The sequence below is a fragment of the Phyllobates terribilis genome, unplaced genomic scaffold (assembly GCF_046119375.1).
Source record: "Phyllobates terribilis strain yellow unplaced genomic scaffold, ASM4611937v1 Scaffold_2__4_contigs__length_985480577, whole genome shotgun sequence".
In the NCBI taxonomy this organism is placed as follows: domain Eukaryota; kingdom Metazoa; phylum Chordata; class Amphibia; order Anura; family Dendrobatidae; genus Phyllobates; species Phyllobates terribilis.
The window spans coordinates 919,372,421-919,516,599 of NW_027362762.1; the positions used below are offsets into that span (position 1 = coordinate 919,372,421).

General features: G+C 47.2%; 1 protein-coding gene across 1 annotated transcript; it reads right to left on the reverse strand.

Annotated features, from left to right (window-relative positions):
* Positions 1–1,371: 1,371 nt before the first annotated feature.
* On the reverse strand, positions 1,372–91,108 carry MRPL39 (mitochondrial ribosomal protein L39). Its single transcript, XM_073670815.1, has 10 exons — positions 90,949–91,108; positions 89,986–90,192; positions 74,868–75,007; positions 71,824–71,923; positions 57,032–57,099; positions 49,341–49,453; positions 34,044–34,109; positions 33,065–33,218; positions 25,888–25,935; positions 1,372–1,501 (listed from the first exon to the last, which is right to left on the reverse strand). Exons 1-10 carry the CDS (start codon positions 90,986–90,988, stop codon positions 1,454–1,456), a joined length of 984 nt encoding a protein of 327 aa, XP_073526916.1. The 5' UTR covers positions 90,989–91,108; the 3' UTR covers positions 1,372–1,453.
* Positions 91,109–144,179: the final 53,071 nt, after the last annotated feature.

The following is a 144,179-nucleotide window of genomic DNA, read 5'->3' on the forward strand; positions in this document are numbered from 1 at the left end:
TTTATCGTAGGTACACTTCACCTGTGAGAGACAGAATCTAAAAGTGAAATCTAGAAAATCACATTGTTTGTACAATAAGTATTCGATCACCTACCAACCAGCAAGAATTCTGGCTCCCACAGACCTGTTAGTTTTTCTTTAAGAATCCCTCCTACTCTGCACTCATTACCTGTATTAATTGTACCTGTTTGAGTGTGTGGACTGGTGTCTTTTATACAGGTAACGAGTTCAGTCAATCACACTCCAACCTCTCCACCATGGCCAAGGCCAAAGAGCTGCCTAAGGACACCAGGGACAAAACTGTACACCTGCACAAGGATGGGATGGGCTACAGGACAATACGCAAGCAGCCTGGTGAGAAGGCAACAACTGTTGGCACAATTATTAGAAAATGACAGTCAATCTTCATCTGTCTGGGGCTCCATGCAAGACCTCGCCTCATGGAGGATTTTGAGAAAGATCAGGAATCAGCCCAGAACTACACTGGATGACCTGGTCAATGATCTCAAGAGAGCTGGGACCACGGTCTCAAACATTACCGTTAGTAACACACTACGCCATCATGGATTAAAATCCTGCAGGGCACGCAAGGTCCCCCTGCTCACGCCAGCACATGTCCAGGCCCTTTTGGAGTTCACCAATGACCATCTGGTTGATCTAGAGGAGACATGGGAGGTCATGTGGTCACATGAGACCAACATAGAAGTTTTTGGTATCAACTCCACTCCCCGTGTTTTAGAGGAAAAAGAAGGAGGAGTACAACCCCAAGAACACTGTCCCAACTGTGAAGCATGGTGGCGGAAACAAAATACCAATCAAATACTTATTTCATGCAATAAAGTGCAATTTAATTAATTAAAAATCATACAATGTGATTTTATGGTTTTTAATTTTAGATTCTGTCTCTCACAGGTGAAGTGTACCTACGATAAAAATTTCAGACCTCTATTCTTTGTAGGTGGGAAAACTTGCAAAATCGGCAGTGTATCAAATACTTATTTTCCCCACTGTATATACACACACATTATATGTACGCAAGCGCATATTTTTGGAACTGCGCCTCCCCCAAAAAGTGGAAATAAGTAATCAAAAAGTATTTGTACTATTATGATATAAATGAAACTTACAGTTTGCACTGCTAAAAAAAATGAAACAAAAAAAAAATAAATCCAGTAATGGCAGTAATGATAAGGGGTTAAGCTTTATGTAGAGGTAGAGGTACCTCCCCCTAGAGGTAGCTGCAAGGTAATGCTATGCTGTGTGTGTTAGGAAGCAGTTCGGTGCGGGATCCCCTGTGGGTCTGCCACAACCCATGACTGACAATGTAACACATAACTACAAAGAATCAGGAACAAGTACATTACAAAAAACCTGAGTCTTAAAGGAAAGGGATTTATTTCAAGCTAAAAAAAAAAGAAACAGAGAAAAATAAAAAAGGGCATTAATATCTGAATTATACAGCAGCGTCCGTCTCCGGCTCTTGGTTCTGCCTCTCTGTGACCTGTGGGAAAGGAGACATAATCGTAAACATTAGCAAGTAAAATGAAAAAGTTGTCATTCTATATTCACACCATGAACTATATGACGGAGCTTCCTGCCAAAGAAAGTGTATGGGAGCGGAGGGGACACAAGAGACTGATATTCAGTTAAGTGTAACACAAAATTGGCACACATGGTAATGTGCTGAACACCCCGGCCGCCAGCCCAATTAGCGAGCTACGTGCTCCAGCCGCACTCCCAATATCTTCTCCTTAGTGGCAAATGATGAGCTCTTCAGTACGGAGCGACACAAGCCTGTACTCAGGACATAGGGGGAACAGAGGAAGATCGAAAGCCGTGATGGACAGCAGGAAGGCCCAAAGGTTTCATAGAGACGACATCAAGGGGGGTTCACACCTACCCTCCGCACATGCCAGCAACTTATGTAGGTTAAATTACCATGATAGGTTCATAATATTTTGGAAGAAAGTGGGGGGGTGCGTCTTATAGTCCGAATGAATTATATTGTTGCTGTGGATGGTGAGGGCTGTGGGGAGACCGGCAGCGGAGCGGGTCACAGGAGGCAGGAGCCGCCTGCTGTAGCCTACACTATGCCTGCTGCTAAATAAAATTAATATTCACTGCTATCCATGCCCATGGGCATGTGGAGCACTGAATATTCATTCTCCTTATTAGTGTGCACAGTGTCAGCAGCAGCCGCGGCTCCTGCAGCGGCTCGGCGGTCACGTGTGCCCGCTATTAAAGAGCATGGCATGAATATGCACTCATCTCCACACCCATGGGAGTGGAGAGGAGTGAAAATTCATGCATTTCATAACGGGCACAAGCGATCGCCAAGCATCGGCAGGAGCCAGCAGCTGCGGTTACAGTGTGCCCATATTAAGGAGAATGAATAGTCACTGCTCCCCAAGTCCATAGCCCCGGCGTGAGGAGCAGTGACTATTCCGGCAGATCATCTCACCGTGTTAGGGCACATGGCAGTGACATCATGCGCTGCTCACACACTGAGATCAGCTGCTGGCAGCAGAACAGGATGCAGCACTGGAGTAGAGGGAAGGAAGGTGAGTAGAATTGTTTATTTTTTGTGTACAGCGTGATGAGGGGTACCATGCACACCAGGATGGGGATGAGGGGTGCCATGCACGCCAGGATGGGGATGAGGGGTGCCATGCACGCCAGGATGGGGATGAGGGGAGCCATGCATGCCAGGGTGGGGATGAGGGGAGCCATGCATGCCAGGATGGGGATGAGGGGTACCATGCATGCCAGGATGGGGATGAGGGGTACCATGCATGCCAGGATGGGGATGAGGGGTGCCATGCATACCAGGATGGGGACCACGTATAACAGGAAGGGGTGCCATTAATACAGAATTGGGGGACATTACCCATATAACAGTGTTAGCAGCAGAACCCCTCCCCCATAATAGTGCATCATGACTCCTTTTTTTTTGCTTAAATTTTTTTCTATTTTCCTCCTCTAAAACCTAAGTGCGTCTTATGGTCTGGTGAGTCTTATCGTCCGAAAAATACGGCAAGTACTGTGATTGCCGGATTCATGGCACTGCTGCACATATTATATGAAGAAAAGTATAAGACATGTCTTAATTAATTCAAATATTTCATTCAGTCCCTTTGCCCCCAGTGTATAACGTCCGGCTCCCATTGCCCCCAGTGTATAAAATCCGGCCACCTCGCCCGCTCCCCCTCCCCCCCAGTGTATAACATCCGGCCACCTTGCCCCTCATCTCCCCCGGTGTATAACATCCGGCCCCTCATCTCCCCCGGTGTATAACATCGGCACCTCATCTCCCCCGGTGTATAACATCGGCACCTCATCTCCCCCGGTGTATAACATCCGGCCCCTCATCTCCCTCGGTGTATAACATCCGGCCCCTCATCTCCCTCGGTGTATAACATCCGGCCCTCATCTCCCCCGGTGTATAACATCCGGCCCCTCATCTCCCCCGGTGTATAACATCGGCACCTCATCTCCCCCGGTGTATAACATCCGGCCCCTCATCTCCCCCGGTGTATAACATCCGGCCCCTCATCTCCCCCGGTGTATAACATCCGGCCCCTCATCTCCCCCGGTGTATAACATCCGGCCCCTCATCTCCCCCGGTGTATAACATCCGGCCCCTCATCTCCCCCGGTGTATAACATCCGGCCCCTCATCTCCCCCGGTGTATAACATCCGGCCCCTCATCTCCCCTGGTGTATAACATCCGGCCCCTCATCTCCCCCGGTGTATAACATCCGGCCCCTCATCTCCCCCGGTGTATAACATCCGGCCCCTCATCTCTCCCGATGTATAACATCCAGCCCCTCATTTCCCCCGGTGTGTAACATCCGGCCCCATCGCCCCCGGTGTGTAACATCCGGCCCCATCGCCCCCGGTGTGTAACATCCAGCCCCTCATCTCCCCCGGTGTATAACATCAGCACCTCAACTCCCCCGGTGTATAACATACGGCCTCCACGGTGTATAACATACGGACACCTCGAAGCACCCCCCCCCTCCCGGTGTGTAACAACTGGCCCCATCGCCCCCGGTGTATAACATCCAGCCCCATCGGTGTATAACATCTGGCCACCTTGGCCCCAACATATCTGATTATCCACCACAATTGGAACTTTCAAAAGGAACTTGAAAACCCTTCTCTTCAAGACAGCCTACAGCCTGCAATGACCACCTGCCACCTCACCACCAACGGAACTACCGAAACCTCCCAACCTACTGTCTCCTCGCCATTATCCTGTAGACAGGACCCTCTACTTTCTGCACCAGTCTGTCATTGTTAGTTGGTTTACTGCAGTTTATATCTGTATCTTGTATGTAACCCCTTCACGTGCCACACCATGGAATCAGTGGGCTTCTAAAAATAAATATTTTTTCTTTTGTGTTTATTGTGTATTTCAGCAAAGTTCTCAAAATAAATGCTAACCACAACCACCAGTGAGACAGAGGCAAAAAGAGTGTTCTTCTATCGGGTCCTTATACATTAGTAGAATAGCGAACAGAATGCTCTATTCTATCTTGAGAAGTTCCACAAAAAAAAAAAAAAATCCCAAACTTTGTTATGTTTTGGGGGCCTACGGGTGATGAATGTCACAGTATTGCGCCAGTTAAGCATACACTAAAGTTTATGAGCGCTTCATGATTGACCTGGGCCTTAGCACCAGAAGTACCATAGGCACGATCGGAGGACCGCTGGAGTAAGGAGTCAGTTGAAGGTTTAGGACAGGTAAGTAAAATGCAATATTTATTTTTTTGCTGTTTTGTTTCTTTTTTATACATTGCTCAAAAAAATAAAGGGACCACTCAAATAACACATCCTAGATCTGAATGAATGAAATATTCTCATTGGAGTACTTTGTTCTGTACAAAGTTGAATGTGCTGACAACAAAATCACACAAAAATCATCAATGGAAATCAAATTTATTAACCAATGGAGGCCTGGATTTGGAGTCACCTTAAAAAATGAAAGTGGAAAAACACACTACAGGCTGATCCAACTTTGATGTAATGTCCTTAAAACAAGTCAAAATGAGGCTCAGTATTGTGTGTGGCCTCCACGTGCCTGTATGACCTCCCTACAACGCCTGGGCATGCTCCTGATGAGGTTGCGGATGGTCTCCTGTGGGATCTCCTCCCAGACCTGGACTAAAGCATCCGCCAACTCCTGGACAGTCTGTGGTGCAACGTGACTTTGATGGATGGAGCGAGACATGATGTCCCAGATGTGCTCAATCTGATTCAGGTCTGGGGAACGGGCAGGCCAGTCCATAGCTTCAATGCCTTCATCTTGCAGGACCTGCTGACACACTCCAGCCACATGAGGTCTGGCATTGTCCTGCATTAGGAGGAACCCAGGGCCAACCGCACCAACATATGGTCTCACAAGGGGTCTGAGGATCTCATCTCGGTACCTAATGGCAGTCAGGCTACCTCTGGCGAGCACATGGAGGGCTGTGCGGCCCTCCAAAGAAATGCCACCCCACACCATTACTGACCCACTGCCAAACCGGTCATGCTGAAGGATGTTGCAGGCAGCAGATCATTCTCCACGGCGTCTCCAGACTCTGTCACGTCTGTCACATGTGCTCAGTGTGAACCTGCTTTCATCTGTGAAGAGCACAGGGCGCCAGTGGCGACTTTGCCAATCCTGGTGTTCTGTGGCAAATGCCAAGTGTCCTGCACGGCGTTTGGCTGTGAGCACAACCCCCATCTGTGGACGTCTGGCCCTCATACCACCCTCATGGAGTCGGTTTCTAACCATTTGTGCAGACACATGCACATTTATAGCCTGCTGGAGGTCATTTTGCAGGGCTCTGGCAGTGCTCCTCCTGTTCTTCCTTGCACAAAGGCAGAGGTAGCGGCCCTGCTGCTGGGTTGTTGCCCTCCTACGGCCCCCTCCACGTCTCCTGGTATACTGGCCTGTCTCCTGGTAGTGCCTCCAGCCTCTGGACACTACGCTGACAGACACAGCAAACCTTCTTGCCACAGCTCGCATGGATGTGCCATCCTGGATGAGCTGCACTACCTGAGCAACTTCTGTGGGTTGTAGAGTCCGTCTCATGCTACCAAGAGTGTGAAAGCACAACCAACATTCAAAAGTGACCAAAACATCAGCCAGAAAGCATTGGTACTGAGATGTGGTCTGTGGTCCCCACCTGCAGAACCACTCCTTTATTGCGGGTGTCTTGATAATTGCCAATAATTTCCATCTATTGTCTATTCCATTTGCACATCATGTGAAATTGATTGTCAATCAGTGTTGCTTCCTAAGTGGACAGTTTGATTTACTTGGAGTTATATTCTGTTGTTTAACTGTTCCCTTTATTTTTTTGGGCAGTGCATATTTTAACTCCTTTACTGCCCTCAAAAGAATCCAGCGAATGAAATGTAAAAAATCTGAGATATGGCAAGGTATAAAATATAGGTTAAACTGAGGTCAAAGACACGAGTGTAAATATAAGGCAGTTACACGTACTAAAGGCAGTCATAACGGTGGTCCCAGGGGGTGGTCAACCGCCTTCCTACAAACACCATGGGGGTTATGTAACTACTGACATTCTGCTCTGCGTCAGGATTAACAGAGCCCTAAGTTGGACGTATAGGATTAGAACAGCTTGAAAACTTTCTTAAAACAGCGCCACACTTGTCAACTGGTTAAGTCCGGTCTTACAGCTGAACCCCATTCACCTCAATAGGGCTGAAGTGCAATACCAAACACAACCACAAGGACGAGTGTGGTGAAGTGTATGAAAATGAAAAATAATTTTTTGATATTGGATTAATTGTAGGAGGAAAGAATGAGATGAATCATGTAACACTGTGTTTTAGAGTACGTGTGAGTGTACAGGCCTCCTCTTTATCCTCATGGTACGGATCATTCACATCAATACAATCAGCACGTTGTGGTGGGATCCATCACGTTACGCAACCATCGTATCGGATATGCATTTCTGTATGTGGTGCTGATATTCCATTCTGAATAAATCGAGACGTTTTGAAAATTTGGTTCCATTGTTCATCATTTGAATATTATTAACATGTCCCATCCATCCTGCGATTTCCATAACGCCACGAGTTTCCCTTCTTGGTGCTGTAGTTTTAATGTTGAGGAGTGTATTTCATACTATGTAATACTCAAATGGCCTCTTCAGAGAGGAAGAAGACTAGAACTCTAGCGCCACCTATTGGAAGCAGCGGCCTAGAGCCTCTCACCTAGCCAAATCAGATCTCATATTTTGCACTGATGAGAGGGCAACACCCCGAAACAATGTGTCTGCAAATTGAGATTCTGGTTTGGCTTTTATCGTTTCATATTGCAAGGCTAGTTAAAGAGTTGATATTGACTTTTAGGATCGCTGCTTCCAATAGGTAGCGCTAGAGTTCTAGTCCTCTCCCTCTCTTCAGAGACTATTTGCATATTTAAATTTCCCAGAGGAGCATGCATGGCTTATAAGTCTCCTCCCTCTGATATGCCAGGCTTGGCTTGTCACTCTCCACAAGGAGAAAACGTTACCGCCTAGACACTATGTAACAGAAATTGCAACAAATCAAGAACCCGTCCAAAAGCGGAGTTCCCTGCTCGGACTTTACAACTCAAAAATTCACTGTAAGTCCAACATCGGGGAATGAAAACGTAATATTTTTATTTATCAATTGGTTAAAAATCCATATTAGAAACAAATGTGTCTAGCTTACATGCTTAGAGCATTATCCGTGCTCTCACATACAGCACGTGTTCAAGTATAGGACATGACCGAGAATCCGTATGATAACCAGACATTGGCTGAACCAAAAGATGCCATAAATCCATTATGCTTTAAAAATAACAATGCAGCTCACACTCCATAGTGGTGCAGGATTTCTCACAAATTCAGACCTTAAGGAACACAAGTGTCAAGGTGGAAGATCCAGAAAGCCTCAAGTTTTATTAAGAGACTTGCTTGTGTCTCTCCCACGTGTTTTTTAACCATTTCAATGACATATGTGGCAAAAACTTTTAATTCTTCCCTGATGAAACTAAAAAGTGTCCTGCCGTATTTGAGACTGTTTAAAATTGGAAATATCATTAAACTGTTCCAAAATTCCTTTTTTTTCCCCTTAAGGGTGGGCCCTACAGCCCAGGTACAATAGCTGACACTCCGAGCATTCTTTGATAAATAAAGAGCAACTTTATATTTTGCCCCTGAGGAAGCCACTTGCTATGTGGTGATACGTATTGGGGCCATTTTCAATGCTCTGCCACCCTTTAGGGTTTTCGTTTATACTTACATTTCTGGCAACATCAATGAATTATAAAATGTCTGGAGACTCTGTGATTCCTCATTTTTAATTGCTTTTGATCTAATCAATACATTTATTGCTGATTCTTTTGGAGCTCCCCACTTTGTACGCACATCTTTATTCTTTTTTTTTTTTGTTTAATATTCTTTTAAAAGTATGTAATGTATTCATTTGATGTGCCTGGTTTCTTCTAATGTTTTGCTGCCATTAACCTGGGAATTGCCCCCTGATGAAGCAGGGCGAAACACACGGAGTGTAGGGACAGATGGTCTGACCATCATTTAGAGCAGCAATTACAATAATGAAGAAGAACTCATATTTGCATTTGCTATCACTAGGGCTACACTCCTGTCTGTACTCCATGCTTTAGTACCCTCGATGTAGTAATACCGTTATGCTGCATCACTCATTATGTGATGCAGCATATTTAACTGATCCCTCTGACCACATTAAATTGACCCCCCCGTCCTCATTTAATTGATCCCCGACCACCCCCCGTCCATATTAAAGTGATCCCCCTGACCACATTTAAATGATTGACCCCCCCAGCCCATAATTGAGTGATCCCCCTTGTCCTATTTAATAGATTCCCCTTGTCCACTTTTACTCATCCCCAGTCCCTATTTGCCTTATCCCCCACCATATTTAATTAACCCCTGTCCATAATTAATTGATTGATTCCCCAGACCACAATTAATTATTTCCCCAGTCCATATTTATTGATATTATTGATACTTATTGATCCCCAGTCCTTAGTTAATTGACCCACCGTCCATACCTATTTATTTGCTTTACCCCCCATCCTATTTAATTAAACCCCTGTCCATAATTAATTGATTGATTCCCTAGTCCACAATTAATTATTTCCCCAGTTCATACTTATTGATCCCAATCCATAGTTAATTGACACACCGTCCATACTTAATTAATCCACCCACTCAGCTGATCCCCCGTCCATACTTAATTGATACTTAATTGATCCCCCGTCCATACTTAACTGATCCCGCGCCGATATCTAATCGATACACTTGCACATCCCTAATTGATCCCCGTCCATACACCTATATATAAATAATTGTGTTTTGTACTTGTACATATATACTGACTGTATCCCCATATTTAGAATGACGTCCATGTTGGCCGGAGCCGTGCAGTGTACATCTTGCGCAATGTATGCATTCCCTGAGCTACCGCTCAGGGATCCATACTGCTGCGAGAGATGTGAGCATATCGTGCACTTGGAAGCCCAAATCCTGGATCTAAGTGCTCAGATAGCGGTAGTGAGGAGCATCGACAACATGGAACGGAGTTTGCTGCTCACCGAGCAGACACTCAATGGGTCAACATTGGGGGTGGAGCTTAGTGGGGAAGCGCAGGCTGAACAGGCAGGGAGCTGGGTAACAGTTAGAAGGGATAGAGGGAAGAAGTATAGGAAGGCTGGTTCAGAACCGGCATTATTGGAGCACGACAGATCCTCTGACCGCCGGGGGAGTGTATGCTCCAGTAATGAGGGGGAGGGGGGAAGTGTAGGGCAGGCTAGACAGGTCCTGGTAGTGGGTGACTATTATTAGGGGGACAGACAGGGCAATCTGTCACAAAGACCGGGATCGCCGAACGGTGTGCTGCCTCCCTGGCGCTCGAGTCCGGCACATCGCGGATCGGGTTGACAGGTTACTGGGTGGGGCTGGCGAAGACCCAGCGGTCATGGTCCACATTGGCACCAATGACAAAGTGAGTGGTAGATGGAGGGTCCTTAAAAATGATTTCAGGGATCTAGGTAGGAAGCTTAGGGCAAGGACCTCCAAGGTAGTTTTCTCAGAAATACTACCAATCCCGCGAGCCAAACAGGAGCGCCAACGGGAGGTTAGGGAGGTGAATAAGTGGCTAAAGAGTTGGTGCAAGGCAGAAGGGTTTGGGTTCATGGAGAACTGGGCCGACTTCGCTGTCGGCTACAGGCTCTACCGTAGGGACGGGCTGCACCTCAATGGGGAGGGTGCAGCGGTGCTGGGGAAGAAGATGGCTAATAGGTTGGAGGAGTTTTTAAACTAGAGACGGGGGGGGGAAACCAAGGAAATAGGTGGGATGTGAGGCAAGCAAGGGGGAAGGGGAGAAGTGAATATAATGAGGGTGGAGAGGGGGGTGGGGATAGTACAGTTAGATCGTTAGAGAAGAATAGGATGCTAAATAACCCCAAAGTTTTATCTTGCATGCTGACCAACGCAAGAAGCCTGACCAATAAGGCGGATGAGCTGCAGGCGCTTATATCGGAGGAGAGGTATGACATCGTAGGTATAACAGAGACTTGGCTAGACGATAGCTACGACTGGGCGGTAAATTTAACAGATTATAGTTTATTTAGAAGGGACCGGAAACAGGGGAAAGGCGGAGGAGTCTGCTTATATGTAAAGTCATGTCTAAAGCCCAGACTAAGGGAAGATATAGGAGAGGGAGAAGAGGGTGTCGAGTCCATGTGGGTAGAGATAGAGGGGGCAAAAAATAATAATAAAATATTACTGGGGGTCTGCTATAAGCCACCCAATATAACAGAGGAGAATGAGAAACTGCTATTAGGACAAATAGACAAAGTAGCAAAACATAATGAGGTGATTGTAATGGGGGACTTCAACTACCCGGATATTGACTGGGAAACAGAAACCTGTAGATCGCAGAAAGGAAAAAGGTTCTTGACAAATATCAAGGATAATTATCTCTCCCAACTAGTGCAGGAACCAACGAGAGGGAAGGCCGTGTTGGACTTAATATTGACTAATAGGCCTGATAGAATAACTGAGGTACAGATAGGGGGGCACCTAGGTAATAGTGATCATAATATTATCAATTTCAAAATGCCCTTCAGTAGGGTTATCAATAAGGGAACAACTAAAACATTAAACTTTAGGAGGGCGAAGTTTGATCAGCTGAAAGAAAGCCTTCAACTTATTGACTGGGACAAAGTTCTTAATCAATGGAATACGAATAGTAAATGGGAAACCTTCAAAAGAATTCTGAATACTCAGTGCGAGAGGTATATACCGTATGGGAATAAAAGGGCCAGAAAAAAGAGGAAACCAATATGGTTGAATAAGAACGTAAAAGGGACGTTAAATAGCAAAAAAGAGGCATCCAAGAGATTAAAACAGGAAAACAGTAAGGAGGCACTAATGTGTTACAAGGAAAAAACGAGAACCTGCAAAAAACAAATAAAAATAGCTAAGGAGGAAACAGAGAGACGTATTGCTAGGGAAAGTAGATCAAATCCCAAACTGTTCTTTACGTATATAAATAGTAAAAGGATTAAATCGAATAATATTGGACCGATAAAAAGTGATGAAGGCAAAATCATAGAGAAAGATGAGGATAAAGCTAATCTATTAAATAATTTTTTTCGTCAACTTTCACAAAGGAAAAAGAACTAACAGGCGAAATGAGAAGTGACAAACTTAATCCTCCACTAAGTATGACAAATCTAACCCAAGCTGGGGTACAGAAACGCCTCAGTAACATTAAAATAAACAAATCACCAGGACCTGATGGCATACACCCACGGGTACTAAGGGAACTAAGTAATGTGATAGACAGACCCTTATATCTTATATTTAAGGACTCTGTTGAGACTGAGTCTGTGCCACTTGATTGGCGACAGGCGAATGTAGTGCCAATATTCAAAAAGGGAGCGAAAAGTGACGCCGGAAACTATCGGCCGGTGAGTCTGACGTCCGTTGTGGGCAAAATTTTTGAAAGCTTCATTAAAGAGGCAATTATGGAGCATCTTGATGCTAATAATCTTTTAATCCCGAACCAACATGGATTCATGAGGAATTGCTCCTGCCAAACAAACCTGATTGACTTCTACGAGGAGGTTAGCTCTCGAGTAGATCAGGGGGAACCAGTGGATGTCGTGTATCTCGACTTCTCAAAAGCGTTCGATAGCGTGCCACATAATAGGTTGGTATACAAAATGAGAATGATGGGGCTGGGGGAAAATGTCTGCAAGTGGGTAGCTAACTGGCTAAAGGATAGAAGGCAGAGGGTGGTTATAAATGGAATATACTCAGATTGGGTAAGCGTCACTAGTGGGGTACCACAGGGGTCTGTACTAGGCCCAATGTTATTTAATATCTTTATTAACGACATAGTCAACGGGATAAATAGTAAAATATCAATATTTGCAGATGACACAAAGTTATGTAAAACAATTAATACAAAAGAGGACAGTGCAGACCTACAGAGGGACTTGGATAAGCTGGGTAGGTGGAGCATTAAATGGCAAATGAGGTTTAACGAGGAGAAATGTAAGGTCATACATATGAGAAGGAAAAATGGAAGTCACCAGTACTCACTGAATGGGAAATCATTGGGGAATTCAGAGATGGAGAAGGACTTGGGCATCTTGATTGATAGCAAACTAAATTGGAGTGCCCAAAGTCAGGCGGCTGCTGTAAGGGCAAACAGGGTAATGGGATGTATCAGAAGAGGTATAGCTGCAAAGGATGAGAACATTGTTCTTCCACTGTACAAAGCACTGGTCAGACCACACTTGGAATACTGTGCTCAGTTATGGGCCCCAATATATAGAAAGGATATAAATGAGCTTGAAAAGGTACAAAGGAGGGCAACAAAATTAATAAAGGGAATGGAGGGACTGCAATACCCAGAGAGGTTGGCAAAACTAGGACTATTCAGCCTGGAAAAGAGAAGGTTGAGGGGGGACATAATAAATGTGTACAAATATGTTAGGGGACAGTATAGAGACCTTGCCCGGGATTTGTTCAAAAGGAGGGATATTACGGTAACAAGAGGGCACTCACTAAGACTGGAAGAGAAAAGGTTTCAGCACCAGCATAGGAAGGGGTTCTTTACGGTAAGAGCAGTGAGAATATGGATTTCACTGAGTGAGGAGACGGTAATGTCGGATTCACTAAACCAGTTCAAGCGGGGACTGGATGCATTTCTAGATACCAGGCAGATTTCAGCATATACTTAAAAATAAAATAAAATAGTAGGTTGATACAGGGATTTATTCTGACTGCTGGTTTCAGAGTCGGGAGGGAATTTTTCCTCAGGTGAAGATTGGCTAAATCATTTGGGGTTTTTGCCCTCCTCTGGATCAACTTTAGCAATTACAGAACTAACAGGTCGAACTTGATGGACGCAAGTCTTTATTCGGCTTTACTAACTATGTATATGTAACTATGTATGTTTAAAGTAGGCCAATTTTGTGTCCTATTTTGGGAGGCACCTTGTGTTTTGAATTATCCTTTTGTCCTCACTTCTTTATTCTGGTTGAGGTTTCTTATTCCTCCCTGAGCATCGTAGCATTATAAGGAGCACATCAGCCCACCGTAACGTGCATTACACCTCTACAATGTCACCAATGACACTCAGCCAACTGTGCGGCGTATCAGTAATGCATCTTACCAAGCGGATATATTTATGTAATTTTGCACATAGTATCATTTTTAGCAATAGAAAGTAAAATCACTGATCATAAATCCATCCAAGGTAATTAATGCAGAAATGGTGAAACGCAATGCCGGGTGACCAGGAATATGAAGCGCGTTGTGCAGGCCCGGAGCTCTCTCTCTCCTCTCCGCGGTGCATGTACAGCTGATGACAGGTCGCATTCGCCTCAATCAATTCTTGTTTACAGACACAGTGAAATTCAGACTCCTTGTCAATACGATTTCTGCCTCCCAGCTATTGTTCCCGCACTCTCCAGTCTGAAGAGCAACTTCAACAAACCTGAGAAAATCTCGGAGCGGATCATTGAGATGACTGGGAGTAAGCCGAGGCTGGAAATCCTCATTGTCCTTCATCGATATATGTCATGCACAGATTATACAGGGTCCATATCATTATAGTGCGGCTGCACTGGATGGGAACAGATATTTAGCTGGTGATCGCTTATCCAGGTCAGAGCCATCCAGTATAGGACGTGCCGCACAATAGCAGGCCATGCATTGCAGCTACGTGTGTAGGTGATTTCATAGGTTGTTAAGATCGACCATTTCCCATCTTCTCTGCAAGAGGCCGATCAACACTGCACAATGATGCAATCCTGGAGTGCACACACTATATGGGGTGCACATACTACATGTGCATTCAGTATAGCGGCAACAGTCACTAAAGCCAAAGGAGAACCCACTGCTACCTTAAAAAAAAAGTGCTACCTAGTGCTTATATGGCATTAAAGCGGTTATATAAAGTCATCTCCTATCCATAGGATAGGGGTAACTTCCCAATTGCTCAGGGTCCATCCATTGGGACTCTCACCGATCTCACCGTGCGAATGTAGTCATGGTGTCAACCATGCAAACCTTCGATCCACTCATTCTTAATGGGGTTGCCGGATACAGCCATATTCAGCATTTGGCCAATCTACGGCACACCGATAAGTATGCATAGAGTAGAGGCGCACATGATTGACCACCGCTCCATTCACATGAAGCTCTTCACATTCCTGGTTCTCAGGATGGGTGGGAGTCCCAGCGATCAGACCCCTGCTATCAGGAAGTTGACTCCTATTGTATGGAGAAGTTCCAAACTTGGTACACCCCATTTAAGCTAACTAGGAGTCCTCTATTACTACTGTCTGGCCCTGGGTGAAAAGCTGTGACATCACTAGGGGGTTTCTGTCAGTGACACCGCCATGACATCACTAGGGGGTTTCAGTCAGTGACATGTGGCGCCCAGTTGACCTTGGTACCACAGATCCTAGAAGTGTGCATTAATGGAATCCTCCACAAGATGCCCCCATAAGCATTCACACACCTCCACCTTCCACCTCAGACCACCAGAGGGAGCCCGTTAGGGATATAAATAGGGAAGGTGGAGCTAGGCAGTTCAGTCGAGTCTAGCAGTCAGTCTGGAGTGCACAGTGAGTGAAGAGCTGTGTGTGCGGAGAAGCACACGGGTAGCTGTTAAGGCAAGCTAGGCCTCCAGCGGTCCTGAAGCCCAGCTAGACTCAGGAGCTCAAGTAAGTGAGCCCAAGGCGCGCCGACGCCTGTAAGAGCGGTGAAGAGCGGCAAGCTGCCGTTAGTGTGAGTAGCCTAGTGAGGGCCCGAGCGCGGCCTAAGGCGAGTGGAAAGTGAGTAGCAGTGGGGGCAGAGGAGCTTACCCAGCTCACCTCGAAACATATACCGGACACCGGGTCCGAGCTTACCGGGATCTCTACGACCCAGTAAGGCATAACCGGAATCCCTGGAGAACTACAGGTCCCAGGATCACCAGAGAGCTGATACGTAACAGAGCCAGGAGACACAGAGGCCCCGTAAGCTGGGAGCGTGCACTCCAAGAGAAGGCCCTACCACAACGTCAGCCGGTGCAGGACAGAGATAAAGTTAGGCTTAGCTTCAGGCAGGTCAGAAACTTACTACGCAGAGGCAAGAAGCAGGAGGCCCTACACCCGCTCATTGGGGAGGATCCTGATATGCACCCTTCACCCTACAGTGCTCCGGGATGTGCCTGAATTACCACCAGTAAAAGGTACTGGAGTGACTGTCGTGTCGGTCCCTGTTCTTGCTCTGACCCGGCTGGGTCTCGCCTGTCCTGCATCCCCCTCTCCATACACTGCCCTGAGGCCTAGCTCCACCTGTGGGGAGCTATACCATCGAGCTGCATTATCACCGGCCTCAGCGGACTGCCGCAGCGCTGGTGATTCTCAACAGAAACCACAGGTGGCGTCACGAACTTCCATAAAATTAACAAACCAAACCACCCTTTTAAAAGCTGACCCCAGGGTACGGGCCCGGGAGCCGACCACCGCAACATCCCCAAGGTCAGGCAAAAGGCCCGGGTACCGAGTCGTCCCCATCCCCCTGGGCGAGTCATCCTTCCCTGACGTCACGAACAGGATTCCGTGCCCGCAGCAACGACGGAGTGTTACGCCCGTTGCCACCGGGTACTGTGCGCCTTTAATAAAAACTGTATAAAACTGTGGTGAAGATGGCCGCCATTGTCGCGCAGTAGTGCGGGAAGAAGAAGGGCGTAACCGCGGGAAACCGAGGGGCGTACCTGCAAAAGCGCGCAAAGCCCCAGACACGCCCTACGCCTTGACGTCAAACCAGAAAGCGCCAGGTCCTGGAAGGAGCCGCGGTGAGCGCTCTGACGTAGGACGCAAGTGACGCAAGGTCCTGAAGACCGTCAACTGCGGAGCTGCGGCCTACCGGAAGAAAAAGAAAAGAAGGTAGGCCACGGTTCGCTAGGGGGGCGCCAGAATGTCCGAGGTACAGCAACTAGCCGGAGCCCCGGTTAACGTCCCTGATAATGAACCCGTACCCGATGCCGCGCAGAGCGGAGCCGCCGCCCCATCAGCAAGCCCTGTCACTCCTGTCATCCCCATAACTCTACCGTATATTCCTGGAGCAAAGTGGCTGCCCCAGTACAGCGGCAAACCAGATACCCTGTCTGGGTTCAAACGGAAGATATGCGGTATCCTGGACATGTACTCTATGACAGGCAAGCAAAGAGCCGCTGTTGTATTAGGACAATTGACTGGTGCTGCGGAGCGGGTAGTGGAAATATGGTCGGCCGCAGACCAGGAGTCAGTGTCCGCAATCTTTAAAAAGCTACAGACTGTTTTTGAGGATCATACTGAAGCGGACCTCAGGATGAGGTTCTACAACTGTTCTCAACAGCCGGAGGACAATGTTCGGGACTATGCCTGGCGTCTACAGGGGGCCCTGCGAGCTCTGAAACAGGTTGGTCCAACAAGCATCGAAAATGAGAACAAAACGCTGAAGGAACAGTTTGTTCGGGGACTGAAGTCTCCTGAGGAGAGCAGGACTGTGCGTTGGTGGTCCCTGGATCATCCGGATGCCACCTTTGACAATCTTAAGGACATGGCTATAAAAGGACTGCAGCTCCTGGAAACAAATGCCATCCAATGTTACCAGGGTGGGGCCACCCCAGTGCCTGCAACACCCACCTTTTCCCCGGTGGCTGCTGAAGCCAAAGTTCCAGCAACATCCCCTAGAGAGCTGGACAGCTTGCGCTCTGAAGTGCGTCAGTTGAGCAAAACCCTGACTACTGTACTGAGTGCCCTGCAGCTGCGGACGGAACCCGAGGAAGAAGGGAAAATCCTGCTAGCCGATAGCCCTGAGGATGTCCCCTGGATGCGAAGGAGGAGGAGAACAACACCACCCTCTACGAGAATCAGCGACCAGCGCCGTCCACAGAGGGACCCTGCCTGCTATCGATGCCGCAAGACAGGTCACACCGCCCAGAACTGTGCTTTAAACGAGAAAACCCTGGGGCCGAGGGCCGACACCCAGGAGTAGATTTCCCAGACCCATCAGACTGGTACAACAGGTTCGTGGGAGGAAGACCTTTCCTGTCCATTGTGCTGGACGGGATCCCGACACACGCTCTGCTGGACACAGGATCTCAGGTAACCATAATGCCTGAAGTTCTCTACAAAAGGTTCTGGTCCATGGACGACCTAAGTCCGCCAGCTCCAAATCTTTCTGTCTATGCCTCAAATGGACTCCCCCTTAACCTAATCGGGGTTAAGAATGTGACAGTAAAAGTGGGGAGAGTGGAGCTGAAGGACCAGAGGCTAATTGTAGTAGAGACTAATCCTGATGATACCAATCCGTACATGGTAATTGGCACTAACATTGTTGGTAACTGTTTGGGAGAAGTTGTGTTCTTGCTCCAACAGATAGCTGACACTGCTAGACCAGGACAGAGGAGGGCGTTGTAGAAGGAGATCCGAGTCCTGATGTACCAACAGCAAGTAAGGTTAACAGATGGTGAAATCGGTAATATGCGGGTGACAGACCCTATACCCATTGTGATCCCCCCTATGAGTGAAATGCTTATCTGGTGTAGAGCAGCCATAGGTCTTAGAGGACAGAGCAACCAGGCGGTAGTAGAACCCCTTTGCTCCGAGCACAGACCCACGCTCTTAACCGCCAGAGGAGTGGTGGATGTACGCAATGTTAGGGTGCCCGTTCGTCTTCTCAACATTGGGGTAGATGAGGTTAGATTACCACGTTATGCCACTGTTGCCAAATTACATGCTGTAAATAATAACTCCATTCACAAGGCGGAGTCCTTAACCTCACCAGACGAAGTGGAGGATAATGACCCTGCAACCCAGGTGGAGGATTGGTGTCCACAGCTCCATGTTGGGACAGACACCACTCCTGCCCATCAGAAAAAGGGTGTACACCGGGTGGTTCAAGAATACGCGCAGGTGTTCAGTAAGCACCCACTTGACTTTGGGAGGATTAAGGGGGTTCAACACCATATCCCCACATGCGACCATCCACCCATCAAAGAACGGTACAGGCCTATACCACCAGCTCACTACCAGAAGGCAAACGAGATGCTGCACGACATGAGAAAGGCGGGGGTGGTAAGGGATAGTTGTAGTCCCTGGGCAGCTTCCCTAGTGTTAGTCAGGAAAAAGGATGGGAGCATGAGAAAGTGTGTAGATTACCGACAAGTAAATTGCATTACACATAAAGATGCATACCCTTTACCGCGCATAGAGGAGTCCCTGGCTGCTTTAAAGTCTGAAAATTACTTTTCCACCCTTGACCTCACTAGTGGGTACTGGCAAGTAGCTGTGGCTGAGGAGGATCAGGAGAAGATGGCCTTTACAACCCCGATGGGACTCTGCGAGTTCAACAGTATGCCGTTTGGACTCTGCAATGCCCCCGGGACGTTCCAGAGATTGATGGAGTGCTGCCTGGGACAACGCAACTTCGAGACTGTGTTACTTTACCTGGATGATGTGATCGTGTACTCCAAGACTTACGAGGACCACTTGAAGCACCTGGCGCAGGTATCTGAGTCACTGTCCCGGTACGGGATGAAGCTGAAGCCCTCAAAGTGCCACCTGCTCAAGAGAAAGGTACAGTACCTGGGGTACATTGTCAGTCCGGAAGGGGTAGCACCAGACCCGGAGAAGATCACTGCCATCCAGAAGTGGCCGGAGCCGAAGAACCTCAAGGAGGTGCGTCAGTTTCTGGGACTAGTAGGATACTACCGGAGGTTCGTAAAAGATTACACTAAGAATGCAGCCCCTCTGCAAGACCTCCTGGTAGGGCAGTCCCCCAAAGGCAGAAATCCCCCATTCCACTGGGGTAAGGAGCAAGCAGAGTCATTTCAAGAGATGAAGGAGATCCTGACAGGCGACGAGATCCTGGCCTACCCTGACTACAGCCAACCGTTCCTGCTGTATACAGATGCCAGCAACAAAGGGCTGGGCGGTGTTCTAAGTCAGAAGCAGAATGGCCAAGAGAAGGTAATCGCATACGCAAGCAGGAAGCTCCGCCCGACCGAGAGGAACCCAGAGAACTACAGCAGCTTTAAGTTGGAGTTCCTGGCCTTGGTCTGGGCCATCACTGAGAGGTTCAAGCACTACCTAGCCTCCAGCAAGTTCACAGCCTACACTGACAATAACCCCTTGACCCATCTTGAAACAGCCAAGCTAGGAGCACTGGAACAACGATGCATGGCTAAGCTGTCAAACTATCAATTCACAATTAAATATCGGGCGGGCCGCAAGAACGCCAACACCGATGCCCTGTCCAGGATGCCTCACTAGTCAGACACAGAAGAGAAAGTGGATGATCTGGAAGAGATTGAGCTACCTGCCTTTCACCGGAATGGGATGATCCACGAGCAACAAGCCTCCAGGAAGCAGCGTGGGAAGACGTTAAACCCTCTGCCACACCACAGCTGGAAAGAGACCCAGGACAGTGACCCGGTTGTCAGCCGTATTAAAGAACTGATAACCCAAGAAGGTTCCTCCCTGGAGAAGGAAGCGTCTCTCCAAGCAAAGCAGCTGTGGAACGAGAGGAGCCGGCAGTTTATTTACCGTGAGAAGCTGTGCCGGAGGTACGTCAATCCAAAAACCCATGAGATGGTATGGCAGATAGTGGTCCCGAAGTCAGACATCCAAATGGTGTTGGAGGCCTACCACGATCAGGCGGGACAGTTTGGCTGGAAAAAGCTAGAGACCCTGCTGAAGTGTCGATTCTACTGGGTAGGAATGCGCAGCTCCATTGAGAGGTGGTGCCGAGATTGTGGACCCTGTAGCCACAGAAGAAAAGACTACAGCAGCCAGAAGGCACCCCTGCAACCCATCAAGACGACTCGACCCCTGGAGATCATGGCCCTGGACCATGGCAAGTTGTCACCCAGCAGGTCAGGGTACTCCTACGCCCTGACCATGGTGGATCACTACTCTAGGTTCCTGGTGGTCGCCCCCGTCAAGGACCTGACGGCAGAGACAGCAGCAAAAACCTTCCAGGCATGTTTCTGCAGACCCCATGGATACCCTGAGCAGGTGCTGACGGACCAAGGCCCGGGATTTGAGGCTGAGCTGTTCAAGGAGTTCTGCCATTTGTACGGGTGTAAAAAGATAAGAACTACACCGTACCACCCACAAACCAACGGTCTCTGTGAAAAGATGAACAACATCATCATCGACCTGCTGAAGACCATACCACTTGAGGAGTGAAATCAGTGGCCAGACCTACTACCTGACCTAGTGGATCTGTACAACCACATACCCGTGAGTTCCACCAATTGTACTCCGGCATATCTCATGCGTGCAAGACCTGGAAGTCGCCCATGGATCTGGAGCTTGGTGTAGTAGAACCAGAAGCGGATGTGACCACTGAGGACTGGGACACGACCAGACAAGAGCAGTACAGAAGGGTACAAGTCTGTGTCGAGGACAGTCTCACTCGGGTGAGGGATAAGCAGGAGGCCCACTACAGCAGAACCTTTCACACCTGGTGAAATAGTATTGAAAAGGAAGAGAAGGAATCACAAACTTGATGACCAGTGGGAGAAAGAACCCTACACTGTGCTGAAGTCAAGATTTGATAATAAGAAGACCTGCTTAATCAGTAGGGATGGACGAAGAACGTCCGTGACAGTATCCAGGGACCATCTAAAGTTGTGTCCAAATCTACTGAAGCCCCAAGAAGGAGTGCCTCTCACAGTACCGGAGGAGCCTAAAGAAGCAGTGATACACACTGACTTAGGAGATTTCCCGGCAGACTGGGAGGAGCAGTAATCATCCCTGTACTCACCTTCTACCCACAGCAAGAAGACCCTATAAGTGCTGCAGAAGAGCCTCCTCAAGAAGAGTACCCGGATGAAGGATCCCCGGTTGGAGCAGAGCAAGAAGGCCCAGCCAATGGTATACTTGCTAGTCCAGTAGAGGTCAATGCAGTTTTGTAGCCCCTCCACACCTAGTCTTAACACAATGGGAGGTAGAGCACCTACTAGCGCTTCACGCATCCCAGGCCTACGCAAATCAACACGTAGCACGTGAGGTCAACCCCCTGTCAGATACACTGAGTAAAATGGTTAAAACTCTGACAGTGTAGATAGTTACCCCTGGGGTATTGTATATTATTGTACTGTATTTCTCATGCATATGTATATTATTTTGTGCTTTGCTTTAATACTGAACAGTTCAAGTTATATGAACACTTTGTCTAAGGACTTCCTTAGTTATCTAAGAACTCCGTGGCTGAGGACTGTGTGCAGCCCAAAAAATATTTATTGTATATAATTGCGCTCCCTGGAGTGCCCCTTTAGGTGACCTCAGAAGGAAAACCTGTCTGGAGTGGCTCTACCGGAGGTCCAACGCAGGATCTCCATGCCCTGCAGCCACCCCAGGGCCTGCGTTGAGGGTTTGGGACAGGTCCCTCAAACTACCAAGTACGCTACCCTGTGACATGGACATCCTGTCTGGGAACCTCACCACAAGAGACTTGAATTCGGAGGACGCTTAGTACCTGTTTATGTTATTATGCAACGTTTAAGAAAAGTGCCTCCCATAAAGGGAAGAGTTATTGTATTGTTCATGTTTACTATTATTGTTTTTAAAATGTACTTCAGCCCGGGAGTGCTGAGCTTTGCTAGGGGGGATTGTGGCGCTCAGCTGCGCTTGGTACCACATATTCTAGAAGTGTGCATTAATGGAATCCTACACAAGATGCCCCCATAAGCATTCACACACCTCCACCTTCCACCTCAGACTACCAGAGGGAGGCCGTTAGGGATATAAATAGGGAAGGTGGAGCTAGGCAGTTCAGTCGAGTCTAGCAGTCAGTCTGGAGTGCACAGTGAGTGAAGAGCTGTGTGTGCGGAGAAGCACGCGGGTAGCTGTTAAGGCAAGCTAGGCCTCCAGCTGTCCTGAAGCCCAGCTAGACTCAGGAGCTCAAGTGAGCCCAAGGCGTGCCGACGCCTGTAAGAGCAGTGAAGAGCGGCAAGCTGCCGTTAGTGTGAGTAGCCTAGTGAGGGCCCGAGCGCGGCAGAAGGCAAGTGGAAAGTGAGTAGCAGTGGGGGCAGAGGAGCTTACCCAGCTCACCTCGAAACATATACCGGACACCGGGTCCGAGCTTATCGGGATCTCTACGACCCAGTAAGGCATAACTGGAATCCCTGGAGAACTACAGGTCCCAGGATCACCAGAGAGCTGATAAGTAACAGAGCCAGGAGACACACAGGCCCCGTAAGCTGGGAGCGTGCACTCCAAGAGAAGGCCCTACCACAACGTCAGCCGGTGCAGGACAGAGATAAAGTTAGGCTTAGCTTCAGGCAGGTCGGAAACTTACTACGCAGAGGCAAGAAGCAGGAGGCCCTACACCCGCTCATTGGGGAGGATCCTGATATGCACCCTTCACCCTACAGTGCTCTGGGATGTGCCTGAATTACCACCAGTAAAAGGTACTGAAGTGACTGTCATGTCTGTCCCTGTTCTTGCTCTGACCCGGCTGGGTCTCGCCTGTCCTGCATCCCCCTCTCCATACACTGCCCTGAAGCCTAGCTCCACCTGTGGAGAGCTATACCATCGAGCTGCATTATCATCGCCCTCAGCGGACTGCCGCAGCGCTGGTGATTCTCATCAGAAACCACAGGTGGCGTCACGAACTTCCATAAAATTAACAAACCAAACCACCCTTTTAAAAGCTGACCCCAGGGTACGGGCCCGGGAGCCGACCACCGCGACATCCCCAAGGTCAGGCAAAAGGCACGGGTACCGAGTCGTCCCCATCCCCCTGGGCGAGACATCACTAGGGGGTTTCAGTCAGTGACACTGCTATGACATCACTAGGGGGTTTCAGTCAGGCAAGATGCTGTGACATCACAGAGAGGTTTTAGTGAGATAAGCTGATGTGACATAACATGTGGCAAATTAATAGCTGTCCACATAATTTAGTATTACTCAAGTAAACTGCTGTGACACAGCTCACTATGACATCACCAGACCAATATACTCTGGAACAGTACTGTGACATCACAAATGGGTTAAACAAAATAGAACTGTGGATTTCCATCAGTTAAGTAGCTGTGACATCACAACTCTCCAAAGAGGAGCCAAACGCATTCCCACCTGTGTTTAACAATCACTGGTGGAATAGTGACCGGTGAGGGACTTTCTCAATCATGAATGAGGCGATATGACACACTTGTTTATGGCATCCTGTGTACGAAAGTCCTCTGACAATTTAAAGGCTGCCAAAAAATGGCAGCTAAAAATGTGTTGACGGGTCTGAAGAGCAAGTATGGGAGATCGGAAATTCTTCATATCCAACCACGTTATGTTGGTACTCCAGGGGGTTTAAAGTGAACCGGACACCTGATACATGTTGCCCAATCCAAGGCATCAGGCACTGGCTGTATGATTTACTGAGATAATGGCTTTTGTGTTTTCATTGGCTGTAAGCCATAATCATCAACATTAACAGAAATAAAAACTTGAAATAGATCACTCTGTTTGTAATGACTCTATATAATATATGAGTTTCACTTTTTGTATTGAATAACAAATTAACTTTTCGATGATATTCTAGTTTAGTGAGATGCACCGGTATGTTCCTTTATGCTTTTGCTGCCTTCTTTCTGAATCTACCATGTGCATTTTTTTTTAAAAGAACAAAGAAAATCATTGTATGAAGAGGTGGGTACAAACTTTTGATCAGTACTATATATTAGAGCATAGTCTTTTTAACATTTAGCATTTGTCTTATTTATCTTTAAATAAAAAGTTTCCAAAGTGCGTATTTTCATTATTTTTAAAGAGACTTTTTTTTTTTAATCATTATATTTTTTTTAGGATTAAGGGGAATTCGTCCTGCTCTCCCATCTTACTGCTGAGCTTCCGTCTCATCTTCACGATGGGTTTTTATTTAATGAAATTTATACGGTTTTGTTGCAGATAAATTATATCTGTAATAAACTCTCTAAGCTTTTTCCTGTGGGCTCATGGAAAAAAGATAAAACTAAGCCAAACATCTCCTACGTTGGCGATCAATAGCGTCCACCACATACTATGTGAGCGCCGCTCTTGTAGCTATGTATTATGGAACAAAGACAAACTTCTGCAAGAGCTACACAAACTTGGCACAAAAAGACATGAATTCGGATGTGTCCATAATCTCCACTCAAGGCAAAACTTAACTACTTTTTTTTTTTATAAGTTTCTCCGGCTATGTATCCCACCCCAGATAAAAAAAAATCACATCAGAGTCCACTCATGACTATAATCACACACTGCACCTTTAGTGCAGAAGAACAGTTAAAAATCATGTAGTATAACGACCCCTGGAAACGCATCCCACGAGACCCCTGGAAACGCATCCCACGAGACCCCTGGAAACGCATCCCACGAGACCCCTGGAAACGCATCCCACGAGACCCCTGTTTCAGGTTTCAGGTGTGATTTTCATATTGCCCACACATTACTTGCCACAGGCGAGTTTGAACAAGCATTACCTGTTTAAATCAAAGTTTTTTAACCCACAATTTTGGAAAGGTGCAGACAATTTTGTCTGGCCCATGTTTTGGGTTTTGTGTAAAATTATTTCCAATTTGCCTTTTTTCCCTGTGTTTTTTTGTGCTGTTCCGATACACACAATCACACCTGAAACCAGATAAAAAGGGGAGAGGTTGACTCAATCTTTGCATAGTGACTGTGTGTGCCACACTAAACATGGAGAACAGAAAGCGGATAAGAGAACTGTCTGAGGACTTGACAACCAAAATTGTTGAATAATATCGACAATCTCAAGGACTTAATTCCATCTCCAGAGATCTTGATGTTCCTTTGTCGGCAACATAATCAAGAAGTTTACAATCCATCGCACCCATGTCCAATTTGCCTTCTTTCTCAGTTTTTTTTTTTTATGTTATTCCAATACACACAAAGGAAATAAACATGTGTGTAACAAAACACGTATAATTGCAATAATTTTCAGGGAGAAATACTTAATTTTCTGGAATGGAACAATTTCAAGGGTGCCAACACTTTCGGCCATGACAGTACGTGAGCAAAGCTGAGCGGTTACTTATAGGTGATGGGGACAATATAAATGTTTCTACTATCGTAGAGGGAGGAAATGAAAGCAGGAGTTTGTGTCTGGGAATAAGCACCTCGAGCCATTCCGCTCCGGCTCCTTTTGGTAGCAGAAGAGATTTTATATGTTCCTTTACTACAAACTGTCGCTTTTTACATGCCGGGGGTAATAAACCTGAGGAACGATCCTCCTGCATCGCCTATAACAAAATGCAGTAAAAAGCCGGGTTTCATTACCAGTTGCGTCATCTTACCGGTTTCTGGGCTCTCCATCGTAATTTACTCCACACGGTGTGATGAGCCTGCGGCAAAAATGCAACAATTAGTCACAGCATTATCCATCCGAACCACATCCATGTCAATGCAAAGCTGTCACCCTCCGCTTCATGTGAATTGGGATTTATACGCTCCTCTACTGTTCTATAGAGACCGATGGTCGGGGTCCATGAATAGACTCATGTCCCGCCATAAAAAAAAAAAAAAAAAGGATCGGACATGTTGGATTTCAACATGCACAATCCTTTGGTCTCTTGGGAGTTTAAGTAGATTTTTCTGCTACAGAAAACAGATTAAAAAAAATGCAGCAGATGTGATAAAATGCTGAAAGGAACTATAGTCATTTCTTCTCTCCCACCGGTGATCCAGTGTTTAGAAGGTGCGGTGATTCTCCCGGACCTCCTGTACAATCAACCAGCAGATGACCACTGCAGCCCATCAGAAGAAGCAGTCATCAGTGGCCTATTACTGCTATAATGGCTTCTTTAGGTGAGCGCTGGTACCAGTGATACCACGTGTGACTGCTGAGGCCACTGACTGCCACAAAGTCCCCACTTGACGGTCAGAAAGAAATGCGGAGTATAGTCCATGTTGTTCTTTAATCGCATCTGCTGCTGTTCGGAAAATGTTTCAGGACTTATCCTCTGGATAGATTATTAGCAGATCCGTGGAGGTCCAGCACTCGGCCCCCCGACCATCAGATGTTTACAGCTGTGGCTGTACCGTACACAGTGCGCGGAGATGAAATATCACAGCACCACACACTAAGCAGTGGCCGTTCTCCGGTACTGCAGTTTCTATTGAAGGGAAGCTGAGCTGAGCTGCAGTACCTGAGAATGACCACTACCCAATATATGGAGCTGTGCTGTTTCAGCTGATTGGTGGAGGGTGTCCGACCAATAAAGATGCACTTTGGGAAAGTGAAATAAGTTGCTGTCAGACACCTTAGACTGGAACATAAAGGGGTTGTCCGGCCTTAGGCTAAAAGTCTGCAGTGACGCGCGCTGCGAGGATTACCCAATATGTAGCTAGTCCCAAAAAAACAAAATGAATTAAACTAAGGGATTATTAAATAGTAATTTTTGCCAATTACAATCATCGGTGTAGCCCAGGCCTTACACTGAATTTCTGTAACATTTGTGGTTCCGGTTGCATATGGTCAAACTATTACTAATCCAACGTGCAGGGTCTATAGTATTTGCCCCCATCATACCACAAAGGCATAATTATAGGTCATGTCCATGATAATATATACAGCTCTGGCAAAAATTAAAGAGACCACTGAACAGTTTTCTATTGGAAAGCATGGCAAGACGCATGGAAGCTGTGAATAAAAATCATGGTTATTCCACCAAATATTGATTTCAGTTAAAACATGAGTAATTTGAGGTCTGGATGCATGGTTTCGTTTAGTATTTTGACGCTTTATCATTTGCTGCAAATAAATACAAAATTTTTAGCTTTGAATTTCGGAGAAATGTTGTCAGTAGTTTATAGACTAAAACAACAATGTACATTTTACTCAAAAATAGACCTAGAAAGAGAAAAATCTGAGAAAATGAAAATTTTGCAGTGGTCTCTTAATTTTTGCCAGAGCTGTAGGTGGGCACTGGTACATGTCATGGCTATGATCATATACAATTGGGAAAATAAGTATTTGATACGCTGCAGATTTTGCAAGTTTTCCCACCTACAAAGAATGGAGAGGTCTGTAATGTTTATCGTAGGTACACTTCAACTGTGAGAGACAGAATCTAAAAAAAAAAAATCAGTAAAAATCACACTGTATGATTTTTAAATAATTAATTTGCATTTTATTACATGAAATTAAGTATTTGATCACCTACCAACCAGCAAGCATTCTGGCTCTCACAGACCTGTTACTTTTTCTTTAAGAAGCCCTCCTACTCTGCACTCATTACCTGTATTAATGTGCAATGATGTGTTTGAACTCATTACCTGTATAAAAGACACCTGTCCACACACTCAATCACACTCCTCTTGGCCAAGACCAAAGAGCTGTCTAAGGACACCAGGGACAAATTTGTAGACCTGCAGCTACGGGACAATAGACAAGCAGCTTGGTGAGAAGGCAACAACTGTTGGCGCAATTATTGGAAAATAGAAGAAACACAAGATGACTGTCAATCTTCCTTGGTCTGGGACTCCATGCAGGATCTCGCCTCGTGGGGTAAGGATGATTCTGAGAAAGGTTAGGAATCAGCCTAGAAATACATGGGAGGACCTGGTCAATGACCTGAAGAGAGCTGAAACCACAATCTCAAATATGACCATTCGTAACACACTAAGCTGTCATGGATTAAAATCCTGCAGGGCACGCAAGGTCCCTGTGTTCACACCAGCACATGTCCAGGCCCATTTGAAGTTCACAAATGACCATCTGGATGATCCAGAGGAGGCATGGGAGAAGGTCATGTGGTCATATAAGACCAAAATAGAACTTTTTGGTATCAACTCCACATGCAGTGTTTGGAGGAAGAAGAAAAATTAATACAACCCCAAGAACATTGTCCCAATCGTGAAGCATGGTGGGGGAAACATCATACTTTGGGGGTGCTTCTCTGCAAAGGGGACAGGATGACTGGACCGTATTGAAGGGAGGATGGATGGGGTCAAGTATCATGAGATTTTGGCCAGTAACCTCCTTCCCTCAGTAAAAGCATTGAAGATGGATCATGGCTGGGTCTTCCATCATGACAATGACCTGAAACACACAGCCAGGGCAACTAAGGAGTGGCTTCATAAAAAGCACTTGAAGGTCTTGGAGTGGCCTAGCCAGACTCCAGACCTGAACCCAACAGAAAATCTTTGGAGGGAGCTAAAACTCAATGTTGTCCAGCGACAGACCCTAAACCTGAAAGATCTGGAGAAGATCTGTATGGAGGAGTGGGCCAAAATCCCTGCTGCAGTGTGGGCAAACTTGGTCAAGAACTACAGGAAACATCTGACCTCTGTAATTGCAAACAAAGATTTCTGTACCAAATATTAAGTTTTGTTTTTCTATTGTATCAAATACTTATTTCTTGCAATAAAATGCAAATTAATTATGTAAAAATCATACAATGTGATTTTCTGGATTTTTTTTTTTAGATTCGGTCTCTCACAGGTGAAGTATAGCTACGATAAAAATTACAGACCTCTCCATTCTCTGTAGGTGGAAAAACTTGCAAAAATCGACAGTGTATCAAATACTTATTTTCCCCACTGTATATAGGTGGGCACTGGTATATGTCGTGTCTATGATATATAGGTGGGCACTGGTATATGTCGTGTCTATGATATATAGGTGGGCACTGGTATATGTCGTGTCTATGATATATAGGTGGGCACTGGTATATGTCGTGTCTATGATATATAGGTGGGCACTGGTATATGTCGTGTCTATGATATATAGGTGGGCACTGGTATATGTCGTGTCTATGATATATAGGTGGGCACTGGTATATGTCGTGTCTATGATATATAGGTGGGCACTGGTATATGTCGTGTCTATGATATATAGGTGGGCACTGGTATATGTCGTGTCTATGATATATAGGTGGGCACTGGTATATGTCGTGTCTATGATATATAGGTGGGCACTGGTATATGTCGTGTCTATGATATATAGGTGGGCACTGGTATATGTCGTGTCTATGATATATAGGTGGGCACTGGTATATGTCGTGTCTATGATATATAGGTGGGCACTGGTATATGTCGTGTCTATGATATATAGGTGGGCACTGGTATATGTCGTGTCTATGATATATAGGTGGGCACTGGTATATGTCGTGTCTATGATATATAGGTGGGCACTGGTATATGTCGTGTCTATGATATATAGGTGGGCACTGGTATATGTCGTGTCTATGATATATAGGTGGGCACTGGTATATGTCGTGTCTATGATATATAGGTGGGCACTGGTATATGTCGTGTCTATGATATATAGGTGGGCACTGGTATATGTCGTGTCTGTGTCTCTCTTGACTACACACGACGACCTCCACGATATATACACTGCAGCAGGTTTTTTATTCCCAGGTGACGGCACTTTTCTACCAGGCTCTGCACCACAACAATCCTCCCTTCCCCGTACAACGCGCGGCCGCGCTCAGCATGAGCCGACTAAGGACGCAGAGCACAATCGCCTCTCACGCGGTTAAATGCGATTTAATCATTCAGAGCCTCTTGTAGCTTATTAACCAGAGAAGAAAGGAAAAAAGGAAAGAAAAACAAGAGCGCTATTATAGACCCTTGTTCAACTGCAATTATTATTTAACACTCAGCAAGAATGAAGAAGCAGAAGCCGGACCACTCGGGGTTATCTGAAGGGTCCGCAAACAAGTCTCCCTTGTAATTATGCTCACATAAAGGACATGCGCTACTGTCCATACAATACAAGGCTGATTGTATTGTACTCCTAGCAAGAGCACAAAACAAATAAAACGGGGGAAAGAAAAATACTGAACAAGTATGGAAATACTGCAGAAATCTCACATGTCCACACTCAGAACTTTACTCGTTAGAGCAGCAGATTGAGCTCCGGAGCTGCTGTTCTTATTGCAATTAGGCTGAAAGACAATTGTATATGGACGCCCACCTACATAAACAGGCCCAGGGGTCCACAAACTGCAACAGTGCAGCTGTGGTGAAACCACAACTCCCAGCATGGTCTTGATTTGGTGAGTAGAGTCCTGAGAACGGCTCCTACCTTCAAGAAATCGCCACTCTTCTTGCGATTAGCCGACTAATCAAAGGAAGATCCACGGACACAGTCATGTAAGAGGCGGTTCTCACAGCTCCTGCTCAGCAGCCACAGATTACAGACGTGGCCCATGGACCTGGTCCAGCCGCGGATGCCGTCACGTAAGAGGCGGTTCTCACAGCTCCTGCTCAGCAGCCACAGATTACAGACGTGGACCATGAACCAGGTCCAGCCGCAGATGTCGTCATGTAAGAGGCGGTTCTCACAGCTCCTGCTCAGCAGCCACAGATTACAGACGTGGACCATGAACCAGGTCCAGCCGCAGATGTCGTCATGTAAGAGGCGGTTCTCACAGCTCCTGTTCAGCAGCCACAGATTACAGACGTGGACCATGGACCAGGTCCAGCCGCAGATGCCGTCATGTAAGAGTCGGTTCTCACAGCTCCTGTTCAGCAGCCACAGATTACGGACGTGGACCATGAACCAGGTCCAGCCGCAGATGCCGTCATGTAAGAGTCGGTTCTCACAGCTCCTGTTCAGCAGCCACAGATTACAGACGTGGCCCATGGACCTGGTCCAGCCGCGGATGCCGTCATGTAAGAGGCGGTTCTCACAGCTCCTGTTCAGCAGCCACAGATTACGGACGTGGCCCATGGACCTGGTCCAGCCGCGGATGCCGTCATGTAAGAGTCGGTTCTCACAGCTCCTGTTCAGCAGCCACAGATTACGGACGTGGCCCATGGACCAGGTCCAGCCGCGGATGCCGTCATGTAAGAGGCGGTTCTCACAGCTCCTGTTCAGCAGCCACAGATTACGGACGTGGCCCATGGACCAGGTCCAGCCGCGGATGCCGTCATGTAAGAGGCGGTTCTCACAGCTCCTGTTCAGCAGCCACAGATTACGGACGTGGCCCATGGACCAGGTCCAGCCGCGGATGCCGTCATGTAAGAGGCAGTTCTCACAGCTCCTGTTCAGCAGCGTCAGATTACAGACGTGGCCCACGGACGTGGTCCTGTAATTGCCATGTGCCAACTCTACACAAAAGGTAATCAAAATCTTAAACTCCTGTTTACGTCTTAATTTTATTTTACCTAATGTGCATGAGGGTCTCAAATCTTACCCCTCTACACCTATTTAAAATAAATTGCATTCTCAGCTCAGCTATTTGTATGGTCAACTAAAAGGGGGTAAAGCACCAAAAATGCACAGGATCAGAAATCTAAGGGGTAGCGTTTCTCCTTGTGGAGAGTGACATACCGGTTCTGGCATGTCATGGTAAGGAGGCTTATTCGCTGTGCAATGCTCCTCTGGGAAATTTAATATGCAAATTGCCTCTTCAGAGAAAAAGAGGACTTGTACTCTATAGCGCCACCTATTGGAAGTAGAAATCCTACATGTCACAATCAACCCTTTAACGAGTCGTGCAATATGACTTAGGATAAAAGCCAAATCAGAATCTCAATTTGCAGACATGTTGTTTCGGGCTGTTGGCCCTCATCAGTGCAACGTATGAGAACTGATTTGGCGGCATGAGAGGATCTGGACTGAGGTCTAAGGGGTAACGTTTCTCCTTGTGGAGAGTGCCGCACTGGCTCTGGCATGTCAAGGTAACCATGTCTGACAATTGAGATTCTGATTTGGCCTTTATCCTAAGTCATATTGCACGACTCGTTAAAAGGGTTGATTGTGACTTGTAGGATCGCTGCTTCCAATAGGTGGCGCTATAGAGTTCAAGTCCTCTTTTTCTCTGAAGAGGCAATTTGCACAGGATCAGAGATAAATGCAGGATTGCTGGGGTCCATCTGCTCAGATGGCCCCTCCATTTGAACAGTGTGATAGGCAGTGAATAAAGATCACGCATATGCACTATGGCATTCGTGGTCACACATGCACGCTACTGGTCCTAAAGACCGAAGGTCAATGCGTGACCATCGCTCCACTTACTAATGGAGCAGTGGTCTCGCGTGTGAATAGCCGATCTATTTACACGAGGAATTGGAAGTCCTGTTCTTGGGATATGTTGCAGGCCCCCCACCAACCAAACATTTATAACCTATGGTCGTGCACATGAGAGGACACGCCATACACATGAGGTCTCGGCTCAGCCGAGCGTTCCTGCCTTATTAACAGAGAAGAAAAAGTCATTGTTACACTTCTGGCGGAGACTTAGGTTCCCTGGGGAGAACAAAATGTTCAGCCATTGAAATCCCAACTCCTTTTTCTCCACCATCATCATGATTTGGGGGACGATGTGGAGGCTTCCATGGAGGCCCCATTTATATTTGGACATTTCGAGGAGATCATATTCCATCAGTGGCTACAGATGACTCGAGCCCTGATCTTCAGGATGATGATGATGACCCCAGGCTTTTGGAGCTTCAGACCCTCCTTGATCAATCTACACGACACATATGATATCCCATGTGAACCTTGTACATTCTTACCATCAAGTGTCTGGGTAATGAGAGAGCCTGGAAACGACGAATATATTCTGAGGAGATGGTGGACAGGGGGTGATGGGCCGTCACCTCGTACTGCATACAAAAGCTGGTCCTGGGAATATGGGGACCTTCACTGAGATCCACAAAGTCGCCAAATCTGGAACGCAACAGAGATGTATGATAAGTTGGAAAAGATTCCTATTATAGTCCTGCTAATAAGGGACCACGACTAAGATGATCTAGGTATGAAGGATCCGCTCACTATGGTCGTCATACCAGGAAACGGGCCCGGCCACATGCTTTATACAGATTCTACAAACCTGCCCAGAATGGTGTAAAGTAATAATACACACCCCGCATCGGTCCTGGGGGCCCCACTGGTCTCTGTACTTCCAGGTATTCACTGGCTGCAGTGGTAAAATGTCTCCCGCCCCAGTTCTCTAATCCTGGAAGGCCAAGTATCTACAAAGATGACCAAGGACCCCTTTACCCACCGAACACTGTGCCTCATCCACTACAGCCCCCACTTTCCTTTGCACTTCCTGTTCCAGCCGAATGGTCATGTGACCACTGCAGCCAATCACACAGCTGTGCAGCAAGTACCGGGGACGTCCAGACACCAGTGGAGGACATTTGTTATGTTAGTATTCTTCATTTTATTATTTTAAAGGAAGCCTGATGTTTTAAACAAAAAAAAAATATTTTTTTTTTTTTTTTTTTTTTTTACAAGAGAGTCTGTCAGCACAAAATGACTGATCAAACCAAGCACAGATGCCAAACAGTTCAGTGCACCTTCCCAACTCCCACCACCCTCCACAATTGCCAGGAGCCAAAGAGGGGAGGGAATAGATGGAAACCAGGTGGAAAAGTGTACTGAACTGTTTGACCACGCCATTGTGGACCGAGCGCATGTGCTAGGTTTGAACAGTCATCTAGTGCTGACAGACTCTATATAGCCATGTAGGTTCAGATAAATACTGACCTGTGCACAGTCACCTTTCCCTCAGGGTGTTGTGCTGCCTTTTCTTCCAGCATCAGCAGCTTGTACCTGAGGAAACAACAGCCTCCAATTAATGTATAGGAAAACGTCACAAAAGTGACCAGAAAACAAATAACAACATCAGCAGAGATGCGAGCGCCAGTTTTAGGCTATGTTCACACATCATGGTTTTTTCAGCGTTTTTGATGCAGATTTTTATGCAAATTTTCAGCATTGAGCAGTAACAGCAAAGTCTATGAGAAATCAGAAGTCTGTTCACACATCATGGTTTTTTTTTGGTCAGTATTTTGTGCCTTGGTTCGGTTTTTTGGAAAATAGAGCATGTCACTTCTTTCAGCGTTTTTTGATGTGTTTCTTCAGCGGTTTTTTTTTTTACCACCCATTACTTCCTATGAAAAAACGCTGAAGAAACATCAAAAATGCATCAAAATTTGTATCAGCGTTTTTGATGCCAACATAGAATGGGGGTCTTTTTTTTTTTCCCGCACAGAACTTTATGTACATGCATAAAAAGAGAAAGGAGGACAGTGAAAACAACGCTGAAAAATGCACCAAAAATGCATCAAAAGAATCACCAAAACTGCAAGAAAAATCCTGAACAAAATGTCCTTGAAGATCAGGTTTTGCAGCAAATTTGTGACGCAAAAAAAACATGAAGTGTGAACATAGCCTTAGACGTCTCTCTATAGGTTCAACTATACATGGATGCTGGGAGTTATGATCTTAATGTCTGGGTAATACACAAAAAAAATCCAAAAAGCATTATTTAAAAAAAAAAAAAAAAAAAAAAAAAGTCTTAAAAACCTATAAAAACACAAAGCAAACCCCCCTGATCATAGATAACCTGTACAATAGTGTTAAAGCTTTAAAGGGGAATCTGTCACCACGTTTTTGCTTCCCTGACAACAGCACGATGTAGGGGTAGAGACCCTGATTCCAGCCATGTGACTTACTGAGCTCATGAATATGGAGGACTACACAGCAGGAGATTATCATTAGAGGACTAGTAAACCTGCTGCTGATAAAACGGATTTTATGAAGCCTACAGCAGGCGGCTCAGTAAGGGACACATCGCTGGAATCAAGGTCTCTGTCCTCACATTACGCTGTTCTCAGATTAGGTGGCAAAAATCTGGTGACAGATTCCCTTTAATTTATGGCCGATGGTACATGCAATTAAATAATGGAGCTTTAGAGAACAGTAGCATTTATTAAAGGTAGAACAAATAATACATTATAGGAAGTCACACATCCTTTTTAAAGGCTTTTTTTTTTTTTTTCTTTTAAGGTTTTATCTAAAAATGCCCCTAAAGTGGGGTTTTATCAATAACAATTAATAATCCCTTACTGCTGCTCGGGTAGTCCCTGTAGACACCGGAAATGATGACATCCCATTCAGTCAGTCACATGACAGCTGAAGCCAATCAGAGGGCTTAGTTGATGCAAACAGCAAGAGCTTTGGAACCCAGTGACAGGGAGCAGTGGTGACATCACTACCATAGTGAATATGACCGCTGCAGCCAGTCAACAAAAACCTGGGAGCAGGAGCAGAAGAACAAGAACAAGATTTAAGCTCCACTCTCACACCCAATTTTTGCATACGAGTGCTATACGTGATTTTCATGGCTAGCCCTCATACCGGTGATGGTCTATGAGGCCATTCACATTTCCATGCGTTCCGCAGAACATAGCGGAGGCATGTCCGATTTTGATCCGAGGGTCGAATCAAAATGACCAAAGTAAGTATGGGTCTGTGGAAAAATTGGATGATTTCCAAGAGTGTTTCGATTTTCACGGACTATCAGAAAACAGAAGGTGGAGAAACTTCCTTTTTTACTTCAGGTACGAGAGTAAGTGATTAAGCTCGGACCAGTGGGGTACCGCCAATGGCGGCAGGCCACGCGACTGCTATGGGGCCCGTGACGCGAGGGGGCCCCATAGCAGTCCAGGGGAGGACATACCGCCGCCGATGCAGCTGCTCCCTGCACGCGGCGGGCATGAAGCGATCCCTGCAGCTCTGCGGCTGACAGGAGGAAAATGGCAGCGGAGCTGGAGGGATCCGTTCTCTGCTTCCTCCTTGAAACAGACGCGCGCAGCTTGATGACATCATCATGCAGAGCTCGCCTGGGTCAGGAAGAAAGTTGCCAGCAACTAGGAGGATGCTGCAGGAGAGAGTGCTGAGAGGTAAGTTTTTGTTTTTTTTACTTAAAACGCTGGGGAGAGGAACAGGAGAATGAGGGGAGGTGGGGGAGAGCAATGAGGGGGATGGGTAGAGAAATGATGGGGATGATGGGGCTGGGGAGAGCAATGATGGAGATGGTGGGACTGGGGAGAGCAATGATGGGGATGGTGGCGACGGGGAGAGCAATGATGGGGCTGATGGAGCTGAGGAGATCAATGATGTGGATGGTGGGGCTGGGGAGAGCAATGATGGGACTGGGGAGAGCAATGATGGGGATGGTGGGGCTGGGAAGAGCAATGATGGGGCTGGGGAAAGCAATGATGGGGATGGTGGGACTGGGGAGAGCAATGATGGGGATGGTGAGGTTGGGGAGAGCAATGATGGGGCTGATGGAGCTGGGGAGAGCAATGATGGGGATGGTGGGGCTGGGGAAAGCAATGATGGGGATGGTGGGACTGGGGAGAGCAATGATGAGGATGGTGGAAATGGGGAGAGCAATGATGGGGCTGGAGAGAGCATTGATGGGGGTGCTAGGAAAGAGCAATGATGGGGGTGCTGGTAGAGAGCAATGATGGGGGTTTCACTTTGCTTGTACTGCAAAGCCTTGTATATTTTCCGTGTGCACATAGTCTTACAGTTAATTGGGGAGAGTCACAGAGATTGAATAATTTATATTATTGGGTGGCAGAGATTATAGTTAATGGGGGGCACAGTGCTGCTTATCACTTTGTATTTTCATTACTAAGTGGCTAATAGTATATTAATGGTGGGGTACATATCTGTATTCAGGGGCGCAGTGTGGGGGAGACAAGTATATATACAATATATGAGACCTTGTTATTTTTAGGGCTGTACTGATCATCGTGACAAGACGAGTCGTGGCTGGGAGATGTCGACATGAAGGTCTGACCAGATGGAGAAGAAGCAGCAGAAACTGACTCTGATCAGATGAGACGTCAGCGGTAAGTGCCTGGATGTAAATATTATTCTGTATCTGCACTGTGTGACTTGGAGTGATAATGTGATCTGTAAAATCCCTTAGGCTGCATTCTCACATTTGTGTGACATGTCCGTGTGCTGCCAGAATTTTTTATCGCATGGTCCACGGACTCGTACAGTTTTATAGATACATAACACATCCATGAAAATCACGGATCTGAGAATGAGATCTGTGAGAGTCAGAGAATGTCCTGTTCTGATCCAATTTTGAGGATTAGAATAGGACATGCTCAATGCGTCAGTAAAACAGGGTAGCACACCGACACTGCACACAGATGCAGGAATGTAGCCGTATTATGTATAGCATACTCAGTATATAGTGTACTCACTTATTATGTATAGCGCCGTCCTTAGTTATATAGTTTCACCTTTTTTTTATGTATAACACCCTCCCTTATTACGTATCATCCTCTCTAGCTCTAAGGGGTCACAGTTGGGGGATCACCATACTTTGCCCTGGGAGTTGACTTGGGGTACAGTAGGGACATTATACTGCGCATGTGGAGGAATTCACCATGGGGGTATCATACTTTTGTTGGCATGACACTTTATGGGACAATAAAAGAGGGATCTAGGACTACAGCAGGGGGAAAATTATTATGTAACGGATGGAAAGTTGTGAGATCTGCTCTTGTGTGACCACGACAATAATTAACTTTTTTTTTTTGGAGGGGGGGGCCCCAATTAGAACTTCTGCTATGGGGCCCCATGATTCCTATGTACGCCCCTGGCTCGGACCACCCTCTGATCAGTCTGATCTAAGTCTGAGCCTAAAATAGTGGAGACCTTCCCAATTTTTATCCGAGGGTCAAATCAAAATGAGCATTGCGAGTAGGGGTGTGTGGAAAAATCAGCCCACACTCGGATGACTTTTGAGAGTGTTCCAATTTCCACGGACTATCAGAAAAGATAAAGTGGAGAAACTTCCTTTTTTTCTCCAGGTACGAGAAAAAGTGATGACGCTCGGACCACACTCTGATCAGAGTCTGAGCCAAAAAAAACGCTTTTTTTTTTTTTGTACATGCGAGAAAAACGATCAGACGCCTGAATGAGGCCCAACACTAAGTGTATTATTTGTAATATGAGCAAGCAAATCAATTGCAAATTTCTTTTATTTTATCGAACACAGATAATGGCGAGCAGATGTTTATATGGGTTATCATTAAACAGACCTGGGGAGCAATATGCAGGCTCTGGCTATCACTATAAGACCATCAGCACTATCCCTTATTGGATTAATGAAGACCAGCTGAACACAGCTTCCCTGGGCTGGTGTCCACAGTTCAGGACCCAGTCCTTTGTCTGCCCTTACTCACACACTGAGGTCAACTTTGAATAGGGTCACTGTGCCGTGGTGGGATGGTTTTTATATTATTTTTGATCAAAAACAGTGTTACCAAGTATCCTATGCTATTTAAATGCTCTTTTGCTTTTTAATTCATTTACTTACAGCGAGGTTTGTTTATTTTGCTTCTTGTAGTTTTTTTCTGATTTATAGCCAGTGTAAATGTGCATTTATGTGCAGCATGTATACCAACTTAAACCAAGCTCAATTTTTGTTTTTTTATTTTTTTTTTAACACTGAGACTTTGTGGGGACTTATTAGGAGCTTAGCTTCACACAGGCGTCTTCTAACTGTCACAGTACTCGCAGGTAACTTGAGACTGTCTTTGATCATCCTGGAGCTGATCATTGGCTGAGCCTTTGCCATTCTGGCTATTCTACGATCCATTCGAATTGTAGTCTTTCGTTTTCTTTCACGTTGCTCTTGTTTTGCTTTTCATTTTAAAGCATTGGAGATCATTTTAGCTAAACAGCCGATCATTGTCTGCACTTCTCTATAAGTTTTACCCTCTCCAATCAACTTTTTAATCAAAGTACGCTGTTCTTCTGAACAAGGTCTCAAACGACCCATATTTCTCAGGCTTTCAAGGAGAAATGCATGTACAACATGTGCTGGCTTCACCCTTAAATAAGGGCCACCTGATTCACACCAGTTTCTTCACAGAATGATAGACCTCACTAATTGAACTCCACACTGCTATTATTTTGAACACACCTCCTTTCAATTAATTATTCAAATACACAGACTCAAAAACATTCAGATCATGAATGCGGAGTCTGTTGGTTTTCTTAGAATCTACTGCACCAAACGGTAAATTGTTTGACATGTGGAAATATAAATTATACCAAGAACAGTGAATAATCTGGTTAGTCGTATTGGACTGCTATTATTTTGTACACTACTGTATATGTGGGCCAGGTTTATCATCTCGCTGTGTGCAGAGATAACACGGTAATTGTCATCTGTAGTAATGCATATTTTACAAACTCTGATAATCTAACATACATAGCGCAGCGGAGGTGCCGGATCATCAGATACTCCCAAAAGCAGTTCTTTACATAGGTCGTGGTCATCAACTACCCAATATTTGGGGTATGATGCATTTTGACAAGCCCTGTATGTGGTGTTTATGAGCTTTTTATCTCCACTAAGTTTTATGATTAAACTGGCACAATTGCATTGCAAAACCAATATTAATTGGCTCTATGAAGAACTGTAACTGTCGGGTGTGTCAGAAATGACAGACAGTCGCCCTGCAGTTGGTTGCAGGAGATCTCTACATTTGGCAGTACAGACATCTTCTTAGAGGCTGTCTCTAGGGCCCAGCGGCTACCTCCCTCTGGCTAATTAACACCCTGCCTGGGTGTATAAATACCTGCTATGTTTCAGATCACAGGGCGATGGTGGATCAACCTAGGAGGTCTCCACTTTACCCCTTTCTCTAGAGTCTGGGCTCCCTTTCCCTCTTCCCTTTGTCACTCAAGGTGTGGGAAAGACTTAGTGCAACACTGTCTGCCTCCAGCTCGTCCCTCCCGTCTGTGTCTGCCTCCAGCTCGTCCCTCCCGTCTGTGTCTGCCTCCAGCTCGTCCCTCCCGTCTGTGTCTGCCTCCAGCTCGTCCCTCCCGTCTGTGTCTGCCTCCAGCTCGTCCCTCCCGTCTGTGTCTGCCTCCAGCTCGTCCCTCCCGTCTGTGTCTGCCTCCAGCTCGTCCCTCCCGTCTGTGTCTGCCTCCAGCTCGTCCCTCCCGTCTGTGTCTGCCTCCAGCTCGTCCCTCCCGTCTGTGTCTGCCTCCAGCTCGTCCCTCCCGTCTGTGTCTGCCTCCAGCTCGTCCCTCCCGTCTGTGTCTGCCTCCAGCTCGTCCCTCCCGTCTGTGTCTGCCTCCAGCTCGTCCCTCCCGTCTGTGTCTGCCTCCAGCTCGTCCCTCCCGTCTGTGTCTGCCTCTAGCTGCTCCCTTTTGTCTGTGATATCTAGCTTCTCCCCCTCTCCATAGAATTATTATAAGCACCAACTGTCATCTTTGTCATGAGAAAATCTGTTTTCACTAAAGAGAGATAGTACCATGAATTGAGAGTGGAAGATCTATTTAGGAGGGGAAAGAAACAAAATTCTCAGATAAAAATACATAACTTTGTAATATATGTTATGTGAACTATTGATTTATTAAATAAAAATTAAAAACAATTACCGTACTCCTTAAATTTAGCTCCTGAGGATCCATAGAAAACATCCATGTGCATACCATAGATCTTAAACACAAAATTAGGCAGTTTGACTCCCCCCCACCCCAGAAAATCACTCCAAAAGTACCAGCCGCTGGGAGGGGGTTCTCAATCTCACCTGCTGCCCCCTGCCTGATGTCAAATATAATCCATTTCTAGCAGCAGAAATGGCAGAACAGTAAGCGTCTCTGCTCCTGCCTTCTTCTTTGTCATAATGTATACAGGCATTACAGAAAGGTGGGATTTCAGTTTGGGCAGGCAGCAGCAATGCATGCTGGGAAGTGCGGGGAAAGGCATTTCAAACACCTATAGTGCTGTCAGAATGCTAATAAAAAGTATTCGTCCAATCAAAACAGTGAATTGTTACAGAGAATGAGAATGGGGACAGTTCCTAGACATAGGCAAGTGCATAAAAAGCAATTTTCAGTTTATGTGGGGAAGGACACGTACATTGTTAGCGTGCAGGACTACACTGACTTTTCCGCCTCCTGTTAGCCGGCCCTAATACATTTCTGAGCCAATCTTGTGCGTTTGGGGTAGCTGGTGATGACAGGAGACGGCTTCAGATCAGTAATACGTACATCTCTTATACGGTAGTTTATGCATTTTGCTTCTCTTTATCTTTCTCGGCGGCGACACATAAATGAGCAGGAATATGTTACACACGAGCCCCGGGGCTTCCGCTCACGCTGGGCCGCACTTAACACATGATGATCAAAGAACAGACATGCAAGACTAAATCATAGAGACGCCAGGCTCACATACAAGAAAGTGCTGATCGGGGTGAAGGTTACCGGAGGAAGCGGCATGGCTTCATTTAAGTTGCATTTGCATGTGGTTACATCTCAAACATAACTCTGCTTTAACCCCTTCTTCAGCCTTTAGCATGTATAGAATGAAGACATTATGAAGCTCCTCAGAGGACATCCTCCACCTGAAGACTGTATTTAGCTACCCAGACCCCTTCACTAGCTGTCAGAGGAGCACCATCCCTCCGGTGCCCTGAATATCCTACATGCCCTCCATGAGCCTTCACACCCAAAGCATCAACTCTTGGGGCAGACAACACAGCCGACCAATTCTGCCCAAAAATTGTCATGTTTGGCCGATTTTGCTCTTCTCTGTACGACCACTGATCGGCCTTGGTCAGACGGCTGTAATGAGCTTGTCTTTTATTATTACTATTATTTATTTTAAAAGGGAATCTGCCAGTAAGATGACTCCCTCTTCTTTCCAAACCACTCATATGGTCATCGAGGTCTTTGAAATATAAATCCATTGACACCTTTATATCTTCTATCTGTTGCTGCATTTCTGAATAATTAGCATTTTAAGTTAAATGCACGTAAGTGCTGTAGGTGTGACGGAGCCAGAGTCTCATCAGGTTGTTTCCCCGCTCGGCACCATTCTCTCTAGCCCGATTGATAGCTCACTGTCCGATTTCTGTGCCTGGCACCTGGCGTCACACAATGGGCTATCAATCAAGCTTAAGAGGTTGGTGCTGGGTAGGAAAACAACCTGTGGAAGCAAAGGCTTGGGAAGAGCTCTGTCAAGTTCAAAGCACTTAACATGTCTTTTGGATTAAAATACTAATTACTTTGGAATGCAGCAACAGATAGAAGATATAAAAGTGTAGATGGATTTACATTTCAAAGACCTGTGTACCCATATACGTCTACATGGTTTAGGAGGCGTGGGGGTTGATCTTACTGACAGATTCCCATAAAACACCATGAACTCCAGAGCGCCGTACATGTTTACATACATCTTAACACATATGAAATATTAACAAGTACAAGAAAATATTGGTGACAAACTGGGAGAGGACCCTGACCTTAAGGCCTTGACTCTAAGATATTGGAGAGGAGTACAGTAGATTGAGGGGTTGGAACAGCACAAGTAGTGGTCAAGTGGCAGTGGGGTTCTTGCAGGTTCTTCTGAAAAGATTAGTTTTGTGGTTGTATCTGAAGGTTTCAGTCTGATGTGCTGGGGAGCAGAGTTCCAAAATAGAGGGGATGCTCAGGAGAAATCTTGTAAATGGTTGTGTGAGGATAATACAAGGGAGGAGGACAGAAGGAGATCTTGTGAAGATCGGAGATTACATGTGGGGATGAATTTGGGGATTAGAATGGAGATATATGGAGGAGACAGATTATAGTCGGCCTTGAAAGCAATTTAAACTGTATTCTTTGGGTAATTAGAAGCCAGAGAAGGGATTGGCAGAGGGGAGAGGTAGATTGATAGGGCAACGGAGTTGATGATAGACCACAGAGGAGGATGTTGCAGTATTCAACGTGGGAAATAAGGGCATATACTAACAATTTTGTTGACTCAGGGGAGGAGGGAAAGGACGGATTTGGGAAATGTTCTTGACTTGGAGGTGAGAGGAGGTGATAACGGCTTGGATTTGACACTGGGAAAAGCATTAAGTAATTTATTGTGATTGCCAGATCTGGGGGGGGGGAGTGAGTGGGACAGAGGGTAGATGAGTTTGGTTTTGTCCACATTGAGTTTTAGAAAGCATGATGAGAAGAAGGAAGATATGCCACTCGGATTCTGGACAGTAGTGAGGTGACATCTGGGTCGAGAAGTAGATCTGAGGTGTCATCAGCATATAGGTGGAATATACATTGAAAGTAATGGGGCTTTATGAGGAGTCCAGGCCAAATATTTAAATGGAGAGGAGTCCAGGGCTCCACAGAGAGTTGAGAGACATGGCCAGAGAAACCAGAAAGCGCCAAATGTATGGTTAGTGACGCATGAGAAGATCCAGGAATAGGGCCAAGTGTGTGATGCCAAGAGAAGAAAGGATTTTCAGTAGGAGGAAGTAGTTGACTGTGTCAAAGGCAGAAGACAAGTCTAGTACGAAAAGTACAGAGTATGGTCTATTAGCAGGTCATTTGTTACTTTAGTTCGGGCCATTTCAGTAGAACAGCAGGGACGAAAGCCGGATCGTAGCTGGTCGAAGAGTATGTTGGATGCGAGATAGAAGGAGCGTCAGTATTACGCCATAAATCTTAGCCCGACCATTTGTCTAATACCTGAACGAACAGCATCATATATCCCTAAGGCACGGGCGTGCAGGTTAATAGATCTACAGTTGGACTGGGCATATATCCCTAAGGCACGGGCGTGCAGGTTAATAGATCTACAGTTGGACTGGGCATATATCCCTAAGGCACGGGCGTGCAGGTTAATAGATCTACAGTTGGACTGGGCATATATCCCTAAGGCACGGGCGTGCAGGTTAATAGATCTACAGTTGGACTGGGAGTCACAAGTTTGACAATAACATAATAGGGCAGTAAATGGCATTAAACATTAAGCACTGTCCCGTTCTACAGGACGTGGGGGGCGCGGGCCTGCCGCCCTCTCTCTACAGGCCGCGCGGGCCTGCCGCCCTCTCTCTACAGGCCGCGCGGGCCTGCCGCCCTCTCTCTACAGGCCGCGGGGGGCGCGGGCCTGCCGCCCTCTCTCTACAGGCCGCGGGGGGCGCGGGCCTGCCGCCCTCTCTCTACAGGCCGCGGGGGGCGCGGGCCTGCCGCCCTCTCTCTACAGGCCGCGGGGGGCGCGGGCCTGCCGCCCTCTCTCTACAAGCCGCGGGGGGCGCGGGCCTGCCGCCCTCTCTACAGGACGCGGGGGGCGCTGACCTGCCGCCCTCTCTCTACAGGACGCGGGGGGCGCGGGCCTGCCGCCCTTTCTCTACAGGACGCGGGCCTGCCGCCTACTCTCTCTACAGGAAGTGGGGGGCAGGCCTACGTCTCTCTACAGGAAGTGGGGGGCAGGCCTACGTCTCTCTACAGGAAGTGGGGGCAGGCCTATGTCTCTCTACAGGAAGCGGGGGCGGGACTCCCTATTCTTACTCTCCTGTTTGTCAAATTGCATACAGGCATTGCAGAATGGAAGGCTTCCAGTCAGGACAGGAAACCACTGACCATTACAAGCACCATGCACGCTGGGAAGTGAGAGAAGGGAAGTTCTAGCTCCTACAGTGCTGGTAGAATGCTAATAAGAATGATCCATGCAAAAAAAGCGCGGATGGCAAATTATAGAGTATGAAAATCTTGACAGAATAGGACATATCAGACTGGTATATAAACCAAAAGCAATTTTAATTTGTTGTGGTAAATGCGGGCAGCAAGATGATGCTTTTCTACAGATTTTGTGTCACTTTATAGTTGTTTTTTTTTACCACAATGCATTCCTGCAGGTATAATTAAAAATGACCCTTAATTCTTGCTTTCCACAATAGATAGAAAATATTTTCCTTTTATAAATATGACATTTCTGAAAATGGCAGAAATTGCATTCAGGAGACGATCACATCCAGCCCCAATGCCACGCTGTGTAAGCAGCTATTCATTTCAGGAATGCTACTCACTGCTCGAAAAGTCTAGACTACGGCATAGAAATCAACGGTATTAAAAGCTTTGCAAGTCCGGAGAGGAACGACTGAACAATTTTTCAGCATTAGTCACACAGGAGTGTCATATGGCTTATCTGCACTGCAGGAAGCCCGTAATTCCCTCCACTGTACACGGCCCATTGCGCTACCACCGTCACATATATACCCGTCATTATTAACACTATAACGACAACACAACCAGAATGGTCACACACATATCACATGCCCAGCAGAATACTGTGGGCCCAGCATCCCCGATGTGCACATTTTTGTACATTTTGTTCAGCCCCACTATCGGTCTCACTAACAACTTGTTGGTCCTACTACACTAACGAGCAAAAGGGTAACAATGTTTTAAACTTTTCACTTTCGGGCTGAAGAGATGAAGAATCCTCAACTTCAAAAATGTCATAAGGAGCGTAGGCTCGATTTTGAAAAAAAAAGTACAAAAATTGGACAGTAGAAGATCGGAAGTGGGTTGTTTGGAGAGAGGAGACGAAAGTCAATACACCGGCCTCTGATGGTGCAAATGGGTCTGGAAGAAACAAGAGAAAAGGGGCTAATGGATCGAGAAACTGAGGGAACTGTCAAGTTCGGTGGAGGAAGCCTGATGATATGGGGTTGTTTCTCCGCCAAAAGGCGCTGGATACTTGACCAAGATCGATGGTGGTCTCAATGCTGAGCTATATGCGAGTATCCTACGAGGCGAGTTACTTTGTACACTCGAGTACTATGGGTATGAAAAGGACGAGCGTGTTCCAGCAGGACAATGACCCAAAGCGCACGTTGAGATTGGCGAAGAAATGAATTAATGCCAATGAAGTAGATTGGCCCCCACAGTCTCCACACCTCAACCCAATTGAACACTTGTGGGTAGAGTTGAAGAAAAAGCTGTATACATACCCGTGTGAGGCGACCAGTATGCACCAACTTTGGGGACGAGTAGAAGAGACCTGGGATCAGATATCAGTCTAGACATGCTGGAATCTGATCGAGAGCATGCCCAGAAGGATTCAGGCAGCGCTGAAAGCCAAAAAGGTGGATTTACAAAATACTGACAAAATAATAAAAATTTAAAATTTAGATTTTTAGGAGCAAAACAGTAACAATGCAGTGACATGAGAAGAACCGGCATAACTAATCATACGCTAAATAGATGCAAATCAAATTTATGTAAGAGATAACCAAGATGATCGTCAATAAAATGATGGTAGTCTCATGTTGGACGCAGAAGTGGACGGTGAGATATGGAGCCTGAAAGTGAAAATCTCAGAACATTGTTACCTTTTGGCTTGTCAGTGTATATAAGACAGTCAAGCAGCGCTGTGGACACCGGTAAAGACTTTGTATCCAGCCCCCCCGCCCTTCTAAAGCCTCTGGAGAACTTACTGAAGATGTATTAAAGAGGACCAGACACCACGTTAAAAGGGGACAGTTTTTGCTTTGATTCAGTTAGTTTTTTTAGTGTTTTTTTTTTTTTTTTTTTTTTTAAATCTGCCACATGGTTCTGGGAGATATGGATCTATCTAGTGCAAATTTTTCTAAGATTTACTAAAGGGGCGTGGCAAATGGCACCCTAAAGACACGCCCCAGAGGATCTGAGCCACGCCCCCTTGGTTAAAGACCATAATAATTAGCAAGTGTAAAAATACCAATATCTCTGGAACTATGTGGCAGATGCCAAGTGCTCTTTAAGGTACTGATACAACGTCAATGGCGTCAGCTGAGCAATACCGCCTGATCTCCTGAACCTGCATGTGGGGAGAGAGGAGAAGACATTTTTTTTTCCCTGTAAGAACAAAGGATTGGGCGTGCTGAAATTCAGCATGCCTGGTCCTTCTCATTTGATCACCAGGTGAATTAGAAGAATTTGCCCAAAACTGCTGATCTCCGTAGGACTGGATGACTACTTACTGTGCACAGGGTTCTGCAAACCCCATCCAATGGTAGCTCAATTTCATGTCTGACAGTAGCCAAGCTGCATCAGTTTATTGCCCTCTACTTAAACATATTCGCACTTAGTTCCATGTGTATGTCGGAGTCGGGATAAATAGCTGTCCGAGGTATATCGCCATCACATCAGTAAGGAGATGACTGGGGCAAACCGCTGCTACATTGACGTGGAAGCACATCAGCGGTGCAATACCGAGAAATGTGTAAGTAAGGCTCCGTCACAGTCAGGGGTCCCAGCAGTCAGGGGTCCCAGAACAGCGCAGTGAAATCAGCTGAATACTCGGGGAATATGTGGCTGGACAAGATAACCATTTAGGCTATGTTCACACATCATGTTTTTTTCAGCGTTTTTTTTATGCAGTTTTTATGCAAATTTTCAGCAGCGTTTTGCAGAACCAGAAAAGACTGAGACACCAGAATTCTCTGTTCACACATCTTGGGTTTTTTTTTTTGGTTCAGGATTTTGTTCTTTGCATGTTTTTTAGGAAAATAGAGCAGGTCGCTTCTTTCAGTGTTTTTTTCACCCATAGGAAGTAACAGGTGGTTAAAAAAAACGCTGAAAAAAAAAAAACACACCTAAATTTGTATCGGCGTTTAGGTCTTTTTTTCTCACATGTACATGCATAAAAAGAGACAGAAGGACAGTGGAAAAAAAAGCTTAAAAAAGCACCAAAACTGCAAGAAAAATCCTGAACAAAATGCCCTTGAAGATCAGGTTTTGGCTGCAGAAAATTGACGCCAAAAAAAAAACATGATGTGTGAACATAGCCTTAGAGTGAAGCTGGTAAAAATGCTATTTAGCTGCAGATATCGAGTTAATCTGCAAGTAAATGGAGTTAAAATGCTGCCTGGCGGCCTTACTGAGAGTGCAGCTACTGTAAGAAAATTAACTTTATTCCTCCCGGGAGTCGCTCACGCTCAGTTATAGGGGCGTGCACGGAGAGATGACAGTAATCTCAATAAATTGCGAGTAGCGCCTATAATCCGCCCAGACAGTATGATTGACAGCCTGCTAGGCAGTGTGTGTGCAGGGCAGGGTGACAAAGTATCAGGGAAGGATTACCGCCGCCGCTCACAGTACAGTGAGCCGTGATCCCAACACCTCCCTAATGACTGGAAGAAATCGGCTGCAGGGAGGATAAAAACTCATTTTCTCCAGGTAGCCGCACTTCCAGTAAGGCAGGCAGCATTTTAATAATATTTCCCTGTAGATTAACCCTAGCTTTTAAAAAGGAACTATACATTTACAAGTTTTTTTCCTATTTTGAGCCTGTACTCCCCTCTGTGCTTTCAGGCAGGAGCTGTGCACCTCTCAGGGGGGAGAGGGGTTTGATCGGCGAGGGTCCGAGTCCTTAGCATGCAATTGTAAGGGCGCTGAAATACGAAAGAGCTTGATAAAGCTTCAGGCGCAGCTCCACTTCTTTGATTTTTTAGTAATCAATCTAGATGCACATTTCCAGGTTGCTCATTGCTATAATACGGCGTATACTAACTTCTGAGGCCTCCTGTGTCTTAGTAAATCTCCATTTCCATATGAATGCTTGCAGATTTTTTTTCCCCTATAAATATGGATAAAAAAAAAAAAAAAAAACAACATCCTTGCATGCTGCATGAGGCGTCCTATAATAAGGGCATTATCTCCTAGATCTGTCGAGTACGGCGCTGCGCAGAGCACCTACAGCTCCGCAGCGCACAGCCGCAGGGCCGACATGTGCCTCCGTACCAGGGGCCGATTTCCTGCTGGTGAAAACAGGGAAATATTTTTAATTTCTCAGATCTGGTCCTGTTTGATCGAAGCTACACAATTATTGTAATATATTAGTATTATTCCGTCGTACGTGTTCCCCAAAGGTCGATCTGAACGTTCCGCCACAAAACACTTTGCTACCTGAATGCTGGAGATGTTTCCATACACTTTGCTTTTTTTACACCAGGAAATATTTGCTTCCGATGATTAATAATAGAAATTGTGCAGAACATTTACATCCTGGCGGAACGTTCTCTGCTCTCGGTACAAAGTATCCACAGTGCGGCGTCCGGCGGGAGGGTTCACAAAGGAAGGAGAAGAAAGCCGCATTATTCTACGCATCGCGCTCCACAATTACAACGCTTTGGGATTTTTTTTTTTTTGTGTATTAAAAAATGTAGAATAAAATGATTGTAAATGTAAGAGACTCACGGATTGTACTGGAAGATCTCTCTGCCGACCTTCTCCTCCACTTCTAAACACTCAAATGGCAAATCTCTGCTTATAAGTTTAAGCGCATCCTTGGTGAATGAATGGAGGTTCTCCTGCAGAAGAGACGGAGGGGGACAAAAAAAAAAGTACATGGGTCAAAAACGTCTTGAGGCAGCACAGCGAGATATATCAGAAGCTTTGATCATCGGGGCTCCGGGTGCGTTGATCTTCATTGATCGCTGCTCTCTGCCAACACTGAAGAAGGGCTCAACCGAAAAAACAAGGGTTCAGTCTTGAGTCTTGGAAGAAAAATGATCAGTGGAGCATTTCTGCTCCTTTTTTGCGATTAAAGTGAATCTGTCAGCAGGTTTTTGCTATATAATCTGAAAGCAGCATGATGCAGGGGCAGAGACCCCGATTCCAAAGATGTGTCACTTATTAGGCTGTGTTTTGCTGTTTCAATACACTCAGTGTTTTATCAGGAGGAGATTATCACTACAGGACTAGGGGCCTCGTGCCACTTAGTCCAACCACTCCCCCAATAATGATTAGCAGCTTTCTGTCACTACACAATGTACACAGCAAGCTGCCAATCAGTGGAGAGGGCGGAGTTATACACAGCAAGCTGCCAATCAGTGATGTGGGGGCGGGGTTATACACAGCAAGCTGCCAATCAGTGGAGCGGGCGGAGTTATACACAGCAAGCTGCCAATCAGTGATGTGGGGGCGGGGTTATACAGGGCTCAGCATTCAGAGCTCTGCTAGATATATAGCAGAGTAAACTGATTATATCACAGCTGCAGCACCCAGTAAACTAAGGGATACATTGACGGAATCAGGGACTCTGCCCCTGTATCATGCTGCTGTCAGATTCCCTCTATTTGGGGGGTCTTCACATTTCAAAAGGATTATTCCCCTTTTGGATATTTTTAGGGGCTTTCTAATGGAGGGATATGGATGTTATAGTGCGGGTGACCCTGCTCAGGACCCCACCTCTACGATTCAAAACGTAGAGCGGTAAATTTGCATAGCCTTTGAATGTTATGGACGGCCATGTAATACTAGTTTCGGCGGTGGCTTCCTCTATGGACCACTAGCAATCAGCTAACGGCCAAAGTGCCTGTGTTATTTCTGATGAGACTATCCCTTTAAAGCATATCCACAGGATATGTCATAATGACAGAGGCAGACCCCATTTCTGACCTCTGTTCACCAATTCCAGGTTGCTGCATTCTCCATACACTTCAATGGAAAGGTGACGCTGTCCTCTCCGGTGAAGTATATAGGGGGTTATGGAGGAAGCCAAGCAAGGGCATCAGGCATTTGTCCCTAGATATACATGTGTGTTATTTTGGGGGGACACGGCTTTGCTTTTACACTCAGATCCTAAATTAAATGGAGCACAACAACACAGCATCATTTCCAATAGTCCAATGCAAAGAGGTGCCAAACAGATGATGATAATACAGGTTATAATAACCGCATTCACTTGGAAGCATAGGATACACCCTTTCCCTTTCAATATTAAAAATGAATTTAAACACAGAGGCTGCCCAAAATAATTCTCTCTACATCCACTATGAAGGGGCATTGGACCGCCCAGTGTCATTAGCAATTACAGCTTAGAGATCTGCTATTGAAACGGCTGAATTGTGGTCTGGAATTAAATGAATTAGAGAGAATATTTCATAAAAAAGGGATTTTTCTAAGTTACTATTTGGTATTCTGAGACGGTCTCTGCAGCAATACTTGTAATCGTCTGGAGATGCTGCACTTGGAACTGCAATTTCTGGAGCACATTTTATGGGTATTCAGATTGAAGGAGCAACAGGGACACCCACTGGAGACACGAAATGTATCGCATCTAGTGACAGAAGCTATGGAATATGTATGTGCAGCAGGACAAAGGATGCAGGAACAGGGACACCCACTGGAGACACGAAATGTATAGCATCTAGTGACAGAAGCTATGGAATATGTATGTGCAGCAGGACAAAGGATGCAGGAACACAGACACCCACTGGAGACACGAAATGTATCGCATCTAATGACAGAAGCTATGGAATATGTATGTGCAGCAGGACAAAGGATGCAGGAACAGGGACACCCACTGGAGATACGAAATGTATCGCATCTAGTGACAGAAGCTATGGAATATGTATGTGCAGCAGGACAAAGGATGCAGGAACAGGGACACCCACTGGAGACACGAAATGTATCGCATCTAATGACAGAAGCTATGGAATATGTATGTGCAGCAGGACAAAGGATGCAGCAACACAGACACCCACTGGAGATACGAAATGTATCGCATCTAGTGACAGAAGCTATGGAATATGTATGTGCAGCAGGACAAAGGATGCAGGAACAGGGACACCCACTGGAGACACGAAATGTATCGCATCTAGTGACAGAAGCTATGGAATATGTAGGTGCAGCAGGACAAAGGATGCAGGAACAGGGACACCCACTGGAGATACGAAATGTATCGCATCTAATGACAGAAGCTATGGAATATGTATGTGCAGCAGGACAAAGGATGCAGGAACAGGGACACCCACTGGAGATACGAAATGTATCGCATCTAGTGACAGAAGCTATGGAATATGTATGTGCAGCAGGACAAAGGATGCAGGAACAGGGACACCCACTGGAGACAAGAAATGTATCGCATCTAGTGATAGAAGCTATGAAATATGTATTTGCAGCAGGACCCAGGATGCAGGAACAGGGACACCCACTGGAGATACGAAATGTATCGCATCTAGTGATAGAAGCTATGTAATATGTATTTGCAGCAGGACAAAGGATGCAGCAACAGGGACACCCACTGGAGACACGAAATGTATCGTCGCATCTAGTGACAGAAGCTATGTAATATGTATGTGCAGCAGGACAAAGGATGCCATGTATTCTCAATCAGTGCCCGTTACTTAAAGGGAACCTGTCACTCCATTCATGCTGCCCAAACCACAGGCAGCAGACATCACAGCACGGATTGCAGCTAGGCATGTTTGAATGTAGTTTGAAATTGCTGGAAGGCTTTTCCCAGCGCTGCTAGAAATTGACGGATCTCTCCAATGCGTTTACATGGGAGAGACCTGTCAATCACCCAAAGTGATGAGGGGAGTAGCCAGCCGGGGGCACCACTGGGCTCGTCTCCTCTCTCCCTATGGTCCCTGGCCGGGTCTTCAAACTATATTTTCACAGACAAATATACACCTGACTGCAATCATGAAGCCAGGCTCCGATTCATGCTGCCCGTGGTCTGGGGGCAGCGTAAATTGACTAACAGGTTCCCTTTAAAGTATTCACCTACTAAGACATCCTAATAGTTTAAGGATCTCTGCATATCCAGTTCTAAAATACACTGCTCAAAAAATAAAGGGAACACTTAAACAACAGAATATAACTCCAAGTAAATCAAACTTCTGTGAAATCAAACTGTCCACTTAGGAGGCAACACTGATTGACAATCAATTTCACATGCTGTATTTTAATACTGGTTGAAGCTTCATTTTTCTAATCATGCTAAAAATCTGTGCAGATATTAATGATAATGGTGGTGGTGCACCCACTAGAGGGAGCCTGAGAGCTAACTCCATACAGTGAACCCTATTAATACTGACTAGTGATGAGCGAGCCTGCTCGTTTAACCCTTTCACCAAGCACGCTCGGGTGCTTACCAAGTATCTTCGGCGTGCTCGTATATTAAGTTCGAGTCCCTGCGTCTGCATGATTTATGGCTGTTGGACAGCCTTAACACATGCAGGGATTGCCTGTTTGTTAGGGAATCCTCACAAGTGTTGAGGCTGTCTTACAGCCGTAAATCATGCAGACACAGGGACTCGAACATAATATACGAGCACGCCGAAGATACTTGGATAACACTAGAACATGCTCACTCATCACTAAATAGCGACCCTTCTAATCAGCTCTTAAAAACCCTTTAGGACCAGATGATTTTTCACTTCTACAGTTTTGGTTCCCCCCCCCCTTGTTTTAAGAACCATCTTTTTTTATTTTTCTATGGCTATGGCCATATGAGGGCTTTCTCTTTTGTGGGACAATTTATTTTATCATGTACTACAAAACGGGGAAAAAAATTCCAAATATTGATCACGCTTTGGGTAGAGGGGGAGGAAGGGAACTGCAGTAACTGGAAGACCGCAAATCTGGCGTTTTGATTTTTGTTTTTGGCTTTCATTTTATTTTTTAAGTAACTTAACATTTTGATAGACTTTTACAGATGCGGCGATATCATTTACGTTCTTCATGTTAAAACTAGGAAAAGGGGGCAGATTTAACTTTTGATGTTTGTTTTTTTTTACCTCAAATTTTTAGTCCCCTCAGGGGACTTTAGCCTGCGATCCTTTCATCACTTTACTATATACTGCAGTATATAATTCACGGTTTCCTACAACTCAGCCCACACAGCTTAGCTTCAGAGGAGTACCAAGATGGCAGTGACGTTGACTTTCAGCAGACCACCCCCAGCTGCCATTGTAATAAATCAGTGTTCACAGTATATAAATGACACTAAAGTGATTGACAGCAGCATTTAAAACGGTATTCCCATCCCCAAGATACTATCCCAATATGTAGTAGGTGTAATATTATTACTAATAATAATAATAATAATAATAATAGCATGCATCTACAATTAGAAATGTAGTATACTTTTTCTGATTCGTTAGGTCTCTTTCCTCATGTGCAGGCATTGCAGGACCTCACATATCCGTGGTTACCACCACTAGCAACTAGCTAACAAACTGTCACCATCAGTGGTCGTAACCATGGATACCCAAGGTCCTGCAATGCCTGCACATGAGGAAAGACATAGCAAATCAGACAAACTATACTACATTTCTAATTGGAGGTATTTGGTAATATTATTATTCCTACATGTTGGTAATGTGGCTGATGTGATTTACCTGGACTTTACAAAGGCCTTTGATACTGTACCACATAGCAGTCTTAGGCTATGTGCCCACGATGCAGAAATGCTCCGGATTTTTTCCTGAGCGTTTCTGCATCTCCCTGGCAGAAAAAATGCATGCGGATTGTACATGCGGATTGTACATGCGGATTGTACGTGCGTTTTTTTCAGCCAGGGACAAGCGTTTATCACGAGTTTTGCACATGCGGGTGTCAAGCGCTTTCCAAGCAATTTTAGCATCACTTGGAAAAGTGCTTGTCAACTTGGTCACACTATATAAATCCATGCAACCGGCATGGAGTTATATAGTGTGACCAAGTTAGTTAAAAAAAAGAATAAAAATGGTAAAAATAATAATACATTGTGAGGCCTAGCCCCAGTAAGTTAGTATGTTAGTGTAGGGAGTACAATTGGGGGAGGAAGGTTGAACTTGAAGGACCTAGGTCTTTTTTCAACCTATGTTGTTACTATGTTACACATACTACATATTAGGATAGGATCTTGGAGATGGGAATACCCCTTTAAATACTTAAAGGGAATCTGTCACCCCCCTGGGCGATATCAGACCTCTACTATGGATATACAGGTGATAGAAAAGTAAATCTATACATGCCTGTATGGCCCATATCAGAGGTCTGATTGCAGAGAAATCTGGTTTTATAAAGTCTGTTTTCCAGAGATGCCAAGCAAACCCCTCCTATCTGCTTACTATTCCCCTAAATCGCCGCCTCTGTGCTAAACTACCATATTCCCTCCCTCCCCTGCATGTCACAGGGCCCTGCTCTGCCTCCCCTCCCGTGCAAAGCATGGCTCCGGCCCTGTTTGGCTGCGTACTGTGCCGTAGCCTTGTCTTGCTCAAGCGACGGTGAGTCACTGAGACTTCCGCTCCGCTGGCAGTATGCAGGCAAACGGGGCCGGAGGGAAACAAGGTGCGTTCCATGGGAGCGGCGTTTTGCATATGCGTGGGAGGGGAGGCAGAGCAGGGCCCTGTGACATGCAGGGCAGGGAGAGAATATGGTAGTTTAGCACAGAGGCGGCGATTTAGGGGAATAGTAAGCAGATAGGAGGGGTTTGCTTGGCACCTCTGGAAAACAGACTTTATAAAACCAGATTTCTCTGCAATCAGACCTCTACTATGGACCATACAGGTATGTATAGATTTACTTTTCTATCACCTGTATGCCCATAGTAGAGGTCTGATATCTCCCAGGGGGCGACACACTCCCTTTAAGGAGCAGTGATTCCACAAAGGTTCCCAAGACCGCTGCATACCCAGTCTGTGGCGTGCATGTAAGGCAGGGTGCAAAAAGGGTTTAAAGGAGGACCTGTAACTTGCTTAATTTAAAAAAAAACAAAAAAACACACGATTTGAATAATAAAAAATTCTGAACTTCCCTGATTCTACCACTCTTTCCCATTTTGGGCTGCATTGCAGAGATATTGGATACTGGAGCGCACTATGTGAAATCTCTGCTTCTAGTCCAACTGGGCGTTTCTTCAGAGTCTTCTCTGGGGACGTGCGTCTTTACCCCGTCCATCCCAGATGCTGCCAATCACATTGTGGCAGTGGATCTAGCAGATGCAGACACTGCCGAGCTGTGGCAGCATCTGGGATTGAGATCTGCACTGATCCATCTCACACAAGAGACCGAAGCAGCATGGTTTACACATAGTGTACACAGAGATCTCAAGGCCACCCAGATCTGGACAGGTCCGACTGGTCTTATACAGCATCTCATTGCAGACGGAAAAGTGGAGAAGGATTTAAAGCAAGCTGCTTCCCAGCTTCCCGCTGCATTTTTTAAAGGGGTTGACTCAGATATGAGTTAATTTGCAAGTTATGCTGTCCGGCGCCTTTATTCTCCCCAGCAGCGTTGCGGATTCAGTCACGAAGGCGGCGTCGGTTCAGTCACAGCGGAGTATACAGAGCGGCAGCTGTAACCACACCCCTGGCACTGACTGAAACGAGAACGCTGCTGGCGAGAATAAATTTCATTTTCTCCCCGCAGCGTTCAGCTACATGCAGGCGCCAGGCAGCATAACGCCATTAACCTGCAGATTAACCCCATATCTGCAGGTTAATAGCGTTTTTATTGGTGACAGGTTCCCTTTAAAGCTTGCAATTGCTGCTCTGAAGCAGGCTGGATCAATGGATCAGACAAGCTCAGTTTCCATGTGCCCCTACAATACTTTCTCTGCTTGCAGCGTGTGAGAGTGCACAGTTCGGGCCAGCGACACCAATATGCCACCTGCCTAAATTGTCAATCATCAGGAGTGAACTGTCACCAACAAACAGGAAGTGGAGCAGTGCGCTCCTGAACCAAGCACATGAGACAACCCCCTATTGTCTCACATGCACTAGCACTGGAGGGGGAGAATGAAGTGGGGTGGGGAGAATAAAACAGATACCTCCTGATCCACACAAGGGAATACTTTTGTTTTTCTTCGGTTTGAATATTCTATTTCTTTCCTTATCTCTTTAACCCTGCTCAGCCAGAAAGGATGTATAATTTCGGATCATTCTGATGGACGAGGCAGATCAGTTAATATTTCAGCAAGAAGGCTTTATTTGCCATTACGCTGTTCATAGAAGTCCAAGCAATATAAGATGATTGCCCAGATTAAGTCACGTTGATGGCACCAGCACGCTTTACTGCAGCTGTGATCACAGATAGGCAATCTCATGAGCCGTGAAGGCTGGAGAAAAATCTTACTTAGCAGGGAAAATAAAAAAAATAAAATCAAGGCTCACCTTTGTCGGATTCCAGTCATCCAACCGGCTGTCCAGCACCACATCATAGCAGAACGCTCCGGAGATCACTGCACAGAACACATTCAGAGGCAGGTTATTAGATGGAGAACATTCGAGCATTCGCTGCCAGTAAATCTGGATTAACCCGAGCGCTGGCACGCGGGAACGTACTGGCAGGAAACGTGGAAAGTGCTAAAGATATCAGGACAATCTGGAGCCTGACAAACTAAGCCTGTCAATATTATACTTGTGGATGGCGGAGCCAGGATGGGTTCTAGGCAAAATGGGACACATGGCTTTCATATCACAATATTTGCTACAATAGACATGCAGCTCTATAGATTGCGAATTTCAAGCAGTTCAAGGTAAAGAAGAGAACATTTTTCTTAAAAATATTCAGGACATAATCAAAAAGTTTATACAAATCAGGATGAGGGGGATTTTTTCCAATCACAATTTTATCTTCTGGCACGAAATGCAAAGCGATACAAGAACTTACCGTGGAGGAATAATAATAATAAAAAAGTCACCTGAGCGATCTGTAACTCGGCCAAAACCTATACTGGTGTAATATGGAGCAGATGGAGAGGTTCTCCTTTAAGAGAACCTGTCATCAAGTCAGTGTTTGCTCTTATAATATTCTCGCTGCGCCCCTGAGTCGTCAGTTTTTGTTTATTTCAATCTGCCATACGGTTCCATAGATCCGTCTCTATTTAGTGTAGGAACCAAACATGGACAATATCTATCCTACGTGTAATATGAATGACTGAACTCACAAACTCTGTATAGCACTAAAGTTCATCAAAGGACTACATCAAAGAGATTGACCATGTGCTGTGGAGTCATAAAACCTGTGAGGTGGGAAGCCATTGTGTGTCCTGTGGTGTGGTGCCTTCTGTTCTGTTGATAGAGAGAGAGAGCACCTACATGGGAGATGGACATCTTGTCTGGCCTCTTGAAAGGTACATAACCCCTGTGGTGGTTGGATTACAAACCATTGTTCTTCAAGTTGACCTCTTATCTCCAAGCAAAATGCAGTTGAACCTGTCCTCAGGCCACTTGATACAAAGACATTTGGCTGTATGCCAGACCCCATCTGCATGAAGATGAAGACCACTGCAATTACGTATGGCCCCTGACCCTCTTATCTATTCTGGACCTAAGAGCGCCACCTTCAGGAGAGTGTCTGCATCAGCAGCCATGTGCATGTTTCTGGAGAACTCCAAAGACTGTGACCTGATTGGATGGACCATTATGTGGAGGTGTTACAGGGATGGGCAATGTATATAAAGGAAGCCCATCAAGCTAGTTAGGCATTATTCTTCTTCTCACTTCCCATCTTCTACCACCCTCTCCTTTTACCTTTTCCCTTACATCTTACATTGTTCCCTTGTCCCTTAGTTAGGTTTCCCTTATGTATTTTATTGTAAATATCCTATTTGTAATTAATCCCCTTTTAAAGATCCAGTAGCTCTTGTTAATTAATATTAACTGGCACCCCAAAACTCAGCAGATTCTATATTTAGGGATACTCTTTTTGGTTTGTACCGCAGGGGCGGTGCTCACAGGACCCTCTGGGGCAGGGGCTCTCGGGACCTTCGGGGGCGGTGCTCACAGGACCCTCTGGGGCAGGGGCTCTCGGGACCTTCGGGGGCGGTGCTCACAGGACCCTCTGGGGCAGGGGCTCTCGGGACCTTTGGGGGCGGTGCTCACAGGACCCTCTGGGGCAGGGGCTCTCAGGACCTTCGGGGGCGGTGCTCACAGGACCCTCTGGGGCAGGGGCTCTCGGGACCTTTGGGGGCGGTGCTCACAGGACCCTCTGGGGCAGGGGCTCTCAGGACCTTCGGGGGCGGTGCTCACAGGACCCTCTGGGGCAGGTGCTCTCGGGACCTTCGGGGGCGGTGCTCACAGGACCCTCTGGGGCAGGGGCTCTCGGGACCTTTGGGGGCGGTGCTCACAGGACCCTCTGGGGCAGGGGCTCTCAGGACCTTCGGGGGCGGTGCTCACAGGACCCTCTGGGGCAGGTGCTCTCGGGACCTTCGGGGGCGGTGCTCACAGGACCCTCTGGGGCAGGGGCTCTCGGGACCCTCTGGGGCGTGTCTTCGGCTGCTCCGCATTATTATCCAGTGAGCACCGCCCCCTTAGTAAAGACCAGAAAAATCAGCACTAAATAAAAAGGCTCATATCTCTACAACCTTATGAATACTCATGGGGGCAGAGGGAATAAAATAAGAAAAAAACTAAATCACTTTTGACTTCGTGACAGGTCCTCTATAAATGGGTTGTCAAGGATTTCAAAAGGAAGGGATTTCGATTTTTTTTTTAAACCACGCTCTGCCTGTTTAAAGTGAACCTGTCACCAGGTTTGACAGATATGAGATACGGCCACCACCTTAAATCCAGGTATACAGCATTCTATAATGCTGTGTATAAGCCCCCAAATGAGCCTGCAAGACAAGAAAAAGAAAACAAAGAGCTTTTATTATACTCCCCTGGGGGGCGGTCTTGTCCGACAGGTGTCTGGGGGGGGGGGGGGGCGCCGGACGCTGGTCTTTGGCCGGTGCCTCCCTTCTTGCGATGCCATCCTCCTTCTTGCTTTGCGTGGATGAGGAGTACCACTGTCATCCATACAGTCTCCCCGGCATCAAGGTCTTTTGCAGAGAAGTACGCCTGCGCAGGAGCGCGATGCTGGGGACAATGTGTGAATGACAGAGGGACGTGTCATCCACACGAAGCAAGAAGGAGGACGGCATACCAAGAATAAGGGAGGCGCCGGACCAAGACCAGCGACACCCCTCGTACCGGACCGCCCTCTTGGAGAGTATAATAAAAGCTCTTTTTCTTGTTTTGCAGGTCGGATATGGGGCTTATACACAGCATTATAGAATGCTGTATATGGAGGGCAGAAAGATGGTGGCTGTATCTCATATCGGTCACACCTGGTGACAGGTTCCCTTTAAGGGCTGTGATTTTCAGGGAGATTTGGAATCCAGCCCTCAGTCTGTTGGTGATCTTAGTTTCCAAAGATATTTTATGTCATTTTGCTCTTTCAAGACCTGATGTGTGATCTAAGTGTGCCTTCATTTTATTGAGCAGCATATATAATATACAATACACAAAACAAGAATGGAAAACTGAAGTCAAGTCAATACAATTCTTCCGCCATCCAGCAGAGTGTAACAGATCTCGATAGACTTTAAAGGGCCAAATTGTCTTTACTGCAAAAAGGATGAGACTAGGACCTGCTCTGAGTCTTGGAGACACGAATCTGTTATTAATGGGGCTGTCCGGTCCAAATCGATAAGTCTGCGGTCACTCTGTGTGACTGCAGACTTATGAAACCCCCCAGAGCAAGCACTGTGCGCTGCGGGGATTTGCTTGTTTCGGAGCCGGATCAGGGTATGTATGTTTTCTACATACTACCGGCTAGGACACGTCTAGTGGGCGTGACCTCACTCCATACACTTGTATTGAGCAAGGCCACACCCCATCTAGTGACAGCTGTCCAGTGGGCGTGGCCAACTAGGGGGCGCAGCCGTACTCTATACAAATGTATGGAAGCGGGGCCGCGCCCACTGGCCGGGACTATGCAGACTTATCGATTTGGACCGGACAACCCCTTTAAAATTGATGCATGTATGGATCAATGAATCTCCATGGGTCAGTGTGCTGTCCGAGAGAAAAGCGGACAGCACTAGGATGTGTCACACAACTGCAGTTTTTGCTTCCACTTGTATGAGGGACTGAGAAAAGTGGGTTTTAAAGGGAAATATTTAAACTTTATTTTCTTCTTTTTTACGTGTGTGTGTGATAGATATATATATATATATATATATATATATATATATACACACACACACACACACACACACACACACACACACACACACACACACACACATACACATATATTTATTATACAGTACAGACCAAAAGTTTGGACACACCTTCTAATTTAAAGATTTTTCTGTATTTTCATGACTATGAAAATTGTACATTCACACTGAAGGCATCAAAACTATGAATTAACACATGTGGAATTATATACTTAACAAAAAAGTGTGAAACAACTGAAAATATGTCTTATATTCTAGGTTCTTCAAAGTAGCCACCTTTTGCTTTGATGACTGTTTTGCACACTCTTGGCATTCTCTTGATGAGCTTCAAGAGGTAGTCACCGGAAATGGTCTTCCAACAATCTTGAAGGAGTTCCCAGAGATGCTTAGCACTTGTTGGCCCTTTTGCCTTCACTCTGCGGTCCAGCTCACCCCAAACCATCTCGATTGGGTTCAGGTCTGGTGACTCTGGAGGCCAGGTCATCTGGCGTAGCACCCCATCACTCTCCTCCTTGGTCAAATAGCCCTTACACAGCCTGGAGGTGTGTTTGGGGTCATTGTCCTGTTGAAAAATAAATGATGGTCCAACTAAATGCAAACCGGATGGAATAGCATGCCGCTGCAAGATGCTGTGGTAGCCATGCTGGTTCAGTATGCCTTCAATTTTGAATAAATCCCCAACAGTGTCACCAGTAAAGCACCCCCGCACCATCACTCCTCCTCCTCCATGCTTCACGGTGGGAACCAAGCATGTAGAGTCCATCCGTTCACCTTTTCTGCGTCGCACTAAGACACGGTGGTTGGAACCAAAGATCTCAAATTTGGACTCATCAGACCAAAGCACAGATTTACACTGGTCTAATGTCCATTCCTTGTGTTCTTTAGCCCAAACAAGTCTCTTCTGCTTGTTGCCTGTCCTTAGCAGTGGTTTCCTAGCAGCTATTTCACCATGAAGGCCTGCTGCACAAAGTCTCCTCTTAACAGCTGTTGTAGAGATGTGTCTGCTGCTAGAACTCTGTGTGGCATTGACCTGGTCTCTAATCTGAGCTGCAGTTAACCTGTGATTTCTGAGGCTGGTGACTCGGATAAACTTATCCTCAGAAGCAGAGGTGACTCTTGGTCTTCCTTTCTTGGGGCGCTCCTCATGTGAGCCAGTTTCTTTGTAGGTGCTTGATGGTTTTTGCAACTGCACTTGGGGACACTTTCAAAGTTTGCCCAATTTTTCGGACTGACTGACCTTCATTTCTTAAAGACATATTTTCAGTTGTGTCACACTTTTCTGTTAAGTATATAATTCCACATGTGTTCAAGTCCCCCCTGGGGGAACTAAAAAAGTTACTGTTCTCCATATGTCTCATCTCAATTCCACTCCATACACCCGCACTTGGCGTAGGACGTACTATTACTTTATGGGTAATCGGTGAGCACTTTTGTCGAGAAAAGCTGCAGACTTCAACGATCACCTACAAATGGTTTTCTGGATATATTCTTATACAGAACATTGAAGCCAGTAGCATTTTTGTTCTCTGCAACAATCTTCCAGGAAACTTTGACACAAAAAAAAAAAAAAAAGTGAAGAAGAATAAAGAACACGCGACCATGCTACTCCCCCATCCTTCAAGAAGACAAAGATCTGTAAGAGAAAGGCTTTCTCCTTTCTTGTCTAATAACACCACAGTACGGCTACAGATATCAAACATAATATCAGAACACACAACCCCAAATTACTGACGACTTCGGCTTTAATCTCCAGTTCTCCTGTGAAGTTTGAAGTGTATTTAGTGAAGGGCACTTTCTGTATGGAGGGAATCATGCTGCCGACGGTAAATGATATGAAACACCTTGATCATTTCTCACGCGCAGAAACCGCTACGCCCCCAACGGAAAAAAAAAAAGAAGTTTCATCTCATTTTCAAAGTAGAAGCGTTGGGACGGCAGACGAGGCTGGCACTGTCGCGGGTTCTCTCTCATGCTTGTAAATCTGCCATTAATTAATAATGTATAGCGTTTCATTCCATAATTCTGCATTGGCGCCGCAGATTTCATCAATTCTTAATAACACACTGTTTATTGTTTTCATTACATAGACACAAAACATACTTCTCCGCATGAGACTTGAAGGATTAAAAGTTTTCTTGTTTAGACAAAACTATCTTTACGGGAAGCCCACGTAGATGTTATCGGTATAAGGGCCTGACTGCCGCATTTAAAGAGTACCGTCCTTTCATACAGACCCTTTATAAAAGCATGGTCTGTCTGCCCTCAACCCCCACAAGCTGATATGTGCAGGACCACTGGGCTGTTCCTCTTCATCAGCACTCTGCCAGCACTATAGGAACTAAAACTTTCTTTCCCACATTGTGCCTGTCACTGCACTGGTTTCCCACCTGCCACGGAATACAACAAACTTATCACCCTCACAGCTCTCCAGTTATGCATCACCCCACATTTCCGCTCTATTCTGTCTACCAACCTATTTGTGATGCACCGCCCCACATCTCCTCCCTATTCCATCAACCTATTTGTGATGCACGGCCTCACATCTCCTCCCTTTTCTGTCTACCAACCTATTTGTGGTGTACTGCCCCACATCTCCTCCCTTTTCTACCAACTTATTTGTGATGCACCGCCCCACATCTTCTCCCTATTCTACCAACCTATTTGTGATGCACCGCCCCACATCTCAGCCTACCAACCTACTCGTGTTCTCCATGGTGAGTGTTCTCTTTTATATCATCAATACTCCATTATTTGAACCTCCCTCTACTGCCTCAGACTTTTCTCGTGCTGCACCAGATCTCTGGAATGCGCTACCCCAGACAGTCCGGTTTCTTTCCTGTATCCACAGTATTAAAATAAAAAAATTTCCGGAAGCCTAATCTCATCACTTCACTAACTTTCCTCAGTTCTCCCTTCCCAGAATCCAGTCTTTTCAATTAGTCTGTTCTCACACCCTCTGCATCATGATGCCCAGGGCATATGGTGATTGCAGGAGGTAACCACCATTTGAGTGCTGGCCAAGGAAGACTGCACTGTCACTGAGCTACATGCCAGATCAGGGAAGCTGCAAATCACTTTTAGCCTATATAAGGTATACCTTTATTATAAAAGATGGCTGGACCTTTCAGTACAAGCACTTTTTACCTTTTGGTGTCAGCCCAATTTTCTTATAGACTGTAAGCGGTTTCGAGAAAGGTCCTCACTCCCCTTGTGTGAATGTGTTACTCTATAATATCTGATATTGTTTGTACATATCCCCACTAAATTGGAAATTGCTGCAGAAGTCATCATCGTCCAAAGGTTTGATTGAGCAGAATGCCCGGATGGCTCTTTCCACTTTCGCCAACTATAGGCTGGCGTACTGTTGTGCCATTTTACTGTCCATGGCAGTTCGGGTGCTTTGCAGATATTTATGTTCCACTTTTTACCGTAATTTTGTTTAAGGATAACCCACGTGGATTATAGCACTTACAAACAATCCAATTAAGCCTCAAGTTCCCCCATAGTGGGTGGTTCGTACATTATCAGGTGGGACTTGGGAATGCAAAAATTCCACCCCCATGGTGTATGGGATGGCACTACTGGGGTGGGGGATCTACAGATGATAGATCTATAGGTCGGTGGTGTCATCTCCATAAAGTTGAGTCTTTTAGTTGTATGTTTTTTTCATAGCTCCGTTTAACAGATTACTTCTCTGTGCATGTATATACGTATGAATGTATGTATCTTTATGTACTTAGCTGATGTCTCATCATCTGGCATGGTATAAGGTTGGTATTAATAATCCTGCAGTTTAATGTCATTTCTTTTATCTCAGTTAGCCAATGAAAGCTATTACAACAACAAGTCTGCTTTTTGTTTAGAAGACTAAAATATCTTGCTCTTTGCTGTCTTGAAATTCTGACAAGACCTCCAGATACTACATGCTTGGAGTCTTGTGGAGCCATCAATCACTCTTTGTATCGAAACATCCTTATCCGGCAGCAATCCTCACTGAACGGTTCCTGTTTAATCAATAGCAGCTTTGCAGAAGACTCCTTGCTGGGCGTAGACTCCTACAAAAAAAAGTGCACAGAGCACAAAATGCTGCTGGAGCTTGAATTTCACTTACACATTGGTTTCTATGCTAATGGGGGTTTTCTATTTCTTATTTAAAAGATGACGTGTCTGTGGTGCAGCAGCTCTTCTAGCAGGAGCTGTAGCATGCAGCAGACGTGTCTGTGGTGCAGCAGCTCTTCTATCAGGAGCTGTAGCGTGCAGCAGACGTGTCTGTGGTGCAGCAGCTCTTCTAGCAGGAGCTGTAGCGTGCAGCAGACGTGTCTGTGGTGCAGGAGCTCTTCTATCAGGGGCTGTAGCGTGCAGCAGACGTGTCTGTGGTGCAGCAGCTCTTCTATCAGGGGCTGTAGCGTGCAGCAGACGTGTCTGTGGTGCAGGAGCTCTTCTATCAGGGGCTGTAGCGTGCAGCAGACGTGTCTGTGGTGCAGGAGCTCTTCTATCAGGGGCTGTAGCGTGCAGCAGACGTGTCTGTGGTGCAGGAGCTCTTCTATCAGGGGCTGTAGCGTGCAGCAGACGTGTCTGTGGTGCAGCAGCTCTTCTATCAGGGGCTGTAGCGTGCAGCAGACGTGTCTGTGGTGCAGCAGCTCTTCTATCAGGGGCTGTAGCGTGCAGCAGACGTGTCTGTGGTGCAGGAGCTCTTCTATCAGGGGCTGTAGCGTGCAGCAGACGTGTCTGTGGTGCAGGAGCTCTTCTATCAGGGGCTGTAGCGTGCAGCAGACGTGTCTGTGGTGCAGGAGCTCTTCTATCAGGGGCTGTAGCGTGCAGCAGACGTGTCTGTGGTGCAGGAGCTCTTCTATCAGGGGCTGTAGCGTGCAGCAGACGTGTCTGTGGTGCAGGAGCTCTTCTATCAGGGGCTGTAGCGTGCAGCAGACGTGTCTGTGGTGCAGGAGCTCTTCTATCAGGGGCTGTAGCGTGCAGCAGACGTGTCTGTGGTGCAGGAGCTCTTCTATCAGGGGCTGTAGCGTGCAGCAGACGTGTCTGTGGTGCAGGAGCTCTTCTATCAGGAGCTGTAGCGTGCAGCAGACGTGTCTGTGCTGCAGGAGCTCTTCTATCAGGAGCTGTAGCGTGCAGCAGACGTTTCTGTGGTGCAGGAGCTCTTCTATCAGGGGCTAAAGCGTGCAGCAGACGTGTCTGTGGTGCAGGAGCTCTTCTATCAGGGGTTGTAGCGTGCAGCAGACGTGTTTGTGGTGCAGGAGCTCTTCTATCAGGGGCTGTAGCGTGCAGCAGACGTGTTTGTGGTGCAGGAGCTCTTCTATCAGGGGCTGTAGCGTGCAGCAGACGTGTCTGTGGTGCAGGAGCTCTTCTATCAGGGGCTGTAGCGTGCAGCAGACGTGTCTGTGGTGCAGGAGCTCTTCTATCAGGGGCTGTAGCGTGCAGCAGACGTGTCTGTGGTGCAGGAGCTCTTCTATCAGGAGCTGTAGCGTGCAGCAGACGTGTCTGTGGTGCAGGAGCTCTTCTATCAGGGGCTGTAGCATGCAGCAGACGTGTCTGTGGTGCAGGAGCTCTTCTATCAGGGGCTGTAGCGTGCAGCAGACGTGTCTGTGGTGCAGGAGCTCTTCTATCAGGGGCTGTAGCGTGCAGCAGACGTGTCTGTGGTGCAGGAGCTCTTCTATCAGGGGCTGTAGTGTGCAGCAGATGTGTGATATACTAAACCGAGAATAAGGACTGCTTTTTTTCAGCAGTGTGACCATCTCATCCATACAGTAATCAGTAATTACCCCTGTAATACAGGACCTATGTGGGTGATAGTCTGCGGGCGCCGGCTTGTAAATACTGTACACGGACGATCGTCACAAGTCTGGGATAATACGTGCCAAATACAAAGGAACAAACCCATGACCCCAATCATGTCAACAATATGAAAAGTGACAATTACTGAGGGAAATATCACAGCGGCACAAATACACAAACATCCTAGAAGTTTAATTATAAAGCGCGGCAGCCGAAGGCCTCATTATGACAGATGCCGGGTACGGGCTGTGTAATGAGAAATCACAATATGCAATTTCCCTTCCCTGGCACTGCCCACCTTATAGTACCCCTCTAATTACCAAGTCATTAGATTCCATGTTTTCATTAACGTGCCGTAATAACCATACTAATTAACACAGCGCAGGCTCTTCACATATTATTTCACATCATTGTCTCATTTTCTTTTTTTCATTTTATTCACTCCCATTTTTCCCAATGCTGAAAATGCAAAGGAAAAATACTCCATAAAGACGACTTAATTTGATGGATGGCAGAAGTTTCATTTTCACGGGAAGTGCCAAAGATCTGAAAATGGCGGTTCTTCACAGAGTAGATGTTTGGGATTGGACTAACTAACTATTTATGGATCACCCATAATCTATAACCGTCCCCACTTTACTCTGCATTGCCGTTCTAAAACGTCTCTTCATAGTAAGCAGCTTGCAGCAGGTTCTGCGACTGTGGAGGTGAGCAGCCAGCTGTCAGACACAGCCAGACTCCGCACAGGGAGGACAAACACGATTTATTATGCCGTCTAACTTTAAGATCGCCGTGTTCAAAACGCTGAACCAGCGCATGGGTATATAGATAAGGAATCACTGACTGTGCTTCCTCCTCCAGACCCAGTGATAATGTGATCGCCAGGTGTAGGGAGGGAGAAGGATCTGCTGGGTCCTAAAAGACCCAGTCAGTTCTGCTATCCAGATAGGAGGCAGTATGTCTCCTGTAACTAGGGCTAATACATGGAAAATAATGGCACTTAATAGATCTTTTGGACTTATTATACTGTAAGATAAATGATTAAAATAATGCAAAAATATAATTAAAAATGTTTTTAATGAATTGAAAATGTTGACATTTATTATTATTTAATTTTTTACATATTTCCCCCAATATTGACAAAAAAAGAAAAATATAAAAAAAGGATATAATAGGAGTATTATAGCTTTAGCCCAGAGGTGGGGAACCCTCGGCCCCCGGGCAAATTCCTGGGGATCACAGTGCTTGGGACAGTGGCTGTGTCTTACTGGCTGCCAGCCCTTTAATTGCTCCTTACAACATTAGCACGCAACGTTCACTATTAAACGCTGCAGAGCATGCGATGAAGGATTACGTCTTAATGCTGGCTATTGCCAGAACGTACTTTGTAGGTGGAGTCAGCACGCTCTGTGCTCCTGTCCCACCGATTAACACAGTACCCACAGTGTTTACTATGTGATGCTCCAGCACCAGTGTCTAATGTGATGTATTTGCTCCTTACAATGCTCCCGGGTGAGGCGCATGCTCCAGCCTCAGTGTCTCCCAGGTGATGTATATACTCCAGCCTCAGCGTCTCCCGGGTGATGTACAGTCATGGCCAAAAGTTTTGAGAATGACACCAAAATTATATTTTCACATGATCTGCTGGCCTCTGGTTTTTATTAGTGTTTGTCTGATGTTTATATCACATACAGAAATAGAATTGCAATCGTATTATGAGTACCAATAGGTTATATTGACAGTTAGAATGAGTTAATGCAGCAAGTCAATTATTTGCAGTGTTGCCCCTTCTTCTTCAAGACCTCTGTAATTCTCCCTGGCATGCTCTCAATCAACTTTTGGACCAAATCCTGACTGATAGCAGTCCATTCTTGCATAATCAATGCTTGCATTTTGCCAGAATTTGTTGGTTTTTGTTTGTCCACCCGTCTCTTGATGATTGACCACAAGTTCTCAATGGGATTAAGATCTGGGGAGTTTCCAGGCCATGGACTCAAAATCTCTATGTTTTGTCCCATGAGCCATTTAGTTATCACCTTTGCTTTATGGCAAGGTGCTCCATCATGCTGGAAAAAGGCATTGTTGGGCGCCAAACTGCTCTTGGACGGTTGGGAGAAGTTGCTCTTGGAGGACATTCTGGTACCATTCTTTATTCATGGCTGTGTTTTTAGGCAAGACTGTGAGTGAGCCGATTCCCTTGGCTGAGAAGCAACCCCACACATGAATGGTTTCAGGATGCTTTACAGTTGGCATGAGACAAGACTGGTGGTAGCGCTCACCTCTTCTTCTCCGAATAAGTTGTTTTCCAGATGTCCCAAACAATCGAAAAGGGGATTCATCAGAGAAAATGACTTTGCCCCAGTCCTCAGCAGTCCACTCCCTGTACCTTTTGCAGAATATCAGTCGGTCCCTGATGTTTTTTTGGAGAGAAGTGGCTTCTTTGCTGCCCTCCTTGAAACCAGCCCTTGCTCAAAGAGTCTCCGCCTCACAGTGCGTGCAGAAGCACTCACACCAGCCTGCTGCCATTCCTGAGCAAGCTCGGCACTGCTGGTAGTCCGATCCCGCAGCTGAACCAGTTTTAAGATACGGTCCTGGGGCTTGCTGGTCTTTCTTGGGCGCCCTGGAGCCTTTTTGACAACAATGGAAGCTCTCTCCTTGAAGTTCTTGATGATGCGATAGATTGTTGACTGAGGTGCAATCTTTGTAGCTGCGATACTCTTCCCTGTTAGGCCATTTTTATGCAGTGCAATGATGGCTGCACGTGTTTCTTTAGAGATAACCATGGTTAACTGAAGAGAAACAATGATACCAAGAACCAGCCTCCTTTTAAAGTGTCCAGTGATGTCATTCTTACTTAATCATGACTGATTGATCGCCAGCCCTGTCCTCATCAACACCCACACCTGTGTTAATGGATCAATCACTAAAACGATGTTAGCTGCTCCTTTTAAGGCAGGACTGCAATGATGTTGAAATGTGTTTTGGGGGTTAAAGTTCATTTTCTGGGCAAATATTGACTTTGCAAGTACAGTAATTGCTGTTAAGCTGATCACTCTTTGACATTCAGGAGTATATGCAAATTGCCATTACAAAAAGTGAAGCAGTAAACTTTGGAAAAATTACTATTTGTTTCATTCTCAATACTTTTGGCCATGACTGTATATGCTCCAGTCACAGTGTCTCCCGGGTGAGGTGCATGCTCCAGTCACAGTGTCTCCCGGGTGAGGTGCATGCTCCAGTCACAGTGTCTCCCGGGTGAGGTGCATGCTCCAGTCACAGTGTCTCCCGGGTGAGGTGCATGCTCCAGTCACAGTGTCTCCCGGGTGAGGTGCATGCTCCAGTCACAGTGTCTCCCGGGTGAGGTGCATGCTCCAGTCACAGTGTCTCCCGGGTGAGGTGCATGCTCCAGTCACAGTGTCTCCTGGGTGAGGTGCATGCTCCAGTCACAGTGTCTCCTGGGTGAGGTGCATATGCTCCAGTCACAGTGTCTCCTGGGTGAGGTGCATATGCTCCAGTCTCAGTGTCTCCAGGGTGAGGTGCATATGCTCCAGTCTCAGTGTCTCCAGGGTGAGGTGCATGCTCCAGTCTCAGTGTCTCCAGGGTGAGGTGCATGCTCCAGCCTCAGTGTCTCCAGGGTGAGGTGCATGCTCCAGCCTCAGTGTCTCCAGGGTGAGGTGCATGCTCCAGCCTCAGTGTCTCCCGGGTGATGTATATGCTCCAGCCTCAGCGTCTCCCGGGTGATGTATATGCTTCAGCCCAGCATTTTCTATGTGAAGTATATATTGCAGACCTCCCAGTGCTTGAGTTCTATGCTATGTGAGCAGTAATGAATTTCCCACTGTGAGGAGACATGTAGTATAATATATATCTGAACTGCTGCGGGTTCATCTCAAAATTCATGGCAAGGTCTACTGCGCTCCAGACATATGGAAAAGCAAGTGCTGAGTAGTGTCATAAATGCCCTCTAACATCACAGCCTCCAAGAGAAGCAGTTCTAGTCATCACATTAGGGCTGAGGTAAATTAAATGTTTGACCACCTATAGCAGGATAAATATTTCAAGTTGATAATTTTGTACGGCCTCCGAATGATGCTATAAAATGTCCAAATGGTTCCTGGCTAAAGGTACGGTAGTGCGCATAAGCCGGCTTTACTTCTGGGTCATCGGCGCTCTTTGGCCTTTCCCAGCGCATACACATTACAATACTTTGCTCTGCACACAACAGAAAGAAGTGCACAAGCGCAGGAGCGCGATGGAGGACACGGTGAAGAGGACGTAGGAAGCGTCATCCACATGAAGCAGGGAAGGGTGACGGCGATCATAAGACGAGAGGAGGACCTGGATCAAGACCCAAGATGCCCATTGGATCAGACCGCCCATCTGAGTATAGTAGGTCTTTTTTGGAATCTGCAGAGTGGGTTGGGGACTTTTTTTTTTTTTTTTTTTTTTGACAGTATTCCACTATGATGTAAGAGAAGCCTTAATGGTGGTGGTCATATTATATATGGGATAAAACTGATGAGAGTTTCCCTTTAAGTATGTGACAGGTCTACTGAAGGACAGCATGCAAAACTCTTGCAAACTGTCATAAATTGATACAGAAAACATGGAGGACTGCAGAACTGCTCATCACACAATGAATAAGCTTTATCTGCTGACCTACAGTAATTCCCCTTTAAAAACAGCATCTCCTTTTATCCAATACAACTTTTTAAAGGGGAAGTTGCAAATTCTGTCAGCTTTAAGAAGAACAACCCTGAGTAGAGCATTGCTCTTCAACGAACACTGTGGCGGAAGTCAACATAGACCAATGTAAGTCAATGGGGTCATGGTGCACAGCTTCATTCGGTGGCTTACCAAGGATTTTTGGCGTGCTCGTATATAATGTTCAAGTCCCTGCGTCTGCATGATTTATGACGGTTAGACAGCCTCAATATGTGAGGATTCCCTAACAAACAAGCAATCCCTGCATGTGTTGAGGCTGTCTAAAAGCCATAAATCATGCACACGCAAGGACTCGAACATAATATACGAGCACGCCAATGATACTCGGTAAGCACCCGAGCATGCTCGGTTAAAGGGTTAAACGAGCAGGCTCGCCAATTACTAGTCCTTACCTAAAAGGATTCTCATTTTAGTTCATTCATACAAAGAATGGCTGAACCTGACCTGGTATTTCTGGAGCCCTGACGAGGTCCACGGCGTAGTCATCTTTGAAAGCTTGCTCCAACACGTTTCCCAGTATGGCCGCACAGGAACGCCAGTAAGCCTGAAACCCACAACACCATTAGTAATGCATCTGCTAACAGACCCCCACACTGTCAAACAAAGAAGCATAGTGGGGGCCACATTATTTTATCTGACAACGGCCTATCTCGGGTCATCATAACTTCAATGCACGGTGCCGACAGTAATGATCTGCAGAGCAGAATAGCTAAGAACGCTCCTTCTTTGGGGAGTTTTTGGAGGAGTTTTTTTGTTTCCTGAAGTGGTTTTGGAGCACTGGATTGGACAGTGCCTAGTCGGGATAGTTTCCCATCAGAAAGGACATGCTCCTCCCCCCCCCACCAGGCATTTTTTTAAATCCCAAAGCAGAAAAAAGAAAAAGGAAAAAAAAAAAAAAAAAACACACCACCACCCAACAGACTTAACCTATGAACAGCAAAGTGGAGCAGCATAATCTAGGAACAGAGAGCCTGATTCCAGGGATGTGTCACTCGCTCAGTAGCTTTCTGTAGTTTCAATACAATCAGTGTTTTATCACCAGGAGATTATCACTGCAGGACTAGGTGTCACCTGCAAGACAGTTCAGCCAATTTGAGTAAACCCTCCGCCACCGCCGATTGGCAGTAATGTACAGTGTGTACACAGGAAGCTGCCAATCAGGGCTGTGGGCGGGCTTATACACAGCTCAGCATTCTGACCCTTGCTACATCTACAGCAGAGAAAACATGGATTCTATCAAAACTGCATCAAGCAGCCCAGTAAGTGACATCACTAGAACCAGGGGCTCTGCACCTACATCATGCTGCGCTCAGCTTTCATTCCAAAACCTGCTGACATATTCCCTAGAACACTTCTAATTTCTTACTCTGCAGCATTTTTTCCCTCCCATGCCTTTTGCACAGTAATATAGATATATTATATATGTCTGCTGCTTAAGGTCACCAGTGGTCTCCGATTGCCAAGAACTTAACCTGCAGGAACAGCAGCGTTAAAGGGGTTGTCGACATATAAAAAAAAATAAAGAAAAAAAAGTTGCCCTATGCATTGACCATTTAAAAGAAAAAAAAAAAATTATATATTTTTAATACATATATAAACAAATATATATATATATTTATATTAATTAAACGGAGCCATCCTCTCCTGCTGCCACCCTCGTGGCTCAAACACAGGATGCTCTGGTGGTGAGCGACATCAGAAACACAGATGAATCCGTTTTAATCCTTAGGAACAGGGAGATGCACTAATTTATTCTGGAAGAGGCACAGATTTTCGGTAAAATATGGCGGATCGTTTATTTCCCATTTGTAAACAGAACTATATCCATTTCCAGTAACCACAGGAGAACTCCTGCCTGTGATTATACGCAGGGCCGTGTCAGCGCCTATTGAGTAAACGCCACAAAGGGAGACTTGTTTGGAAGAGGAGATTTGCGCAGAAATCTGATTGTTGTCAATTTTCCTGTTGCATTGATCATAGCGAGGAGTGAAGAGGTGGCGTGTCTCGCATGGATCAGATAGCAGCTAGCCCTATGGATGCTGCTGGAAGCCTTTGTGTTTCTAGATTAGGTGTTGATAAATGCTCTTAGTGAGTCGGAGCGCGATGGTGTGAGGCTCCGCAGCACATCACTCCTAAGCAGCATATAGAAAAGAAGCGATTATGCCGAAAGCATTTACCCTATAATCAGAAGGAAAACAAAATATACAATCCTAATAAGGAGCAAACATACAAGTGATGGCTGAGGGCCAGACGGAGACAATCCCCACCAATCAGGACAACGGGGTCCCAAAGATCGCTGTGTGAATGAGGCATTAGTGGGCAGGTGCGACCACTATTATCTTAAAGGAGCCGTCCGTTCACGAGGTTAGGTCATCGGTATTGGATGGGTGGAGGTTCGATACCTGGTACCTACTTCGATCAGTTGTTACAAGTCCCAGCAGTGAATGCATGTAGTCACTGATCGAAGCTGCACTGCAGAACCCGGCAGCGACTGCTACACACTAAACTGAGCAGTGCAGTGCCGCGCCGATCAATAAGTGTACATCCTTCGGAGTCGGTGGAAGTGCCAGGTGTCAGACCCCCACCAATACAATATTGATGCATTACAGACAGGTACTAGAGTAGTAGTCACACATGCTCACTAGCGCTAAATTCACACAGGGCCATCAGTTCTCGGCATCAGTTCTGCAAAGACACCACAAATCATACATTTATAATCAATTCTGTGTACAGGCAATATAGGTTATTTATGTGACAATCCATTTAAAAAGGGGAATCTGTCAGCAGGTTTTTGATATGTGATCCGAGAGCAGCATGAAGTAGGGGCAGAGACACGGATTCCAGCGATGTGTCACTTACTGGGCTTTGTGTTGTAGTTTCAATAAAATCAGTTTTATTAGAAGGAGATTATCACTACAGCACAAGGAGTCTCGTGCTTCCTTGGTGTCGAAGCACACCCCCACAGCTGACTGACAGAAAGCTGCCAATCAGTGGTGGGGGCGGGGTTATACAGGGCTCAGTATTCAGAGCACTGCTAGATCTGCAGCAGAGAAAACAGTGATTGTATAGAAATGACAGCATGCAGACCAGCAAGTGACACATTGCTGAAATCAAGGTCTCAGCCCCTACAACATGCTGCTCTCAGATTACAGATTCCCTTTAATATAAAACTCCATCTTTTACATGGCATCATTAAGCCTCCTGCTTGTCATCAGCAGGCATCGTATTCTACTTCATGGGACAGATCCACGATACCTGCTGACCACACACAAGACCGAACAGGACACTGACTGACACCGTGTCCATTGCACCTGCCATACCCAATACAGAAGTGAGAAGCATTCGATAACCCCCTTCAAAAGGGACACAAAATTAATACAATTCTATATAGACAGGTGGTGGCGGTGTTTCTGGAAAAAGCAGCCATGCTTTTTAACCCCACGCAATCTCTTTAAGGCACAGCAGGGGATTACATGAAGGATACGGACCTTATTAACTTCTTCTGGATCTTCATCCTTGAAGGTAAGGAACTGTATACTGCACGATTTAGTCAGAGGTTTGTACATATCCCAAAGCTCTCCGTCGACAAGGGCCAGCACGGATTTGGTACAGTACCACTCGCTGAGATCTGGAACCGGAAGAAATGACGACATATTACACCCCAAACACACAGCACAAGGGGCACCCAGCGTCACAGGAAAGAGCAGGCACTAAACCATGAAGCCTTCTACATGCTACACTAAGAATCAGGCAACGCCAGTGACACCAAGTAACAAATCATTGGGATCCCGCAGGAGGACGGCGACGCTCGCGGCAGATTGGGATCCCAAAGATGGCCACTGCCACGTAGGTGCTCACAGATATAGATAGCGGCCATCTCACAGAGCGAGGGCGTTCGCTATGCCGCCGCCAGGGGGGGGCTCACAGAGCGACCCTATGCCGCCGCCGGGGGGAATGACAGAGCGAACCTATGCCGCCGCCAGGGGGGGGGGGTGACAGAGCGACCCTATGCCGCCGCCAGGGGGGGGCTCACAGAGCGACCCTATGCCGCCGCCAGGGGGGGGCTCACAGAGCAGTGCATCGCTGCCACGTAACACATGGTGATGCCTGAAAATCTCCAGTGAACCTTGTTACCGCTTTCCAACAAACGCTGTGCGCGAATATCAGTCCAAAAAGATGGTCAATGATAACGATAAAATAGACAGCGAAGACGTGGAGATTTTTCCTTTGAATGAAAGTATTTAACTTTCCGCTAGGAAATCATTTTGCTTTGCCGCTTTCTTCTCCTTCCAGCTCGGCACTTTATGTGGACTGCAGACATGCATTATGAATGCTCTATACTCCGCTCTCTGCCTAATTTATGTCTTTAATTCAGATTACATTATATTCTTTTACATGTTCAGTATTTTTCGAAGCCTGTTTGAAGTGAATATAAATGGCGTTTCCGCACGGCGGAGAGCTGGCACCCGAGAACAAAGGATTTCACGGCCATCGAATATTGGGAAATCTGCGCATTAACAACAAAACAATCAATTTTAATTATGGAGAGAAAACCCGGCTAAACAAGATTAATTGCGCCCATCAATAGGCCCCACCGGACACACATGTAGATGTTAAGTAACTGCACGCTAACCTGCTAAGGGATCACTGACCAGTCACTCCGATGGAGAGAAAGCCACACATTAGTGGTGCCAACAAGAAAAGACCCTCATTAATCATTTCAACTTCAGTCACAAATAAAATTTAAGTATAAAAATGTCCATGTGCGCTAATAATTATCGCGGATCAAGATATAGGACGACTTTGGCGCAGAGATTTGCAGTTTGCTTCGTTGGAGCAGGGGGTTACAAACTATAGCTTTTTCCATGCATTATCTCCATGACTAATTAAAGGGGTAACCAGTAGAGAGGTGGCCAGTCCTCCGCGACCGCCAGTCCTCCGCTCCACAATGTCATCACGTCGATGGGGCATAAAAAGAAGAGTCCAGGATGCGGCTGATAGTCGACCTTAAAGGAATCATCGCCATCAGTTCATTCTTGCAACTTGGGGGAAGTGGTGGTGGGGCGGTTCAATCCTGATTGATAGTTTGGACTAGGGGCATGGTCACGCTGTTGGCCTTTACTGCACCCTCCAATGCTGCACGCACAGGCAATATTACCTCTGTAGTATCGGAAGAGGTCAGGGTCACTGAATGGGGCCGGATTCTTTGATCGAGCAAACCACAAAGCTCCATACCGAAAACCTCCTCGACTAGGAGACCCGCCACCTCTGACAGACTGCAGAGGTGGCTGATATCCTTGGCAACGAGCAGCAAATAAAAAAAAATACGACTGAGGATTTTTAATAAAAAGTGAACTGCAAAGTTGCTTGTTTTTACAAAAAACTTTACCCCTAAAAAAAACGTAACCACTTAAGGCTTCATGCACACAACAGCAAGTCGCAGACGATTTGTATCGCTTTGTTAGACAATACGGACGAGTGTGTAATGACCGTACCGCCATGTGGTGCATTAATGCATTACCGTACTTTGTGATCCTGTATTTGTCTGTTTGTAATTTGTCACTTAATTTTACAGAGTAAGCAAAACTTTTATTCCATTCTCATATATGCCCTTTTAATTGCAAGTAGAGCAATATGAGGGTCCGGGTCCTGTGACTCCCACCCAGAGCTGTGCACAGCTCAGGAGATCGGAGACAATAGATGCTGCCTGAACGCCCCACAACAGCAGAGTACTGCCGATACAATAGAAAGCATAGGCTTCGTATCCATGATCTAAAGGGCACACATTAAAAAAAGGAAATCTAGTGTAGAGGCCTTATGCAAATCAGGTTGGTGGTGCACTGGGGGCGTGTCTGCACACTCAGACTGCTTCGTCCAAGCATACCAACATGCCCCTAGTGAACTACAAACCTGATGTCATGGCAAGGTTGCAGGATTTCCCGGGGCAAGTGGCTCCTTCCCAATCCCTAAAGCTAGGGGCACCCTAGTTATTCCTCCTCCCTGGATTACTTCTGATGGCGAAGACGCCGGGGCCACGTGCCTTGCTGAGCTCCTAAATCAGCCCTTATCTGTCCTCTCCCCCACCCAGGGAAGTGGGGAGTAGTATTGTATAAGAATACACAAACCAGACAAACAAGGGAAGACATACAGGGATAAATGAAGATACCAATCATACAAATATGCAGTTACAAACAGAGTGGGACACTCTGGGAAGTATAGGAAGAGAGAAAAAAAAAAAAATAGGAGAGGATGAGGTTATGCACTCAGACAAATCACCAAGCAACAGTCTTCTGAACAAAACTCCACATGCCTCCTCAAAACAACCAACACCCCCAACTCCAGAACCAGGTAGTATGAACTAACACTGGCAATCTCTAAGTGCCAGAGGCCAGTATATATAGCAGAGGGGAGTGGCCAATACTGAATAGCTGAGACCAACAAAGCAGGAAAGCTGCAGTAGCTCTCAACTAAACAGATTAACCCCTGCACTACAAGTAAGGAGAAAACCTGCACTGTTTAATATGATGGTGAAGTACTTCTAACCAGTGCAGGAGTACATAAAACAAGACTCCGTGGTTTTCTGGCCCCTCACTGTCGCAGTATACCCGTGATACATGATTGGCACATGACTTCTACACTAGTTTTGTGCTGTTGCCTACAGATATTGTATGATACAGACATATAATTGCTTCCTACTGAATGGTTAGCTCCCAAAAGGTAATACTGCCACCATTTGTCAGCCATACATATAATTTACCGCCAGATACTCCTCTAAGGACGTTTAATATTCTGATTTACTGAGATTTAATGTTTTTCCCATCACAGTTGTACAGAGGAGTCGTAAAAGCTGGAGCATACCAGTTTTCCCGGCCGAGTGAAAGCATTTATTAACGCCTTTCCATAAAACCCTCTCCACTGAATTCCCCAGAGGGCGCGATGATTTCAGCCAACACGATTGATTGAAGTGATTGCAATTAAAAAATAAAATAAAAAAAATACAGAAAAAAAATAAAAATAAAATAAAATTAGCAAGAAAGAAAAAAAAAAAAAAAACAACAACTACGACCTGTAAAGCAGGTTTGGTATAACGGCTAAGAAAAATTAAATTAGAAATTTAATTGCGTTTTTCTGGTAATGTTCATTTAATTAACTGTTGCTGCCTAATTAATTTGGAATTATTAACAAAAGGCCAGTTAACTGAACTATGAAAAATTTAACAGGAGGCGATAGCAGCCCCTGATATATTTGGCTGCCCCCGTGTAAGTATAGGTCACTGAGCGCGGTATTAACACGCGAACAATATCCATTCTCCACCGTCGTACTAGGAATCCAGACTGAGCCAAAGCATTATTCAATTGTATCGCAATAAAAAGGGATTGTAAAGCTTTTTTACACCAAAGTCAAAGACACTGGATAAAAAGTATATAATCTGTGAGCGGTTATTATAGTAATTACACATCCAGTATAAATGCCTATAGTAAAAAACGGCAAATGCAAGGAGTATGGACTACACACACAACAGAAAAAAATATGGTAATATCTGAAAAATGAATAATAATAATTTCTATAGCGCCAACATATTCCGCAGCGCTTTACAATTCAGACAATTTACAGACATATCAGCACTGTCTCCATTGGAGCTCACAATCTAGATTCCTTATCAGTATGTCTTTGGAGCATGGGAGGAAACCGGAGAACCCAGAGGAAACCCACACAACACGGGGAGAACATACAAACTCCTTATAGATGTTGTCATTGGGGGGAAAAGGGGGGGGGGGGGGTTTGAACCCAGGACCCTAGTGCTGCAAGACTGCAGTGCTAACCACTGAGCCACAGTGCTGCCCCAGGATGCAGCTCCACAAAGTCTCTGAATGTGGCTATATCATCATATTTAGCTGGGGGAAAAATATCCAAGAACTATAGCAATATGTTCTTCACTTTCCAGCTTTGTTGTACAGACTGGGGCAGAGTCATCAGGTAATCACTTGATCACTAGAATATAGTGTGAGGCCGGTTGAACACAAAGATTTCTCGGTCCAATGCACAATCTGACCGTGGTCTCCTGACCTGAACTTGACAGTCTCATAGGCCCAACAGAGAGCGGCCAGGGCCCCGGGCCCAACAGAGAGCGGCAGTCAGACCCTGCATCGCAGTCAGTACTCTGATTGCGAATTAGAGAGGTGTGAAACTGGCCTGTTATTTTACAATGATTTTATATACAATACAGACTACAAATATCTGCCGATCATTAGGGTCCGGGTCCTGAAAACCACACTGATTAGTGAAAACATTGCTTTAAAGTGTGGGTCTCTTTTATGCAGCACCCGCACAGAGTGGTCTACCAGCTCAATAGTAACCTTATGGGCCCATATACTTCTCTGTGAGAGTGAAATATGAACACAAAGACTTACTATTGAGCAGGTAGACCACCACATGTGTGCTGCATACAAGAACTGCGCACGTCAGAGGAGTGTTTTACACTATGGCTGGGAATCTCATTACATGTACAGTATATATACATGTACACTCACACTATGGGCACAATTATTAGGTATTTTGACCATACACTGATCTTCCAACTCGGCGCTGTAAAAGCTTGAATGATTATTGGATGAAGCAGATCATCTGCAGGGTAAGTAAGAAAGGACAATAATATCAGCTGCCAGAGGGGGAAGGAGACAGATTGGGTCCAGAGCCTTACTCCAACTGAGCAGATTAGCAGCTGAACTATTGGGTGGAATGTAGACATAAAAAAATAAATAAATAAATAAATAAATAAAATAGATGATTAGGATATTATGTATTTATTTTTATATTTTTTTAACTCTGTAAATTATTTTAAATACAAGACTGACATGGAAATTATTTCAGAGATAACTCAAGGTGATTTCTGCAAAATATATATAAAAAAATAAGAATCTATAAAAAAAAAATAAAAACTCTTAAAAGTGTTAGACAGTGAAGACAAAAAAAAAAAAAAAAAATCTACAGACAAATTCCTACCTGTCTGAAAGTCTCCATGAGCGTCCAAACCTTTGCACAAAACTGATTCCTGGCATTTTGGAGACACAATGGTGTCACTGGCACTTTTATGACAATAGATTAAGGATTCCACTTGTGACCGCGCGGCTCCATCAGCGGCAGGGCGCACAATGTGCTTTTGTCTGGCTCTGAAGTCCTGACAATTTCTGGGCCTGTCAGGCTCGGGCCGTCTCCTGTCATTGTTCTATAGACAACAGCCGGCCTCGTGCTATTTGTGCCGGAGGCCTTTAATGGAAAGCCGGTTTGTGAACACCGCTGACCCGCGCTGGAGAATAGACGTAAATCTCCACAATCAGTGACAGGCAAAAAAGTCAAGGACGGCCGGTGCATGAAAGGCTAAATCTGAGAATGGAAGGACAAAGCAACATTGTTTTCAGCACTGCATTAAAGCCTGTTATTCTCTGTATATTGCATCACGCAGTCAACACCGATGAATAATATACTAAAGTTAATGCAAATCAGTTTGCACACCCGAGTCCAGCAGCTGCGTCAGTAATTTGTGGCCGCTGGACGGGCGCCCCGAGAGCCACCTCCTACCTCCTGGCATCCGGCTCTTCTGATTAGTGGCATGATGCTCGTATATAGTCACGCCAGGCCGGCTAATCCGAGAAAGGCCACGGATACCGGGAGGTAGGAGGCGGCTCTCGGGGCGCCCGTCCAGCGTCCACAGATTACCGACGCAGCTGCTGGACTCAGTCCTGCAAGCTGATTTGCATCAAATCTAATATAAGGGCATTTTTAGCGTCTCTCAGATCCACATCAGATGGAGAAAGGCGCTGCCGGCGTCGCGTCAATGGCAGACAGACAGGTATTGGCCAGTCTTACGCTGCCCATTAATGAGAATAGGACACAGGCGGGATATCTGCCGGCCTTTGTCAAAATCTGACAAGTGGCCAATCACGGTTGTCCAACTTGTTTGAACCCTCCTATTTGTTTTTTCCATCTTGTGTTTTGTGGTCACGTGACCATCTGCCTTTATATTCCAGCTCCGCCCTTTTGGCTATGCTGGGCTTCAGTGTTTGACTGTTTCTCTAGCCTGGTGCTTCGGTGCCTTTCTCTGTCAGTTCGCTTGGTCCTTCTGGGACCTCTAGTACTTTTTTGTCAGTTTGTCTTTTTGTGTTCTGCAACAACTTCTCCGTTCAGGAGGTGTCCCATTTTTGTCCCAGTCCTTAGTTCTTTTAGGGCTCCCTCCCTTTATGCTATAGGTCTTCGTTCAGACTAGCCGAGGACTAAGGCGGGTCTGTTCGCTAGGAACAGGCAGCCCGCTACATCGTAGGGATTCAGCTTAGTCTTACTGTAGGGACAGCTTTCCTTATCTTTCCTTAGTACATGTTGCAGATCATAACACAACTCCTGACAACCACTTTGATCGTGACTGTCTAGTACGTATCAGATTAGTAGGGGGCAGACTCCTAGAACCCCCCACACATCAGTTGATGGAAGTGACTGACACCCTGGAAAGCCCTGTGTCCCCTTCATTGTTAAAAAAGCTGTACAACATGAAGTAGTGGCTACATTGAATTTAATTGGACTCAAAAAAATGATTTTAATATCAGGCTTGAAAAAAAAAAAAAAAGAATTACCGTGTATGGCCATTTTGATGTGGCTTTCCAAAGTAAGGACACCAATCGTATTGGGTCTAAAAGATCTAGCTAAAGGGGGGAACCTGTAAAATGATTGATTGATGGTGTCTGTGGCTTGGGCAGCATCAGAGATAGGCTCCATCATTACAAATACGTCAGTCTCACTAGTGTTTCAGAGAAAATATACTTTGAACTGGGACTGTTGAGCCTGAGATAACTAGTCACGGGGGAGGGTCCTGCCAGCTCTCCCCGATTGATTGACAGGTCCTTCACTATACACAAGGAGAGACTTGTGCGTCGCGCAGAGCAGCATCTAAGCCCCACAGCTCAATAGTGGTTTCAATGTGTTTCCATACAAACCAAAGGCATAGTGAAGACCCGCCGGTGTGCCACCTGTCCTTCTATAAAGCCTAAACACAAGGTCAAGTCATCTAATGAAACTATAAATAAATATATTACATTTAACAGAATACAGCTAAAAACAAAAAAAAAAAAAAATACACCATACAGCAAATCTTCCTATATAAAGAATGACTGTCTGGACTGATTTAAGGGGTATTCCTAGCTCGTATACATCCATAGGATATGCCGTAAGTATATAGTAGATGTGGATGACCCCAATACATCTATCTATTCTGCATCCATCTCAAGAACGGGGCCCAGGACCATGCCGATATCAGTGGAGAGGGGGCCAGAATCACCATCCATTTCTATAGGCGTTTCGACCATCTCGCCACTAACGGCGCAGCGCTACGGGGCCCCGATCTCAGCAAAGGTTCATTTCAATTGGTGGAACCTACAAATACTTTATATTTAGGGCATACATTGCGTAAATGAAGGGAAAACCCCTTTAAGCACCATGTTCTATCTATAATAATGTTTTGAGCCCGGCAGCCGCGTTTCTTCCTCGTTTCCATCAGGCTGCATTCATATATGTAATTTTTCCGAGAACCATAACTTTTTCATCCACATAGCCATATAAGCATTTGTCTTTTGTGGGAAGAGTTGTAGTTTTGAATGGCACTGTTATAAATGGAGTTATGTGTACTACAGATCAAAGGCCGGGGGCATTGGATCACTGCCGGCACTCACTCCTGTGAACAGGCAATTGAAGCAGGTTATCTGACGGAGAGCAGACATGGAGAGCGTCTACAGAGTAATTAACAAACAGCTGACTGTTGTTGGAAACTTTGACTATGTACAGTCTGATTATAAAGACCGTACAGCTCCATATCAGAGGCCTCTCTTGACTATGAAAAAAATCTGAGTTTCAAACAATCCATGGATATATTCATGATCAGGGTACATATTAGCTCTACAGGAGCACAATATGTCCCCGAATTAAGGATATATCATATTCATGTGTAGTATGTACGGTATATAATGCTTGAAGGATGTCCGATGAGGTCAGATGAGAAAGAAGTGAGGGGTCTGGTAGACCACTTTATAACATCTCATCTACCAAAGATCCGGGTCAGACGCCAGGAGAAGAAACAAGTATTGCAGATTTTCCATATTTCCCTGTACACCAAAGACTTTAATGTATGATTCATTTTTTACATAGTCGCTGTATTAATCATGCAGAACGAATAAAAAATTGTATTTTTGTACATTTGTTTTGGCCTCTTTTTAAAATATATTTGTGTTCAAATATAGAACCTATGCTCCTTAGTGTCATTCATATATTTGGGGTCAACATAGTGTTATTTAGTGGCAGTGTCCTGATACAACTAGAATATGTCCCCTGAACCTTTCTCTGTTGCCTCTTTCTCCACTGACATAGCCTGATTGATAGCTCCTCAGTGCCCGGCCTCCCTGCTGCTTAGTTCAAGCTGAACACCGGAATAGCCATCAGCCAGGCTGGGAGGGCAGAGACCCAAATACACTTGAATTTACCAGCTGCACTCGTAAAATGCTCATTTTCATATCAGGATTATACAGCCATTCTGAGATGTATTTTCAAAGTAAGCACACCAGTTTCATAAAGTCCAAGACCTCTCTTTAGTAATGTCTGCCGTCTGAATTATGAAGTCTGGTGATAGATCCCTTTTAAAGACTTCAGCAGAACGTTGCGCATTTGTGCACACAGGCTCTGGTTATACTGAATCGTGGAACGTCTGCTCCCTCCAGTGGCAACCCTGGGTATGACTTATGTTTAGTGCATATTTATGGGGATAGAAATCTGTATGGGATGCAAAAATGTATTAAAATGGGGAAAAATCCTAAATAAAATAAAAAAAAATAGGTAGATACAATAGCTGTGCACCTAACTGCTATCCTCCCGCCGCTCTCGCTCTTCCTACCATTATTCACTGTTGCGGTGCTGCCCATACGCAGATGAAAGCTGCAGCTAGTCACTGGCCCTGATGGTCTCATAACTACATGCAGATGACGCAGGCACCAACGCTGCGGCCTGTATTTGGCTGCAGCCGACACGTGAGCATGGTCTGCACGTCACCAGTATAGGAGTCTGCAGATGAGGGTTTTTTCGTTTTATCTTTTCATTTTGGCACATTCCCAGTTTTTAGCCCTTTTTATATATATATATCCCAGGCAACTGGGCTATTTCCAGCATTGAAAGTCATCATTAATACATGGAATAGGTGAAAAAAAAAAACTCTGACCTGTGGGGGTCTGATCCTGACAACAAGGCTCTGAAAGGTCCTGTTGGAATACAGCGATGGCCGCATCACTCCTCCATTCATTGTCTATGGGACTGACGGAAAAAGCAGAGCGTTGTGCTTCATTATCTCGGGAAAAGCAGCATTTTTCTGATCAATGGGGTCTGTCTACCCGCTGATCCTGAGAGCGGAGCTCTGAAATGCCCATCAGAACAGAGCTGTATTCATTCTCTATGGGACGGCCAGAGATAGTGGAGCACAGCGCTGTGCGTTCTCCAGTAGTCCCATAGACAATGAAATACACAATAGGGCACCAATTTATTCCGAAAAGGCATTTCAGAGCCCTCTTCCCAGATTGAAGGGGGATTCAGAGGGCACTCCTCAAACCAACAAAGTTTTGTATCCATCCTAAAAATAGGTGATTTCTTTCAATGTTGGGAATAAGCTTTCAAATTCTGCGCAGACACAGCGCCCACGCCGGCAAGACACAGCGCCCACGCCGGCAAGACACAGCGCCCACGCCGGCAAGACATTTATTGCATGGGAAGGAAGCAAAGCCTTTTTTTTTTTGCAAGGGGTATTAGAGTAACGCAAAGTGTCATCCAAATAAGAGGGCAGTATAGCGAAAAGGACAGGGGGACCCGACTGCAGGAGTCACTCATCCAGGCATCGTGGTCCGAGTACAGACGCAGTAAGAGTCCCGGCAGCGGGGCTCCTCATCGGAACCTGACAGCCGCGTACATGCCGGTGAGGAGACGCACAGTCAGTGTGAGGATCAGAAACACACAGATGCGTTAGACAAGCACAGCAGACACTGATGCCGCAGCCCTCTGTTCACAAGAGGAAGGGATTATTATGTATCAAGGCAACCAAATCCAGTCTAATTTTCTTGGCGCAAGTTAGCAAATGTAAAAAATAAAAAAAAACGTCCCTTTCTGTGCGCAATTTAAAAGTAATTTTACAAAAAAATATATATATATTCCATGAAAAAGGTATTAAAAAAAACTGCTGTGTGTGTTTTAAACTAAAAGAAACTAAATCTTATTAAAAGTGTCAAGAGGGGGCTACCAATCTCCACTACAAACAGTAGTGGAGAGATTTTACTTTTTGTGGTCTCCGGACTCGCGAATCACAAAGCGACCCCATTCACTGGCGCTATGCTGTGATGGAGCATCGGCGCACAGCCATCTCTCCACCATGTTACCTGTGTCGCTGCCATATAGCCGTGTAGGAAAAACCGAATTATACCAGCCTTGCATTTAGAGCTGTAGATCACAGGGCTCCTTGCGGCACGTCCGCCGTCTGGTCCTGCCACCGGTGCGGTAACGTGTGTACTGTCAGTAACAGCCGCACTTTGTCTACATCTTTACCTTGTGATCTTGACCACGTAACACTGACGGATGACTGAATGAACATTGTGTAATAAGTGTGGGGACAGACAGAGGGATGACGGCAGGGCCAGACTACACAAGATCGGTATGTAGTCTGTTACCATGGAGACAGACTTCAGTTGCAGTTCAGGACATTTAATAAGGACTAAATTCCTACAAGTCCGTCCATATCAGCGTGTTAGGTAAAGGCGGGTGGGCAGCAGAATTACAAGAAAGCAACAAATGAATGAACTTGTGTCATCATTGTATTCCTCTTTAAACACTAAAGCAATCGGATGTTCCTGTTCTCATCAGTACGGTGTGTCCCTGCACAGTCTGACACGGTCTACACAGTGCTGCCAGTGTTTGACTTTGTACTGACGAGGAGGATAGTAACACCCAATTGTCAGTTTATTCATACATGCCAAGGACTAACGACAAAGGGCCAGTAGAAGAGCGGCACAGGGAGGTGGGGGGGTGAGTGCTGGCACTATACTACGAGGGGGAGTGCCAGCAGTATACCACCGAGGAAAGGGGTTCCGGCATTATACCATGGGGGACGGGGTGCCAGAATTATACAACGAGGGGGAGTGCCGGCATTTACAGACATGTCAGGAGAGCGTGCTAATCCTGCTTTGCACAAGATCTTCACCCATCGACTAGGAGAAGCCCCTACAGCAGAGTCGTCAGGTTCGGCATTTAGGAGGATCTGTGTCAGCAGCTTCTGCCCAAATCACAGGCAGCAGATGAGAAGCAATCATTGTAATTAGAAGGGTTTTTCCATCTCATAGTTTGATGCTATATGGCTATGACGTGCCATCGCTTTATGATCACTGGGGGGGGGTCTGACTACTGGTACCCCCCAATCCAGAGAATGGAGGATCTCCACTCTGCAGTGCAAGGAAAACTATGAATGGGATGAACCGCTGCAAACTCTTCTATGTCACGGTCCAGATAGAAGGATCCACAATAATCAAAAAGTCTCGACATGTCAGCAAATGAGTCATCCAAGATACATTATTAATGTTGGGGTTATTCAGTTTGGGTACCAGAACTGTGCCCGAGCCTGAACCCAATTGAAAACAATGGAGACTCAAACTTTGGGTCTGGGAAAGAAGATTTAAAAAAAAAAAAAAAAAAAAAAAAAAAAACAACACCTCTGTTTCATTTTTCAGAGATCAGATTCTTCTGGACATGGCGGTACCAAATATAGATTATTTTTACTGGACAAAAAAAGTACTTTTATTTTTCAGTTCTCCTAAGTGACTTGGACCTGTGAAATATTGCAATAGCAAAGTAGTAAGTGGTGGAGAATACAAAGATGGAGGTGTCAAGAGCCTTCAGTAATCCCCCAGATGTCACAGCATCCCATAGTCACTGACCAAGTGCGTCATGGGGAAAACGATGGTTTGAAGGGCATCACAAGGATTGCACCACCTGGAGGGGCCGTCTGGTGAATACAAGTTATCATCTATACACAGGATAACTTTTTGATAGGTGAGGGTCCAACCATTGGGACCTCCACTGGTCAGCAGAACGGGGTGCTTTTATCCAAGTTATAAAGGAAAAGTAGTGCAGATGGCCGACTGCTGCTTCATTCATTCCCTATGCGGCTGCCAAGCGCTGCGCTTGCCTTGATCCAGCAGCAATGAATGGAGCGGCAGTCAGGCACGTGCACGACTCCTCCAATCTAATGTGGATAAGTGCTCGTTCTGCCGATCAGTGTAGGTTGGGTTGGATTCCACAACGATCAGTAAGCTACCACTTATCCTGTGGATAGCTGATAACTTGTCTTCACCAGACAACCCCTTTAAATGAAGCCTGTCCTGTTCCCAAAAGATATTAGCCTGCAGATATTGGTTTCACCTCCATGTGAATTGCTTTCAAAGGCTGTGTGCCCACTATGAGTTTTTCAAGTGTTTATGCTGCAGAATTTCCGCAGCATAAACGCTTGGGAAACGCTTGTTAATCCTCCCCCCATGATCCCCAATGACAAGCCGCACTGTCAATGCCCATGTTGCGGATTTTTCCGCAGCGCTTATGCTGCGCTCAAAAATCCGCAGCATGTCCATTAATTTTGCGGACACGCAGCGTAATTGCCGCCATTGACTTGCATTGGACCGCGTGACATCAGCATCACTGCATGTGCACAAGCGGATATCACACGGTTCAATGTGCGGATGGTACCCAGGTCTGGAGGAGAGGAGACTCTCATCCAGACCTGGGTACCATAGAAAACTGTAAAAAAAAAAGAATTTAAAATAAAAAATAAAGCTTATACTCACCTTCTGATGTCCTCCCGATGTTTTGTCACGCCGTCCGGTGTCTTGCAAAGCTCGCGCTGTTGTGAAGGACCTGTCATGACGTCATTGAATCATGTGACTTGTCACATGAGTCAATGACGTCACCGCAGGTCCTTCACACCACCGCGAGCATTGCAAGACACCGGACGCAGCGGAGAGAACACCGTGAGGACATCGGAAGGCGAGTATAAACTTTTTATTTTTTACCATTCTTATTCTTTTTTTTAACTATTACTTGGTCACACTACTATAAATCCATGCCGGTTCCATGGATTTATATAGTGTGAACAAGTTGTCAAGCACTTTTCCAAGTGATGCTAAAATCGCTTGGAAAAGCACTTGATAACCCACATGCAGAAATGCATGTAAAGAACGCTTGACAAACGCTTCCACCTGGCGGGAAAAACGCATGTAAAAAATGCATGCGTTTTTCCTGCCAGGGAGAAGCGTAAAAAATATGCAGCATTTCTGCATCGTGGGCACATAGCCTAAAGCTGCTCAAACCCCCCCCCCCCCACCCCAGAAAAACCCGACTACAGGGAACAAGTGACCTTCATTCCTTCTGCAGCCCGGGGCTTTCAGTCAGAGACACACCAGCGCGGCCTCAGCCACTGCTCAGCACATAGTGAGCGACAGCCGGCTCTGGACTGATGCACTGCTGAGCCGGCAGTCAGTCAATGTGTCACCTCTATGACTGAAAGTTGGAGGCTGCTGGAGTAGTGAAGTTCATATTCTCACATTAGTCTGGCTTTCATTGCAGCGCCCGACTGATTTTAGAACATTATTACCCTGTAGGTTAACCTCATATTTGCAGGTTAATAGCATTTGGGGACATGACAGGTCCCCTTTAAATGCAGCTATTAGAGCTTAATAATGGCATATATGTGGTGAGACGGCAGCATTCAGTTAGTTCTGACCGCTGCAGTTAGAGGCGGGTCAGGGCTGTATAATACAGCAAGCACCTGACCGCTCAGCTCCATGCACCTGACATGTAACGTAATAACAAGCTGAAAAGTAGTTAAAGGGGTTGTCCTGACTTGGGCTCAAGTCCGCAGTTACTTTGTGACTACAGATTGCGCGCGCTGTCAGGATTATTCGGTGATGCAGCCGGGGGCAGGTGGTGCGTGACCACAAGTATGTGATTTGCATACATGCGGTCACATGCCGACTAGATGTGTTCAGCCTGCAACAATACAAAATGTATTGAGCGAGGCCGGACACGTCTAGTCGGAATGTGGCCAGAAGTAAGTGTATTGTATACTTATGGTTATATGACCGCCCGCTCCCAGCACCGAAGAATCCTGACAACGCGTGCTGTGAGGAAACACAAGTCTGCAGTCACATAGAGTGAGTGCATACTAGAGCCCCAAGCCAGGACAACCTTGTGAAGTGAATCAATGACAATACTTTGTAACACAGAGTGGATGGAGCACATGGTGTCCAGGTTATAGAAGTACAGAAATTTTCACCCCAATATGGAGCATGTGGCGTCCCGCCTCACAGGCCCCACGCCCAGCGCAGTAGGCGTCCCGCCTCACAGGCCCCACGCAGTAGGCGTCCCGCCTCACAGGCCCCACGCCCGGCGCAGTAGGCGTCCCGCCTCACAGGCCCCACGCCCGGCGCAGTAGGCGTCCCGCCTCACAGGCGTCACTCACTCACGCGCGTCCGCCCCACAGGGGTTACTCACGCATGGCGCAGTTGAACGGTGTGGACAGGCCTTTGTTCATCACAAACACGGTGGCCGGATCGGTCCTCCCCACATGCTTCACCTCGATCTTCTCAGTCCGAGGGTACAGAGACAGCTGCCTCTCCTTCTCCTTGTCGTACAGCTCGCACCTTCGCCGGAAAATCTCCGCTGCAGAAAGTTTACTGGCTATGGCCACAGAGTAGAATCCTAAAAACAGAAAGGCAGACATGCAACAGCATATTATTCCACAGGACCCCCGACAAATCCCCAGAACAGGGCTCTGCAGAGCATCCGCACCCCCACTACATCCGTGGTCTATGGGGCCGCTGGGAACATCTGCTCTCTGGCAGGGCAATAGATAATAAATGGAGGAGAGGAGCGCATGATTCCTGCATCACGGGGGCTCCTGGTGGTCAGACAACCGCAGATCAGCAACTTCTCCCCTCTTCTATGAATAGTCATTGGATAAAGGGTTATTCCGAAAATAGAAAGTTAACACCTTCCCAGCCGGTGTCGTAGTTATCGTGCAGAGGCCGGAGACGCATCAGCAACGACTGATCAGAGTCATCACAGGTCCTACTGTAATCAAAGAGGGCGCCAGCATCTAAGAGGTTAAACAGTGGGAGGGGCTGCCCGTCATTTCATGGGCACAATCACAGGGTCAGGGTGGCCATGGCAGCCAGAAGCAACATATAATAGAAGGGCAATAATACACAGAGAGCAAAAAGAAAAAAAAATTATAGAATATATAATACATTAATAAATATATATTAAAAATAAAAAAATAAATAAGAAAACCCCTCTGAATAGACGGCACAGCAATATGCTGATCCTGACTGCTGCCCGCAGCTCCATCCCTGGTATCAGATATACCTACTATACTATAAAGAAGCACGTATCAGTGCCTGCTGGGACCTGTAGTCCCCCCTCCCGGCCGTTCATAGCGTGCGACCCCGCACTCACGTCTGCCCAGCAGAGTCCGCAGAGCGCAGCTCCCCGCCATCCCCGCACCGGCTCCTGCAGCTACTGTGACATTCAGCCACAATATAAGCCGCACACATGTACTCCAGTCCGCCCAGCAAACCTTTCCTCCCGGAAACAGCGACGCGGCGTGTAAGGTTCCGGGTGTCTCAATTTTGCCACCAGAGGGCGCCTGTTGTCCGCACTATAGCGGCGAGATCACGTGTCCCAGTCCTCTGCTCGCTGAGCGCTACTCCTATCACTGGTGCATGCATTAACCCCTTCCTGCTGCTGATCATTTATATTTTTGTGCTTTCATTTTTTTTTTTCCTCCCTTTTGTCAGGAGTCATACATTTTTATTTTTCCTTTGACAATTCAGGTCGAGTTGTAGTTTTGAATGACTCCATTTATTCTACTATACAATGTATTGGAAAATGGGGAAAAAAATTGTGGTGAAAACCGCAACTGTTATCCTGTCAAATGCCCCCGTCAGTCCTCGAGAGCGCACCAGTGGGGGGGCACTTGTTCTATGCGCACATCGGCGCACCTGTGACGTGATTATGGAGTGCCGATGGGTTGCCGTGACAGCCAGGGGTCTGCTGAAGACCCCCGAGCTTGTTATGACGGTCCTCCTGTGAACGTCAGTCTGTGGCTGGGATACATAGGAGTAATACAAGCGATCAGATGATTCCTAAGGGACAAACACAGAGAAAAGTAAAAAAAATAAATGAATAAAAGTTCAGAGCCCCCCACTTTTCACCCATTAAAAAATAAGAAATATAAAAATACGCATATTTGGTATCGCCGCCTTCAGAATCGCCCGATCTATCAATATATAAAATAAATTAATCCGATCGGTAAACGGCGTAACGAGAAAAAAAAAATCAAAACACCAGATTTACGTTTTTTTGGTCGCCGCAACAACACAAAAATTGTAAAAACGGGCGATCAAATCATCGTATCTACTACAAAATTATATAAATAAAAACGTCAGCTCAGGACGCAAAATAAACGCCGCACGCAACCCCCAGATCCCGAAAATTGAAAACGTTACGGCTCTCAGATAACGGCGACACAAGCAAATTTATGGGTTTTTTTTTCACATTTCTGAATTTTTTTACCACTTAAATAAAACAAAAACTATACATGTTTGGTATCAGCGCACTCGTACTGACCTGGGGAATCATATTGCCAGCTCAGTTTTTCCCTAAAATGAACGCTGTAAATAAAAATATAAAAAAGAAACAATCGCAGAATTGCACTTTTTTTTGCTATGTCAACACACTTGGAATTTTTTTTTCGCTTTCCAGGGTATCACATGATAAAATGAATGGTGTCATTCAAAAGTACAACTCGTCCCTCAAAAAACAAGCCCTCATGTGGCTATGATCACGGAAAAATAACAAAGTTATGGCTCTGGGAATAAGGGGTGGAAAAAAAATTAAAAATTGCCTGGTCCTTAAGTGGCAAATCTGGAGCTTTAATTTTACCTTATGGGTTAAATACTTTTATATTTTGATGAAGCAGACTATTAGGGGTGCCCTAATAACAAATAAAAACTATTTTTTTTTATATTTTTGCATCAGCAGAGAGGCGTAATGATTAAATATTTGTTTTTAATTTGATTTTCCCTTCCAACATATGACACACCGCTACTTCTCTGACTTTGATGCAGGCTCAGTTTCTGAGCCTGCATCTTTGCCGGTGGATGATGGCTGTGTTATTCAGCTATCATCTGCCTCTGTTAACCTGTAAATTGCCACAGCATTACCAGCATGCGACCCGGGGGGGAATGCTCTTTTAACAGCTCATTGGTGTCCCTGTGGCGTCAGGTCATGACATCCAGGGGTCTGCTAAAGACTTCTGTGCCTGTGATGACTGTGCTCCTATGAACGTCTGTCTGCGGTTAGCAGCATAGGGGAGTGTGATTTATTCACAGCAGTACTATGGTCAGAGGCGTAGCTAGGGGTTCAGCTCAAGGGGAGGAGAAACATCTGAGTGGGCCCCTAACCAGTGACCCTGATTACAACTACGGTGACCATGGTGTTACTGAAAATAAATCGCTATACAAAAACCAACACTTATATTACCGCCATATGGTGACCATATACTGGTAGATACAACTGCTGCAGACCATACAAGTGATTACAGTACAGTTACATATAGTGACTTACAGCTGACATTCTTTCTGATGAAGTTGCTCACTTTTCTCGTCTTTTCCATCTGGCCCAGACCGACATGACAACTTCTTCCAGCCAGGACTCATCTGCATAGATTACAACAAAGACTCATCTGACTTCTCAATTTTACAGCACCGTCCCCATCTATTCCCAACCTGCATAAACCTCATTCTGCTGATACCTCAATTCCTGGCCGCTGCTGCCATATGTGTCCCTATTACTGCACCTGCTGTGTGGTACAATAACAGCACTTCTCTTACTGCCTCACATGCAGGGCCGGTTTTAGACTAAGTGGGGCCCTGGGCAAAAGTTTAAAGTGGGGCCACAAATGCTGACATATTGCACCATCACGCAGAAACATTTAGGTTGTATGTATGACTCGCCCCCTGGGCCGTGGGGCACTCGGATCCGGGCAATAGGGGAACGATGGGGGTAGTAGTGGCAACCCGGTTCCGTGGCTCAGGGTGGTCAGACCACTGGTAGTCCCTTTATAAGTTTTAAGTGATGTCCGACTACGCCACCCGTGGTTTGCGGTCAGGGTTAACCGCCGCTGCAGTGCAGACCGCTGGGGCTGATAGTGTGTGCAGCTGAGACTGTATAACTCCCCACGGGAGGAGTGTAACCCCAGGGCAGTGCAATGGATGGTGGGGGTGATGGTGACGAGAGTCCCAGTACCGTTAGTGCTGGAGAAGCAAGGAATACTCAGACAACGTACTGCAATCCAATGTCTTTTACTCACAGTTCATGTGCTCCGGGTCACTTCTGTACAGGTAGTGACCGCCCGAGCCGTGCTGCGTCCACCAGGTGTGGGGCTCGGTCAACTCCCAGGCAGTTCAGAAGTCTGGCTCAGGACCCCCTTTTGTCCTTTCTCTGGCCTGCCTCACCAGTGACCCACTTTTGTCCAGCTGCCGCGGATCTGCGCGGGTAAACGTGGGCCCCGTTCCCCGCTGTCCTATATGGTGCCTTCCTAGCAGGTTTGATGAGGTGTCGCACCAATAAATGATCACGACGTCCGGTCTTTGGCTGAGGGTAGTTTCTCCTCCACCAACTTGGGGTCCGGTACCCTTAATCTGCCTGACCCTTCACCCTGTATTCTCATGGGTTCTTAGGGTCTCTTCCACCTTCTTGTTCCTGAGCCCCTCTGTTTCTCTCTCTCTCCTGTTCCTTCTTCTCTCAGGCCCCGGCCTTTTCTCTAGGCCTGCCTCTGAGCAGAGCTCCTACAGAGCCTCTGCTCCCTGTCTTCTCTGACTGAACTCGACCCTGATCTAAGATGGTGCCCACCTTTTATACTTCCCTCTAGAACATGAGCCCAGGTGACCAGCAACCAATGGGCTCCTATCTACGCTCAGGAACCGTCCCCTCCTGCTCCTACATCACTGGGTTTTCCTCCCCCCTCCCCACTCCAGCCAGGGACATGGTCTGTCGTGCCTGCATTGGTGTCTAATGGGAGCACCGTGGAACTGTCCCTCGGAAATGGGGTGTGTGTGCTGTATGCAGCTACCTGAGCCCTGGTCCATACTCCGTCCTTACCCGGGAGTGGAATATCACACCTCTGGCAGAGGTGCAATACCCCTGTAGCGGCCGAGCCCTCGGGGCGCTACATGTACATTAGTGATGAGCGAGCACTAAAATGCTCGGTTGCTCGTTGCTCGGCTCAAGCAAATTGGAATACTCAAGTGCTCGGACCGAGCCCAATGTAAGTCTATGGGAAACTCGAACATTTTTCCTGCGGCTCCCCCCGGCGGTCTGCAGAGGGCCTAAAAATTGCCCAAATCGATGGGAACAGTGCTCAAATGATATGGGAACAGCATGGGGAAGACCCCTGGAAGCATCTCTGACCCCCAGGTCACTGCTGTCAACAACGTTGTCAGAGGTATTACGCCACTTGTACAAAAACAAAAACAAAATGGATTTTCCTGGGAAATATGTTAAGGAACATCTTTTCCAGGGTAATGACTTGTATATAAGGCAAAATAAATAACCAAAAACAAAAATGCTCCTCCACACCTTGGGCTATGTTCACACGTAGCGTTTTTGATGCGTTTTTGCACTTTTGCATTGCTTTTAACCAAGACAAATGCATTCACCTGTAAATGTCATTTTAACATTTTACAACCTTATCTGGCCATGTAGTGTGTGAGACATGATCAGACACATCCTGTTTCATTTATGATGGAGGGATTCTGAAAGTCACAAAGACTATTTTTATAGGGCCATCAGGCGGCCCTTACTATTCTTAAAGGGCCAGCAGTCGGCTATGCATTGTTGTTCTCGTTATTAACGAGTGGGTCTCCTATACTGTTATTATGTATGCAGTGACTGCAAGGGCTGCCAAAAATTTGGACGCAACCCAATACCCCTTTGAAGAGACATAGAGGAGGGTCTCAGTAAAAAAAAATGTTCCCATTATAAAGGAGCAGGTCTCCTATAGTGGTAATGCCCATGCTGTGACTGCAAGGGCTGCCAAAATTTGGGAAAAACCTCACTAACAATTTAAAGACACATAGAGCAGGGCCACAGTAACGACCAATTCCCATTAGAAAGGAGAGGTTCTGCTATACAGTTATAGGGTATGCAGTGAAGCATCGGATGCCAAAAATTTGGAGGAACTCCAATACCCCTTGCAAGAGACGTAGAGGTCGGAGGGCCTCCTGAAAACAATGTTCCCATTATTAGTAAGTGTGTCTCCCATACTGTTTGTCTATGCAGTAAAGCAACAGCTGCCAAAAATTTGGAGGAACTCCAATGCCCCTTGCAAGAGTCATAGATATGTTTACATTGTACATATGGTGGTGATATGGTGGTGGAGGATGAGGAGGAGAAGGAGGAGGACAACAGCAAATAGACAAACTCAGGAAGCGTATACCCATGTCTGGGTGTGAAAAGGTACATGGGAATACACCTCCCAAAAAAAGACACTGGATTTGAGTTTATGTTAGGCTGCTATCATTCGGTGGTGTTGAGAAGTCTGGCCCAATCCAGCCCTTATTAATTTTTATAAGAGTCGGCCTGTCAGCATTTTCAGTTGACAGGCAGATGCGCCTATCGGTTATAATTCCACCGGCGGCACTAAAACCCCGCTCTGACAGAACGCTAGCGGCAGGGCAGGCCAGGACCTCCAAGGCGTAGAGAGCCAGTTCATGCCACGTGTCCAGCTTGGATACCCAATAATTATAAGGCACAGAGGAATCACGGAGGACGTTGATACGGTCAGCAAGGTACTCCCTCACCATCTGCCGAAACTTTTCCTTCCATGGGAGAATACCCCGCGCCTCAGGACCTGTGCGATCGGAGGGTCTGAGAAAACGCTCCCAGAACTTTGACAGTGTTCCCCTGCCTCTGCTGGATTGAAGTTGTGTCTCTCTTGCCTGTACTCCTTGGTTGTCCAACTAACTGTGACCTCTGCCGCCAGCGTTTTCAGATGGGAATTTTTTAAATAATTCCGCAACAAGGGCCTTCTTGTACTCCCATTTTATTAGGTCTGTCCTGCAAGGGAATAAGAGACAGAAAGTTCTCCTTGTAGCATGGGTCTAGTAGTGTCACCAACCAGTAATGACTGTCACCCAAAATTTTGACTACGCGAGGGTCACGGGAAAGGCAGTGTAACATAAACTCAGCCTTGTGTGCCAGACTGCTAACAGGCAAGACTTCCATGTCCTCACCAAGAAAACGACTGACCATGCTCTCCTCCTCATCCTCCTCCTCTTCCTCTTCCTCCTCCCTGTTCTCAGGCCATCCACGCTGAACAGACGGTATGACAGTTGTGCAGGTAGTACCGTCTATAGCGCAGGAAACTAGCTCCTGTTCTTCCTCCTCCTCCTCCACTTCCTCATTGTCACCCAATCCACAGTGGGATGAGATGAGGCTGGGCTGTGTGTAATCACCCTGTATGGTTCCTTGCTCCATCTCATCGTGCTCCGCCTGCAATGCATCCTCTTTGATTGTGAGCAGAGAGCGTTTCAGAAGACAGAGAAGCGGGATGGTGACGCTAATTATGGCGTCATCACCGCTCACCATCTTGGTGGAGTTCTCAAAGTTTTGGAGGATGGTACAAATGTCTGACATCCATGTCCACTCCTGAGGTCTTATGTGTGGAGTCTGACCTGAATACCGACGGCCTTGTTGATGCTGGTAGTCAACAACTGCCCTCTTCTGCTCACAAATCCTTCCCAACATCAGGATGGAAATGTCTGATTTTGGAACACTCTTATAGGTGATATGTCTGACAGAGAACCACGGTTTTAAATAGCAGGCATGTAATTTACTAATATTATACTTCACAGACACCTAGTGTGAAAATCTTGATGACACACTGCAACAGAATGGAAAAGGAGGCCAATATTTTCCACGTTCAGTTTAAATTTCTGGATTTTTAGCGCTGAAATATGAAACAGATCTGGCAGTATTCTGCAGTGAGAACAAGCAAATGGAGCAGAAAAATGGTGTACTGTGCATTGCTTTTTAAGCAAATAACCAGGATTAAGATAAAAAAAAATCCCCTGACCCCTGATATCTGGGGCTATGTCTACAAATATCTGTAAGAACAGCAGCAGCAGCAGCAGGAACGTTCAATGGACCCTCGTGCACTATATGCACTGCAGTCTGCCACATACACTGTCTGCCTGCCTAATTCCTGCTATCACCATTGAATATATGCAGCTGGATTAGTCCTCAGAAGGACTGTTAGTTCAGTTGAATATATATATACAGTATATACAGTACAGACCAAAAGTTTGGACACACCTTCTCATTTAAAGATTTTTCTGTATTTTCATGACTATGAAAATTGTACATTCACACTGAAGGCATCAAAACTATGAATTAACACATGTGGAATTATATACTTAACAAAAAAGTGTGAAACAACTGAAAATATGTCTTATATTCTAGGTTCTTCAAAGTAGCCACCTTTTGCTTTGATGACTGCTTTGCACACTCTTGGCATTCTCTTGATGAGCTTCAAGAGGTAGTCACCGGAAATGGTCTTCCAACAATCTTGAAGGAGTTCCCAGAGATGCTTAGCACTTGTTGGCCCTTTTGCCTTCACTCTGCGGTCCAGCTCACCCCAAACCATCTCGATTGGGTTCAGGTCTGGTGACTGTGGAGGCCAGGTCATCTGGTGTAGCACCCCATCACTCTCCTTCTTGGTCAAATAGCCCTTACACAGCCTGGAGGTGTGTTTGGGGTCATTGTCCTATTGAAAAATAAATGATGGTCTAACTAAATGCAAACCGGATGGAATAGCATGCCGCTGCAAGATGCTGTGGTAGCCATGCTGGTTCAGTATGCCTTCAATTTTGAATAAATCCCCAACAGTGTCACCAGCAAAGCACCCCCACACCATCACACCTCCTCCTCCATGCTTCACGGTGGGAACCAGGCATGTAGAGTCCATCCGTTCACCTTTTCTGCGTCGCACAAAGACACGGTGGTTGGAACCAAAGATCTCAAATTTGGACTCATCAGACCAAAGCACAGATTTCCACTGGTCTAATGTCCATTCCTTGTGTTCTTTAGCCCAAACAAGTCTCTTCTGCTTGTTTCCTGTCCTTAGCAGTTGTTTCCTAGCAGCTATTTTACCAAGAAGGCCTGCTGCACAAAGTCTCCTCTTAAGAGTTGTTAAAGAGATCTGTTTGCTGCTAGAATTGACATGGCATTGACCTGGTCTCTAATCTGAGCTGCTGTTAACCTGCGATTTCTGAGGCTGGTGACTTGGATAAACTTATCCTCAGAAGCAGAGGTGACTCTTGGTCTTCCTTTCCTGGGGCGGTCCTCATGTGAGCCAGTTTCTTTGTAGCGCTTGATGGTTTTTGCAACTGCACTTGGGGACACTTTCAAAGTTTGCCCAATTTTTCGGACTGACTGACCTTCATTTCTTAAAGTAATGATGGCCACTCGTTTTTCTTTACTTAGCTGCTTTTTTCTTGCCATAATACAAATTCTAACAATCTATTCAGTAGTACTATCAGCTGTGTATCCACCTGACTTCTGCACAACACAACTGATGGTCCCAACCCCATTTATAAGGCATGAAATCCCACTTATTAAACCTGACAGGGCACACCTGTGAAGTGAAAACCATTTCCGGTGACTACCTCTTGAAGCTCATCAAGAGAATGCCAAGAGTGTGCAAAGCAGTCATCAAAGCAAAAGGTGGCTACTTTGAAGAACCTAGAATATAAGACATATTTTCATTTGTTTCACACTTTTTTGTTAAGTATAAATTCCACATGTGTTAATTCATAGTTTTGATGCCTTCAGTGTGAATGTACTATTTTCATAGTCATGAAAATACAGAAAAATCTTTACATGAGAAGGTGTGTCCAAACTTTTGGTCTGTACTGTGTATATATATAATGTTGTGGAATCCTTATACTAACTATGAAGAAGCAAATCTCTCCCTGACACAGCAGCACCTCTCCCTACTCTGCCTGGTTCCGGAGTGACTGTGACGAGCATGTAGGCGCCAGGTCTTATATAGACCTGATGACGCTGTGCGGCCAGCCAATCACTGTAATGCCACAACCAACGCATGGCAGGCAATCCCTGCATGTTCATTGGCTCTCTAAAGAGCGCCAAACATGCAGGAAGGGGACCCGAGTTCCCGCCCAAGCAACTCTGAAATAGTCTCCGAGCGCCAAGTATCCAGCGAGTACCAGGCAGTGGCGAGCACGTTCGCTCATCACTAATGTAGATGCGCTGAGTTCAGGCCATTAAACGAGCATGATCGGCAATATCGAAGTCGTTCAGCGCTTGTTTCCCGGCCTCTTTACACCGGCTGAGGAAGAATGATGGGGATAAAGTGATCACTAATAGATCAATCTGTCCCCATACAGTATCACGTTATCAGCAGCACATCTGCAGTTTACACTGGCAATGTGCTGCTCAGAACAATGAATTTTGTTCCGGCATAAACAATCCAATCACTCGATGAATAAACAGCATTTTGCTCATTTAGTATAATGCACTCCCCATAGTCCTCCATATAGTATAATGTGCCTCATAGTCCTCCACATAGTATAATGTACCCTATAGTCCTCCATACAGTATAATGCACCTACATATAGCATAATACACTCCTTATAGTCCTCCATATAGTATAATACACTCCCCATAGTCCTCCATATAGTATACTATGCCCCATAGTCCTCCATACAGTATAATGTGCCCCATAGTCCTCTATATAGTATAATGCACCTCATAATCCTCCATATAGTATAATACGCCCCATAGTCCTCCATATAATACAGTTATATGAAAAAGTTTGGGCACCCCTATTAATCTTAAGCTTAATGTTTTTTAAAAATTGGTGTTTTTGCAACAGCTATTTCAGTTTGATATATGTAATAACTGTTGGACACAGTAATGTTTCTGCCTTGAAATGAGGTTTATTGTACTAACAAAAAATGTGCAATCTTCATTCAAACAAAATTTGACAGGTACATAAATATGGGCACCTCACCAGAAAAGTGACATTAATATTTAGTAGATCCTCCTTTTGCAAAAATAACAGCCTCTAGTCGCTTCCTGTAGCTTTTAGTGAGTTCCTGGATCCTGGATGAAGGTATTTTTGACCATTCCTCTTTACAAAACAATTCCAGTTCAGTTAAATTTGATGGTCGCTGAGCATGGACAGCCCTCTTCATATGATCCCACAGATGTTCAATGATATTCAGGTCTGGGGACTGGGATGGCCATTCCAGAACATTGTAATTGTTCCTCTGCATGAATGCCTGAGTAGATTTGGAGCGGTGTTTTGGATCATTGTCTTGCTGAAAGATCCATCCCCTGCGTAACTTCAACTTTATCACTGATTCTTGAACATTATTGTCAAGAATCTGCTGATACTGAGTGGAATCCATGCGTCCCTCAACTTTAACTAGATTCCCAGTGCCGGCATTGGCCACACAGCCCCAAAGCATGATGGAACCTCCACCAAATTTTACTGTGGGTAGCAAGTGTTTTTCTTGGAATGCTGTGGTTTTTTGCCGCCATGCATAACGCCTTTTTGTATGACCAAACAACTCAATCTTGGTTTCATCAGTCCACAGGACCTTCCTCCAAAAAGAAATTGGCTTCTCCAAATGTGCTTTTGCATACCTCAGCCGACTCTGTGACGTGCTTGCAGAAACGGCTTCTTTCGCATCACTCTCCCATACAGCTTCTCCTTGTGCAAAGTGCGTTGTATAGTTGACCCATGCACAGTGACACCATCTGCAGCAAGTTGATGCTGCAGCTCTCTGGAGGTGGTCTGAGGATTGTCCTTGACTGATCTCACCATTCTTCTCCTCTGCCTTTCTGATGTTTTTCTTGGCCTGCCACTTCTGGCCTTAACAAGAACTGTCCCTGTGTTTTTCCATTTCCTTACTATGTTCCTCACAGTGGAAACTGACAGGTTAAATCTCTGAGACAGCTTTTTGTATCCTTCCCCTGAACAACTATGTTGAATAATCTTTGTTTTAAGATCATTTGACAGTTGCTTTGAGGAGCCCATGATGCCACTCTTCAGAGGAGATTCAAACAGGAGAACAACTTGCAAGTGGCCACTTTAAGTAGCTTTTCTCATGATTGCATACACCTGGCTATGAAGTTCAAAGCTCAATGAGGTTACAAAACCAAAAAAAGTGCTTTAGTACGTCAGTGTAACATACCTGGCGGCGTCCTTGCATGGTGGTCCATCTCCCACTGTGCAAGAGAGCGCACTTGATCTCCTGTCCAGAGTGTCTCTCTGGCTTCCCTCCATGCTGTCTGTTTGTGTCTGTCTCTGCTGCTTAAGGGCGGCGCCCGATCACTTCCTGCTTTTTGTACCTGCTGTGGGTCACACCCCTTGTGCGTCCTCAGCCTATTGCTGTCTGACACTTGGTATATAGCTCAGCAGCTCCCTTCTATCCCTGCCTGAGCATAAGTGTTTCCTTCAGTGTGTGCTTGCACTCTGAAGGTGCCAGGTCCCGTCCTTTGTTTCCTTGTCTGCCTTTCCTGGAGGCTGTATTTCCAGGCCTGTCTGAACTGTGTCCTGTATGTCTCCTGCTTTGCGGTATTAGTTCCCGTGTCTGAACTGAGTCCTGTATGTCTCCTGCTTTGCGGTATTAGTTCCCGTGTCTGAACTGAGTCCTTTCTGTGTATCTTGTCTGTCCTGTCTGAACACGCTCCTAGCCTGTTCCTCCTGCCTTCTAGGGGCCGATTACCTAGACCCGTTCCTGTATCTTGTCTGACCTGTCTGAACTCGCTCCTAGCCTGTTCCTCTCGCCTTCTAGTGGCCGTTTTCCTAGACCCGCTCCTGTGTCTGGTCTGTCCTGTCTGAACACGCTCCTTGCCTGTTCGTTCCGCCTCTCTGGGGGCCGTATTCCCAGACCCGCTCCTGTATCCCTCTGCAGTGTCGGTCTCCTCCGTACACTCAGTTCCAGTCTGAACTCTCTCCTGTCCTTTACCTGTTTTGCCTCTATGTCCGTTCCCTTCCTTTTTCTGCAGAGTCTGAACTCGTACCTAACTCCTGCTTATTGTCTCTGCAAGTACTGTGTGAGTATCTGGCTCTGTCTTTCCCTTCCTGTCTGTTCCGTGTGAACAGAGCCCTGTCCTCCCTGCTCAGCCTTGTCGGCACTCTAGCTGTGCTTGCCTGTAACCCTCTGCCTGTATTGTTCCTGAGTCCCGGTGTGTACTGGGTCCTATCCCGCCTGTGTTCCTACCTGCTAGTGCCTCCCTGTCTGCACTCTAGCTGTGCTTGCCTGTAACCCTCTGCCTGTATTGTTCCTGAGTCCCGGTGTGTACTGGGTCCTATCCCGCCTGTGTTCCTACCTGCTAGTGCCTCCCTGTCTGCACTCTAGCTGTGCTTGCCTTTACCCCCCTGCCTGCATACCCGCCTGCCTGCATACCAGTCGTGCCTGCCTATACCCTCCAGTCTGTGTGCCAGCCTACCAGCCTGTTCCTGTATTTCCCTGTGTGGGTCAACAGCCGTGTCCGGGGTCTGTCCTGGAGTAGCACCTGGTCCCTCTGCTCGGTTCCTCCTTGGTGCACTGGCGTCGTATGCCGTCGTGCGACCCTGGTCGGATCGGGTGAATACTTAGTCACGCCCCTCCAGGCATTCACTCTCCGGCACGGTCCAGTGGAATCACTACCAATCACACGCACACGCCGCTTAGCCCGGGCGTGTGCATAACAGCATGCTCAGGCCATGGTTCCCGTTGAGCCCCACGGCCTTCGCTCTCTGAGAAGTTTTTCCAGCGAATACATGCATTAAAATAAATAAATTTTTTTTCCCTTAGCTGAGTTCCAGGCGAATTACGCACCGTCCAGATGGATCTATCAGCTCTCGTTCCTGCGGATCCGCCACGTTACTATGGGGATCCAAGACAGTGTCGTGCATTTGTGGAGCAATGCATGTTACACTTTAAGGCCTACCCTCTTTATTTTCCTTCCGATTGGGCTAAAGTGGCCTTTATGATGTCTTACCTGGCGGGTGATGCCTTGGAATGGATCAACCCCCTATATGAAACACAGGATCCGATCCTCCGGGACCTAATGGCCTTCCTGGTGGCCTTTCTAGTGGTCTTCGATGATCCTAACCCGGAGGCTCCTGCTGAAGCTTCACTTCCCAATATCCCGGAGCAGCCCCAATGGGTAATGTGTGTGGGTAGCGCAATAGTCCTCCAGCCCAATGAGACTACTGCCCACCCAGAATCCTCACAGGGTGACTACGCTTTCCGGAATACTTCTCTCAACCTCAAGAGGCAGTCCAGACGTGCTAGACTTAGAGGCAAGCCGTCACGCCAGGGTCTGTCCTCCCTGAGACCTCCTGACCCCAACCTTGAAGTCCCTACTGAAGCTTCATCTCCCTGTATCCCGGAGAAACCCCAATGGGTAATGTGCGTGGGTAGTGCACCAGTTCTCCTGCCCGAAGAGACTTCTGCCCATCCAGACTCCACACAGGAGAACTTCCTGCACCCGGCATCAGATGCTTCTCTCTCTTTAACCGGTGTGCATGTCCAAGGATGCTCCAAAGCTGTGGTTTCCTCTGAGTCTGTGCACCTCTACTACCTGGCGGAGGATCCCCTGTTGCCTCCTGAATCCTCCGGGATACCACTCGATGACAAATGGAGAGAGACTTCTCTACACCCGGTACTCAATACTTTGTCCGCTTCGTCCTGTGAGCCTGACAATGGGTACCCCAAAGTGGTAGTTACCTCCGAGTCTCTACACCCCTCCGACCAGGCGGAGGATCTCCAGTTGTCTCCTGAACCCTTCGGGGTGCTACCTGGTAGCGAAAGGACAGAGACTCTCCTATACTCTGTACCTGATACCTCGCTCGCTTCGTCCAGTGAGTCCAACTTAGTGTACTCTGAAGCAGAGGTTACCCGTGAGTCTCTACACCCCTCTGACCAGGCGGAGGACCGCCAGCTGTCTCCAGAACCCTTCGGGGTGCCACCTGGTGGTGAATGGACAGAGACTTTCCTATACTCGGTACCCGATACCTCGCCTGCTTCCTCCAGTGAGTCCGACCTAGTGTACTCTGAAGCAGTTGTTTTCTCTGAGCCTCTGCACTCTTCTGACCCGGCGGAGGACCTCCAGTTGTTTCCTGAATCCTCCGGGATACCACCAGATAACAAAGAGACAGTGACTTTTCCTCATTATGTACCTGATAACCCGTCTATTTTTTCCTGTGAGCTTGACAAGATGTACCTCGAAGCAGAGATTACCCTCAAGTCTCTGTCCCCCTCCAACCCAGTGAACGACTGGTCCTCGAATTCCCTGCGGAAGATTCTGGCAGGCCTGAAGAAGAGGGGGCGTAAGGGGGGAGGTACTGTAACATACCTGGCGGCGTCCTTGCATGGTGGTCCATCTCCCACTGTGCAAGAGAGCGCACTTGATCTCCTGTCCAGAGTGTCTCTCTGGCTTCCCTCCATGCTGTCTGTTTGTGTCTGTCTCTGCTGCTTAAGGGCGGCGCCCGATCACTTCCTGCTTTTTGTACCTGCTGTGGGTCACACCCCTTGTGCGTCCTCAGCCTATTGCTGTCTGACACTTGGTATATAGCTCAGCAGCTCCCTTCTATCCCTGCCTGAGCATAAGTGTTTCCTTCAGTGTGTGCTTGCACTCTGAAGGTGCCAGGTCCCGTCCTTTGTTTCCTTGTCTGCCTTTCCTGGAGGCTGTATTTCCAGGCCTGTCTGAACTGTGTCCTGTATGTCTCCTGCTTTGCGGTATTAGTTCCCGTGTCTGAACTGAGTCCTGTATGTCTCCTGCTTTGCGGTATTAGTTCCCGTGTCTGAACTGAGTCCTTTCTGTGTATCTTGTCTGTCCTGTCTGAACACGCTCCTAGCCTGTTCCTCCTGCCTTCTAGGGGCCGATTACCTAGACCCGTTCCTGTATCTTGTCTGACCTGTCTGAACTCGCTCCTAGCCTGTTCCTCTCGCCTTCTAGTGGCCGTTTTCCTAGACCCGCTCCTGTGTCTGGTCTGTCCTGTCTGAACACGCTCCTTGCCTGTTCGTTCCGCCTCTCTGGGGGCCGTATTCCCAGACCCGCTCCTGTATCCCTCTGCAGTGTCGGTCTCCTCCGTACACTCAGTTCCAGTCTGAACTCTCTCCTGTCCTTTACCTGTTTTGCCTCTATGTCCGTTCCCTTCCTTTTTCTGCAGAGTCTGAACTCGTACCTAACTCCTGCTTATTGTCTCTGCAAGTACTGTGTGAGTATCTGGCTCTGTCTTTCCCTTCCTGTCTGTTCCGTGTGAACAGAGCCCTGTCCTCCCTGCTCAGCCTTGTCGGCACTCTAGCTGTGCTTGCCTGTAACCCTCTGCCTGTATTGTTCCTGAGTCCCGGTGTGTACTGGGTCCTATCCCGCCTGTGTTCCTACCTGCTAGTGCCTCCCTGTCTGCACTCTAGCTGTGCTTGCCTGTAACCCTCTGCCTGTATTGTTCCTGAGTCCCGGTGTGTACTGGGTCCTATCCCGCCTGTGTTCCTACCTGCTAGTGCCTCCCTGTCTGCACTCTAGCTGTGCTTGCCTTTACCCCCCTGCCTGCATACCCGCCTGCCTGCATACCAGTCGTGCCTGCCTATACCCTCCAGTCTGTGTGCCAGCCTACCAGCCTGTTCCTGTATTTCCCTGTGTGGGTCAACAGCCGTGTCCGGGGTCTGTCCTGGAGTAGCACCTGGTCCCTCTGCTCAGTTCCTCCTTGGTGCACTGGCGTCGTATGCCGTCGTGCGACCCTGGTCGGATCGGGTGAATACTTAGTCACGCCCCTCCAGGCATTCACTCTCCGGCACGGTCCAGTGGAATCACTACCAATCACACGCACACGCCGCTTAGCCCGGGCGTGTGCATAACAGTCAGTAAAAAGTAGGTAGGAGTATTTAAAACAAGAAAATGATAAGGGAGCCCATACTTATGCACCTGTCAAATTTTGTTTGAATGCAGATTGCACATTTTCTGTTAGTGCAATAAACCTCATTTCAAGGCAGAAACATTACTGTGTCCAACAGTTATTACATATATCAAACTGAAATAGCTGTTGCAAAAACACCAATTTTTAAAAAACATTAAGCTTAAGATTAATAGGGGTGCCCAAACTTTTTCATATAACTGTATAATGCACCCCATTGTCCTCCATATAGTATAATGTGCCCATAGTCCTCCATATAATATAATGCACTCCCCATAATCATAATCCATATAGTAAAATACACTCCCCATAATCCTCAATATAGCATAATGACATAGTCCTCCATATTGTATAATGCACCCCCAAAATCCTCCATATAGTATAATGCACCCCATAGTCCTTGATAGAGTATAATGCAGCTTCCATATAATACACAGCCTATAGTTATTGATAGAATATAATGCCGCTCCACAAAGTATAATGCCACCCCCACAGAGTATAATGCTATCCCATAGAGTATATATAGTATAATGCAGCTCCCATAGAGTATTATGCCGCCCCCACAGGGTATAATGCAGCCCCCACAGGGTATAATGCAACCCCATATAGTATAGTCCCCTCGCCTCCCTCATTCTCACACTGCTCCAGTCTCAGCAGGGCATCTCAGCAGCTCCACTGCCTGGCACAGCGGGGCGCGCAATGACATCAGAGGCAGAGGGGGAATGATGGGAGCGAGAGCGTCACATGACGCTCTCTTCTCCATCATTGCTTTCAACTGTATCGACATCTAAGATGCTGTTACAGTTGAATGCGCGATGCGGGGGAGGAGGTGTCGCTTGTGCCGTCCCCCTCTGATTTACGGGCCCCATAGTGGCAGCGTGGTGTGCCACTATTGGCGGAACGCCACTGGCTGGGGCCCCTGGGAGAGTGGGGACTCTAGGCAAATGCCTAGTCTGTCTGCCCCTAATGCCAGCCCTGCCCACATAATAATGCCCACCACTGTGCCCCGTACATAATAATAATGCCTCATTTGTGTCCTCTAGATGGTAAAATTGCCCCATTGAAAATTTTAATTCCCTGTGCCAGTGCCCTAGAAAATAGTTTCAGCATTTTGCCCCTAGAATATAATAATGCCCCATGTGCTCCTTTGACGGTCACAATAGTGCCCCTATAGCAATAATAGTTCTTAAGTGCCCATTTAACATTTAATAATGTCCCCTGAGTTCCCCCCATGAACAGCTCCTCTATACACAGTACGATGGGCCAACAGCTCCCCTATACACAGTATAATGGGCCCACAACTCCACTATACAAAATATCATGGGCCCACAGTTCTCCTATTTTGCATCTGTTTTCTCTCAGAAAGAAAATGTAACATCAACTGATGTTCACTGTCCTTTTAAAGGAATAGAGGAATCCAAGTTATCAGTAAACAGAAAGATTGTGAGGGAATATTTAGCTAACATAAATGAGTTCAAGTCTCCAGGTCCAGATGAATTACACCCCAGAGTACTGAAGGAGATTGTAGAAGAAATTTTAGAACCACTCTCCATAATCTTTGAAAATTCTTGGAGAACAGGAGAAGTCCCAGAAGACTGGAGAAGAGCAAATGTTGTTCCTATCTTCAAAAAGGGGAAGAAGGTGGACCCAGGGAACTATAGGCCGGTGAGTCTGACTTCTATACCAGGAAAGATCTTTGAACAAATTATTAAACAACATGTATGTAAGTACATGGATAAGAATGAAGTGATTAACCAGAGTCAGCATGGGTTTGTAACTAACAAGTCATGTCAGACTAACTTAATTTCCTTCTATGACAGAATCACTGACTGGGTGGATCAGGGAAATGCTGTAGATATAGTATATCTTGACTTCAGCAAAGCATTTGACAAAGTATCTCACATCATCCTTATTGAAAAAATGACCAAGTATGCAATGGACCAGGCAACTGTTAGGTGGATTCATAACTGGCTTAGTGATCGGACTCAAAGGGTGGTTGTAAATGGCTTCACATCCAGCTGGATGAATGTCTCAAGTGGGGTACCACAGGGCTCCGTCCTGGGACCTGTATTGTTCAACATCTTTATCAATGATTTAGATGAAGGAATTGAGGGTAAACTGATTAAATTTGCTGATGACACAAAGCTAGGAGGGATAGCTAATACTAGAGAAGAGAGAGAGAGGATTCAAAAAGACCTAAATAAACTGGAGCAGTGGGCAGCAACCAACAGAATGGTTTTTAACAGGGAAAAATGCAAAGTACTACATCTGGGCAATAAAAATGAAAAAAGCATATACAGAATGGGAGGAATAGAGCTAAGCAACAGTACATGTGAAAAAGACTTAGGTATACTAATAGATCATAGACTGAACATGAGTCAACAGTGTGATGCAGCAGCAAAAAAGGCAAATACAATTCTGGGATGTATTAACAGAAGCATACAGTCTAGATCACGTGAAGTCATTATCGGTCTTTACTCCTCTTTGGTCAGACCTCATCTGGAATACTGTGTACAGTTTTGGGCACCACATTTTAAAAAAGACATAGACAAACTGGAGCAAGTTCAGAGAAGAGCGACCAGAATGGTGACTGGTCTGCAAACCATGTCCTATGAGGAACGGTTGCAGGATTTGGGAATGTTTAGCTTGCAAAAAAGAAGACTGAGAGGAGACTTAATAGCTGTCTACAAATATGTCAAGGGCTGTCACATTGTAGAAGGATCATCTTTATTCTCATTTGCACAAGGAAAGACTAGAAGCAATGGGATGAAACTAAATGGGAGGAGACACAGATTAGATATTAGAAAAAACTTTTTGACAGTTAGGGTGATTAATGAGTGGAACAGGCTGCCACGAGAGGTGGTGAGTTCCCCTTCAATGGACGTCTTCAAACAGAGGCTGGACAGACATCTGTCTGAGATGATCTAGTGAATCCTGCTTTGAGCAGGGGGTTGGACCAGATGACCCAGGAGGTCCCTTCCAACTCTACCATTCTATGATTCTATGATTCTATGATTCTATGATATACATATTATAATGGACTCACAGCTCCCCAATACACAGTATGGTGGGCCCACAGCTCCCCAATACACAGTATAATGCCCCTGCGGCTCCCCTATACACAGTAAGGTGGGCGGACAGCTGCCCTATACACAGTATGATGGGCCACATCTTTACTATACACAGTATGATGTACCCACAAAAACACAGAATAATGACCCCACAATAGTCCTCACACTGTATAATTGCCTACATGCTGCATAATTCCCCCCTCAATAGCCCCCACACTATATGATGGACCCCAAGGTAGGCGCCAAATTGTATAATGGCTTCCACATTAATGTATGTGACGTGCCCCCAGGGCCGTGGGGTACTCGGCAGCCGGGCCTCTGGCTGCTGGGGGAGATCACGGTGGCTGGCCCGGTCCGTGACCCAGGGCGGTCAGTAAAAAGGGGGGAAAGATATTGGGGATTTGGGAAAGTGTTCGTGACGCCACCTGTGGAATGCAGCTAAGGCGTGCCGCCGCTGCGGAGCAGTCCTCTGGAGCTGGTGTTACGGCAGCAGGGATGGTGTGGCACTCCACAGGAAGAGCTAGCTCCAGGGCAGTGTAGGTAGATGGTGGTTGCCCTGGGCGTTGTAGTGCGGCAAGGGAAAGGTGGCGCAGATAAAGAATGGACGGAGGCAGTGCGGTGCAGTCATCCGAGTCTTTACTCACAGTTCTTATGGCAATTCCACTGGTGCACTGTACAGGTGTCAGCCTCCCATGTTGCGCTGCGTTCACCAGGCAGGGGTTCAATCCTTCCTCAGGCAGATTAGGAGTACCGGACAGAACCCCACTTTCTCGTGTTCCTAGCTAGACCGATTTCACGCTGGGTCTTTCTCCCTCCTGCCCTGCGCTGCCCACTCTCAATCCTGTTCAGGTGCTCTGAAGTCCCTCCTGTGCGTCGGAGTTCACAGACCTGCTTGACCCTCACGGGGATTAGAATGCGGCTTCGGCAACTGACTATATAAGCCAGAATCCTCCGGTTTTTCCAGCCGGGACTTGAAGTACACGACTGGGCCAGGGGCCGGTCCTCTTCTTGCGGCCTACGATCCCTCTGTCTTCTGACAGATTCTGGGCGTACGGGTGCCTTCCTGCACTCGTCGTACCCCCTAGTGTTATGTTCTGCTACCAAAGCTAAGGAAAGAGAGGAGATCTGTCCCTACTATAAGACTCAGCTGAATCCCTACGATGTAACAGGGAACCTGATCCTGCGATCAGACCTGCTAAAGTCCTAATCTAGTCTGTACGGAGACCTATAGATGTGAGGAGGGAATCCCTACAAGTACTAAGGACTGGGAGGAATATGGGACACCTCCTAACAGAAATAGTAGCAGACAGACGAACAAACAAAATAGATAGAACATAGAGGTCCGTAGACCAAGCAAACTAACAGAGTTAGATACAGAGCACAGGCTAGCTAGAAAGTAGATATACAATGAAGTCCAGCAAAGCCAGAAGGGCGGAGCAGGATTAAATAGGCCAACAAGGTCATGTGACCAGCAAAGGAAAAAAAAACCTAACAGCAAGGTTCTAACAGTACCCCCCCTTCTAAGAGGATCCTCCGGATCCCCTAGGACCAGGCTTATCAGGAAATCTCCTGTGAAACGCTCTGATAAGTCTGGACGCGGAAACATCATCTGACCTAACCCAAGAGTTATCCTCGGGTCCGAAACCTTTCCAGGCCACAAGATACTGCAAACTACCTCTATACCGTCTAGAGTCAAGGATGAGAGAAATTTCATATTCCCCGTCCTCCACCACCGGAGGAACAGAGGCAGAGGCGTCACCATCCGACACAACAGCTTTTTTTAACAGAGAGACATGAAAGACCGGATTAATTCTCCAGGAGGTAGGAACCTCCAACCTAACAGAAGATTGGTTGACAACCTGAAGCACCTTAAAGGGCCCTACAAACTTGGGACCCAATTTCTTAGAAGGAATCCTCAACCGCAGATTCCTAGAGGACAACCAAACCATGTCACCAACAGCGAACAAAACCTCCTGTCGTTTCCTATCAAAGTAGTCTTTAGATTTTCTGTTGGCCTCCTGAAGATTACCACGCACATCCGTCCAAACTCTTTCCAAATCACCGGAAAAATTCTCCTCCTCAGGCACGGCAGATCCCAACTTGGAGAACGACCCAAACGACGGATGTCTCCCAGAACAACAAATAAAAGGCGAACAACCAGCAGAAGAAGATGTATGATTGTTCAGAGCAAATTCGGCAAGTGGCAGAAACTCAGACCACCCCTCTTGATTGTCTGCCACAAAACAACGCAAGAACTGCTCAACATCCTGGTTTTTCCTTTCTGTCTGGCCATTAGATTCAGGATGATATCCGGACGAAAACGACAAATGAATTCCCAACCTGTCACAAAAGGCACGCCAAAAACGAGCCACGAACTGAGGACCCCTATCAGAAACAATGTCAGTAGGAACGCCATGAAGTCTGACAATTTCCTTGACAAAGGCCTTAGCGAGAGTTTTAGCGCAGGGCAGTTTGACGAAGGGAACCAAGTGACACATCTTGCTAAAACGGTCCACGACCACCCAGATGACAGTAAAACCCTCAGAGGAGGGAAGGTCAGTTATAAAGTCCATAGCCAAATGTGTCCAAGGAGCACTGGGGACCTCCAAAGGACAAAGCAACCCCGCAGCAGGAGTATGTGAGGACTTAGATCTAGCACATATAGTACATTGGCGCACCCACTTAATGACTTCCTTCTGCCATCCAGGCCACCAAAAACTGCGACCCACCAGTCTCTTGGTCTCAGAGATTCCGGGATGACCTGCCAACCGAGATTCGTGACACTCAACAAACAAATCTCTCCTAAAGGTCCCAGGCACAAACAACCTCCCATGAGGAGTGTTAGATGGGGCATTCTCCTGAGCTTTAAGAATCTCATCTTCCAAAACGGAGTCTAAAGCAGCTATCACAACACCTTCTTGTAAAATGTTTTCCTCTTTCTCAGCACCGACTATGGGAGAAAAACTGCGAGACAAGGCATCCGCCTTAACATTCTTAGTACCAGGGATGTAAGTAACGGAGAAATTAAACCGCGAGAAAAACAGTGCCCACCTAGCCTGACGGGCATTCAGGCGCTTGGCAGCATCAAGATATATCAGATTTTTATGATCCGTAAGAACCTGAACGGGAAATTCCGCACCTTCCAAGAAGTGGCGCCAGTGTTCAAATGCGAGTTTAATAGCCAATAATTCCCGATTACCAATATCGTAATTCAGTTCAGTCTCCGAAAATTTTTTTGAAAAAAAGGCACAGGGATGTAATCCATCCCCGTTATCCTGAGACAATACTGCGCCAACCCCCACAGAGGAAGCATCAACCTCAACCAAAAACGGCCTAGTAACATCAGGCTGCATAAGGATGGGAGCAGAGGTGAACCTCTCCTTGAGATACACAAAAGCTTCAATGGCCTCAGAAGACCACTGAACCGCATCAGCACCTTTCCTGGTGTGATCAGTCAGAGGTTTGACAATACTAGAAAAATTTTTTATGAATTTTCTGTAGTAATTGGCGAAACCCAAAAACCTCTGTATCGATTTCAAACCAATAGGCCTAGGCCATTCCTGCACAGCCTGAACCTTAACCGGATCCATCTCAAAACCTTTGCTGGAGATAATGTAGCCCAAAAAACTAATTCTCTGTACAGCGAACTCACATTTCTCCAGCTTAGCAAAAAGCGAATTGTCCATTAATAACTGTAATACCTCACGCACGCTCCGCCAATGAGACTCCAGATCTGGCGAATAAATCAAAATGTCATCCAAATACACAACCACATTTTTACCGATCAAAGGTCTAAGGATGCCATTAATCAGATTCTGAAAAAATGCAGGAGCATTAGTAAGACCAAAAGGCATAACCAGATTCTCAAAATGACCCACAGGAGTGTTAAAAGCAGTCTTCCATTCATCACCCTCCTTCATGCGCAACAGATTGTATGCCCCCTTAAGGTCAATTTTAGAGAACCACTTGGCCCCCAATAACTGGTTAAACAGATCAGGAATCAATGGCAGTGGGTAAGGATTGCGTACCGTAATTTGGTTAATCTCACGAAAATCCAGACAAGGACGTAAACCGCCGTCCTTTTTTTTTTACAAAAAAAAATCCAACCGCCACAGGAGACTTAGAGGGCCTAATGTGACCGGCGGCCAAACTTGTCTGTATGTATTCCTCCAAAGCCTTCCTCTCAGGAATGGTAAGGTTAAATAAACGACTTTTAGGAAGAGTCGCTCCAGGGACAAATTCAATAGAACAATCATAGTCTCTATGGGGAGGCAAAACCTGCGATTCCTTCTCAGAAAAAACTCTCCAAAAATCCTGAATAGGAACAGGTAATTCTCCCCTATCCAAAGCTGCAATACGCCCGTTACAACACTTGTCATAACATTTATGGCTCCAGGATTTAATTTCACTGGTAGACCAATCCAGTACAGGATTGTGAAATTTTAACCAGGGCAAACCCAATATTACTGGAGAAGGCAAGTTATTCAACACTACCAAATCCAATTTCTCATGGTGAACACCATTAATAGTGAGAGGAAATTCACTGACCTTGAGAGTAATATTCTTCAAAGGGGAGCCATCCACAGAAACCACAGCAATGGGGGATGATAAAGGTTCAGGTTTTAAATTGAGTTTTTCCACGAATCCCCCATCAATTACATTCAGTGTAGACCCGCAATCAACAAACACCCGAAATTCCATTAATTTTTCCTGAGCAATCGTGGAAGCAGCTAAAAATATACCCTTGGAATTTAAACAGGCAATACGGGCGTGACTGACCATTTTTTTTTCTTTCTTCATACGAAGCTCACAGCCTTTAATCAAATGACCAGATTTTCCGCAATAGAAACACAAGCCTTCTGAAAAACGACGGTCTTTTTCTTGAGAGCGAGGTGCCACCGATCCAATCTCCATCGGTTCACCACTGTTAGTACACACATTATCATAACCAGAAACTGACATAGCAGAGGATTTGCTCTCATTAACCCTAGCACGCAGTCTTCTATCCACCCGTATAGCTAATTGCATAGCCTGTTGCAAATCCTCAGGTGTAGGATAAGCAATTAGCAGGTCTTTAACCCTTTCACTGAGCCCAGCAAGAAATAGACTTTTCAGAGCAGAATCGTTCCACCCTGTTTGAGTGGACCAACGACGAAAATGAGTACAATATTTTTCGACATTACCTGATCCTTGTTTTAAACGTCTCAACTCAGTCTCAGCTGATGCCACACGGTCAGGATCATCATATAATAGTCCTAAAGCAGAAAAAAAACTATCCACTGATCTGAAGCATGTATCACTAGGTTGCAAAGAAAAGGCCCACTCCTGAGGCTCTTTGCGCAAAAGTGACATTATGAACCCTACGCGCTGGGATTCATCCCCAGAGGACTTGGGTCTCAAACGAAAATACAATAAGCAAGCATTTTTAAATGAAAAAAATTCTCGATGTTCACCAAAAAATAAATCCGGCAAACATACCTTAGGCTCCAAGAAATATGCTCCAGGACAGTTACTCACGTGCTGACGGAGCTCGGCCACTTCCAGAGAGAGTCCCTGCAGGTGTTTAGCCAAATCCTGAACCGACACCATGATGGAACAAAAAAAAAAAAAAAAAAAAAAAATCTTAGAGAATTTGCAGGCTGGACTTACTGTTATGTTCTGCTACCAAAGCTAAGGAAAGAGAGGAGATCTGTCCCTACTATAAGACTCAGCTGAATCCCTACGATGTAACAGGGAACCTGATCCTGCGATCAGACCTGCTAAAGTCCTAATCTAGTCTGTACGGAGACCTATAGATGTGAGGAGGGAATCCCTACAAGTACTAAGGACTGGGAGGAATATGGGACACCTCCTAACAGAAATAGTAGCAGACAGACGAACAAACAAAATAGATAGAACATAGAGGTCCGTAGACCAAGCAAACTAACAGAGTTAGATACAGAGCACAGGCTAGCTAGAAAGTAGATATACAATGAAGTCCAGCAAAGCCAGAAGGGCGGAGCAGGATTAAATAGGCCAACAAGGTCATGTGACCAGCAAAGGAAAAAAAACCTAACAGCAAGGTTCTAACACCTAGGATCCCTTCTTAGAACGGAGCCTACACCTCTGCTCCCCTCCTGGGCCTCTATCACTAGACCCCTACTTGTGGAGCAGAGCTCCCAATGAGACTCTGCTCCTGGACTGTTCTTCTGAACTGTCCTCTCACTACTGACTGATCTTTCTGTGTTCTGGCTTCCCTTTATACTCCTACTACTATAGTGCTCCCTTAAACTACTTCCTCCACCTACACCCACTACTGGCTCCCCCTACCTTTGGTTCCCCCCACTCCAGCCAGGGTCAGGGCTCAGCAGAAACATACATTGCGTCTTGCCCTTCCAGCCGGCCTGGAGCAGTGTAGTGTTGGATGCAGGTGTTGGGGTTCCGGGCAGCACTCCCTCCTTACCTGAGACAAGGGAGACACCACACCTCTGGGTGAGGTGCAGTACCTCTGTGGCGACTGAACCCTCAGGGGCGTCACATACGCAGAGCCCCCCACACTGAATGTGGGTTCCCTATACTTTATGATGCCCCTACAGTCACACCACAAGTTTTAATTAAATTTAAAAAGCATCAAATACTAACCTAATCCTGACGAGTCCACCAGCGCCTCAATCAGTGCAACACCCTGCAGTTCTGTAGACCGCAGGTCACTTTAAAGGGGTTGTCCGGTCCAAATCGATAAGTCTGCAGTCACTCTGTGTGACTGCAGACTTATGAATCCCCCAGTGCACGCACTGTGTGTTGCGGATATTCGCCGGTTTCTGAGTCGGGACCAGAGGGTATGTATGCGTTATACATATCCCCGGCCCGTGGGCGTGGCCTCTCTCCATACACTTGTATTGAGCGAGGCCACGCCGTGTGTAGTGACACGGAGGGCCAGTGGGTGTGGCTGTGAAGTGGGCATGGCAGACTAGAGCTAGAGTGTATGTGTATGGACAAGTGTATGGAGCGAGACCTCACCCACTGGCCGGGGGTATATATAACTCATACATACTCTTGATCCTGGGTCTGAAACCAGCGAATCCTCGCACAGTGCACAGTAGGACCTTCAGACATACATTGCATCACTTATTGTCGGCTTATTGTCCCTGGTCCACACTTACTGTTACATCACGTGGAGGTAATCCTGCCCTCATCATTGGGTGCAAGTGTAGCACCCTGAGGATTCGGCTGCTACAGGGGTATTGCACCTCAACCCAGAGGTGTGATATTCCACTCCCGGGTAAGGATGGAGTGTGGAGCTGAGCTCAGAAAGCTGCATGCACTACACACATCCCATTTCCGAGGAACAGACCAACGGTACTCCCACTTAGAAATGTGCAGGTACGACCGAGTCTGTTCCTGGCTGGAGTGGGAGGGGGGTGGTACATCCCAGTAGTGTAGGGGCAGATAGGGGGAGCAGCCTGGGTAAAGATAGGAGCTCATTGGGTGCTGGTCACCTGAGCTCACACATAGAGGGAGTATTTAAGGTGGGCACCATCTAAGATCAGGGTCAGTCTGTGAGAGGTCAGTCAGTCAGTCAGCCACAGTCAGTCAGTCTGCCAGTCTTTGCAGAGTCAGAGGAAGAAAGCAGAGGAGCAGAGCAGCCCAAGGCCCAGAGAGAGAGGAGAGCAAGAAAGACCCAGAGGGGGAGACAGAAGGAACTCTGAGAACCCAAGTACAACCCTAGGGTGAAGAGTTGGCAACAGGGTACCGGATCCCAAACTGGTGGGGGCTAAAGCATACCTCAGCCAGAGACCGGAGGCCGTGGGCAGGATCTGCCACGGCCACCCACCACATCCACCCTGAAGGCAAACCACGTGTAGGGTCAGGGAACCCAAGGCCAAGGGTCTCCCAACAGAAGGCCCGAGGGAGCTGGACCTAGGTGGATCCCTGGTGGGGACGGCCAGAAGAAAGGACAAGAAGGAGGGCTCAGGGACACGCTCCGGACTTGCTTGGGGGTTGGCTGAATCCAGGACCTGGTGGACGCAGCACGGCTCGGGTGGTCACTCAAGGCCGGAGTGACCGGAATATCTGCAGTAAGTAAACACCCTGAACTGCACAACCCGACTCTGTCTTTAATCATCTACGCTGCACCACCACAACCCCCATCCTCTGCACCTGACCCCCTGAGGCTATACCCCTCCCGTTGGGGGTTATACTACCTAAGCTGCACAAACACCATCAGCCTCAGCGGACCCTGCTGCAGCGGCGGCCGTAGTGACCGCAATCCAACGGGTGGCGTAGTCGACATAACGAACTTTGTAACATCTGTAGGACTGCCACATACTCTGAGCTTGACACCCTGGGCACGGACCGGGTCACAGCCACTCGGAGACTACAACCCCCATCTGATCCGGCTCCGGGTATTCCCCCTAAAGAATATGGCCCAGGGGGTGCGTCAACTTTGGCGTAGTCGGCAGGATAACGTGCCCGCAACACCCGGGTACTGCGTGCCTGAAGAAAAGAACAAGTTTACCTCAAAAAGAAGTCTCCTGCCGGTTCCGGAGGGTCCCCGCCATCGGACTCCATCACAGGTCGATTCCCGCCGGTTGTCCGCCATTAACAGCTTTTTCCCGCCATCTGCAGAGTTTCCCGCCACTGGGAGACGATTCCCGCCATTTCCAAAGGTTTCCCGCCTTGTCAGAGCGGACGCCATTATGGGCGTGCCAGAGGATGGCAAGAGGCCGCCTCCCATCGTGGGCCAGGACCGAAAATGGCGCCAAAAGTGGAAACCGCGCCCACCAACAGAGACTGTGATGCTAGAGGTGTCTGTCAGCGTGAAAGAACTGCCCCTGGAGCTGACAATCACCAAGTGGCCCCGGGACCGCCCTCGAAGTAGGAGGACTGAGAAGAAGAGAGCAAAGATGGGTGTCGCCTGGAGCAGTCTGGAGAGAGCGCACCCGGAGACAAGAAGCCTGGAGCAGAGTCCAGAAAGAGCCTACCGGGAGATGGAGGGAGAGCCAGGCAGCACCGACCCAGCGGTCAGGAGCCTGATGCGGGCCGCCACTCCAGGCAGCACCGACCCAGTGGTCAGGAGCCTGTTGCCGGTCGCCACTCCAGAAGGCCTGCTGGAGACAACGGGAGGAGAGCAGAGCAGCACCGACCCGTTGGTCAGGAGCCTGCTAGAAGCAACGACCCCACTAGGCTTAGTGGAGGTCTTAGCACAGCTCCCCCGAGATCGGGAGTGTGCACAGACCGCGCTGGAGGGCCTCGCACGGAGGATGGCCCGGGTGCAGCGAGAGACGTTAGCAGAATGGAGCCGTGAGATGGCACAGCAGACAAGAACCCGTCAGCGGAGCACGCCACCCGAGACGAGGAGACAGACCGCCTCTGAGGATGGCGCAGGAGGACTGAAGGCCGGAGACGGCGCCGAGAAGGGAGCCGAACGAAAGGAGGCAGGTAAAGGGGACGTCTCTACCCCAAACCGGGAAACCGCGTACCTGCCCCAGTTCCCCGTCGCAGAGCCCGAAGTATCCCCTGCCGTGCCCGTCGCTGCAACGTCACCGCCGCAGACTAGGCCTCAAACGGGAGCCGCGACCCCTGTGACGTCACACGCCTCGACCCCGAGCATGACCAAGCAGGAAGTACCATCGGCCTGGTCGCAAGGCCTAGTACCCCCGGGCGCCGCAATACCAACAGCGCCCCCTACCTCCGCGGAGCCACCGGCCTGGTCGCAGGGCCAAGTAACACAGGGCGCCGCCGTTCTTACGGTGCCCTTTGCCTTTAGGGTGCCCCAAGCCTGGTCGCAAGGCCTGGTCGACCCGGGCGCCGCTACCATCAACGCGCCCTCAACATCTAGAGTGCCGCACCTGGGTGAAAATCTATTTGCCCAGCATACGTGCCCGAACGGGTCTGAAACTGAAACTGTCCACAAAGAAAGAGCAGGAGGACGCCGTCGTTGAGTACGGTAGTATAGAGACTGTATATAGTTGCCCGTCGGGGCACAGTGAACCGTTGCTGCTAATAAAGTCCCCGTTGGGACCAGAGAACTGAACTGTTAACCCCGTGTGTCCCTATTCCCACTGACCGAGGACTGAGAGCGGTCATCCCTTTCCTAATACCTGGCCGAGGACTGAGAGCGGCCATACCTTCCCTTTGTATATAGTTGCGCTTCCTAAAGCGCCCCCTACTGGTTTTATAGAAGAACTGATTTTTCTTCAAGAGACTGTCGCACTTTACCCGGTCACAAGTTGCACCATGACCGGAGGTACCAGAAGACAAGAATGTTTATATGAAAAGTTTATGCTGATATATATGATGTTTTATATGTTTTATATGTTTATGTTTATGAAAAAAAAATTGTATGTTTTGGATGTTGTTTATATCTTACAGCCCGAGGACGTGCTGTGATTTACCAGGGGGGAATGTAGCACCCTGAGGATTCGGCTGCTACAGGGGTATTGCACCTCAACCCAGAGGTGTGATATTCCACTCCCGGGTAAGGATGGAGTGTAGAGCTGAGCTCAGAAAGCTGCATGCACTACACACATCCCATTTCCGAGGAACAGACCAACGGTACTCCCACTTAGAAATGTGCAGGTACGACCGAGTCTGTTCCTGGCTGGAGTGGGAGGGGGGTGGTACATCCCAGTAGTGTAGGGGCAGATAGGGGGAGCAGCCTGGGTAAAGATAGGAGCTCATTGGGTGCTGGTCACCTGAGCTCACACATAGAGGGAGTATTTAAGGTGGGCACCATCTAAGATCAGGGTCAGTCTGTGAGAGGTCAGTCAGTCAGTCAGCCACAGTCAGTCAGTCTGCCAGTCTTTGCAGAGTCAGAGGAAGAAAGCAGAGGAGCAGAGCAGCCCAAGGCCCAGAGAGAGAGGAGAGCAAGAAAGACCCAGAGGGGGAGACAGAAGGAACTCTGAGAACCCAAGTACAACCCTAGGGTGAAGAGTTGGCAACAGGGTACCGGATCCCAAACTGGTGGGGGCTAAAGCATACCTCAGCCAGAGACCGGAGGCCGTGGGCAGGATCTGCCACGGCCACCCACCACATCCACCCTGAAGGCAAACCACGTGTAGGGTCAGGGAACCCAAGGCCAAGGGTCTCCCAACAGAAGGCCCGAGGGAGCTGGACCTAGGTGGATCCCTGGTGGGGACGGCCAGAAGAAAGGACAAGAAGGAGGGCTCAGGGACACGCTCCGGACTTGCTTGGGGGTTGGCTGAATCCAGGACCTGGTGGACGCAGCACGGCTCGGGTGGTCACTCAAGGCCGGAGTGACCGGAATATCTGCAGTAAGTAAACACCCTGAACTGCACAACCCGACTCTGTCTTTAATCATCTACGCTGCACCACCACAACCCCCATCCTCTGCACCTGACCCCCTGAGGCTATACCCCTCCCGTTGGGGGTTATACTACCTAAGCTGCACAAACACCATCAGCCTCAGCGGACCCTGCTGCAGCGGCGGCCGTAGTGACCGCAATCCAACGGGTGGCGTAGTCGACATAACGAACTTTGTAACATCTGTAGGACTGCCACATACTCTGAGCTTGACACCCTGGGCACGGACCGGGTCACAGCCACTCGGAGACTACAACCCCCATCTGATCCGGCTCCGGGTATTCCCCCTAAAGAATATGGCCCAGGGGGTGCGTCACAAGGTCCATTTGAATCCTCATCTGTTCTATTTTATTGTGCGTTGTATCTGTATAAGAATGAAGTAAATTATTTTTATACTGTATGGAGTGGTGTTTGCTCTTACTGTATGGGAGCTGCACCAGGTTACAGAGTAGAAATTGCCTTTGTGACTGTCCCAGGTGCCACCATAGTGGAGTCACAGAGAGAGAACGCTGATGCTGAGTGATGCAGTAAAGTAACATCATGGAGGATCTGGGGGAAGTGACCTGAAGTGATCAGACTGTCAGTGACAGTGATTGACAAGTCCAGTGCATACAATGCGGGTCTGAGGAGCCGGCGTGGTGGTGATGTGATCACAGGTGCACATGAAGGAGGAGAGACCAGAGACCGTACATAAGTGAGGAAAAGGTCTGCTGTTCTGCAATGTAAAAGCGGCTCCATTTTAGATGTCGGTAATAAAGCCACGATAAACTTGATGTAAGAATCATACAAGAGTAATCTTTTATGATTTTATTTTATTTTTGCAACACATACACATAATCCTATTTGTGAAGTGGGTGAGATTCATTGCAGACCACAATTGTCCATACTGCGGGGTTTGCTTTTCTTGACACTCCGGAGAGCCTCAGCAGACAGCTGCCCTCACTCTGAAGGACTCCACAACACGGATCATTTGGTTCCAGATGACATCGATAGGAGTCATGTAAATTAATGTGGACATTCTAGAAGCCTCCCCCAAGGATAACCGCTGCTCTCTGCCATGGGTTCCACCAATCAGATCTTAGGAGATGAGCTCTTTCTCGGGGACTTGCAATGAGAAGACTACAGAAGGGTCTAGGTTGGAAACAAAGTCATATAATTCATGCCCAGGAGCTGGAAACAGGGATTAAGTACCGTACATTGAGGAAAAATTGTCTTTATATTGAGGATAGAACAAACAGCTAAAAGGGACATCAAAGGCAACTAGAATGACTATTCAGTGGGAAATTGGCCCTTAGAAGAAAGAATCCAGTAACGAGCCACTAATTGTTCTACTTCTTCTAACAACATGTAAAGAATTGTGGGGTAAGTGACATAATTACTAGCTTGGAAATTTGTCTAATCTCCGTTGGGGCATGGAGGTGCTTGGTCTGGTCTTTCAATTCCTTCCGCTCCCTCTCCACATCCTCCTTCTCCAGCAGTAACGCACTGAGGTTCTCCTTGTCTTGGAGAAGGGACAACATTTGTGCCTGCAGCTCGTCAGCAAATTCATGGAACATGTAGTGTAGAATGATCAGGGGGATCAGGTCTGACAAACGAGCGGTCGTGTTCTAGAAGACATATAGAAGCCGAATATTAATGGATTGACGGATCTGCTCATACTATTGATCATATCTAAATCTAAGCACACATTAACCATCGTAATGAACTAACCTTGAAATACCCCTCGATGTGTTGAGACATCTCCTCAACAGAAAATGATGTTTTTCATTTTTATTGTGACTTTTCCACAGATCCAAATGGAGACACAACAGCAATAATAGCAGCCTCTTTAGCGTCCTCTGCCCGGACGTTCCTCAGGGCTCCACCGTAAAGTGAGTCCTGTCAGTAAATGTGTGTGGATCATTTTCTCAGCCTCCTTTTGTTGCTCGCTGAGATATCCTCTAGCTTTTCCTTCCTGATTTAATGACTTGCAATGTTTTCAAATATTTTAAAGTTGATAAATCCTGTAAGTTCCCGGCCACGATGTTGCTGACAAATGTGGTATTCTCTGTCAGGTGCTGGTATTAGGTTATTGTCTCTACTGAAGATACAATGTGAAAGTAAAAAAATCCAAAACAAAGCTTTAAAATATATTAAAAAAAAAATAAAAAAAAAATGATAAAAGTTTAAATTACCCTCCTTTTTCCAATTTTAAACTGAAGAAATACATTAGTAATAATAAATATCTACAAATATCTGAGTTGTCAAAATATAAAACGATTTAAAACATAAGCTTGAAAGCCGAAAAACAAAAGAAACATCTTCATTTTTTAAAGGGTTTGTTAGAGATATTAGCAAAGAAACATGTAAATGTCTGTAGGATCTGTAAGGATTGTTTATACTTATACACTGTGACAAAACTGCAGCTGTGAGAACGTGGCGATTGATTAACAAGCAGAGTGACTAAGGAATGATGTGGGATCAGTATAATCTTTATGCCTCGAGTTTAGTAGAATAATCCCGTAATCCAAACCATAAATAAGGTGGCGTTTGTGGCAGGAAATTAACATGTTGTAACGTATATTATACTAATATGGCAGAGGGGCCTATGGGTGTGTGCAACTACTAATTTGGTAATCCCCCATTGATGCGCACCTATAAGACCCTTATACCATCATTATGGGTGGAGATAATATGTTTGCACTTTACCTGAAATATTCATGCTCCTTGAAGAAATTTGCTTATGTAGTAGGCCGGTCATCAGGGGGGTGAAGTTCTTGGTCTCAGTCTACCCCCCGATAACTGACTATCATGTCGCCTTTCTTAAGCTTCTACATCATTTTTTGGACAATATTCATGCCATCTTGTTCAGATCTTTTGTCAACTAACTTGGGTGAGGACCCGTAGGAAACAAACCAGATTTGATAATGAGGTGTCGTCTATATAGTCACAGCAGCACTGAGAGGGGGAGAGGTTGTCATGGAGGCGTTAGGTGGACCCAAACCACCATCCATATCAATATGAGCACTACAGGACATAAAAAAGCATTAGTATAGTGCATCAGCGGATGTTGAGCAAACTTAGATAGGATTTGTACCTGTGGAATTCAGGTGGCGTCCTTTAGGTTGATCCTGGTGCCCTTGTGAAAATATGAATAGGCTGAGAAAGGGTCTGCCAACTAGAGCCTGTACGGGTCTGTACCTGATAGACAGGCTGTTCCTCGGCTGTTCGTCTGCCGCTCTGCCGTCGATGGTCTGATGAGATGCTCACTGGAGCTTGGGGGTGAATGGAGTCCTGAAGGGTGGTGAATCTGCAGGAGAGGAAGCGGTCCCTGCCGGAGACTCTGATAGTAGAAACCACTCTTCTCGTTGGCGCGCTTAGTGTGGAACAAGGCAAGGACTTGCATGACGTCAAATCACGTGGGATCACGTGATGAGTGTCCGTACGGAGGGCACAGAGGACCAAATCCAACGCGATTCGGAAATCAATCGGTTTCCTTCATCAGGGATGTTCCGAAGTGAAGCAGGAATAAAGTAAGAGCAAAAACAGCTGACGTTTCACCTGGTGACTGCTCCTCTGGCGACTGCTCTCCTGGTGGCTGCTCCTCTGGTGACTGCTCCTCTGGTGACTGCTCCTCTTTAAGTTTACATCTGGGCACAGTGTGGTAAAATAGTAAGAGCACAGAAAGCCTACTGATTCCCCAGAGCTCCTCTGGCTGTGCTCCCCTCAGTCTCTCCTTCTCTTTCTCTTTCTGGCATCGTCGGTGTTTCACAGCTGCAGTCATTCACTGTAGGCCCATACTGGTAATCATCAGTCCAGAAGCCACACAACTGAGGAATCTACAGGAGATAAGACCTAGGTGAGGCTTTCATGGGAATAAACAGATCTGGGGGTGATAATTGTGTCTGTGGAGAAGGATCTAGACTGGGGAGGAGAGGGGATTACTGGGGGGATCACTGCTGTACAGTCTTTGTGCAGGTCCTACAGACCCCGCATGATTTTGGTGAGTCCTACCACAATCAGCTGCTATTAGAGGAGGGAAATGTTTGGGAAACTCTCAAGGGAAAGATAAGTGTTCACTGCAGGAAGGTAAACGACCTTCAAAGATACTTCTGAAGAGTATTTTTGCCCTCAGTAATAGATTGAGGTCCTGATAAGACTACCCTCTTCTATTACCTTTATTTGCTCTAATAAGGCAGGAAACTTTAATACTTACTTTGACGGCTGTTTTTTCTTTTTGTCGCTTCTGCTGCTAACGAAAGATAATAATTTATTATTAATAAACTCATTAAAAGAGAAAACGTAGAGGAGATCCTAATGCCTGCAACAGCCCCTCCTCCACCCCTGGAGCACTCTATGTAAGCAGGGTTAAATAGGATCTTTCCTTCTGCCACTAGAGGGCGCTCACTACAGACTGGATTTGTATACAGTTTAAATGGAGCTGTATGAATCACTATGCAGTGAGCGCCCTCTAAAGGCAGAAATACATAAACTGAAGGTAAGCCATCACACACATATTCCCTTCTTTGTTTCTTTTCAGCAACTTGGGTCTCCACCACCTGTGTTTTTTCCAAAGAAAGAAATTCAGGTAGAAAAGATTAGTGATGAGTGGACGACATTCCCCAGGATCAGTCTATACAATACACTAAGACTGTCATGTTCATTGGCCGGTGAATGAGGCAGAAAGAAAGTATGTGACCCCCTGAGCTCCAGCAGTGTAAATCCAGTCCGGTTTATACTATATTCTTAATGAATAGACTCCTTAATTGACCTCATATAGTCTAAGCTCTGAGATCACTGCATGGACGGTGATCCCGTCGTTTTATATCCAGATGTAGGAAATGTTAGATACAATGAGAAACGTTACATCTGCAGCTCCAGGACATTCTTATTCATACACATGATACAATGTATCACTGTTTCCATAGTGACAACCAATCACATTGCTGGGTTTATCCTAATTCTGTTGTTCACTTATGTGGCTCAGTAACAATATGAAAGGCACAAGGAGACAGAAGTGATCAGGGAATATTGTATGATCAGTATTGTGTATGTAGATTACATAATATGGGGGAGGGGACAAAACAAGTGCAAAATGAAGCTGGAGAAGTTTCTCATAGTGACCACATGATTTCTACGCAATAGGAAAATGTTGCTGTGAGCTGACCGTCTGCTACAGACAAATGCTTCACTTTACTTATCCATTGTGTTGATTTATAAAGGAAAAGACAATCTAAAATTTCACAGTGATATACATACAAATATGGCTGATGTATTTGGTTGTCTTTCTTCCCTTCAGCTGCTGTCTGCTTCTCCAGAATTTCCTCATCTTTGATGTTGATGACCTCCTCCTTGTTGTTATTCACTGTGTCTTCCACCACCTCCATCTCCTCCTTGTTTTTATTCACTATCTCCTCCACCACCTCCATCTCCTCCTTGTTGTTATTCATTATCTCCTCCACCACCTCCGTCTCCTCCTTGTTGTTATTCACTATCTCCTCCACCACCTCCATCTCCTTCTTGTTGTTATTCGCTATCTCCTCCACCACCTCCTTCTCCTTCTTGTTGTTAGTCACCATCTCCTCCACCACCTCCATCTCCTCCTTTTTGTTATTCGCTATATCCTCTACCACCTCCATCTCCTCCTTGTTGTTATTCGCTATCTCCTCCATCTCCTCCTTGTTGTTATTCGCTATCTTCTCCACCACCCCCATCTCCTCCTTGTTATTCGCTATCTCCTCCACCACCTCTGTCTCCTCTTTGTTGTTATTCGCTATCTCCTCCACCACCTCCATCTCCTCCTTGTTGTTATTCACCTTCTCCTCCACCACCTCCATTTCCTCCTTGTTGTTATTTGCTATCTCCTCTACCACCTCCATCTCCTTGTTTTTATTCACCATCTCCTCCACCACCTCCATCTCCTCTTTGTTGTTATTCACTATTTCCTCCACATCTCCTCCTTGATGTTACTATTTGTCAGTGTCTCCTCCACCACCTCCTTCTTGATCATTTCCACTGTCTCCTTCACCACTTTCACCTTGATGTTACTCACTGTCAAATCCACCAACACAACCTCGATGTTACTCACTGTCTCCTCCACCTCCACCTTGATCTTATTCACTGTCCCTTCTACCATCTCCACCTCGACCCTACTCACTGTCTCCTCCATCACCTCCACCTCGATGTTACTCACAGTCTGTACCACTCCCTACAGCACGATCTTACTCACTCCTTGATCTTATCCACTATCTCCTCCACAAACTCCTCCTTGATCTTATCCAGCATCTCCTCTACCACCTCTATCTTCATCTTCTCGACCATCTTCTCCTCACCTTTCTCCATCCTATAAGAAGATAAGACAGTGACAGTTCAGGACTTAGTGTCTGTGCTCTACAGATAATAAATAAATGATGAACATCAGACAGTAGAGAAGAACGGAGCCATAAAGAAGTCTAATTTACCAAACTTATGGAAAACTAATGGGCTTACACTGCTACTATCAAAGACAGTGGGGCCTAGTGACTGCTGCAGAAAACCACTTTGGCAATAATACAAAATGAAGAAATAGCAGCTCAGTACTAGAGTAGGGGCCTCATACTGAGGGGTCTTTCTATAACTTGTCCGATAACTCAACATATATCCCCTATGTACAGGACAATATGGAAAGACAAAGAAATAAAGTTTGTCAGACGAATGCATGCAATGTCTGCCACCTATCGTGTATAGACTCTCAGTTATTTAGTAATAGTATAATTTAGCATAAATTACTATGAAATAAATTTAAATAAATACTAAAAAAGATAAGGGGGAACACATCTAAATCAATCCTAGTGTGTGGCTATATAGTAGCTCCTCCACCTCCGGCCTCTTTCCGTCTAATGGCCCCATCTGACGGTGATATTTCTGCAGGTGGAGACAATGATTGCTGGACATGTGGCTCCATCCAGTCAAGATGAGTACGTTCTCTGGTTAAAATCAGCAGCTGAGCATTATAGACACAATATACATTCAAAGGAAAAATTGACTTACCCAACTCCATCCAAACCACGAACTCCAAAACAGAAAAAATAACGCCGGCACCATCGCTGGAAAGCAGGAGACAAGATACAAGAGAGTGAGGGACACAACAGAGCACAGACCTAGGGCTCATGCAGACATCTGTACAAATCGGTCCGAGCACAGACCGCTAAAGCACGGACTGGCCGCAGCTCTCTCCACCCAATCATGACAGCTTCATATACTTCTATCAGGCTGTCACGTTCGGGTCGGGAGAGCCGCAGCCAGTCTGTGCTTTAGTGGTCTGTGCTCGGACCAATTGGTACGGACGTCTGCACAAGCCTTTACTCTCCACCAGAAACTACAACCCTTATTCGCTTTAGGACCTGACAATTTTTTTTAAGTTTTGATTTTCCTTCCCTTTATTCCAAGAGCCAAATTATTTTATTTTTCTATCAATATATCAATATGATGGCTTGTTTTTTTGTGCGGACAGGTTGTAATTTTGACCATATCATCTACTGAAAAACGAGAAAAAAATTCCAAGTGGAGTGAAATTGTCAAAAAGGGACAAATCCACCACTGATTTTTAGATTTTCTTTTTACGGTATTAATTGTACAGTACATATTACCTGGTTACATGATTCTCCAAGTCAGGATGATTACGGCGATATCAAACTTGTATATATTTTTACTGTGTTGTTGTCTTAAAACAAAGTTTGGAAATTGATAAACAATAAAATGTCGTTTTGTCAGCATTTTCGGAGACTTTGATATTTCCGTCAATAGAGCTGTGTAGGGGCTTATTATTTTGCTTGCTGAGCTAACAAGTTTATTGATACAATTTTGGGGTATGTATGACATATTGACCACTGTTTATTGTATTTTTGCAAGAACTGCAGTGACTGAAAGTCTGAGGCTAAGCTTCACAGGAGTACCAAGATGGCGGCATCAGGGGCCGATGGGAACTAGCGAGTGCGTGCACTGGCAATCATGCTACTTAAATGCCGCCATCAGTGACTAACTGCAACATTTAAATTATTAAAATGCAGCAATCAAGGCTGGCTGTGATCGCTAGTGTGTGACAAACAGATGCTGGTTGTGTATAAAGCCGGCTCCATACATGCAAGGCAACACTGCGATGTACATTTCAGGGTGCGCAAAGGGGTCCAGGGAGTGTCAGCTCTGCAGCTCCTTGTACTATGTGTAATGCCATAATTTATGGGGGCGGAGCCAACAACCACAACATTCCGTGACAATCACAACATTCCGTTACATAGCAACATTCCATGGCATCGCAACATTCCGTGACATCGCAACATTCCGTGACATCGCAACATTCCGTGACATCACAAGTAGCAGCTATTACTGCCGGGTTCCAGTGCCCAATATACTAGAAAACAAACAATTCAAATACTACCAATATGGGGGAATATCAGTATACTATCACTATATATGTATCTAATACTGTATATACATTGGGATTGTACAAGGATTCCCGATATTGGTTGGATTTATATATTTGGATCTGGATTGTATGTTGCTCTATGTCTCAATGACATCCGGCAATTAGATGATTATCTTTAGGTTTCCATATGTTCCCTTTACAAGATAAGACTTTCATCTCCCAGATTTGGATGATTGTAAAATTATATACAGCCAAAATAATCGAAAAGTCATTGTGTTCCCATATGGTGGAGGGTAATAGCTCTGTCCATTATAACTATTCAATGGGACCAATCAGTAACAAAGTCAGAAACCAATAAAGCGTGATGAGAAATGAGTAAATCATTGTCATCTCGGTGCAGAATATACAGAATGTGAGTGGACAGAGCTCTCCTAACTGTAAGGAGAAATTGGGTAAAAGTTGGACGTCACCTAATCTGAGCGGTTCACTCCTTGTTTTGGACTTTTTTGTATTATATAGAAAAAAAAAGACTCTTTAATGAATGCAAAATAAATGAGAATAAAATGAGAGAAGAGAATGAAAGACGGAACAGGAGACATAGAGTGGACTTACCTCTCTCTCCACTAACTACAACCCTCAAACGGAATGTTGGCCCTGCAGCTCCTTATATAATGTGTGTGATGTCATAATGCACAGGGGTGGAGCCAGAAACTACAACATTCCGTGACATCATCAGCCGCAGCAGCAGCAACAGTTATTTAACCCTTTAAAGACCCCCAGCCAGTTTGCATGTTAATAATCATAAACATATTCTATATATAATTTATAATGTGTGGAGAAAAAAAAAATCTGGAGATCTTTTGCAAATACTATTGCCAGAAGCCTCACTATCAAGATGGAGAAATAAGAATTAATATTGCTGGAATAAAATGTTGATATGGTGGGGATAACAGATACGTGGCTGGATGAGACCTATGACCGGGCTGGTAATTTATAGGGCTACAGTCTGTTCAGGAATGACCGTACAAATAAGTGAGGGGAAGGGGTTTATTTATATGGAGCATTTTCTCTAAAATCCATCCTATATGATAATATAGGTGAGGCCAATGAAAATGTGGAATCCCTGTGGGTGGAGATAAGAGTGTAGCGCCGGCGTCCCTGCCCTCTGCTAGGCAGGGACGCTGTTCCCCTCACCTCTCTGCTCCGTGCCCGGCGTCCTCCTCCCGCTCTGCTGGCAGTGCGCGCTCCTTCCCGGCCACTGTGCTTAGGGCGCGCGCGCGCGCTCTCCCTCCCTCTTAAAGGGGCCGCGCGCGCCGTCCTAAGGAGTCCCCGGCCAATGGCCGGAGGACTTCACCATATATAAGACACCTCCTCCAAAATGGAGGTGCCCGAGCAATGTTGTTGCACTGTTCACTACTCTGCTTCAGCCCTCAGGTCCCGTTGCCAGTTACCTGCCAGATACCTGCCAGATTCCTGCCAGCTTGCTGTCTTATTCCTGCCTGATATTCTGCTACCTGCCTGCTAGCCTGAGGTCCGACGGTCTGCCTTACAACTCCTGTCAGTCTGTCTAAGGACCAGCTTGCCCGCTCACCTGGGAGCGCACATCAGCTACCTGCCTGCTTGCCTGAGGTCCGACGGTCTGCCTTCCAACTCCTGTCAGTCTGTCTATGGACCAGCTTGCCCGCTCACCTGGGAGCGCACATCTGCTACCTGCCTGCTAGCCTACCTGGAGGCTCCGCCGTCACGTGCTGTGACCACCTGCCTGTCCAGTGACTCCTGCCCGCTCACCTGGGAGCGCTCATCTCCTGCCTGTCTGCTAGCCTACCTGGAGGCTCTGCCGTCACGTGCTGTGACCACCCGCCTGTCCAAAGACTTCTGCCCGCTCACCTGGGAGCGCTCATCTGCCGCCTGTCTGTTGGTCTTCCTGGAGGCTCCGCCGTCACATACTGTGACCACCCGTTTATCCAGAGACTCTCGCCTGCTCACCTGGGAGCTCACGTCTACCATCAGCCGCCACAGGTCGTACCAACCCTTTACCCAGAGACTGCCCCGGTCACTTGCCGTGACCATCTGCCCGTTCATCCAGAGACTGCCCCGGTCACTTGCCGTGACCTCCTGCCCGTTCTTCCAGAGACTGTCCCGGTCACCTGCTGTGACTGCCTGCCTGGTCGCCACCCGCTCCCTTACAAGGACCGCCCCCTTGTATAGTAGCTCAGAGGTTCCGCCTCCCAGACCCGTTACAGTTTGCTCGGGCCATGGAACCCGGTGGCACCCAAGCTCCCTCGCTCTCGGACCTGTGTCATGAACTGTCCCGTCAGAGGTCCCAACAGGAGTCCATCCTGGGTCACCTGCGGAATGTCAATTCTCGCCTGGACACTCTGACTGCTCCGCCAGCAACCTCCGCCAGTGCCATGACTTGCAATCCGGCAGCTCCGCTGCCCACTAATACCATGGTATCCTACCCCGGACCCCGGCTTTCTGCACCTCCTCGCTTCGGAGGCGACTCCGCCCAGGCTCGGGGCTTCATAAATCAGTGCACCCTGCACTTTGAACTATTGTCCCACCAGTTTAACTCCGACCGGGCCAAAATTGCCTTCATCATGTCCTATCTCACCGGGGAGGCCCTGGCCTGGCTAAATCCTCTATGGGAGAGAGGAGACCCCCTGGTGTCCGACTTGCCTGCCTTTCTCACGGCTTTCCGGAAAGTCTTCGACGAACCCGGACGGAAGACCTCATCCGCATCATCACTGCTACGCCTCCGTCAGGGAAGTCTCACCGTGGGCCAATATGCCATACGGTTCCGTACTGTAACATACCTGGCGGCGTCCTTGCATGGTGGTCCATCTCCCACTGTGCAAGAGCGCGCACTTGATCTCCAGTCCAGAATGTCTCTCTGGCTTCCCTCCATGTTGTCTGTTTGTGTCTGTTTCTGCTGCTTAAGGGCGGCGCCCGATCACTTCCTGCTTTTTGTACCTGCTGTGGGTCACACCCCTTGTGCGTCCTCAGCCTATTGCTGTCTGTCACCTGGTATATAGCTCAGCTGCTCCCATCTATCCCTGCCTGAGCATAGTGTTTCATTCAGTGTGTGCTTGCACTCTGAAGGTGCCAGGTCCCGTTCTTTGTCTCCTGCTTTGCGGTATCAGTTCCCGTGTCTGAGCTGAGTCCTGTCTATGTCTCCTGCCTTGCGGTATCAGTTCCCGTGTCTGAACTGAGTCCTGTCTGTGTTCTCTTGTCTGCCTATCCTGGAGGCTGTATTTCCAGGCCTGTCTGAACACGCTCCTAGCCTGTTCCTGCCGCCTTCTAGGGGCCGATTACCTAGATCCGTTCCTGTATCTTGTCCGTCCTGTCTGAACACGCTCCTAGCCTGTTCCTCCCGCCTTCTAGGAGCCGATTATCTAGACCCACTCCGGTATCTTGTCTGTCCTGTCTGAACACGCTCCTAGCCTGTTCCTCCCGCCTTCTAGGGGCCGATTACCTAGACCCGCTCCTGTATCTTGTCTGTCCTGTCTGAACACGCTCCTTGCCTGTTCATCCTGCCTCTCTGGGGGCCGTATTCCCAGACCCGCTCCTGTATTCCGCTGCAGTGTCGGTCTCCTCCGTACACTCAGTTCCAGTCTGAACTCTCTCCTATCCTTTACCTGTTTTGCCTCTATGTCCGTTCCCTTCCTTTTTCTGCAGAGTCTGAACTCGTACCTAACTCCTGCTTGTTGTCTCTGTACTCCCGTTTGTGAGTTTGTGGTCCACTCGCTACTTCACTGCAAGTACCCTGTGGGTATCTGGCTCTGCCTTTCCCTTCCTGTCTGTTCCGTGTGAACAGAGCCCTGTCCCCCCTGCTCAGCCTTGCCTGCTCTGTCTCCTTTGCTCACTGCTCCGGCGGTTCTAGCCTGCTCTGTCTCCTTTGCTCACCGCTCCGGCGGTTCTAGCCTGCTCTGACTCCTTTGCTTACCGCTCCGGCGGTTCTAGCCTGCTCTGACTCCTTTGCTCGCTGCTCCGGCAGCCTTGCTCCGCTCTGACCCTTTTGCTCACTGCTCCGGCAGTCTCGCTCCGCTCTTATCCTTTTGCTCACTGCTCCGGCAGTCTTGCTCCACTCTTGCTCACCGCTCCAGGCGGTCTCGTCCTGCTTTACTCTTGCTCACTGCTCCGGCAGTCTCGCTCAGCTCTGACCCCTTGCTCACCGCTCCTGGCGGCCTTGTCCTGCTCTACTCTTGCTCACCGCTCCAGGCGGCCTTGTCCTGCCCTGTTCTCGCTCACCTCTCTGGGTGGCCTCACTCTGCTGTGTTTGTCCGCCACATCTGTGGTTCTGTTCCTGAGTCCCAGTGTGTACTGGGTCCTATCCCGCCTGTGTTCCTACCTGCTAGTGCCTCCCTGTCTGCACTCTAGCTGTGCTTGCCTGTACCCCCCTGCCTGCATACCCGCCTGCCTGCATACCAGTTGTGCCTGCCTATACCCACCAGTCTGTGTGCCAGCCTACCAGTCTGTTCCTGTATTCCCCTGTGTGGGTCAACAGCCGTGTCCGGGGTCTGTCCTGGAGTAGCACCTGGTCCCTCTGCTCGGTTCCTCCTTGGTGCACTGGCGTCGTATGCCGTCGTGCGACCCTGGTCGGATCGGGTGAATACCTAGTTACGCCCCTCCAGGCATTCACTCTCCGGCACGGTCCAGTGGAATCACTACAATCACACGCACACGCCGCTCAGCCCGGGCGTGTGCATTACAGCATGCTCAGGCCATGGTTCCCGTTGAGCCCCAAGGCCTTCGCTCTCTGAGAAGTTTTCCAGCGAATACATGCATTAAAATAAATAAATACATTTTTTTTTCCTTAGCTGAGTTCCAGGCGAATTACGCACCGTCCAGATGGATCTATCAGCTCTCGTTCCTGCGGATCCGCCACGTTACTATGGGGATCCAAGACAGTGTCGTGCATTTGTGGAGCAATGCATGCTACACTTTAAGGCCTACCCTCTCTATTTTCCTTCCGATTGGGCTAAAGTGGCCTTTATGATTGACTACCTAGCGGGTGATGCCTTGAAATGGGTCACCCCCCTATGGGAAGCATGGGATCCTGTCGTCCTTGACCTGCAGGCCTTCCTGGTGGCCTTTCGTATGGTCTTCGAGGACCCTAACCCTGAAGCCCCTGCTGAAGCTTCACTTCCCAATATCCCGGAGCAGCCCCGACGGGTAATGTGTGTGGGTAGCGCAATAGTCCTCCAGCCCAATGAGACTACTGCCCACCCAGAATCCTCACAGGGTCACTACGCTTTCCGGAATACTTCTCCCAACCTCAAGAGGCAGTCCAGACGTGCTAGACATAGAGGCAAGCCGTCACGCCAGGGTCTGTCCTCCCTGAGACCTCCTGACCCCAACCTTGAAGTCCCTACTGAAGCTTCATCTCCCTGTATCCCGGAGAAGCCCCAACGGGTAATGTGCGTGGGTAGTGCACCAGTTCTCCTGCCCGAAGAGACTTCTGCCCATCCAGACTCCACACAGGAGAACTTCCTGCACCCGGCATCAGATGCTTCACCCACTTTAACCGGTGTGCATGTCCAAGGATGCTCCAAAGCTGTGGTTACCTCAGAGTCTGTGCACCTCTACTACCTGGTGGAGGACCCCCTGTTGCCTCCTGAATCCTCCGGGATACCACTCGATGACAAATGGAGAGAGACTTCTCTACACCCGGTACTCGATACTTTGTCCGCTTCGTCCTGTGAGCCTGACAATGGGTACCCCAAAGTGGTAGTTACCCCCGAGTCTCTACACCCCTCCGACCAGGCGGAGGACCTCCAGTTGTCTCCAGAACCCTTCGGGGTGCTACCTGGTAGCGAAAGGACAGAGACTCTCCTATACTCTGTACCTGATACCTCGCTCGCTTCGTCCACTGAGTCCAACCTAGTGTACTCCGAAGCAGTGGTTACTCCCGAGTCTCTACACCCCTCCGACCAGGCGGAGGACCTCCAGTTGTCTCCAGAACCCTTCTGGGTGCCACCTGGTGGTGAATGGACAGAGACTTTCCTATATCCTGGATCTGATACCTCGCTTGCTTCGTCCAGTGAGTCCGACCTAGTGTACTCTGAAGCAGAGGTTACCCGTGAGTCTCTACACCCCTCTGACCAGGCGGAGGACCGCCAGTTGTCTCCAGAACCCTTCGGGGTGCCACCTGGTGGTGAATGGACAGAGACTTTCCTATACTCGGTACCCGATACCTCGCCTGCTTCGTCCAGTGAGTCCGACCTAGTGTACTCTGAAGCAGATGTTTTCTCTGAGCCTCTGCACTCTTCTGACCCGGCGGGGGACCTCCAGTTGTTTCCTGAATCCTCCAGGGTACCACCAGATAACAAAGAGACAGTGACTTTTCCTCATTATGTACCTGATAACCCGTCTATTTCTTCCTGTGAGCTTGACAAGATGTACCTCGAAGCAGAGATTACCCCCAAGTCTCTGTCCCCCTCCAACCCGGTGAAGGACTTCCAGTTGTCTCCTGTACCCTCTGGGGTGCCACCTGAAAATATGTGGAGAGAGACTTCCTTGTGTGCTGTTCCTGGTACTCCACCCATTTTGTCTGTTGCTGAGGATGGCTGGATAGGAGGTAGCATCCTAGCTAACCAGATGAGATCAGTTTTTCCTGTGGACAGTGGAAGTGATCTCCTTGAAGTGAACGACTGGTCCTCGAATTCCCTGCGGAAGATTCTGGCAGGCCTGAAGAAGAGGGGGCGTAAGGGGGGGGTACTGTAACATACCTGGCGGCGTCCTTGCATGGTGGTCCATCTCCCACTGTGCAAGAGCGCGCACTTGATCTCCAGTCCAGAATGTCTCTCTGGCTTCCCTCCATGCTGTCTGTTTGTGTCTGTTTCTGCTGCTTAAGGGCGGCGCCCGATCACTTCCTGCTTTTTGTACCTGCTGTGGGTCACACCCCTTGTGCGTCCTCAGCCTATTGCTGTCTGTCACCTGGTATATAGCTCAGCTGCTCCCATCTATCCCTGCCTGAGCATAGTGTTTCATTCAGTGTGTGCTTGCACTCTGAAGGTGCCAGGTCCCGTTCTTTGTCTCCTGCTTTGCGGTATCAGTTCCCGTGTCTGAGCTGAGTCCTGTCTATGTCTCCTGCCTTGCGGTATCAGTTCCCGTGTCTGAACTGAGTCCTGTCTGTGTTCTCTTGTCTGCCTATCCTGGAGGCTGTATTTCCAGGCCTGTCTGAACACGCTCCTAGCCTGTTCCTTCGGCCTTCTAGGGGCCGATTACCTAGATCCGTTCCTGTATCTTGTCCGTCCTATCTGAACACGCTCCTAGCCTGTTCCTCCCGCCTTCTAGGAGCCGATTATCTAGACCCACTCCGGTATCTTGTCTGTCCTGTCTGAACACGCTCCTAGCCTGTTCCTCCCGCCTTCTAGGGGCCGATTACCTAGACCCGCTCCTGTATCTTGTCTGTCCTGTCTGAACACGCTCCTTGCCTGTTCATCCTGCCTCTCTGGGGGCCGTATTCCCAGACCCGCTCCTGTATTCCGCTGCAGTGTCGGTCTCCTCCGTACACTCAGTTCCAGTCTGAACTCTCTCCTATCCTTTACCTGTTTTGCCTCTATGTCCGTTCCCTTCCTTTTTCTGCAGAGTCTGAACTCGTACCTAACTCCTGCTTGTTGTCTCTGTACTCCCGTTTGTGAGTTTGTGGTCCACTCGCTACTTCACTGCAAGTACCCTGTGGGTATCTGGCTTTGCCTTTCCCTTCCTGTCTGTTCCGTGTGAACAGAGCCCTGTCCCCCCTGCTCAGCCTTGCCTGCTCTGTCTCCTTTGCTCACCGCTCCGGCGGTTCTAGCCTGCTCTGTCTCCTTTGCTCACCGCTCCGGCGGTTCTAGCCTGCTCTGACTCCTTTGCTTACCGCTCCGGCGGTTCTAGCCTGCTCTGACTCCTTTGCTCGCTGCTCCGGCAGCCTTGCTCCACTCTGACCCTTTTGCTCACTGCTCCGGCAGTCTCGCTCCGCTCTTATCCTTTTGCTCACTGCTCCGGCAGTCTTGCTCCACTCTTGCTCACCGCTCCAGGCGGTCTCGTCCTGCTTTACTCTTGCTCACTGCTCCGGCAGTCTCGCTCAGCTCTGACCCCTTGCTCACCGCTCCTGGCGGCCTTGTCCTGCTCTACTCTTGCTCACCGCTCCAGGCGGCCTTGTCCTGCCCTGTTCTCGCTCACCTCTCTGGGCGGCCTCACTCTGCTGTGTTTGTCCGCCACATCTGTGGTTCTGTTCCTGAGTCCCAGTGTGTACTGGGTCCTATCCCGCCAGTGTCCCTACCTGCTAGTGCCTCCCTGTCTGCACTCTAGCTGTGCTTGCCTGTACCCCTCTGCCTGTATTGTTCCTGAGTCCCAGTGTGTACTGGGTCCTATCCCGCCTGTGTTCCTACCTGCTAGTGCCTCCCTATCTGCACTCTAGCTGTGCTTGCCTGTACCCCCCTGCCTGCATACCCGCCTGCCTGCATACCAGTTGTGCCTGCCTATACCCACCAGTCTGTGTGCCAGCCTACCAGTCTGTTCCTGTATTCCCCTGTGTGGGTCAACAGCCGTGTCCGGGGTCTGTCCTGGAGTAGCACCTGGTCCCTCTGCTCGGTTCCTCCTTGGTGCACTGGCGTTGTATGCCGTCGTGCGACCATGGTCGGATCGGGTGAATACCTAGTTACGCCCCTCCAGGCATTCACTCTCCGGCACGGTCCAGTGGAATCACTACAATCACACGCACACGCCGCTCAGCCCGGGCGTGTGCATTACACGTACCCTTGCCTCGGAGCTGGCCTGGGATAACGACGCTCTGGTATCCGTCTTCTGGGAGGGTCTGTCCGGCCGTATTAAAGATGAACTTGCCGGTCGGGACATTCCTACCACTCTCGATGACCTAATAACTCTTGCCACCCGGATTGACCTACGGTTCCAGGAGCGTGCCAAAGAGGTCACCCGTGAGAGGAGGTTTCCACGTCTAGCTCCTACTTTTCAGAAACCCGTCACTCCCTCCGTCTCTCCCCAGGTACACTCTCCTGAGCCTATGCAGGTCGACCAGACCAAGATGGTCAAAACCCGTCAGGACTTACGCCGTGCCGAGGGGAGCTGCTTCTACTGTGGCAGTAAGGAGCACCGGATCCGTGCCTGCCCGGAGAGGTCGGGAAACGCCTGTGTCTAGGTTCGCTCAGAGAGGTCGACCTAGACAAGAATAAATCCTCTCCATCTCTGCTGCTGTCAGTCTCAATCGTCTGCGGGGAGAACCGTTATTTCGAACTAGCCCAACTTGACTCTGGAGCAGCCGGGAATCTTATTTCACAGTCCCTGGTAGAGAAATACCGCATCCCCACCAAACCTCTGGCTGTACCCTTGTCTGTTGCTGCCGTGGATGGGGGTCTCTTACCACGCCCCATCCAACTCATCACCGAATCCATTACTCTGCAGGTGGGAATGCTGCATTCTGAGAGTATCTCCTTTCATGTTCTGCCTGGACTCTCTCACGCCCTCTTGCTAGGTCTACCTTGGCTCCAGAGACATGCACCCGTGCTTGACTGGCAGACCGGAGAGGTCCTTCGCTGGGGACAGGACTGCCATAAGACCTGTCTGGTTCCCGTCCATCCCGTCCGTCCTTCTCCTACCCCAGCTAATCTACCTGGACTTCCGATTCCTTATTGGTCTTATGCTGATGTCTTTAATAAAAAGGAGGCAGAGACACTACCCCCTCATAGACCATACGACTGCCCTATCGACCTGTTACCCGGTACTACTCCTCCCCGTGGGCGTATTTATCCATTATCCGCTGCTGAGACCCGGTCGATGTCCGAATATATTGAGGAGAATCTGGCCAGGGGATTCATCCGGAAATCTACCTCCCCGGCGGGAGCAGGCTTCTTTTTCGTCAAAAAGAAGGACGGCTCTCTCCGTCCCTGTATAGACTATAGAGGCCTTAACCAGATCACGGTGAAGAATAAGTACGCCCTTCCGCTCATTCCGGAGTTATTTGATCGTCTGAGGGGGGCTAGAATCTTCACCAAACTGGACCTCCGTGGGGCGTACAACCTGGTTCGTATCCGTCAGGGGGATGAATGGAAGACGGCATTCAACACCCGGGACGGCCACTATGAATATCTGGTAATGCCCTTTGGTCTCTGTAACGCTCCTGCCGTCTTTCAAGAGTTGGTCAATGACATCTTCCGGGACCTTCTCTACTCCTGCGTAGTGGTGTACCTGGACAACATCTTGGTCTTCTCTCCGGATCTCCAGACTCACCGGAGGGACGTTCGTCAGGTCCTGCTCAGGCTCAGGCAGAATCACCTCTTCGCTAAATACGAGAAGTGCCTCTTTGAGCAGACCTCGCTTCCGTTTTTGGGCTACATTATTTCTCAGACCGGCCTACGAATGGATCCAGAGAAACTGTCTGCCATCGAGAAATGGCCTCGACCGGAGGGGTTGAAGGCCATTCAGCGGTTCCTGGGCTTCGCCAACTACTACCGCCTCTTCATACCACACTTCTCTTCCCGGACTGCCCCAATTTCCGCGCTCACCCGTAAGGGTACTAATCCCAAAGAGTGGCCGCCCGAAGCAGAGGAGGCCTTTCTTTCCTTAAAACAGGCCTTCTCTTCCGCCCCGGTGCTGCATCGCCTGGACGGCAACAAGCAGTTCTTCCTGGAAGTTGACGCCTCCTCCTCTGGAGCCGGAGCGGTACTTACTCAAAAATCATCTTCCGGGAGGATGGTAACTTGCGGCTTCTTCTCTAAACTCTTCTCCTCCTCAGAGCGCAATTATTCCATAGGAGACCGAGAGTTATTGGCCATCAAACTGGCATTGGAGGAGTGGCGTTACCTGCTCAAGGGGGCTCTTCACCCGGTAATAATTTACACTGACCACAAGAACTTGGCTTACCTCCAGCATGCCCAGAGACTTAACCCGCGCCAAGCCCGGTGGTCCTTGTTTTTTGCTCGCTTTGATTTTGTTCTTCATTTTCGCCCGGCTGAAAAAAACGTCAAGGCGGACGCCTTGTCTCGATCCTTTCTGGTGTCTGATCTCGAGGAAGATCCGAAACACATCATCGATCCCGCCAGAGTAATGCAGGTGGCTCCCGTGAGTCTAAATCGTCTCCCTCCCGGAAAGACGTTCGTATCAGTACCTGATCGGGAGAAGATCCTTCACTGGGGTCACTCGTCTAAACTGGCTGGCCATGCCGGTCAGAAAAAGACCCTCCAGCTTATTACCCGGCACTACTGGTGGCCTACCCTGCACAAGGACGTAATAGACTTTGTTTCTGCCTGTGTGTCCTGCGCCCGCAACAAGGTTCCGAGACATCTGCCAGCCGGTTGCCTCCTTCCGCTTTCTGTACCTGCTGCCCCCTGGCAGCATATAGCAATGGACTTTATAACTGACCTCCCAGTCTCTGCCGGTTGTACGGTCATTTGGGTGGTCGCTGACTGCTTCTCCAAGATGGCTCATTTCGTTCCCCTGCCAGGCCTCCCGTCTGCACCCGAGCTAGCTTAAGACTTTATTCGTCACATCTTTCGTCTTCATGGCCTGCCCCTCCACATCGTGTCGGATCGTGGGGTACAGTTCACCTCACGCTTCTGGAGAGCCACTTGTAAACTGCTAGACGTCACCCTGGACTTCTCTTCCGCTTACCACCCACAGTCCAATGGTCAAGTGGAGCGGATCAATCAGAACCTGACCAGTTACCTCCGGCACTTCGTTAATGCCCATCATTTAGACTGGGTGGATCTCCTACCATGGGCCAAGTTCTCTTATAACAATCACGAGAGCGAATCCTCCTCCAAATCCCCGTTTTTTGTAGTCTTCGGTCAGCATCCTCGGATTCCTTTTCCTGTCTCCACCTCTGTGGACAACCCGGCTGCGGAATCTCTCGTTAGCAAATTTTCCTCCATTTGGGAGAGTACCCGATCCGCACTCCTTCAGTCGTCCGAACGGATGAAAAGACACGCTGACAAAAAACGCCTGGATCCTCCACAATTTCGTCCTGGAGATAAAGTCTGGCTCTCATCTAAATATGTCCGACTCAAGATACCTTCTTACAAGTTAGGGCCTCGGTTCATCGGTCCTCTGGAGGTCATCAGTCAGATCAACCCGGTGGCCTATAAATTGAAACTCCCGGCCAACTTACGGATCCCTAACTCCTTCCATGTATCTCTCCTCAAACCTGTGGTACTTAACTCTTTTTCCAAGTCTACAGGTACGCCTCCTGCTCCGGTTTCTGCTGAGGACGAGTTTGAGGTAGAGAACATTCTTGCCACCAAAAGGGTAAGAGGAAAGACCTTTTTTCTAGTAGATTGGAAGGGGTTTGGTCCTGAGGAGAGAACGTGGGAGCCCCGGGAGAACATCCATGCCCCTCTTATCCTTGCTAAATTTCTGTCTGGCCTAAAAAAGGGGGGGCCTAAAGGGGGGGGTACTGTAGCGCCGGCGTCCCTGCCCTCTGCTAGGCAGGGACGCTGTTCCCCTCACCTCTCTGCTCCATGCCTGGCGTCCTCCTCCCGCTCTGCTGGCAGCGCGCGCTCCTTCCCGGCCACTGTGCTTAGGGCGCGCGCGCGCGCTCTCCCTCCCTCTTAAAGGGGCCGCGCGCGCCGTCCTAAGGAGTCCCCGGCCAATGGCCGGAGGACTTCACCATATAAGGCACCTCCTCCAAAATGGAGGTGCCCGAGCAATGTTGTTGCACTGTTCACTACTCTGCTTCAGCCCTCAGGTCCCGTTGCCAGTTACCTGCCAGATACCTGCCAGATTCCTGCCAGCTTGCTGTCTTATTCCTGCCTGATATTCTGCTACCTGCCTGCTAGCCTGAGGTCCGACGGTCTGCCTTACAACTCCTGTCAGTCTGTCTAAGGACCAGCTTGCCCGCTCACCTGGGAGCGCACATCAGCTACCTGCCTGCTTGCCTGAGGTCCGACGGTCTGCCTTCCAACTCCTGTCAGTCTGTCTATGGACCAGCTTGCCCGCTCACCTGGGAGCGCACATCTGCTACCTGCCTGCTAGCCTACCTGGAGGCTCCGCCGTCACGTGCTGTGACCACCTGCCTGTCCAGTGACTCCTGCCCGCTCACCTGGGAGCGCTCATCTGCTGCCTGTCTGCTAGCCTACCTGGAGGCTCTGCCGTCACATGCTGTGACCACCCGCCTGTCCAGAGACTTCTGCCCGCTCACCTGGGAGCGCTCATCTGCCGCCTGTCTGTTGGTCTTCCTGGAGGCTCCGCCGTCACATGCTGTGACCACCCGTTTATCCAGAGACTCTCGCCTGCTCACCTGGGAGCTCACGTTTACCATCAGCCACCACAGGTCGTACCAACCCTTTACCCAGAGACTGCCCCGGTCACTTGCCGTGACCATCTGCCCGTTCATCCAGAGACTGCCCCGGTCACTTGCCGTGACCATCTGCCCGTTCATCCAGAGACTGCCCCGGTCACTTGCCGTGACCTCCTGCCCGTTCTTCCAGAGACTGTCCCGGTCACCTGCTGTGACTGCCTGCCTGGTCGCCACCCGCTCCCTTACAAGGACCGCCCCCTTGTATAGTAGCTCAAAGGTTCCGCCTCCCAGACCCGTTACAATTATTTTTGCATTGCTTTATTCTGAGAGCTATAACTTTTATATTTTTCCACTGATGGAGCTACAGTATATTGTGGCGTTTTCAGCTGTACCATTTTTATTTACATTCTTCTTTTTGATCACATTTTATTCCATTTTTTGTTCAGTGGTGTGATGAAAAAGCATAGTTTTTTGCCTCGTTTTTTTTTCTAATTTTTTTACGGTGTTCACTGAAGGGGTTAACTAGTGTGACAATTTTATAGGTCGGGTCATTCTGGAAAGGCCAATGCCATATATGTGTACTTTTTTTTCCATAAAAATATTTATTTGTGCGTACAATAAATGCATTTATTTATTTTTTATTATTTCATGATTTTTTTTATATTTTGACAATTTTTTTTACTTTTTTACTTAGTCAATCTATGGGACCGGTCACCATGGAAACGATCGGCACTGATCAGAGGGGAGAGGATGCCCCCTCCCTCTCCCTGCCTCCTAAATGCTGCGATCGATATTGACCGCAGCATTTAGTGGTAAAACTGCTGGGTGTGGTGCGGGCACCGTGCCTGACAGTGAGAGCCGGGTGTCAGCTGTCAGATTCACTGAACAATCATTAGCGATCGTGCGTGCACACAAAATCATCAGGATGTATCCATACGTCCAAGATCATGAAATCCTTCCCAACCAGGACGTATGAATACATCTGAGGTCGTGAAGGGGTTTAAGCACTTTATCATGGTGCTAAGCACTTCATCATGGTGCTGATGGGTAACGCTTGCTCTCAGTGCACAAGATTTAGCCTCTTCTTCTCGTTCATGCTTGTACTCCATCTCTGGATGTTAGTAGTGGATATTTTTGTTGATTGAAAACACAAAATAAATGTGCAGGAACTTTACAAACTCATCACATGCAATCCTAAAAAATCTACATGCCACTGCCGTAACGCATACGCATTCCCATGTCATGCAACTCACTGTGTTCACCACTCTGCTCCTTCCCAAGTCAGGCAGCCATGCTGAGTCCTCATGCAGCTCTTTTAGCTCTTCAACAGTTCCCTGTAATCTGCACCTGGATATAGGGAGACACAGTTAGATTCTACAGGAACTTAAACATTCTGTGTCCTGCAGGGTTTAACTTAACCAGCCTATCCCTAGGCAGCATTGGGTTTAATATGCAGCTCCTCCCACCACTCCTTGCCTGAACGTTGGTTCGCAGTTAGTTCGGCTGCTAGTATCCTGTTTATGCACTTGTTTGTACTGATTCTTCCGTTATCAACCCAGCTTGTATACCCATCCTGACTGACCTCTCCGTTGCTGACCCTGAACGTGGTGCAGTGGGTCCACACCCACCTCCGTCACACCCACTGATCTGATATTGATAGTCTATCCTAACCACAGACTTACAGTACATTCAGGCCAT

What these genes read in the sequence shown, in the direction of transcription:
- MRPL39 (XM_073670815.1), bottom strand. Translation starts at nt 90,988, where the DNA reads ATGGCGGGGAGCTGCGCTCTGCGGACTCTGCTGGGCAGAC. An exon ending in CAGGGCTCCAGAAATACCAG is followed by an intron (nt 57,100 to 71,823) that starts GTCAGGTTCAGC and finishes TGTTCTGTGCAG; the next exon opens with TGATCTCCGGAGCGTTCTGC. An exon ending in GGAAAGGTGACTGTGCACAG is followed by an intron (nt 33,219 to 34,043) that starts GTCAGTATTTAT and finishes GTTGCGTTCCAG; the next exon opens with ATTTGGCGACTTTGTGGATC.